The sequence below is a fragment of the Anopheles coustani genome, chromosome 2 (genome assembly GCF_943734705.1).
Source record: "Anopheles coustani chromosome 2, idAnoCousDA_361_x.2, whole genome shotgun sequence".
In the NCBI taxonomy this organism is placed as follows: Eukaryota; Metazoa; Arthropoda; class Insecta; order Diptera; family Culicidae; genus Anopheles; species Anopheles coustani.
The window spans coordinates 47,186,882-47,308,777 of record NC_071289.1 but is presented as its reverse complement, the minus strand read 5'-3'; the positions used below and the strand labels follow the sequence as shown (position 1 = coordinate 47,308,777).

General features: G+C 41.7%; 9 protein-coding genes and 1 pseudogene across 11 annotated transcripts in view; 7 read left to right on the top strand and 3 right to left on the bottom strand.

The window, feature by feature from the left end:
• Nucleotides 1-3,753: 3,753 nt before the first annotated feature.
• On the bottom strand, nt 3,754-9,125 carry LOC131262539 (potassium channel subfamily K member 10-like). 2 transcript variants are annotated; one of them, XM_058264573.1, is made up of 6 exons: nt 9,062-9,125; nt 7,088-7,372; nt 6,860-7,016; nt 6,664-6,760; nt 5,974-6,103; nt 3,754-5,339 (listed from the first exon to the last, which is right to left on the bottom strand). In XM_058264573.1, exons 2-6 carry the CDS (start codon nt 7,260-7,262, stop codon nt 4,618-4,620), a joined length of 1,281 nt encoding a protein of 426 aa, XP_058120556.1. In that variant the 5' UTR covers nt 7,263-7,372; nt 9,062-9,125; the 3' UTR covers nt 3,754-4,617. The 2 variants fall into 2 exon arrangements, with proteins under 2 accessions (XP_058120556.1, XP_058120557.1); XM_058264574.1 differs by lacking the exon at nt 9,062-9,125 and having other exon boundaries at nt 7,088-7,411.
• Nucleotides 9,126-24,755: 15,630 nt separating this feature from the next.
• LOC131262550 (iron-sulfur cluster co-chaperone protein HscB) lies at nt 24,756-25,829 on the top strand. Its single transcript, XM_058264586.1, has 2 exons — nt 24,756-24,963; nt 25,024-25,829. The coding sequence occupies exons 1-2, from the start codon at nt 24,793-24,795 to the stop codon at nt 25,522-25,524; spliced, it is 672 nt and encodes a 223-aa protein (XP_058120569.1). The 5' UTR covers nt 24,756-24,792; the 3' UTR covers nt 25,525-25,829.
• A 27,554-nt stretch (nt 25,830-53,383) lies between these two features.
• LOC131262560 (uncharacterized) lies at nt 53,384-53,883 on the top strand. Its single transcript, XM_058264601.1, has 2 exons — nt 53,384-53,630; nt 53,730-53,883. The coding sequence occupies exons 1-2, from the start codon at nt 53,566-53,568 to the stop codon at nt 53,821-53,823; spliced, it is 159 nt and encodes a 52-aa protein (XP_058120584.1). The 5' UTR covers nt 53,384-53,565; the 3' UTR covers nt 53,824-53,883.
• On the top strand, nt 53,835-56,269 carry LOC131262533 (N-acetylglucosamine-6-sulfatase-like). 2 transcript variants are annotated; one of them, XM_058264566.1, is made up of 7 exons: nt 53,835-54,013; nt 54,110-54,169; nt 54,231-54,569; nt 54,632-54,806; nt 54,936-55,091; nt 55,496-55,923; nt 55,987-56,269. In XM_058264566.1, exons 1-7 carry the CDS (start codon nt 53,852-53,854, stop codon nt 56,134-56,136), a joined length of 1,470 nt encoding a protein of 489 aa, XP_058120549.1. In that variant the 5' UTR covers nt 53,835-53,851; the 3' UTR covers nt 56,137-56,269. The 2 variants fall into 2 exon arrangements, with proteins under 2 accessions (XP_058120549.1, XP_058120548.1); XM_058264565.1 differs by having other exon boundaries at nt 54,891-55,091.
• Nucleotides 56,270-59,650: 3,381 nt separating this feature from the next.
• On the top strand, nt 59,651-63,269 carry LOC131262515 (caprin homolog). The gene is made up of 4 exons (XM_058264537.1): nt 59,651-60,003; nt 60,110-60,292; nt 60,359-62,498; nt 62,571-63,269. The coding sequence occupies exons 1-4, from the start codon at nt 59,758-59,760 to the stop codon at nt 62,963-62,965; spliced, it is 2,964 nt and encodes a 987-aa protein (XP_058120520.1). The 5' UTR covers nt 59,651-59,757; the 3' UTR covers nt 62,966-63,269.
• Nucleotides 63,270-64,474: 1,205 nt separating this feature from the next.
• LOC131262554 (chromobox protein homolog 1-like) lies at nt 64,475-65,725 on the top strand. The gene is made up of 4 exons (XM_058264594.1): nt 64,475-64,792; nt 64,863-64,983; nt 65,049-65,186; nt 65,256-65,725. Exons 1-4 carry the CDS (start codon nt 64,697-64,699, stop codon nt 65,435-65,437), a joined length of 537 nt encoding a protein of 178 aa, XP_058120577.1. The 5' UTR covers nt 64,475-64,696; the 3' UTR covers nt 65,438-65,725.
• Nucleotides 65,726-73,427: 7,702 nt separating this feature from the next.
• Nucleotides 73,428-77,207, top strand: LOC131262516 (eukaryotic translation initiation factor 3 subunit C). Its single transcript, XM_058264538.1, has 3 exons — nt 73,428-73,496; nt 73,779-73,892; nt 73,972-77,207. The coding sequence occupies exons 2-3, from the start codon at nt 73,800-73,802 to the stop codon at nt 76,783-76,785; spliced, it is 2,907 nt and encodes a 968-aa protein (XP_058120521.1). The 5' UTR covers nt 73,428-73,496; nt 73,779-73,799; the 3' UTR covers nt 76,786-77,207.
• A 14,490-nt stretch (nt 77,208-91,697) lies between these two features.
• LOC131264466 (uncharacterized protein CG3556) lies at nt 91,698-102,185 on the bottom strand. Its single transcript, XM_058266766.1, has 6 exons — nt 101,267-102,185; nt 100,815-101,098; nt 100,383-100,702; nt 100,233-100,310; nt 100,085-100,167; nt 91,698-91,830 (listed from the first exon to the last, which is right to left on the bottom strand). Exons 1-6 carry the CDS (start codon nt 102,183-102,185, stop codon nt 91,769-91,771), a joined length of 1,746 nt encoding a protein of 581 aa, XP_058122749.1. The 3' UTR covers nt 91,698-91,768.
• An 8,829-nt stretch (nt 102,186-111,014) lies between these two features.
• Nucleotides 111,015-116,690, bottom strand: LOC131264465 (uncharacterized; annotated as a pseudogene).
• Nucleotides 116,691-120,786: 4,096 nt separating this feature from the next.
• The window catches only part of LOC131264464 (gustatory receptor for sugar taste 43a), a 2,257-nt gene continuing 1,147 nt past the window's right edge, over nt 120,787-121,896 (top strand). The window contains exons 1-6 of the mRNA XM_058266765.1: nt 120,787-120,943; nt 121,006-121,060; nt 121,168-121,312; nt 121,426-121,534; nt 121,633-121,695; nt 121,764-121,896. The exon at nt 121,764-121,896 is cut by the window's right edge and continues 11 nt beyond it. Of these exons, the coding sequence (XP_058122748.1) occupies nt 120,787-120,943; nt 121,006-121,060; nt 121,168-121,312; nt 121,426-121,534; nt 121,633-121,695; nt 121,764-121,896 (662 nt within the window). The remainder of the gene's footprint in view (nt 120,944-121,005; nt 121,061-121,167; nt 121,313-121,425; nt 121,535-121,632; nt 121,696-121,763) is intronic.

Below are 121,896 nucleotides of genomic sequence, written 5' to 3'. Positions count from 1 at the left end.
CGGATAGCAAGTTTAAGCTCCTATATGGTCTCGTAATGTCTCCCATCTTCATAAATCTCTTGAACTAGCCTTCCACAAACATTTCACATTGGATTAAGGTCTGGGGAAACGGCTGGCTAAGACATTGTTTTGATACCCGACCGTGCAAGGTGAGTTCTTGTTATCTTGCGTGCGTGTACGGCAGCATTTTCTTGCTTAAAAATGAGCTGTTGGGTGTTGTGATTTTCCAGATAAGGCTTCAAATGATTCGCCAGGATGTCGATAAACATATCGCTGTTCATACGAGTTTTGGTACAAGAGCCAATTCACTTCTACTATGGCCGCTTAACGCAGCCCAAAACATGACCGAATCACCTTCAAAATTGCGACGATAGAAAAATCGTGCTATCGTCTCAAATCTCTCCAATAATGGATGTAACTATCCGATCCATCAATATTTCACTTTTTTTCATCAATATAATCCACCTAACATAAATTAATGATTTAAAATCTGAACAAGACTGCAAACGGACAACTTACGTTTCTCCACTCATTCTTCCATGTCATATTTTTTGTAGCAAACTCCAATCTAGCGACTTTTTGGTGAAGTTTGAGGGCAGAAACTTTCTCCATGGACTCTCTTATAATATCAGAACATGAGTTCAAAGCTCACAACACAGCATTTTTGTGTACATTCAACCAGAAATCGTTTTTTCTCCTACGGCAACCTTTGGTTGAATTGAAAGCAACTTAAAAAATCCTCCGATTATCACGCGAGGAAAGATTTTGAAGACGACCAGGAGACTTCTGAAGCCCATATTAACTGGAATCTTTTACATAATCGTTAATGACGTATGTGAATCTATTTATTAGCACAACAATCTCATGATTTGACTTGCCATTAAAGCGATAAGCAAACAATTTTCTCGTTCCTAGAGTGGTTTTCTGCTTCTAATTCCAATACTTTTGGCAACTGATAGCGTAGCTAGGAACTGGGTTGCTTTGTTAATTTGAATGATTTTTGAAGTGAAACTATCATTATGGGACACTCCATTTTTTAAATTTTTGACCAAAATGTAATTATTAATTTTTTTTTTTCTGATAAATTAGAAGTGAAACACATTTCTTTTAGATTAAGGAATATGTATCTGTCGTTTATTTTACCTTGCGATCATTTAAAATAGCATATGAGCGAAAAAATTGGGTGAGGCTATCATTTTGGGACGCAGTGTATAGATGTAGCCGGCCGTCAGAGTGTTAAAGTGATATCTGAGGTAAGCCAAGTTTCTGAGAGAGAAAACACTTCGCAGTTATGTTGAAATGCTAGATCCTTAAAAAAATCTACAAAATGCAGTTCCATTGGAGAATGTTGGTCATTTCAGAGTTTAATCGTCTAGACGCACCAACGACTTCAAAGCAGGCCATTGCTCCACCCATTGCTTAAGAGCGCTTTGGATCAGGGGCAAGGTAAAGGCAGCCAGGTTTTTTAACACTAGAATCCATTTGGGTCATTTTGACCCCAACGAAATTTTCGATTTTAATATCTCGAAAACGGCTGAAAATTTTTACAAAAAAAAAATAAGGCTTTTCTTAAAATTCTAAGCTATATCTAAAACAAAAATTTCAGATTTTTCTGTTCGACCGGTTCTGAGAACCAACTTGACTATACCTTGAATGCTTTTTAGGGGTCATTTTGACCCCTACTTGTAAAACGCTATTACTTCACTATTTTTGAAGATTTTTCCAAATCCGTAAACTGTTACTTTTTGGTATATAGTATTTAGTATATTTAGTATATATGAGATATATATCTAACGCCTTTCGTCCAGGCATGAAGAACACCAAATATTCTCCCTGCCATGACTCCGGACACGAGCCATCACTCGTTTTCTTGGATATCGTCTCACCCAACGGCTGGGAAGCTTTACGCTTCGCGGAGTCACCTTTACCCTTTACCAAGGTGAAAGGTCCGCCGTCGCCGTCGGTTAAGTCGACGGTCTCCTCGACTTCCATAGATGGATCACCCCTCCAACGCCAAGGGACCAGAAAACACTCCCCGGTAAATAAAAAAAAAAAAAAAAATTCGGGAAAAGGTATGAGACGATACTTTTCGACTAACCCAAGGAGGCAAGTCGAAACGGTAAAAGAGTAAATGAGGCCTCGGCCGCCATGTTTTCGATCGTGGCTACACCTCTTGTGGACGTTTAAACTGAATGTATGCAATTGGTGATACATTAATTCGTTAAATTTCGGCTACGCAATCAACCTAGGGGTGCGGTATGAGGGGCGCCCACGGGCCCCCCTTATTTCTCAAAACTATAACAAACTCATTTCTTCGGCTAAACTCATTGTTTCATGCTGTTCATCATGTGTGGTATAGTTTACTTACTAGTAACTCAACATGTAAAAGTATATTAACCCGCATTCAACCTCCACTGCGTGATTAGTTTAAACCGTTATGGTCTTTTAAGCGAACCGTTAGCGTTCAAAAATTCGAAACGAATGCATGTGTCGCGCTTTGCATAGCTTCAGGCGCTTAATGTGAACCAGCAGGAAGAGGAGAATCTAGCCCGGGGCCTCATTTACTCTTTTACCAATTTATCTTTTTATTTTATTTATTCAACGCATGCACCTGAAAGTTATGCAATAGGTGACACATTAATTCATATTGGATATTTGAACCGTTCGAATTTCCGTTCTGCTTTTCCGAATTTTCGGGGGTCTGCGACAGCCAAGCGGTAGCGCCGGTTAGAAAATCGGCCCATGAGCACCGGGGCTCACCACCTCGACGGCGTGGGTTCGAATCCCAACCGATATCGGACTCGCTCCTGTACGAGAGTATCCACGTACACATAGGGTAAAAGCCTCGTAAGCCCTTAACGGGGACTACATTACCAACAAGGTCCTTCACGCCAAGACGAAGAGGTAGAAGAATTTCCGTTAGAAGCTGTAATGGTTAGAAATAATCGGTTAAACTAACCAAGATCATAAACCAATGAGTTGGGGTGAAAAAATGAGTATGAAACGGTAGCGCGCCAGCAGCGAGCGTAGCGAGCAGACTGCGCTAGGTTTACCTAAAAAGGGAGTTTGTTATAAATTTGTGAAATACCGCACCCATATATTGATTGCGTAGTCGAATTTTCATACACTCATGCTAGTAATGCATGAGGGAGTTCATGTTTTACATCCTGTCTAGTATAACCATAATCTTTAATTTAACGAGACATTCAATTCAAACGGTTCACACAGCGGCATTTGTTTCAGCCATTCCATACCTTTTAGGTACATCCGGTACTTGTGATTATCCCCTCAATTCTGTTGCGATCTCTCATTGTCTCACAGTGCTCTCTTGGGAAGAAAATAGCACACAGCTGAAGCAGACCAGCAAGTTATGTGTTCAAGTGTGCCAGCACCACGAGATCAAAAAAACGTGGTCATAGTCAGCTATCAAAATGCACGGGCATTGTTATCACACTCTTTCATTATTGGTCTGCTTTCTTTTTACTGTCTCCATCCATATTTTGAGAAATCCGCTACGGTGACTTTAAAAAAGCTGTGAAAAAGTTGTTAAAATAATATAATTTATTGTGAAACTAGCGCAGCTAACTTTAACCACTATGGTCCTATAGAAATTGAGTTTTTGTGCAAGTTGGACAATTACTTACCATAGTTTTAAAATTATAATTTTTCTCTAAATTAAAATCAAATGAAATTGAAAAATAATCAAATGTTTTGACTTTCTTATAAACAAGGTGGCTCAAGTAAACCAATAGATAGTTTATTACTGTTCAGCTTTTGGTTAGCCCACATTGCTTCTGAAAATTATGCTCACAAATCTCTCACTCGCTTATTTTCTACCTACAATGTGTTTGAAATGATGTCATTCGCAAAGTATTTAACCTGAAGATTTTACTACACCTATACATCTTCGTTGCACTGTTCTACTTAGTTTAGAAGTGAACTTATTACTGTTACCTCTTTTCAAAAAGTGTTCTGGGCGAAACGGCAACACATGTCTTCGACAGAAATCATTATTTAAAATACAATGTTGTGAAGTAATTTTTTTATCTCAAGATATTACACGGTGTATGCTTGGTATGTGTACGATAAAGAACGTGGTTTCAATTTTTAATCTGAAAAACCAATTTTGATTCTTCAGAAGGAGAAAGTTGGTCTGTCGCATTGCTTTTGTTGATGTGGAAATCGGGTCTCATTGATGTTGCATCAAACTTTGATCGCATCGTTGGAGTACTGGTGTGATGTGGACGTCTCACCGTTGACAGGTTCGTCTCGTCATATGAACACATCGCTAGGTAGGTTGGTTTTTCTCGGTGTCGTTGGGATACCATGTAGACACTTGGATTCGTCTTCGAACGTCACCATTTTTTCGCGAGGTTTGGAAACAGCAATCATGGTCGAGCTTGCAGCGTGTTGTGTAACAATGCTGCGTTTTGGCGGGGGTAGTGCGAGATCACCAACGCCTGAGAGATTGAACTCACTTACGCTCCGCGGTACAAAGTACTCTATATGATTTTCCATGATGCCGGTCGATCTACGCGCAGGGGTGTTGCGATGGAATGCGTTGGAGCGGCGGGGAAGTGAGTTGTACTCGTTCGGAACGATGTCATTGAGTTGATGTCAGGATTTAACAGGTCCCATTGTCACGGAGACCAGAGCAACGTCCTCCGTAGAAGAAGGAAGGGATTCTGGGATGGCGAATTTTTTAAGCCAAATGATGAGTTCAGTTTGGATGAGACTGAAGCACATTGCTACGACCGCCATTCCAATTATAATGTACGCCGACGCCGCGTACTGTGCAACAGTGCCCTTTGGCATGAGATCCCCGAAACCGATGGTGCCAAGAGACGTGAAACAGAAGTACAGACTCTCTAAAACACCCCAAGGCTGCAGTTTGTGGAATATCACTGCCCCGAGCGTAACATAGCAGATCAGTATCATGATGCAAACTGATATGGGTACCACGGATTGAGTCTGCTTACTCCCCGGAATACCATTTCGTAAATGCGAATTAAGCGTGTAGTTGCAAGGGTCGTGCAAGGGTCCACCATGGCTCCAGTTCCGTTGGTAGTTTTGATGTTGTGAGCGCTTTTGCAGTTCATTCGCTTTGCTGGTCATAGGCACACTTACACTACCGATGCTGGAGCTGCTGCTGTTGCTATTGTTGGTACTTGTCGACATTGACCGGAACGGACGAAGACGCCGAAACAGGCATCGCATGCCACTTGATAAACCCTCGCCTATGGCAGATAGGTATAGCAATATGATCGGTATTCCGAAAAGTGCATAAATCAGAGCCGCTACTCTGCCCCATTGCGTTCGCGGCGAAATGCCACTAAAGCCTGAAAAATATACAATAATTGGAGTAAGTAATAGGGAAAGTATAACTATATTTCAATAACCAATGTGCTTCTAGAACTTTTACAAATCTGTTATTTTTGCAACAGCCGAAATTGGCAAGTGACAGATCATCAAAACAAATTATCTTCTTCTTCTTGGCGTAAACGACCTCTTGGTCATGCCTGCCCCCGTTAAGGGCTTACGAGACTTGTTTCCCTGTTGTACGTGGATAGTCAGTCCTCTCGTACAGGGGAGGGTCCGGTCTCGGTTGGAATTCGAACCCACGCCGTCGAGGTGGTGAGCCCCGGCGCTCATGGGCCGATTTTCTAACCGGCGCTACCGCTCGGCTGTCGCGGACCCCCAAAACATATTATATAATTTGTAATTTACTTTTTGCGGATACGATGACTTTGTTTTAGTTTTTCCAAATCAATACTGCAATTAAATGGAGTTTTTATGGATATCGCAAATTTATTTACCCGTGTTTATCACCATTTTACAATGAAGATTAGTCACTGTTGAACCAAAATCAAATTTGTTTCAGCTTGTGTTTCGAAAATGTGTTAATTCTGGTTATTTTATATTTCAAAATCTAGCTACATGGATGAATGAAGTAGTATTTGAAACTCTACATACCAATGGTAGTTATAAGGGTCAACGAATAGAGGAATGCAGACGCGTATGTCCATTTGTAAGGCCGAACATGTTGCTGTACATTAGTAACCTGCTGTGTCCTTGATGCTCGTACCGCTCGCAGGATTGTATCCTGTATAAAAATCAATTAAAAGGAAAAAAATAAATTCCTCATGAAAAAACATCGTGTCTTAGACGTGCTTTTTTATGGTCCCCAGAACCCATAGATTATAATTGGATATTTAAAAGCAGAACGGAGACATGGTTGGAAACGATTAATATTAGTAGTATTTGGACACATTCGCATTGTTTGGACACATTCGCATTGTTTGAACTTACTTACTTATAAAAACAAACGTGAAAGACTGATTAATTTGCAATATCCTATTTAATTATTGATAAACTTTGGTTAGATTAGATCATAGTGACGACGCTTTCCAACAACTCTGGTGCATAATATAATCATTCTGAGATTCTTCTTCTTCTTGGCGTAAACGACCTAGTGGGTCATGCCAGCCCGTTAAGGACTTACGAGACTTTTACCCTATGTAGGTGGATAATCAGTCCTCTCGTAGGGGAGGGTCCGATCTCGGTTGGGATTCGAACTCACGCCGTCGAGGCGCTCATGGGCCGATTTTCTAACCGGCGCTACCGTTCGACTATCGCGGATCCCCCATTCTGAGATTATCTTACCTGAAAATGCAATACTTCTTGTGCAGCTAAGCGTGTCCAATTTTCCTTATAAAGTATATTCAAGTCTTCAGTGATGGACCACAATCGATCAACGGTCCTAGCAGGGATAGTAACAAATGTGGATATTTATTTCTATCAGTTGGTTTGTGATAGATTAGTCAGTTTAAAAAAAAGAAAACGATGATCCTCAACGTACTTGAGACGCATTTCAGCACTAACTAAATCATGTCTAGGATATGGCTTTGAAGCCGCAACGGACGTCTCGATCATATCTCCATCTTCAGTTTCTCCTTCAAGCGTGACAAAAAGGACCGAGCCTAGAGCGGTATATGCTAGCACAAGTACTAAAACGCCTGCAAGAAAATTATTGAAAACCAAATCCTGCTTTATTTTATTGCTTTGCGTTTAGCATGCATTTACTTACCAAAAGCAGATGCGCATTGAGATTTTGGCGCATGCTGACAACCACAAAGGTTAATGTTTTCGGTTTTATCTATTTTAGATGACGCAGTTGAAAAACACAACGACGGGCTCTGAGGTCGTGAGCTTACTCCGCTTCCGATGAAATTTGGTACTTGCAGTGGTGATTTTGGGTTCATTATGAAATTGGTGCTTGGAAGATGCTAAATTTCCTCTGATAATCCACAGTTTTAGACCATAAATGATTAAATTTTTATGATTTCGCTATATTCACAAACTCATCGTGAAGCTGCAATGAATAGAATTGGGGTTTATTATGCTTGGTTTGTTAGTACATCTTTGTAAAAATTAAAAAAATGTTTATAATTGTGAATCAAACTCGGGTTTCTTTAACTACAGTTATAGCTGGCTTAAATCGAAAATCATGTTGATGTTTATCTGTTTCATAAATTAATAGCGATCTTTCCATCAAGCCATTTTGTGATGTCGTCGTACGTCTCGGAATGTTGGGCAGCCACCCACAACAACCAGAGCTGCTGACATAAAATTTCATAACATAACATAACAGCTTATAACAGCTGACATTCATACTGCATATTGGTTTGCAAACGTGGTATAGACCAAAATTTTGTTTTGTCAACGAATGAAAAATAATTTTTATAACATCCTTTTAGCAAGCTTTAACGAGTTGATCGCCTCAGTGAACTCCGGTATCGGATCGTGAAACCGAAAAATGGCATCTTGAAATCCTTCATTGCATTTGTGAACTTCGTTTATGATTCTATAAACTCGAATATGAGATGCCTAAACTTATTATGCTTAAACGAATATGAGATGATTACCAGATTAGAGGTTGGTATGATGTGGGTTTCATAGATGCAAATTGTTTATACATACATAAATAGTCAACCATTTATGAATGTCTAAAACGTCATAACAAGGAATTCAAAATTGGTTTCAAAACTATACCAGTGTAAAAGAATGATGAGCATTGTTGCTGTCTCCCGCTATTTGGGTGACACGGCTATCCACGTATTGAATTGATTGTTGAAGATTGAGCTCATCATGATTTTTCCGTTGGGATCGGTCAGTTTTCTCGACATTGTCTCATACAAAAAGTAAACGACACACACACAAAAAAGGGAAAAAATGCTGACCGTGTCGAACTCCATTTTTCAAAATGGCTAACCATTTTTCAAAATGTTTTTTACCATTTTTATGGGACAGCAGCGAGAAATCTTACAGATCCCGACAGAAAAATGATGATGACCTCAAATATTTTCTGCATTACCGGATGCACCACAGCGTCCTAGCTAGGTTGAACTGCCAAAATACCGTTGGCATAATTAATACTTGACCAGAAAAAAGAGAAAAGGACAACTGAGAGAGAGAGAGAGAGAACGAGTGAGAGAAATAGAGAGAGAGAGATACAAAGAATGCAATAAAGAATGAAAGGGAGGGGAAAGGAGAGAAAGAGTGAGAGTAAAATACAGTAAAAGAGAGAAGGAGAAACTAAATTAAAAAGAGAAAGAGATAGCGAAAAAAGGAAAGAGAACTTGCTTGTAGTAAAGAAATGGAATGGAAGGCAATGGTAGATATAAATTTGTTTGAACTTCTGATGTGTTTTGTTTGACCCAATCAATTTAAACTACTTAATATTTTAATACGTAAAATAGTAGAACGCAACAGACACGGTTTAGACATATGAGTTCTCTTACACAACCATGCAAAATAACGTCCATAAAAGGAGCCTCCGTTTTACGTACTGCTTACCAAATTAAAAGTTTTTCAATGTGCAATTCAACCAGAGCAGCAGTAATCCATTACTTGTTTAATTTGCCATCAATCAATATTATGTTAAAATAAACTGATAATACTGCTTTCTCTACATATTGTCAATCTATGTCTGTTGTACTTATGATAAGCCATATTGATACATTTCCGTACAATATTTATATTAAACACATAAGTAACATACCTCGGGAGCCTTCTAGGTTCGTTTTATGTTTTATTCCCGTTTTCTTTGGTTTCTTCACTGTTCGATCATTAACAAAATATGCTTTCTTTTAACCCGATTTATTTCATATTTGCTTTTAATGTTTTCACCAATGGACAAGAAGGAAGAAATCAAAATTTCGTTCACCAATTATTCGTTCACCAATCCACTGAAAACATCCGACCACCATAATTCGATTCAGGTTTAGGAAATCTCTCCAACGGAAATGGTTTTAGTACGCCTGCACCGTGAGAGATCCTTCTTCCGGGGTTTTTGCAAAGATGCTGTCAGAAAGTCAGAGAGCAGTATCCTTGTTTGATTCTCACAGCTCTTAAGCAAGATCTGTGGAACTGGCAGTATGTAGGGGATTGCTTCAATTGTTGTGGAAAACTTTGGGTTGGAGTCTTATTTAGATGATTTTAGAAATTGTTTAACCTGCATTTGAAACAAATTGATTAAAACGAACATATTTAAACTTCACTTTATTCATCACTGTGTTTCCATGAGAATATATTTTTTTCACGGCGATAATATAGTCAATAAAACACGGTGACACTGTTGTTTTTCTATAGCTCATACTATAGCTATAACTATTACGCTGTACGGTTGGAGCTTTTCATTTATCACGGAATTTTCAAGCGGTCAGTTTGCGGTTCCATCGGGTCAGCACAGTTATTTGAACGATAAAAATATTCACTGATACTTTATCGTTACTACATCCGATTGGAATTGAACCGATTTGAAAATAAATTCATGCTACGGTTGAAAGTCGTCGCAATTAATTCACTACAAAAAGCCACATAAAATATTCCAATTTCAATTATTCCACCAACGCGCTCCATTTTTATTTTCAATAAAATTTGTATAAATAAGCATTCACAATTTTGTTTGTAATTTATCAACAGTTGGACACATGCCTGGTTTACTTTTTCACATACACCCAAGAATCTTTTTTCCACCAATACAACCATCAACCTCTGTAGGCAAAAAGGAGCGAACTAAAGGGATATCGTTACCGAGTTAACTCAATACCAAGGACCTACACACCGCTTTGCATCAATGCTGAGCTTGTTTTACAGAGCAGTTCTTCGTTACCTTTCCATGGAGTCTCGCGAATTACTAATTTATCTGTCCTACATAGAGAATATTTTGAGAGTTGAAAAGTGACCACCCCGCATCTCGTATTACTGTACATTCTTTACTACTGAAAGAGACCTATTCGAGAGATTGAGAGTACTTTTCTCAATTCTATTCAGTTTCCCTTGCAAAAAATAGAGGGGCTGCACCTCAGCAGCTAGGAAGGTGTTAACGTTGGCTCATGCGCATGGTCGATGACACAAAATGGTACACATTGTGAAGCAAGAGAAAAAAGTTTCGCTCATTCCAGCAAAATTTACATTGCTTCATTCCTTCGTCAGATAGCTTCATTATCCATGACACGGGATTATTGTTCTTTTTCATACCATCTGCTCTAGATCAGTGAATTTTAGTAGCTTTTACTTCCTAAGTTTATATGACAACAAACATAACCTTACAGTTATTGTGGGTCACCGAGACACATAAAATTTAATTTAATTTATCTAGCCAATTTCGGATGATTTTATTTTAACCCCAAATTGATTTTATGAATGCGGTTTGGATAAGGCTGGAGCAAACTTACGAAAAGAACTCAATCTTTATGAAATACTACATTCAACTTGTAACCGGAATTATTTTTTTAAATTAACATGAAGAGTTCTAGCGTTCAACAACATGCGCAGATGCCAGAATAACTGCTAGATATCGCAGTTTGCTAAATACGAGGAGTATTAGCAAGGAGTATTGTCAATCTTGTGGAAAGCCTAATCCATGTGGAAAGTCCAGGTAACATGGTTTATATCCAGAAATTCTATGCTTTGTGTTCATTATTAATCCGAGACGTGATCGATACGTACTTATTCGGAGATCATGCTAGTGGAATGGACTGCTACTTGCTAGTAGTTCATCCCCGCGGGTCTGTTATTCATGTTAGGAGCGGCTCGAACCAGCGTCTGTTCCCCATGTTAGGGGCGGCTGTACACCCTGTCCTGGCATCCTACGGGACGTAAAACAGCTAGGATGCGTTGTTCCACCAACGAGATAGGAGGCGGGGGGAGAGGCCTAGCAAGCCACCGCCTGTAAAAATCGCAACGAACAGTCATCAAAAAGAGAATCCGATTTGGACCAATCATGCCAGACCTACGCGACGAAAAAAGGACTACGATTGGAAACTCGGTACATGGAACTGCAGGTTACCTCACCCGCGAGTACCAGAATACTCGCAGAAGAAGTGAGAGCCCGCGGCTTTGAAATAGTAGCATTTCAGGAGGTTCGCTGGAAAGGAGTCTCGGAGCGCCCCTACCGTAGCGATTGCATGATCTACCAGAGTGGTGGAGATACAGTGACCGGCAGGAAAAAGTGCCCACTTCGAATTTTGTTGATTTTCGCTCAATATTTTTCTCTCAATCAAACTAAATATTCTGCAAGTATTTTTCGTATATTGATTTACATATTTCATATAAGATCCACTAATGAGTAAGCGAAAACAAACATATTTTGGTTTTGAGAAAAAAATAATAAAAAAAAGTATCTAAAAAAACAGTGACATGAAAAAGTGCCCACTTCAGTTATTCATTATTATACATAAAAATAAGAAATTATAAATGCATTTTGATATTTTATGTGTTCTCTTTTAGCTTTTAGAACCTGCTGAAGGTGTTTTGGCATACTTTCTACTAGGATTTTTAGTTTTTGGAGATTTTATTCCTCTCATGCGCGCATTAGAGCTTCAAAATTGTCGTTTTTATTCGATACATCAGTTTTGTCCACCCTGGCATCGAGAATTGCCCACAAATTATTAATCTCCGCACTCTGAGGCGGCCATTTCAACAGTTTTGTCCGACAAGACGTCGAACTTGGCCCCGCCGGGCTGCGTCAAACTTGCCCCCACCGGGAGAACGAACTTCTCTTCAAGACCCGTCAGGATCAGTGAAATCTCCGAGTGAGTGATTTTGTTGCAGGATGTTTATGTTTATGTTGTAATCTGCAGTCTTAACACCGTTAATGTTCCCAAGGCGCCCCACTCCACTGGACGAAAAACAACCCCAGACCACCATATTGCCTCCTTCATGGCATATTGTGCCTCCTTCGATCTGCACTGTATACGTTCATACCATCTTCGATTAAAACGTTCAAATTTTGATTCGTTAGACCATAGAACCGTTTTCCAGTACTCTAGAGGCATAGCAGCATGTTCCTCAGCGAGCTTAAGACGCTTGGCCTTATTGGCCTTGCTGATATAAGGGCGCCTCCTATCAAATCTGCTCTTTAACTCGTATGCAACAAGCCGGCGACGGATAATTCATTCAAAAACTGATGGCTGAAGTATTTACATGATCTCCCTGACAGTTACTTTTGAATTTTTCTTGTCCTCACGAATTATTTTAGCGTCCATGCGCGCATCTGTTTCGGGCTTGTCTCCTCTACGAGGGCGATCCTCCACCGATCGGTGCGTTTAAAATGTAACTATGAATTTTCCTTCCGCTGCGTTGTGGATTTCGTGCTTTGAATAAGTTACTTTAATGTAGATAAGTGCCATAAGAAATATTTTATGCTATTTAATTTCTCGTAACACTCAAATTAATGAGATACCTAAACCTAATATAAACAAATTGTATATTTACAACCAAACATGAATTAAAAACGTGATCATACGTGTATAAATGTCAGAAATAGTGCTAACAAACCTAAAAAATATTAAAACGCAATAAATTGGTTAGCTCTCAATGCAAAACTTTATGCAAAACTCGAAATTTCAAAGTGGGCACTTTTTCATGTCACTGTTTTTTTAGATACTTTTTTTTATTATTTTATTCTCAAAATCAAAATATGTTTGTTTTCGCTTACTCATTAGTGGATCTTATATGAAATATGTAAATCAATATACGAAAAATACTTGCAGAATATTTAGTTTGTTTGAGAAAAAAATATTGAGCGAAAATCAACAAAATTCGAAGTGGGCACTTTTTCCTGCCGGTCACTGTAAGCACGAGCTCGGTACGGCGTTCCTTGTTATGGGTGCTATGAGGAAGCGGATGGTGGCCGATCAACGACAGGATGTGGAGGTTGAGGATACGTGGACGTTTCTTCAACCTGAGTATTATTAATGTGCACAGCCCGCACCTTGGGAGCAGTGATGACGACAAGGACGCCTTCTATACGCAGCTCGAGAGGGAGTACGACCGCTGCCCACAACAAGATGTGAAGATCGTCATCGGAGACCTAAATGCTCAGGTCGGGCGAGAGAAGGTCTATAAACCTACGATTGGTAGCTTTAGTGTCCACCAGCTAACCAACCAAGCACATGAACATCCGTAGCACCTTCTTCCAGCACAAACCTCGTTTCAGCTACACCTGGAGATCACCACAGCAGACATATTCTCAAATAGACCACGTTCTCATAGACGGAAGGCACTTCTCGGACATCATCGACGTACGTACTCGGACCACTTCCTGGTTATGGTGAAGCTACGGCAGAAGCTCTGCGCTGTCAACTAACTGAGTCACCGGCCTACCCCACGCCTAAACACGGATCGGCTGCGAATACCTGCTGTTGCCGAGGGCTACGCGTCAGCGCTTGGGGAAGCGCTACCGGACAACAACGCGACCGCCACGATGTCCCTCGATGACCACTGGCGTATGGTGGAGCGAGTCATCAGCAGCACAGCCGAGCAGACACTGGGCCATAAGCCACGTAACCAGAGGAAAGAGTGGTTCGATGACGAGTGCAGGCGGGCACTATCCGAGAAGAACGCAGCGCGCGCCCGAATGCTGCAGCGCGAAACCCGTCAGAACGTGGAACACTACAAACGACTGAGGACACAGCAAACCCGGCTCTTCGAGAGCAAGAAGCGCCGCTTCGAGGAGTCGGATGAACAACTGATGCAGCAGCTAACTCAGTCGGGGGAAACTCGCCAGTTCTACAGGATGTTGAAGAAGACACAAGGCGGCTTCACGCCAAATGTCGCAATGTGTCGTGACGAGGAGGACAACATTCTTACGGACGAGCGAGAGGTGATCGAAAGGTGGAAGTGCTACTTCAACGGGCACCTGAACGGAGCGGAATTGGGAGAGTCCAGCAGCGGCGCAGGCAGAATTGAGCAGCACATTAGCCAGGAGGTAGATGACGAGGTGCTCCCACCATCCTTGGACGAAGTCACTAGTGCCATCAAGCAGCTGAAACAGAACAAAGCAGCTGGCAGCGATGGGCTGGTGGCAGAACTATTCAAGATGGGTTCGGTAGAGCTTGCCGTCAGTATGCTCCAGCTAATTGTGAAAATCTGGGAGCAGGAAAGGATACCGGATGACTGGAAGCTGGGTGTCATCCACCCAGTGTACAAGAAGGGTGACAGAATGGACTGTGCCAACTTTCGAGCCATCACAGTCCTCAATGCCGTCTACAAAATCCTATCCCAGATACTCTTCTGCAGACTCGCGCCCCTTGCTACAGATTTCGTCGGAAGCTACCAACCTGGGTTTGTTGGAGGCAAATCCACCACCGACCAGATCTTCCAGATCCCGACGCACCACCTCTTCAACGACTTCAAGGCGGCCTACGATACCATAGACAGGATGGAGCAATGGAAGACCATGCGGCAGTACAGCTTTCCCGAGAAGCTGGTTCTTCTGCTAGAGGCCACAATTTTTTTTTTTGGACAAGGGTTCACATTGGCGTGGCCCCGTGAGACCATAACCAACATTACTCCCTCCTCTTGCCCTTCGCCTTCCGTCACGCTCTACACCTAAACGGTAGAAGCAGTGACGGAAGAGGCATCTGTCCCTAGGTTAAAATCTCAGTTTACGGACGCAGTGGCACGCAACTAACTCCTGAAGGGTGAAAGCGCGTGTTACTAAAAGTGTAACAGGTACTACCTTGACTACCAGGGGCTATTTCCCAAGCCTAAAGCAACGGACTCGGTGCAGTACAACTTAAGCGGCTCAGAAGATCGATCCGACAGCTGACTTATCTGACACCACTGCCTCCTAAAAACCCGTAGATGGACTTGCTCTCGGTTCCGATACCATCCGGATTCGTCAGCCCGCAAAACTAGGCTCCTGCCTTGTCTACGTGCTGGGTCTCCGGTATCTGACACTTCTGATGTTCCTCGCTGGCCCGCAAAACCAAGCCGCCGCTTGGTCTACTTGCCATCCACCTTGGCCTGTTTGGTATTGTATCAGGCCCTGAACTCGACCGCTGTCCAAGATGATGATCCGCGATGGCTTGATCGGCGATCGGAGGCGAAGGCGTTACACCCCCGACGCCTCCATCACCAAAGCTTCACAAACATCGAGTACTTTGTCTTGATCCTACTTGTGATGAAACCAGCCGCAAAATCACTTATCTCCTCAGAGTCGGACTTGCCCTCGTCCGCTGGCCTTGTTGTGCCAGGCCCTTGACAGACCGGTTTCTGGTTTGACAAGACCACCGTCGCATAGGTACCACCTTGGTGCCAGCGCTCACCGGTGCATCCCTCATCGACATCAGTCAAGTCGCCCCATAGGCCGGCCTGTCATCCACACACTGTGCGCTTGCGCGCCTGCACCCTCTTTGCCACGAGCGACCCTTCCGTTCTGCTGCTGGTAGACTTTCGATGGTGACTCACCCATTATACTCGCCCACCAGCAACCCCAGGAGATTGGAACCAGGACGAGAACCAACTCCTTCGTAACCGGACGTCCACTCGTAGCCCGCGCATCGGTCTAGGTCCTGCGCCCCGGGGAGCAACAGAGCACAGCTTGACTTCGACCTCTGCGACTTCTCGTGAATCTTCCAGGAGAGTGAATCCCTTCCGAAACACTCCCTACGTCTTCGCGGTCCTGTCCACTGACATAGGGTCCATCCTAACCTCCGGAGAGGCTAAATAGACCAGAGGGCTAGATATCTAAAACCAGGATTAAAGATACCTTACAAGGCCCGTTCCGTCTGCGGCACACTACCATAACCCTGGCCCATCAGGGCATCACTCTGATAGTGGACGGGAGGGCGGATATCCCTCCCACCCGGATCTCTGCTCGTCACCCCTGTCTCCAGGGGGTCCAGTAGCGCCACGAGGAGACCAGTATTTCAGGCGTTCACGCCGTCATACCGTTTGACCGGAATGACCCCGCAAAGACTGCGAGCCCGCTAGAGGCCACAATGGAGGGGGTGCAGTGTAAGGTGAGGATTTCGAACATGCTGTCGGATCCGTTCGAATCTCACCGGGGTCTGAGGCAAGGTGATGGACTCTCCTGCCTTCTATTCAACATCGCTCTGGAAGGTGTCATGAGAAGCGCGGGCTTCGACATCCGTGGCACGATTTTCACCCGCTCTCTCCAATTCCTCGGCTTCGCGGATGATATCGACATCATCGGGCGGAACACTAGGACGGTGTGCGAGGCGTACATCCGACTGCAACGCGAGGCCGCAAGGATTGGACTAATGATCAATGCGACGAAAACAAAGTACCTGCTCGTCGGAGGCTCTGACAGTGACAGAGTCAGGCTGGGGAGCAGTGTATCAGTGGACGGCGACGAACTTGAGGTAGTAGAGGAGTTTTGCTACCTCGGCACTGTCGTAACTCCGGACAACAACGTGAGCTGCGAAATCCGGAGGCGCATTGTTCAGGGGAATCGTGCCTACTATGGACTCCACAAACTCCTGCGGTCCAGATGGCTTCTCCCACACACGAAATGTGTCATATACCATACGCTGATAAGACCGGTCGTTCTCTATGGGCATGAATCCTGGACTCTGTTCACGGAGGACGCCAACGCCCTCGCAGTCTTCGATAGACGCGTGCTCCGGTCTATCTTTGGTGGTGTGTGCGAGCAGAGCGTGTGAAGGAGAAGAATGAACCACGAGTTAGCTGAGCTGTATGGCGAGCCGGGCATCCTGACGGTGGCGAAGGCCGGCAGGATTCGTTGCTTGGGGCATGTCATGAGGATGCCGGACTCATGCCCCACCAAGAAGGTGCTCACCAGCGACCCGCCCGGCACGAGACGACGAGGAGCTCAGCGAGCTTGGTGGATGGACCAAGTGGAGCAGAACCTGCGAGACATCGGATGCGACCGGGGTTGGAGGGCTGCAGCCATGGACCGAGCTACCTGGAGGGCTGCAGCCATGGACCGAGCTACCTGGAGAACGATTGGTGACCAGGCCATGTCAGCACGACGTGCTCAACTGCGAGCGGGCCATTGAAGAAGAAGAAGAAGCTAGTGGAACATTCATGACAAAGTTCGATTATTACGGATTGCTGGGAGATATCGGCGTAAATGACGAAATATATACAGCCCTTTTCAATGGATAGAGAAAACTTTAACGCGTTGATCGCCTTTGTGAACTCCGTTATCGAATCGTGGAACCGGAATATGACATCTTGAAATCCTTCAGGGCATCTGTGAAGTTCGTTAATGATTCTATACACTCGAATATACGATTCTTAAGGCCTTTTAAAGGCGTTTTAAACTATTCCAACTTTCACTTAACAGCAACTGTCAAACACTCATTTCACTTATGTGAAACCCAACTTAGCACGTCTAAACGCGAAATAAACAAATAATTTGAGTTGTGCAACTAAAATTTCACTTAACGTCGCCGGGCTAGAAATTTATTTCACAGCAAGTTTCATGCTTGACAGCTCGTGCAACTGACATCTTTGGAAGGCGTCAACAGTATAAAACCATTTAAAATGAACGTTAAACGAAATAAACAAAGTCGTTTTAAGCGATTTATGTTTACGTGCATAATTCACAACGTTAAATGAGTATTATTAGTAATTTTAGAGATGAAATAACAGCTCATTTACAATTCTACATAATTTGTTTACTGACTCATCATTGCCGGTTGACAGTTAATTTGTTGTGAGTCGAATAAATGCGTGATGCGTTCGGAAACTTTCAGTCCACTGAAATGAAGACGACTGAAAGTTTCTGTTGCATGAAAGTTGCTGTCATTTATCTGCACCTTTAAACTTCATTACGGGCTTGTGAGATTCGAGGCCACCCTGTGAACGGTTTTGCTCGAATCAGTTCATTTTACAGGCGAGGGGTAGGGAGAATATCACCTCCGCGACCCTCTACTGTGGACAAGAACAAGATAGCTGCTATTGATGCTATGCCCTGACTCTGTCTTCCTCATTGGGTCTTGCATTTGTGGTTAACGCGGAATAAAAACCGGTTGATGGTGTGCGTGAAGCGTAAGGCACCCTGCGAACGGTTTTGCTCGAATCAGTTCATTTTACAGGCGAGGGGTAGGGAGAATCCCATCGCGACGACCCTGTACTGTGGACAAGATCGAGATAGCTGCTATTGATGCTATGCCCTGACTCTTTCTTCCTCATTGGGTCATGCATTTGTGGTTAACGCGGAATAAAAACCGGTTGATGGTGTGCGTGAAGCGGAAGGCATGTGCATTGTATGCGTGTTGAAGATTCTCTTTTAATGCTTTCTGCTGTGTGCAAAAAGAGCGTGCATCAAATGTGCTATCTCTTTCACTCTAATTGGACCTTTGTTTGTTTGTATGTGTTGTGATTTTTTTCCATGTTATTGGCACAGCTGATTGCTGAGCAATGTGAATGTCTCCAGATTTACAAGCGTTAGAAATTGGTAGCAATCGCCGTACGGTTCTGTTAGTTTCAATAATGTGAATGACGATTATTAACCAAAGGCTTTGGCTCACTTCTTTGAACCGAAATCCAATGAACCTTTACTCAAGCTGATACGAGCATACGTAAATTGAATTTACCTTAATCAACCCGTACAACATGCATACAGCGGCATTATTGAGGTTGTTGTGCTAATGTGATAACGCATTACCACCATATTTCAACCCATTGCAATTCATACATTTTTATTTCTTTTTTTAATGTAGTTATTTCATTCGTGCAATTCTATAGTAAAACGTACGAAGAACAATGAAAATGAACAAGTAAAACGACAAATAAAGAAATTACTTAGTTTCATGCATGCAATTTCATTCCATTACCTTGACGCATTTTCATTCCGCAATCAAAACAATCCCCATGCATGCATCGAACACATACACCATTCATATCATTGACGTCGAACAGCTGTGAGTGAAACCATCCGTGCTTACAACTGAGCGGAGCAAAGTCGTGCGCCGTGATGGGAGAGAGAATGGAACGTCATGGAAACCAATGTCCATTCCTCGTAGGTTAATATTGGATGTTAAGCAAGCCGTAGACGTTACATATTAATCTGTACTGATGTTTGACGTCTACAGCTTTTCCTTAGCTCTTTCCAACATCCCTCGAGATATTCGGGATATCTGGAGGGATGTTTGACAGACGATGGGTACGAGAGAACAAAGGAAATCTGTAGTCGTCAAAGATCTGCACAGATAATTATGTGACGTCTACGGGCTGCTTTAAACCTCGGGCATCGCCAACTGACAAATAGCCCAGAGTGATTATTGCACTGACTTATCCTATCGAGACAACATGACGACAAAATAGTAGAAAAAGACGCATTGGTGAGAAATGAAGACGAGCTGGGAGAAAGAGTGGGGCTGGGCATAGTAGAGAGCGGAATACGAGGGCAACTATGTTTTTGCTCTTTTTTGCCTGGCGCGCTTGGTGTGCGTGCCACCTCTGACTCAATGTTGTGTTCGTGTAATCCGACCCCCCGTTAAGCGGAAATCGGGGGGTACAAAAGAAAAAGGCAAAAAACTGCTCGATTTTCAGTGTACCGCCGTTCGCTGGGCAGTTTGTTGCAGGTTTCATACCCGGGGTCCACACTACAGCGCGACGTCGCGTGACAGGCGCTGAACTCCATACAAATCCGATTGGCGCGAAATCGCGCAAGGTTTTTTTGTATGGAGTTCAGCGCCTGTCAGGCGACGTCGCGCTGTAGTGTGGACCCCGAGATAGATGCAAATTGTGTACACATACATAAATAGTCACCCATTTGAAAAAGACGTTACTGGTTATATACTCTGCTCACACGATCCTATACCGGAGTTCACAGAGGCGATCAGCTTGCTCTATGCATAGAAAAGGCTGTACTGTAGGCGCGTTTAACAACATTTAGAGTGTAAGCATATCTTGTATATACACACCTTGTAAGGAATTTGTCACAACTGTCAGAAATAAACAATTCACTTAAGCAAGCCGTAGACGTTGCGAACTTGTTCGCGCGAACAATTTGACAACCAGGCCTACCCGGTTGACAAAAATTCAAATTTTTTGCAGCTGTCATGTAGTACCAGCAAGTTTTTCCATGGCAGATTGCTGGGACTCTTGCTGGAACTACATAGTACCAGCAACAATGTCAATTTCTGTCAACCGGGTATGTTAACGAAAGGAAAGGAAGATATAAAAGTATATCTAGCAAAAATGGCGGATTCTGTCCATACGATGGCAATCAACGTTCATCAATGTTTCCAACAATGTTTAAGATTTCTAAACATTTTTCATGGCATATAGTTATCTTGGTAAAATATGTATCAATAGAAAGTAACAACATATGGTAATTAGTTAACATAACAAAAGTGAATTTAATTAGTGGCATGATAGAAAAACTGAACCAACACTTGCCCACATGAAACTGACTCGTTTTAATTAATAATTTACTTAAGGTTCGTACAGGATAAAGCTTAGCTTCGTTACCTTGTTGAATGCCAAACGGAACGCTGTCAACATTGCTGTCGTGCTGTGCCGAGAAACATTGCTGTCGTCTGGATCAAGGTGTATAAATATAGAAGGTGACTTTATGTCGCTTTGGAAGGGGTGCCATATTTGAGAAGAGTTATGTCAAAAGCCCAATCCTTTTCCGATACCCCCCTTCAAAATCCATATGAACACCACAGAAGTGTTATGTCAAGTCATGAAATGTCATTTTACACTGGACGACTTCACCTTCTAATTTATACACCTTGGTCTGGATGAACCTTTTGTTACTCGGGGTCCACACTGCAGCGCGACGTCCCGTTTCAAAAGTAGCCCAGTTTCGGCAAAACAATCGCGCAAGGCAAGCGCGACAGAGGCAGGAGAGTATGTGGAAATATGTATGTAAGATTTAAAGGTGTAGCTTCTTTATTCTATAAACCTCTTCCTTTAAACTCTGACTTAAAACTGCCTCTACTACTGCTCGTTACTCCTTTTTATATCCTACTGTTTAATCTTTCCATGTCTACTCGATTGCTTTGCTACAGTTTAATCTTTCCATGTCTACTCGATTGCTTTTCGCCCTACCTCACACGGCCTTTCCTGACATATCTTCCGTCCCGGAAGACCTATACTTTCCCTATTCCATTAACATTACTCATTATCCTACCCGCACGGCCTTTCCTGACTTATCTCTTCCGTCCCGGAAGACTTGCATTTGCTTCCTTGCTTTGCTCACTTCACAATTTACTTTCTCAACTTTCTCAAAATCGGTTATAAGATTTTTACCTACAGTGATCTGGGTTCTTTGAATCACTCCTCTATCTCCTAGTTTGTACTTAGTCGGTGGAGGCCACGGCTCCTTTTGTATTGCCGGTGCATCCTTTTCACTCGTGTTCTTATGACTACTCGCAATTTCCGAAACAATATCCTCCTCGGAGCCATATTCGTTCGACTCCTTATCACTATCATAGCCCTCATCATCTTCGTCTTTTTCCTCCTCATCCTCATCATCTTCAGCATTCTCTAAGCTCCTTGGTGTAACTATTACTTCCCGTCCTCCGACGTTTGTCTTTAATACTTCGTTATCCTTCTTAGTACGGCGCTTTCGGAGAAATTCAATCTGCTCAGGGCACTTCTTGTTGCGAATCGATTCTTTCTCGATGAAATCCATCTCAATTAGCTGAGCTCCCGTTATGTTGCAGGCTCCCTTCAACAAATTAAAATTTTTGGTAACACCGAACAATTGTTGTTCATGATCATCGCTTGCTTCTTTCGCTTTCGCCAACTTATCAAAAGCTTCGTGCAATTCTCGCTCCAGTCGCCCATTCTCTGACGATAGCACTCGTACGCGATCATTCAACTGACACTGTTTCTGCTGACTGTCCTTCAACTTTTCTTCCAAAAACTGTATTTTCGGCACACACTCAATCAGCTTCGTTTTCTCCGCCAGCCGATCCTTTTCCGAGCTTCTCAATAGATCACGCTCCTGCTTCAACTTATCTTCATGTAAGATTTAAAGGTGTAGCTTCTTTATTCTATAAACCTCTTCCTTTAAACTCTGACTTAAAACTGCCTCTACTACTGCTCGTTACTCCTTTCTATATCCTAATGTTTAATCTTTCCATGTCTACTCGATTGCTTTGCTACAGTTTAATCTTTCCATGTCTACTCGATTGCTTTTCGCCCTACCTCACATGTATCACATTGGGGCGCAAACTCGGCTAAAATTTTTTTTTGAATTTTGAGGTAGTAATGCATGATATTTGTTTAGCTGCGTATTTTATGCACCCTGAGTGAGTTTGGCGCTTCCACATTTGAAATTCACTGAGAAAACTAACTTAAACAAACAACGACGATATTTTGGCCCGCCGTAGGAAGTATTTATTTCCACATCATCTCCTACTTGTTGAAGAGCAGTTTGTTTACGTTTCGGCACCCGAAAAAACTTTGGTAAAAATATCAATTAAAACGGAGTTTGATAACTGAATTACATTTGTGAAGGCTAGAAATAAGTGATAAAACGAAAAATCCGATGTTTCGTGAAGAATATTGCTCGTTTTGTTCGCGTTTGTGTTTCGGCTTGTTAACGTTCTGCCCAGCTGTCGGTTTGTGTACGTTTCGAATTGACATTTGACAAGAGCTAGCGCGACGTCGCGTTTTTCGTTGCTTCTACACTAGCGCGATTTGTGCGACATTTTTTTTGTATGGAGTTCGGCCGCCTGTCAGGCGACGTCGCGTTTCGTGACGGAACGTCGCGCTGTAGTGTGGACCCCGAGTTATAGTTTTGAGAAATAAGGGGGGCCCGTGGCCCCCCCTCATACCGCACTACTAGGTTGATTGCGTAGCCGAAATTAATGGTACACACTACGGTTCACTTACTCGTAGGTTGAATTTAACGAATTAATGTATCACCAATTGCATACATTCAGTTTAAACGTCCACAAGAGGTGTAGCCACGATAGAAAACATGGCGGCCGGGGCCTCATTTACTCTTTTACCAATTAATCTAATAGAGAACAGAGTACGTATTTCTCTTTTATTTACAACACATACTTAAAATATTAAAGTATAAATATATTTACAACAGGAATTGTTAAATTTAAGTATGAAGTAAAGGAATGACCGATGCATTCCTTCAATTTTCTAAATTATTTCAATTATTTATTTAACTTAACAGCGCGAAAAAGACGATCAAAAGTCCGACAATCACCTTCACTGCAGCTCCTTTACGATTTTGTTGTTTAACCGTTTCACAACCTGACTCGTGCGTGGTTCCACCTTCAGCTCTCGTACGTGAAGCTTTGCCAGATTGTCTCCGATCAGCAGGATTAGCTTTAGTTCAATCGGGTCCAGCTCTGTCGCGGTCAACACGGTTGCTTCGGTTGTGTTACTTCGCCCAGGTTCATCAACAAGGGATCAGGACGGACAATGATACTAACCGTATCGCTTGCCGATAGTCTTTGCCCATCGTAGACCGTCAGCTTGAAAACGTACCTTCCCGTGACAATGTCCGTTAACTGAAAGCAAGCAACGAGGAATAATATATTAATAGGCATTACAACAAAAGCCAACAAGGATCGTACTACAAGCAGGCTGTTGGTCACTTCCATCGATGACGGCGCCGGTTGCCAAACTTACCGGTTCCCGTGTCCAGAAGTAGCTAACATTCAGCACGACTACTTATCATATAGATTATCTTAAATAAAACTTCCCGTACGTCGATGCCGGTTGGATAAAGTTCTACAAGATATTATTGAACAATTTAGACACTTAATATTTTTCTAGTTCACAAAAATAGACTGGTCTGTTTTGTTTTGATAGAAAAAAAATTGTTGTTAACCAACACAATCTCACAATCATTCGTTTGACATTCTCACCGTCCGGCATACCGATCGTCAGTTCTTCTGAACGAGAGCAGCGTGAAAAGGAAAGGTTGTGATTCAGTCGCGTTGAACGCACTCTCGCACACCATGTTGTTCCGGACGCTGTCAAAATCAAGATAAATACACACTATATAAGGTAGCGGAATGTAGAGCATTTTGACGTCTTCACTGCAAAAAATCGAAAAATAGCATTTGACAGTATGCTGATACTCAAATTTGCCGGAAATCGTCCTTAGAAGATAAACAAACAACAACGCTCGAGAACCAAACAAACCGATTCTTCAATTGCTTTCGTTTTGTTCGCATGGAAAATGTTTAAGAAGCCGTCGGCCGAAGTGGGTCACCGATTTTTCAACGAAATGTATCGAAGTTTCACCTCACGTACCTTCTCGTTACTCGCATAGTTGTTTACATTCTATGCTGTTTATCACCATGCTGTCAAAAGCCACGGTCGCCATTTTCTAAAAAAATACCTACTACTTCAGTATTTAATCATCTTGGTCAAATGGTAGGCTGGGTAGTCAAGTTGGTATTCGAATCTTTGAAATTCGTGTAGGGATCGAATCTTCGAATCTTCCGAATCCCGATTCTTCCAACACTATTGCTAAGTTCAATCATTTCTTCTACGAACCAAAATATAAATACGTGCATGATGTTTTCTATACCAAAGTATATTACCCATTGGAAGCTTATAAACAAGTTTAACTTAAGGACTTTGTCAAACAGTTTCAAAGGATGTTGGAAGTGCAATCATAGTGAAACCAGTAACAATTTTTTTTGTGCTTCATGTGGTGTAATACGTGATATTCCTGCGAACGAAGTGGGTAACATGGGACTAAAAAAGGTAACCAATAGTTCTTAACCATCCTTTCATTTCTAGGATTTTTTTGATTTGCTGAACCAGAGAAAACAGTTCAAAATCGATCTACCAAAACTTACGCAGCACTTTCATCTAGCGCAAAACGCAGTACATCCGGATAAGTTCAGCCAAACATCTGACAAAGAAAAGGATCTCGCATCAAAGTGGAGCTCCCTTATCAACAAAGCCTTTAAAACACTATCTAAAACAACAGACCGTGGCAAATATCTGTTAAAACTTAACGGAATTGTGATTTCTGAAGATAATTCGACTATAGACCAAGCGTTTCTTTTGAAAATGATCGAGGTCAATGAATCGGTCGATGAAGCAGAAACAACGAATGAGCTGGAGACAATACGAAACAATGTTGCTCAAGACATTGATGAATTAACTGAAGCCCTTGAGACGTTTTTTGATGTCAAAGATATGGAGGCTGCAAAACAAGCTATCATTCGTTTGAAATATTTACAAAATATTGTTGAGACTATAAAAGAAAAGAAATTACGCTTCAGTCTTACCTAGCGCAATGTTTACATTGTTGATAGTAAGCTTCAGTCACAGTTTGACAGCGCAGCAGTGTGGTTAGCAGTGCACGGGCTTCCTGAAATAGGTTAGCGAGAAGTAGGGTCAACCTGGCCGCATGGTCGCAGTCAAACTATGACTCAAACAGAAAATCAGGATAATAATAGAAAATTAGTATATATGGCTTTAGTAGCCGGTCCTAAACTCAAAAGAGGTCTATGTAGGTCAAGCTAGCTTACGAAGACCCAGGAAGATGGATTCAATAGTCGTGCTGGAGTAAATCCTCTCTGAAGAAAAAAAAAGAAGATAGCAAGCTTGCATTACACGACGTCCAGACTACAGCGCGACGTCGCCTGACAGGCGCTGCATTCCATATATAAAAACCTTCCGTGATGTCGCACAAATCGCGCAAGGTTTTTTTTTGTATGAAGTTCAGCGCCTGTCTGGCGACGTCGCGCTGTAGTCTGGACGTCGTGTTGGATGCACACAGATATACAAAAAAATTCGTAGATTTTGAGTAAAAGATGTTATGTCCATAGAAGAGTTGTCCAAGGCAAACAACATTAAAATAATCTTTAAACCTAAAACAAAACTGGTAGGGTAAAAGTGCCCATTTTGGCTCACTTAGGGAAGGGTCACCACAAAATAAATCGTTGCATTAATTGTACCGATCATATCACGATAAACTGGGTATGATAATGTAGAGTAGCTATCTAAGCATGCATTAAAATTCATATTTTTTAGTCAATATCCGAAATATTATCAATATCCGAAAAGTGAAAGTAAATAGCAGATTATAAATTATTATTAAGATTATTAAAACCATAAAACACATAGAAAAGGCATTTTTCAGGTGGTCCAAAATAGAAGCAAAGCGGGCCAAAATAGCGACAAAAAGTCCACTTTTTGTCGCTATTTTGGCTCACCTGAAAAATGCCTTTTTTATGTGTTTTATGGTTTTAATAATCTGTAGTGTGGACAAGCATTTAGTTTATAGTAAGTTGCATATTGTAGTAGGTTAGTGTTAAGTTAGCGTTTAAGTATTAGTATTAAGGAAAGTTATAAAAAGGGTAGAATAAATTCCGTCGGGTCTCTTCTTTCTCCGACCGGACACCGAACAACACCTGCATTTCGGCACCATCATTACATGGCGATCCTGCCAGGAGTAGGCAACCTTAGCGACCAGAAACCGACACGTGCCACACGCGGATAATGGATTTGTCGAAGTAACCGGCGCACAGATAGAAGCAGTCCCCGGCTGTTACCGATGAACTAGCCGACCATCACGGCGAACCGATAGCAGCTCCCGCTACGAGGACAATATAATACACCAACCACACAATCTGTGAGTACCGCGTGCAAAAGAAAGATCATCCGAAATCGGCAAAGAAAAATTCAATAGTGTATGTTAGGAGTGTTAGTTAAGATATAAAACACCGCGTGTCGAAAGTGTTAAGATAAATTATAAGCTAAATTTTATGCGAGCACAATTTTATGAGTACCGCGTGCGAAAAACAAAAAAAGACAAAACCCTGAAATTAACAAAAGAATATTAGTACGTTCCATGGCCTATTTTCACAATTACATAGACAAATAACTTTTTACACTACTACATCTGCACATGTCTAGTTCCACTAAATTCCCTATTCTAAAGACTGGTGTACCCAAAAAGACAACCAGAAAAAATAAGATAAGCCCTACAGATACTGCTGATACAAAACCAAAAATGGCAACCAAACTAGATTTGAATCTCGCGTTAAAAATCGTAAAGCCCTTTTCTGGTTTAGCAATCGATCTACCGAACTACGTTGAGAGCATCGAGCTCCTGAAAGATTATTCTGAAAACGTTAATGAAAGTGAGCTCCTTCGGTTCGTGAAATTGACCCTAACAGGTCATGATGGAGCGAAGCCGGGATAAAAATCAAAAATTCATTTTTGGATTTCAGAAAAATGAAACATGTTTTCTTAAACTACAAGATGAAACTAAGAAATGACCCAAAAACTAGAGCCTCTGTTCTTCCAGGTTCTGAGAAACAGCCCGTCAAAGTCAAGATTTGTGAAAATATTGCGTGAAAAATTGAAAAAAATCCATCAACTTTGAAGGTCTGTAACTCCTATAATAATAGCCGGAATCGGATTTCAAGCACAGTTTTGGAAAGGTATATTATCATGCTTTATATTTGTTGACTGTTTGAGTAAATTGAAATTGAATGTCAAAAAATATTAAGCATTGTTTCGCAAAACTCCCGGAAAATTTTTCAATTTTCTGTTTTTAACCTTACGCCATTGCTAAGGATTGTGAAAGATTGTAATATGATGCATACCCACTTATAGTCTAGAATGTTTTGTAACAATAAATGATAGTTTTTTTTGCGCATACGCGCGCATCTCTACGTTATTCTGTACTTTATATGTGAAGCTTATAGTTTATCACCTACTAGGCGTCTCCATCATGCCATATGCAACATTGTGTATGGTAAGAAATACAGCCGCTACCGGCCAGCTCTGTCGTACGCTCCTCGAACTTTGTCTTGTAAGCCCGATCGTTGGCTTCTGTGCCAATACGTTCAGCTTTCGCTCCGATTCGCTCGTCTTATTCGTTGCTGAACAAGGTGACTAAACCAAGCTAAACAACTCGCGAAGGTTTATAGAGCATCGAAGTCAAGGTGTATAGTTTTGGTGTCAAAAAAATAAAAAAATAATGGCCGTCGTAATGGCAGTAGAATTGATCGAAGTAATAATTTTCATACGCATCATTAATCACTTGAAAAAATCTTTAACAAATACACAATTTGGTCAATTCTACTGCCATTACGACGGTCTTTGATTTTTTATTTGTTTGATACCAAAACTATACACCTTGACTTCGATGCTCTTTAAACCTTCGCCAGTTGTTTAGCTTGGTTTAGTCACCTTGTTCAACAACGAACAAGACGAGTGAATTGGAGCGAAAGCTGAACGTATTGGCACAGAAGCCAACGATCGGGCCTACAAGACAAAGTTCGAGGAGCGTACGACAGAGCTGGCCGGTAGCGGCTGTATATGAAATTCTCATTCAATGACAAATGTGAAGCAGGGTAGTGGTTGAACATCACGTAAAAGGTGAAAGACCAAGTTATTGGCAAAAAATGAAATTTGGTTTGGTTTGCTTTGAATGTATCAGGTCGCTTTTACTTGTTCTACAGCTCACAAATCCATCTTTTTATCCAAAAAATTGCTCAGAATAATGTACCCCTACTAACACTTTGTTCTGTTTGTACCCTTACATATCATATACGTTTTGATATCATAAACGTTTTGATAAACAATGCTTCTTGCAAGGAAAATATTTGGTATGCGTTAGAGTTCATTGAAAGTAAAGTAAGCATCAAACCGTAAGCATCAATCACACTGCGTGTAGATTATATACAAATGCAGAAATCAAATTTAAATACTAAAAGCAGAAATCTTGCGGCACCTTTCATCTTCTTTGTGTGATTCACTAAGCGTCGTATTATTGTGCTCGTGGGGCATTGACGGATCTAGTGGACATAGCATTTACAATGAACCGCTTCATGGTTTCGGAGAAAATACTGCATCAGACAGTGATGTACTAGTATCGGCATTAACGCCAAAGTGTTAGGTTTTGCAGGCCAATTGTGATCGAGTTTGCGAAAAAGTAAAAAAAAAAAGTTATACAAACAGTAGACGAAAGCAAAACCCAAATAACCAGGTTAGTTCCTTATACAATTCAGCTAAATGAAACAAGTTATGTGGCGGTAAACTATTCATTTTACACGAGTTTAATTGATGGAAAATTTTTGGCATATTTAACCGACACTCTGTCTATGCAAACATGTTGTATATATGGTGCAAAACCAACAGAAATGAACAGTGTAGAGCAATTAGAAAATGGATTTATTCGAAATCCTGAGAATGTATCTTATAGAATATCTCCACTACACTGTTGGATGAGATTTTTCGAATGCTTGCTTCACATTTCGTACAGAATTGAATTAAACAAATGGAAGGTTACTAAAAATTATAAAAACATGTACAATGATCGAAAAAAAAATTTTTTTATTGGAAAAGATGAACATGGAATTTGGTGTTAAAGTAGATGAACCAAAACAAATGGGTAGAAATAGTTCGACGGGAAATGTTTGTTGTAGGGCTTTTTCAAAGATAGAAAAATTGAGCGACATTTTGCAAATAGAAACAGAACTTATAGAAAGGTTTCTAAATATTTTAATAGCCATCAACTGTTCACAGCCTTTAAATCCAAAAACTATGAGTCTATATTGCCATGACACATACATGTTGTACATACATCATTAAAATTGGTACAAAATGCCTTCAACTGTCCATAAAGTTCTTGCGCATGTAGAAAAAATAATTGTAAATGCCGCAGGTCCATTGGCATCCTTAGGAGAGGAAGCAGCAGAAGGTAGAAATAAAATATAAAGAAGGGATAGAAGAGAACACGCCCGTAAATTGTAACGAGAATTCAATATTAAAGACATTTTTATGAGAGCATTACAATCATCCGATTCATACATTTCAACAATATCTCTGGCTAAATGGTTGAAAAATAAAAAAAATCCCATACCTAGACGCAGTAAAAACATTTTTCGTAGATTACAGCTCCTTAAATAGTAACAATCCCTTGCCAATTCAAAACCAAGAAGATGATGGTACAAGTTCAGAATATTCAGATAGTAGCTCTTCGTTAGGCGACGTTATGTCCACGTTAGATGCTTTGAATATCAATTATTTCCTAGATGAGAATGTTTTGAACGATAGTTTGTAGTAAATCTAGTTTGTTTTATATTAAACTAAAAAAAATCTTTGAGTTAATATAAAAAGAAAGATTGAAAAAATAATGCACTCGTAGAAAAATCCAAAAATATGTAGTTTTTGCAGCGCCACCTGGCGGGATTGTCCAGAAATACCATAATTTCGTGTTATATAATAGTATTACACGATATTACAATGAAAAAATTGCAAAACATTTGATTCCGAATTTTATCCCGGCAATTTGCTCTTTTCGCTCCATAGTGCAGGTGTAGCACACGGTGCGATTGATGGTGCGCTTACCATAGCAGAAGCAACTATCAAACTTAAAACCAGTTTTTCTATAAAAGTTTCACCTGCCGCAGTGGAAAACGAAATGAAACTAACCAAGCAAGCATCAAAATCAGTTTCAGAGTATGGATCAATTATAGAAAACCTAGCAGTGAAACTAGCTGCTGCCCATGTTTCTAAAGGAACATTTTCTACAGAATCAGCTTCGGACAATATCGTACAACCTGTAGCAGTCCATACCTTTATCGAAGGGCTTGAAAATCCAACAACGAAATTTTTTTTAAAGGCACGAAACCCCCAAACGCTAACGCAAGCAGTTTCTGATGCGTTAGAATGCAGTGAATCTGATGCAGAACACGAACTACAAATTTCAAGTGCTATGATGGGATCATATTATTTCAAAAATAATTATGGGCATTATTACCCACAACAACATAATGTCCCGTTCATGGAGCAAACATACCATTACCTTCACGCTGTCCATCATGTGTGGTATAGTTTACTTACTAGTAACTTAACATGTAAAAGTATATTAACCCGCATTCAACCACCACCGCGTAATTAGTTTAAACCGTTATGGTCTTTTAAGCGAACCGTTAGCGATCAAATATTCGAAAAGAATGCATGCGTCGCGCTTTGCATAGCTTCAGGCGCCTAATGTGAACCAGTAGGAAGAGGAGAATCTAGCCCGGGGCCTCATTTACTCTTTTACCGGAAAACGTTATTGATCCAAGCAAATCGGAATGGAATAGCCCTGTCTTATTAGTGACGAAAAAAGGTTCAGGTGACAAAAGAAAGTGGCGTTTAGTAGTAGATTAAAGAAAGTTAAATACAGTACTCAGAGATAATAAATTTCCTTTGCCAAATATAGAGGAAATAATAGATTCTTTAAGCGGTGCCAAATATTTCTCACATTTGGACCTTTCACAAGGTTACACAATGCGAACTGAAGGCTGAAGATAGACCAATAACCTCATTTACAACCCAATCAGGGCAGTACCAAATGACTCGCCTTCCAATGGGCTTAAAAGTTAGCCCGTCCGTTTTTTCACGATTAATGACAGTCGCAATGGCAGGACTCAATCTGGAAAGGTGTTTGGTATATTTAGATGATATAATTGTGTATGGAAAAAACAATGAATGAACACAACAAAAATCTCATGGCAATATTCGAACGATTGAGACAGGTCAATTTAAAGCTCAATCCGTCAAAATGCAATTTTCTTCAAAAAGAATTAGTTTATTTAGGGCACCTAATTTCAGCTGAAGGAATTAAACCTGATCCTGCAAAAATTGAATGCATAAAAAGTTGGCCAGTTCAACAGCGGAGGAAGTAAAACGTTTTCTCGCGTTTGCTAATTATTATCGGAAACACATTCCCAACTTTGCTAGGCTATGTATTCCCTTAAATCAATTAACTCGAAAAGGAATAGTTTTCAACTGGTCACACGAATGTCAAAAAGTATTTGAAATACTTAAAGAAAAATTCATCAATCCCCCGGTACTAGACTTTCCGGATTTCAGTGACAAAAATAAATTTACTTTACATACGGATGCTTCAGGCCACGCTATTGGGGCAGTATTAAGCAATAGCAATGGTAAACCGATCGCTTATGCAAGTCGTGCCTTAAATAAGGCTGAACAAAACTATGGAACAATCGACAAGGAACTTTTAGCAATCGTATGGGCAACTAAACATTTTCGACCATATTTATATGGAAAATCATTTGATATGTACACGGACCACCGACCATTAGTATTCCTTTTTTCTATGAATGATCCATCAAGTCGTTTAACAAAATTCCGCCTAGTACTAAAAGAGTACAATTTCACGATTCTATACAATGAAGGAAAAGAAAATGTTATTGCAGATGCTCTATCTAGACTATCAAGCTCAGAATTAAAAAAATTAAGCAACGATATCTTTCAAGTGGTGACGAGGTCGAAATCTAAATCTGAATCTGTTAAAGATCAAACAAATATGAACGAAGAAAACAATGGCCAAATCAGCACATGTATGGTTTATCTTGAGCTAAAAGTGGACACTAAAGCAGAAAACTTAATTATAACACAGGAAGAAATCATTATTCCTTCTATTACGAGCTTAACTCACTTATGTGGGGTTATGACAAAGATCAAGGAACATGAAAAGAAATTAAAAAAGTCGATATGTCTTATCACGAATGAGAATGAAAAAATTATCAACGATTTGATAAACAAGATGAAATTTTTAAATATGAAAGGGTTACCAAGAATAGTGCACGTAAAGAAAAATGTTAAAATAATCGATGAAAAGGATGTTGGAAAGAAGAAGTTAATAATGAACGACCATCACGTACTACCCACAGCAGGGCATGCAGGAATCCAAAAAACGCTACATACTATCAAACAAAAATATACCTGGAAAGGAATAGATCGAGATGTAAAACAAATGATTCGAGCCTATCCGCATTGTCAATATTTCAAACAAAATAACGTACCTAAAATCCCTATGAAAATAACAGAAACCGCATCAGAGCCAATGAATAAATTAAATGAAAAAATAAATTTTCAAAACAACAGTTTTTCCTTAAACGTACTAAAAAATAAAAAATAATGTAAGTTAAATGACATATGTATTTATGTATCAGTTTTTCGTTTTGATCATTATTCGCATAGCATCGTAGATGGCGATCGAACTGAGAGCAATCTCGATGCGAATTTGTTTTATACTTTTACGTATTACATGAACAGAGAAAACAGGATTTATTCTTTTATATGAAAATTGTCATTAAGTTAGTTGAGTCGGAGTGTACTTAAGGAAGGAGTAGAAATCCACTGCCTGTTACTGCAGGATCTGGCGCAACTCGTTTTGCTTTGCAGTGAACAGAATCGCGATGTCCGAGTACCAATTTGATAATCCTTGATAGGAGTAAGAGTAGGGCTGCATTCTGTTTTAACGTTTGCTATGAGCACTGAGGAAGTGCTCTCGTTCTTCAGCACTGCTGCGAGTGAACACAACATGCGATCTCTCAATGTCACACAGCGCTCTCCCGGGAGAGCTGCTGAAGGAGACCAGCACGCTATCTGTTCAAGTGGGCCAGAACGGGATCGCCAACGCACAGTCATAATCTGGGAGCGAAATATGCGGGTGTTGCTGACACACTCTTTCATTACTGATCTCTTGTCTTTTATCTCTGTCCGATTCAATTTTTGCGACATCCGGGAAGGTGAATGCAAGAAAACTGTTTAAAAAGCTATATCTTGATTTAGTAGGTCCGTTAGTTAATTCAGAAGGCCACGAATACATCTTAACCACTCAATGCGACTTTACGAAATTTATAACGGCAACATCGATAAAGAACAAGAAATCAGAAACAGAGGCAAAAGCGTTTACCGAAAATGTTACACTACGTTACGGAATACCAGAAATAATTTGTACCGATAGAGGAAAAGAATTCATGTCGGATTTTTTCACAAGTGTATGCGAAATGCTACAAATTGAAAAACTGAATTCCACAGCTTACCACCACCAATCAATAGGTTCATTAGAGAACTCACTCAAGATACTAGGGAATTTTCTAAGAATTTACTGTAACAAAAACCCTTTATCTTGGAAGCATTGGGTCAGTTTTTACGAATTTGCTTACAATAACACGGTTCATACGTCCACAGAATATACCCCGTTCTATCTAATGTATGGTCGACACCCTAAGGTACCCTCAAATATAATAGAAGACAATGCCGATCGGATATCCCAGAATATGGATAACTATACTGATTTTATAAAAACTAGATTAAGCATAGCCCATAATTTAGTAAGAGAAAGGTTAGGCAAAAATACCAACAAAAAAATCTACGTCAAAAACTCCAAGGATAAAGATTTCGAAAAAGGCGACAAAATCTTGTTGAAAAATGAAATTGGTAAAAAGTTGGACACTAAATATACAGGCCCCTACACGGTACTAAAGGACTGTAAGGAAAATGTAGAAATAGACCTAGGTAATACAGGGTTTGACAGGCCAACATACAACTGGGGCAACGTTCCTTCTAAATCGCACCTTCTTTCAAAACAATAACAAAATTGAAGTTCTAACGTCAACTGGGTTATTGATCAGCATCACGCTGTAACTTGACACGGAGGGCGTAACCGATCAGTGTTAAAAAGGAACTTGTCAATGAAATGAGCGTTCTAGACACGGCAGAAAATCATCACGCTTCTGATGTTTCATATTGTTGTACTTTTTTCATTGGAGTTTACCGCTGTAAATATTTAAAAAATCGCGCGCTTTTTTGTACGTCTGGTTTCACATACCTGGTGAATACTCGCGTCGTGGAAGGAGCCCTATATGTTTACCCCAGACAAGGTGTATGAATATAGAAGGTGACTTAATATCGCTTTGGTAGGGGTGCCATATTTGAGAGGTGTTATGTCAAAAGCCCAACCCTTCTCCGATACCCCCCCTCAAAACCCACATGAATACCACAGAAGTGTTATGTCAAGTCATGAAATGCAATTTTACACTGGACGACTTTACCTTCTAATTTATACACCTTGTACCCCAGAAGTGTTATGTCAAGTCATAAAATGGCATTTCACACTGGACGACTTCACCTTCTAATTTATACACCTTGACTTTTTTGGAGGTATTTTTTTAGAAAATGGCGACCGTGGCTTTTGACAGCATGGTGATAAACAGCATAGAACGTAAACAACTATACAAGTAAGCAGAAGCCTCACCAGCAAGAACCGTTTCGATCGCGAACCGGTCACGCCTCCGCCGTGGATCAGAAAGTGACGCATACACCAGTCAAATTTGCCGGCGTTCAAAATTTCCGGTTGGGAAACGATGTAACCGATTCGATTTTGTACCGAGCGCTCGTTAAAAATTGCATACCTGCAGGGACTCTGTATGGAAATCGTATGGGAAACGGTATCACCGATTCGAATTGGATGTGAGAGCGAAGAATGGAGAACGTAAAATGTATGTATGTTCGGTGTGTTCGCGCGTCTGCCACACGTTTTTTTCATGCATTTGTTTTGTTTATGGTCTGTTCTACCATTCTATGCAGCGAACAGTCGGAAACAAAACTACTTCTTCTTCTTCTTCACTGGCCCGCTCGGAGTTGAGCACGTCGTGCTGACATGGCCTGGTCACCAATCGCTTTCCAGGTCGCTCGGTCCATGGCTGCAGCCCTCCAACCCCGGTCGCATCCGATGTCTCGCAGGTTCTGCTCCACTTGGTCCATCCACCGAGCTCGCTGAGCTCCTCGTCGTCTCGTGCCGGGCGGGTCGCTGGTGAGCACCTTCTTGGTGGGGCATGAGTCCGGCATCCTCATGACATGCCCCAACCAACGAATCCTGCCGGCCTTCGCCATCGTCAGGATGTCCGGCTCGCCATACAGCTCAGCTAGCTCGTGGTTCATCCTTCTCCTCCACACGCCCTGCTCATACACGCCGCCAAAGATAGACCAGAGCACGCGCCGCTCGAAGACTGCGAGAGCGTTGGCGTCCTCCGTGAGCAGAGTCCAAGATTCGTGCCCATAAAGGACGACCGGTCTAATCAGCGTGCGGTATATGGCACACTTAGTGCGTGGGAGAAGCCATCTGGACCTCAGGAGTTTGTGGAGCCCATAGTAGGCACGATTCCCCTGAACAATGCGCCTCCGGATTTCGCAGCTTACGTTGTTGTCCAGAGTTACGACAGTGCCAAGGTAGCAAAACTCCTCTACTACCTCAAGTTCGTCGCCGTCCACTGATACACTGCTCCCCAGCATGGCTCTGTCACTGTCAGAGCCTCCGACGAGCAGGTACTTTGTTTTCGTCGCATTGATCTTCAATCCAATCCTTGCGGCCTCGCTTTTCAGTCGGGTGTACGCCTCGCACACCGTCCTAGTGTTCCGCCCGATGATGTCGATGTCATCCGCGAAGCCGAGGAATTGGAGCGAGCGGGTGAAAATCGTGCCACGGATGTCGAAGCCCGCGCTCCTCATGACACCTTCCAGAGCGATGTTGAATAGAAGGCAGGAGAGTCCATCACCTTGCCTCAGACCCCGATGAGATTCGAACGGATCCGACAGCATGTTCGAAATCCTAACCTTACACTGCACCCCCTCCATTGTGGCCTCTAGCCCCGGACTCTTGGGGGCGTGTGGAAGAGGCAGCTGTCACCATCACCCGGGAGCTGCAGCGGATTTGGACAGCGGAGCGCAGGGCGGTGTCGGAGCGGGCAACGCGCGCGACGCCAGACGTCGGGTGACAGAGCGCGAGATGCGACGGCAGCGATGGCGAGAGGGCCGCTTTGGCCGTGACCCAACGCTGCGAGACCGCATCCTAGCAATGACTGAAGAGATGCGTCAGGAATTCCGGCGGCGAGCCCGGCAGTTGCAGGAGAACATTCGGAGGCTGGAGCACCGTCGCGATCTGATGCCGCCAGCGGTTTTCGAGGCAACGATGGCTCTGTATGTGGCAAGCCTCAGACACCACGACGCGGCACCAGAACACCAAGCAGCAACAGCGGCGAGGGTGCAGGAGGCCCAACGGGGTCTGGAAGTTGCGCGCAGACAACAGAGGAGAACGCCCTGCAGCGGGTAAGGCGACGACTGCAGACGGACCGAGCCCAACGTGGACAAGGCGTGGGTCGACGAGGACGAAGTAGCGGGAACGCGTCCCGATAGATTCCGATCTACGTAGAGAGGGGCCCGATGGCCAGACGCTTGCCCCACACGGCTCTACCGTTTAGGTGCATGCCGTGTGGGGCACTACAAGGCTAGAGGAGGGAGTAGTTGATGTTTTCTTGATCTGTGATATTGTAAACTAGTATTTTAGGTATTTACGAAATACATCAATGAACCCTTGATAAAAAAAAAAACAAATTGTGGCCTCTAGCAGTCGAACCAGCTTCTCGGGGAAGCTATACTGCCGCATGGTCTTCCATAGCTCCTTCCTGTCTATGGTATCGTAGGCCGCCTTGAAGTCGATGAAGAGGTGGTGTGTCGGGATCTGGTGCTCTCGGCACTTCTGGAGGATCTGCCGTAGCGTGAAGATCTGGTCGGTGGTGGATTTACCTCCAACAAACCCAGCTTGGTAGCTTCCGACGAAATCTGTAGCAAGGGGCGCGAGTCTGCTATCTGGGATAGGATTTTGTAGGCAGCATTGAGAACTGTGATGGCTCGAAAGTTGGCACAGTCCATTCTGTCACCTTTCTTGTACACTGGGTGGATGACACCCAGCTTCCAGTCCTCCGGTATCCTTTCCTGCTCCCAGATTTTCACAATTAGCTGGTGCATACTGACGGCAAGCTCTACCGAACCCATCTTGAATAGTTCTGCCACCAGCCCATCGCTGCCAGCTGCTTTGTTCTGTTTCAGCTGCTTGATGGCACTAGTGACTTCGTCCAAGGATGGTGGGAGCACATCGTCATCTACCTCCTGGCTAATGTGCTGCTCAGTTCTGCCTGCGCCGCTGCTAGACTCCCCTAATTCCGCTCCGTTCAGGTGTCCGTTGGAGTAGCACTTCCACCTTTCGATCACCTCTCGCTCGTCCGTAAGAATGTTGCCCTCCTCGTCACGACACATTGCGACGTTTGGCGTGTAGCCGCCCCGTGTCTTCTTCAACATCCTGTAGAACTGGCGAGTTTCCCCCGACTGAGTTAGCTGCTGCATCAGTTGTTCATCCGACTCCTCGAAGCGGCGCTTCTTGCTCTCGAAGAGCCGGGTTTGCTGTGTCCTCAGTCGTTTGTAGTGTTCCACGTTCTGACGGGTTTCGCGCTGCAGCATTCGGGCGCGCGCTGCGTTCTTCTCGGATAGTGCCCGCCTGCACTCGTCATCGAACCACTCTTTCCTCTGGTTACGTGGCTTATGGCCCAGTGTCTGCTCGGCTGTGCTGCTGATGACTCGCTCCACCATACGCCAGTGGTCATCGAGGGACATTGTGGCGGTCGCGATGTTGTCCGGTAGCGCTTCCCCAAGCGCTGTCGCGTAGCCCTTGGCAACAGCAGGTGTTCGCAGCCGATCCGTGTTTAGGCGTGGGGTAGGCCGGTGACGCAGTGTGTTGACAGCGCAGAGCTTCTGCCGTAGCTTCACCATAACCAGGAAGTGGTCCGAGTCGACGTTTGCGCCCCCGTACGTACGTACGTCGATGATGTCCGAGAAGTGTCTTCCGTCTATGAGAACGTGGTCTATTTGGGAATATGTCTGCTGTGGTGATCTCCAGGTGTAGCTGAAACGAGGTTTGTGCTGGAAGAAGGTGCTACGGATGTTCATGTGCCTCGAGGATGCGAAATTGATGAGCCGGAGGCCGTTGTCGTTGGTTAGCTGGTGGACGCTAAAGCTACCAATCGTAGGTTTATAGGCCTCCTCTCGCCCGACCTGAGCATTTAGATCTCCGATGACGATCTTCACATCATGTTGTGGGCAGCGGTCGTACTCCCTTTCCAGCTGCGTATAAAACGCGTCTTTGTCGTCATCGCTGCTCCCAAGGTGCGGGCTGTGCACATTTATAATGCTCAGGTTGAAGAAGCGTCCACGTATCCTAAACCTGCACATCCTGTCGTTTATCGGCCACCATCCGATCACACGCTTCCTCATAGCACCCATAACAAGGAACGCCGTACCGAGCTCGTGCTTATCTCCACCACTCTGGTAGATCATGCAATCGCTGCGGTAGCGGCGCTCCGAAACTCCCTTCCAGCGAACCTCTTGAAGTGCTACTATCTCGAAGCCGCGGGCTCTCACTTCCTCTGTGAGTATTCTGGTACTCCCGGGTGATGTAAGAGACCTGCAGTTCCATGTACCGAGTTTCCAATCATAGTCCTTTTTCCGTTGCGAGGGTCGGGCATGATTGGTCCAAATCGGTTTTTCTTCGTAGTGACTTTTCGTTACGGTTATACAGGGGGTGGCTTGTAAGGCCTCTCCCCCCGCCTCCTATCTCGTTGGTGGAGCAACGCATCCTAGCTGTTTTACGTCCCGTAGGATGCCAGGACAGGGTGTACAGCCGCCCCTAACATGGGGAACAGACGCTGGTTCGAGCCGCTCCTAACATGGAGAACAGACGCTCGGGGATGAACTACTAGCAAGTAGCAGTCCATTCCCCCTCTCAATTCAGCCTTGCCGCCCATCCGCCCTAGGGGGTGGGTTTCCCCGTGTACCCAAGCTTGGATATTTAGGCGACAAGTTACCGTTCTGTACGTCGCGGACGTATTGAGTAGGAGTTGGGTAGGAGAGCCTATAGTAGCCTTCAGGAGGCGTCGAATCCAACCCTTTACAGAACAAAACTACACGAAGCTTAGAAAATGCATGATATAAATTTCAAAATACACCGTTTTGGTTTATCGTAGCTAAACACAATCCGAAAACAGAATCTTAACCTGAAAAGAATCTTTTCAACTCAGGTCATAGCTCCTAAATCGCTTAACAACTGATAGAGTTTTGAAGGAGCAAAGATCAATGCTTTTGAGAGCATTTGCAACATTGCCATATAGTTTTTACAACACAACAACTGGTAGAAAGATGTCTCTTTGGACAAAAATGGTACCTGCGAGCAGAAATCATGCGTTTAACTCGTTGTTTGAAAAAATCGGTCACAGTTCAACATCAATGAAAATAACAAGCGCATACGCCGTGGTGTAAAACATAACGTTTGTAACGGAAACAAAGTACAACAAAGACACAATCGAGTCATTTATAATATTTATATGTTGTATTTATAACATGAAAGTAAAGTTGATGAATTTAAAATTCTGACGACCACGTTGAATTTTTAATCCAACCATGCACTTTCTCGTTTTCAATCAACAAACAAACAAATCACAACTTTTCCATTGCATCGGGCTCAAGTAGTGCCAGGCTCAAAGCACTTTGTATGAAAAGTGGAAGCAATGCGCAATTAAACTATGTGCATTTCCTGCGCTTAAAGGAAAGGTACAACATAACGGTATTATTTTTCCAGCCTTGATTACTCCTCTCATGTAGATGCTACATCCGATAATGCTGTATGTTTTGCAACAATGTCACCAACACTGAATAGTTGAATGCATACCAACGTGTTATCCAAAGACTTCATGTTTTCAATAACCCACTCGATCGATTTTCGTAATACAATCGCATCACTAGACGAACTCCAATATTACAATAAGGCCGTGTAATATCAAACCCTAGGCATTTGTGTTCATAGGAAACTTACAAAGTAACGGTAATTTGTCCGGCAGTGATCTTTTTTCTATCCGCCCGTGCAGTTGCTACAGCAATACAAGCGTATAAACTCTTGCACACCTGAGCAATGCCTGCCAAGGTAATACCCCGCTAGGCGATTTCGAGTACTTTCCTCGATCCGCAACCACCCCTGACCTATACTTTGGATGTTGTGTACAAGACTTGGTGCATGCTTTCTCCCTTACACGCCTAGGCTATTTTTTGCTATCTTCCTCTTCTGTGTAATGAACGTACCGCTTCGATCCAACATGGTGTGTGAAACATGGTGACCCCCCGCTAGGCGATTTCGAGTACTTTCCTCGATCCGCAACCACCCCTGACCTATACTTTGGATGTTGTGTACAAGACTTGGTGCATGCTTTCTCCCTTACACGCCTAGGCTATTTTTTGCTATCTTCCTCTTCTGTGTAATGAACGTACCGCTTCGATCCAACATGGTGTGTGAAACATGGTGACCCGTATCTTACACTCGTGTGTTTTACTTGTGTTGATGCGAGAATTGCTCGACGATTCGGCGGAAATTTGACAAGTCAGGTAGGCGCGCATATTTCAGTCAAGAGCAAATCGCACTAACGACAACTCTATATTTTAGGTGATCTACGCGCAAGTGTTGAGGAATGGCATCGTCTTCGCTTTCTGGAGGAGTTAGAGCGGAAGTGGAATCAGAATTGTTGGAGAAGAAGGGATCAGCGAATGTTCCGGAGGATTCAGCGACAACAGACATTGGAATTGGTAAGATAAAAAATGTAGTGAAAGCTATTCATACGTAGTGTAAAAGCGGACCCATTTTAAAGTGAGATTATTATTGTGTTAACACGTTAAGCGCTACGTCGGTCCCGTGGGGCCGAGAGAATTCTTTCTCGTATGCCGGCGTAAACAAACGTGAGCAAGTGAAAAACGCATTAATACTTAATGGAGGATCTTGCCAGGATGTGCAGAAGTGGTACAATTCGTTTTAGAATAAAGCGACTCTTTGCGTTGAAGAAACAATTTCAGGTATGAACCGAGGTTGCCTTTCAATTCGAAAGAAATTCGTTAGCATTAAACATACATGGGTAGGTATCACAAACACAACTAAACTCCTCCGAGCATACTCACACAGCTACAATTTCTGTGCCACTGGATGCACGCACACATCCCCATTTGCTCTGTTTATTTGACTGCTCGAACGTCCTCCAACGTTCTACCGCGTGCAAGCTCCCATATAAAAACGTCCTCCTTTTACCCAGGCCCGAGGCCTGATGACACAAGTGGAGGACAACTTGCATGCGACCTCGCCTAGCGGGACCAAAGCAATACTTGACAACCTCTGTTTTTCTGTCAGAATAGCTTGCCTTGGCATTGCTCATGTGTGAAGTATCAGCGCAAGTTGTCGACAAGTTGGCGACGACAACATTGTTTTAAATTCCATTCTATACTCGTTTTTACATTAAAAATAAACAACACCAATTGTGTTTGAATGCGAATAGTTGTTTACGCTTGGTATACTGGTTTGTTTACCATTTCTGTACTAGGTAATATTGAATTGTCAAACATTGGCGAGGTTGCAACCAAAATTTTTTGGTTGAGCAAGATTAGGTTGCAAATTTTTCCGACAGATGGCGATACCATAGAATCTGCATATTGGCAGTGAAAGTTGGCGCCAAAATTGGCAATTTTTTTTTTTTTTTTTTTTTTTTTTTAATTTTAGAGATTTTGACCTATTCGGTCATTCATCTCTCAATGAAGCACAGTCTTTAAAATTGGCAATGTGTGCAAGAACTTTATGTTTTGCAACAGCTTTACCTACGCTGAATAAACAAATGCAATAATTGCAATAATTGCCGAAATAAACACATGCAAAATAATATTGTGGAATTTCCAACCTAAATCCAAATTTTACATCAAGAACATTAGCTTGACGAAATCTTTTCTCTTTAACATTTGCATCACCTGCTTGAAGCCATCATAATACAGGAAAAAATACCAATATAGATATGTTGCAAATTGCTAACGTTTGAAGAGGAAACCGCGCGAGTGAAAACTAATGTTGGGATCAAAACTAGCGTAGAAGACGCTCTGATTTCCTCAAATGGCAAGCTAGGCTGAAAAATCCGATCCGAAGCCGATTTCTGCATAAAAAGCATGGCAACATGGCGGTGCTGGGTGGCAGGAGAGAAGGAAATACTGTGAAATGTCTTGTAAATATCGTTATCATTACCCGATCTATCCGGTCTGTTAATCTTTGGAAGCTAAGTACGAAGAAAAGTTCCTTGTGGAAAAATCATAGCTTTGAAAATCGTTATCCCGCATTGCATCATATCCGCTGGCACATGGTATTATCGTTTTCCTTTTTTTTCATAATAAACAGAACTTGTTACATTATAACCACCTTTGCATCGTTTTGCAACAATTTTACTCTAACAACACTAGAAGATTCCGAGTGGATGATTTTAATTTTTATAGTGTGTGTTTGCCTTCACATCACAGTGGTGTGACCGACCGAGTGGTAAAACGAGTGTTGTATTTTGTTTTGAATGGTTTGTGACAATTTTTGCAAGGGCACCTATTTATACATTTGGGTTGTATTTACGGGCAGAAGGAAGGGTCTGAGGGAATCTTCGTGGAACTTTAAAAGTTGTGTTTTAAAAAGGACTTGAAGTTTGTCTAAGACCGCAAGCCGCTATCTACCACCGTTTGAGCGCAAGTGCCAAAAAACATGTTCCCATTGAATCCTACAAAAGTCATTGACATCAGTACACAATGAGATGACGCGCATTCGATTTCTTGAATAAAAATTTTTTGGTCAAAAAATATATATTTTTCGAATAAAAAATGACGACCATCAATTCAATACATCCCTGATTGCACCTTGACTACATCACTGACCGGGCGTCTCCATAGCCAAGATAATCTATCTTGTTTGTTTTTTTTTTGTTTTGCAAACTCGTTGATATATATTGGGTACACAACGTGTTGGATTTATGGTTGGCAATAGCCTACCTTGTTTCCAGTATTTCTTTCAGATTCAATCATGCCATTTCAAGGGTTCGGGACGTCAACAGCGCTACATACACGTCGACGATGCAAGAGCGAACGAGACGGAAACACATGTGCGGCCAGAGCCAATACCCCCAATACACGTCCATTCCGCAGGAGCATCAACTGCCGACTGACCGACCCGTCTCCGACCGCTGAGTGCGAGCGTACGCGCACACGCCAGCGGAACGAAAGAGAAGACATAGGCAAGACAAGAACCGATATGGGGGAAAGCGTGGGAACTTTTTTTTGCGGTTTTGTGCGTGCCTTTTGCATACTGATCCCCATTACCCGGGACAAAACCCGGGTTTCTCAGCTCCTATAAGCATGCAACACGGTGTAATCGGTATCGCGGATCGAATGAATTTAGTCGTTTCTACTGGAAGACCGTGCAGAGAACCGGACAGACAACCGGCTTCCATTTTGTATGGAGAAAAGTTCATTTTGTGTTACCCTGGTATGCGTGACCCCACCAACATTTCGCTATGGAAAATGACCGCTGCTTTTCTGTGAAGTGTTCGGCTACTTTTCCTATTAAAGCAGCTCCGTTCATTTCTGATGCAGCACCGGAGTTCATGAAATAATTGAAGCGTATGAAATAATTAATGAAATAATTCAACAAATTTAAGCATTGTTTTGAACCTTTGCAAAAAAATGTGAAAAAGTTCAAAAAACATTTCACAACTCTTGTTCCGTTTGTTTCTCTTTCTTCTGTTCTGTTCTGCCTTTCTCGTTCTGCTGCTGCCTCGCTCCCCTCTGCGGTCCTCTTGTAACCTCCTGATGTGTTCTGCTCGCCTGGTAGCAGGTGTTCCGCCGTTCCTTCGGCTTTGGGAGTTGATATGTTGCCTGAGGGTGAAAGATGTATATATTTGTCTTTGTTATTAAAGTTTTTACTTACCATTTGATTCTGCCAGTCCGAAGCGTGTGGGGTGTTAATCTCGAATTGTTCCAGTAGTCCACCGAGAATCTTGTACACCCTCGGGTTTAACTAGGGTTTTCTTTAATCGCTTTGGTGTTTGCGTGACAGTACACGCACGCGTCGCTTGATACACACATGTGTATAACGCACGCGCGTTGACCTTGTAAATAGAACCACTAACAAGAACCAGCTGATTCTTGTTTTGCCACACTGGTGTGGCGACAACCGATCGCACCGTATGATTATTTTTGTTATATTTTCGCGCAGCATTAAATATACATATGCGCATGGAATTTCTTTGTGTTATCATTACAGTTGTTCGTCACATTTTTAACATGTAATAAAAGGTACTAAAATATGACCGCAAAATGTTTGATTTAAATTTCAATACAAACTGGCGCTAGGCCCAGTGTACTGCCGGCGTCATTAACAGTGACCAAGCGCTTAAGTTGCATGTTTTTTATGTAACATGTGCTTTATACGTTAAGAACATGCAAACCAAAAGTGGATGCGGAGCAAGAACAGTACGAATGATGAAAGATGTACTTTTTCCTCTACGAGGAACTTTGCTTCATGCTTGATCGCAAAATACGAGGAACTTTTTCCTCTACGAGGAACTTTGCTTCATATCTAGCTTGAAATATATTATAGATAAGAAATTACTTTTACAAAGATAGGCCATGCCAAAATCTGGTTAAAAACTAACTGCACAGCTTACCTACATCCACTACATCCAACTGCAAGTTGCAATGATTTTTTTTTTCAGATTTCGATGTCGCCTCGCATTTTTCATTGCTTAGCATTTGATTGTTTCATGAGATTACGTCTTTTGGAAACTAGTAAAGATCTACACATAAATCTATGAACCAATTGGAGACAGCATTCGGAAGTAACGGATAAAAATCTAGCTCTTATCAAAAGCTACTTTTGTGTGCAAAATGCGCTCCAACATCTTCTTCTGCCGGAGACATAATCGTTTCCCAGCATAAGGTGAAATCATGTATTGACAGTTTAAAAGAGAGCAGGTTGATGGCACTCCTTAGTCAAAATGCATTAGTTTTTTTAATGCTGGTAACCCTAATATAAATACATAAACTCGTGTAGCAACTGCTCAGGTGGATAGAAAATTAACCACTGCCGGACAAAGATTACCGTTACTTTGGAATTAACCTTTGATCTGAGAAACACGGCCTTAACGTTTGCATTAAAAAATAGACAAATTTTCGTCGACGATCAGAAAAAAATCAAACACGTGTATTGAATAAAGTAAATTTTATTGTAAGATTAAGATTTTAGTACTTTCAAAATAATTTCCGACGGCCAATTGGCCTTGGCCGAAACTTTGGCTTAGCCAACTAAACCAACCATGTAGGAATGTTTTCAGTTGCTGTAAATGTTTTTTTTTCGATTGGTTGTAGTTGATATGCTTGAGGAAGGTTAGCAGTGTGTGATATTTTAATTATATTTAACCCGTTCAACTCCTCCGATCCTCTTTACATATGATTTACTGTGGCTAGGTACGTCCAAACCACTGAATCGTGCTCTTTATCGTGTTTTCTGATAAAGTTGGTTTATTCCGGAAGACACTGCACACTATACTCTTCTCCATACGCCGGAAGTCTAAACAGGAAGAACAGCGACTTTGGGCAAATCCTTCTCGCTGATTTTCATCCACGATATGCCGTTCTATGGGAGTTTAGGGACCACAAAACACTTTAAAAATACTGTAACAAGCTTCAAAAGTAATATAAAGTACTAGGTTTTTTTACCACTTGTCTTCTTCTGGTTTTAAATAATCGTTGGTCACGAGGTCCGCTATTAAGCTGGATGTTTAACACAAAATCAAACGTAGATGGTTGTTGTCAAACTTGTTCTAAATTTAAACGAAAAGCTACTTTTTAATTTGCTTTTAACAGACAGTTGCTAACGTGTTCCGTTTTTTCATGAAAAGTCGTTAAAATTTGTCTCATTTTTTAAATGCAAACGTTATTGTAATATTCCCGAAATGCAAACGTTTGTCACTAATCAAGATTTGATCGGTATAAGGACAGTCTATGTCGATTATTTAAAAAATTAAATGCCCCACTTTTGAATATCTTTCACGCCCGAAGATAAAACTCGAAAAAGAATTCTATATTTCAAATATCAAATGGCGAACATGAATCCATAGCGTCGAACACCTCGCAATAATTGGCGTTCGAGATCATTGATTCAAATGATCAATGTATCGCTGGGTTATATTTTTTATGTTTTGAATATAATGGACACACTTTGTGAATAGCCGAACATTTGTTAGTTTGATATGCATTCGTTTATTCACAGGTGTAAAACGTACAGCGGTAGCAATGGTAGCAACTGCGGGAGAAGAGTAAAAATTGAATGCGGGAGGAAAACAATCTCATCCGCCCTTCTTAGAACACAGCTTGAACCGGCAACTAGAAAACTTGTGATTTGTTTTTCTAGCGCTGGAATTGCTGATATGCATGTGCTTGTGCATGCGCTAACAGATCGTTCGAATTGAATAATATTTGTCTATTTTCTCGTTGTCATTATAAGTATGTAACACACAAACACGATTTTGTAATAACGTAAATGACAACATTCCCACATATAGAAATTCTGTCGAAGGATTCTTTATTCTATCAAGTGTTGCCTTGAAGAGACCGCACGAGAATGCTTCGAATGCTTTTGAAATCATACATCTTTGATCATATAAAATCAATCATTTCTGTGGCAATCGAGATGATATAAATATTAATGCAAAGGTATTTAGTGCGACTATCTTTTGTCTGTATGATGCACTTGGCTAGGAATAACCATTGAGGAGCTATGTTTGTTTTATTTCTTCTCTTTATTGTGCATCGATAATAGATTTGAAAGCGTCAATATTGTTTACAATGGAAAATGTTCTACCGTTGGTGGCAGCACCGGTGCCATCCAAAGTTCAAAAATAAACTTTCCGTTCAAACTGTAACGGTTTATGCTTTCCATCCTTCGCTTTATTTCATTTTTCATGCAAAGTTTCACTCAAGAGCGGGTTGAAAAATTTCGGTGCTGCAGCACGAATGCGACGGAGCATAAGTCAGTCGCTGCGTCTCGCTCCGATCCACGGGGATAGGCCTGAGTTCATTCAAAATTGGTAGTAGGGGAGCCATGCATGAATTTACTCCCCGCATCACGCATCCCCCCTTTGGGTCCCACGAACTTGCATCGTTCGTTTCCTCCATTCTTCATGCCCCGCGGTCGTTGTCGTGCGTCTGTCGTTTTAAAACGCTTTCTGTCTTTTTTGCGCTTTTTTTTCTCTTTTGCTCATCTTTGGCTTCGCGCCAAAACTATGAAGTGACGTCACATTGCTTTTGTTTAATACGATTTTAGTTATCACTTGCGGTAGAATTAAATCATAGTTACGTTGATTACAAGTGAACAAAGTTTTCCAATGTTTATAAAGTGAAAAATTATACCTTGAATTGTGCCAAAATGTCCGATCTTGATAGAATGAAAAAAACTGGCAATTTCACTGAAGATGGATTTACCAGTCGATGAAGAAGCAGGATCAAGTGGATTGAATGAGTGAAAATAATGATTTAGTAATATTGAATTAGTGTTAAAGCTTTATTTTCCAGTGTCACTACAATTACATGCCGTTAATCCTTCGGATAGCACCGATATGCCATCTGAACCACAAGAGTATCAAGCAGAGAGATCCTTTCATTCCGAAGATCCGAAATTAACGGATTATTTAGAATCTAGTTCTATTAGTATGACATGATGTCTTCTTGTTATCTTGTATATGCACTCTGGCTGCAGCATGTTGCAGTTTCTTCATCAAAAAGTTCCCAACATATTTGTCAGCTACTATTTTAATGCTCGTTACTGCCTATTGCCTTAAAAATACTCTACCTCTTTAAAATTAATCAAACCTGTCGTTGCTTGCCCAGGTGTCCTACTGATACTCGAGCAATAAAAACTGGCAAAAAATGGCTTAGCAAAAATAATATCATTAGAATCGTGCATACGATTGGAAGGTTCTGCGCGCGTGACTTGACTTTGCAACAAAATTCAAAATCCGTCTCCTTACGGATGAGGCCTTCTCTAGGCTGACTGACTGCCACCATAGTGTCCAAAGTGACATTCGTAGTCGCAGTGTTGCGCAGAACTAAGTCCAGTTTGGCTTAGAGCCTCTCATTTTGAAGTCGAAGTTCTCTGTTGTGATTTTCTAGTTTAGTGAACTTCTCTACAAATTTTTCAGACATAGACAAGATTTATTAGAGTTTGCATTGTTGTATTGTTGTCCATGCTAATTGGATTTTGTGTAGGGCACAAGGTGTAGGTAGCTAAAGCAAATGATTTGTAATCCTGCTTAACAATGACATTCTGCTCATTAATTTACACGGCTGTAAAACAAACAAATATTAAAAAGAAACACAAATATCTCCATTGCTTTTGGATCCATTGCTTCAGGATAGTTTGATGGTGATGATGATGGAAATGAAGAGCAAGGTTTGAATAAATAAATAATAATGAAAACCTAATAATGTAACTTAATCGATCTTGGATGCTGCTAGATCGATCACGAATGGTTCGATGACAGTTGACCAGTCGAACAAATTGCCGCTAGAGGGAAACTCCTGATAAAGATGAGAGAGTAAGGAGCAGTCGTTCTCACTCTACTATCTGGTATCTAGACAAGTTATTGAGAATGCATCAGGATGCACTGGTATCAGCTGATACAAGTCAACGACCTGTGACAAATCCGAATTGGTTGGTGGATTTGAGAACGACCGTTCTTTCGTTCTGCATAGCGAAAATTTTTAAACTTTGGCTCTAGTAAAATTATTGTCAATTTAAATGCTGAGAACTTTTTACACAAAGCGGAAAAGAAAACACGAATCGATGTAATGGCACTAAATTCGTAAAATTATTAGATAGTAGATTGCGTAGCACTTTAAGGTGTAAACTGAATTATGCTTACATTCAAACATTTCGTTATTTATATTGAATCACCAACTGGTCATGCAGAAGAGCAGCCGATAGCACAACTGGAAAACACTTCGTTCCATGGGTAAATATAAACCATCAAATAACGATAATCAATTCTTACTTGCCTTCTTTCAGGAACAATTGCACCGTAAAAAGTTAGCTCTTCAATTAGAATAATATGATACGACGCTTCACAGGCACGATATACCCGCGCGTGTAAGAGCAAACGAGAAGCAGACAGCTGTTTAGACTCCGGATCACGGAGCTAAAGAACAAAGCAGGAGAAATAATCGAAGAGAGAGAGAACACGGGCAAAACAAATACGACACCGATTTTTTTTTATGCAACGCGTTTGTGACGTCATCAATCCGGCATCACCCTAAACACACCGCAACACCGCAAAAATCGGGTGATGGCAAGTGCTCATGTGTGTGTATAACGCGGCGCGCTTCGACCACGACACCCAAAAATCTTGAATTTGGCGATTGTTTAGGGGCTCATTTGGATATCCAATTTTTCTATGTGTAATATCCAAATTAGATAAAAAAACCCGCGAGTTTTTGCCCTCACTCCCTCCACTTGATCCTGCTTCTTCGACTGGTAAATCCATCTTCAGATACTTTGCGACCCTACGACTGAGTTTGCCAGTTTTTTTCATTCTATCAAGATCGGACATTTTGGCACAATTCAAGGTATAATTTTGCACTTTATAAGCACTGGAAAACTTTGTTCACTTGTAATCAACGCAACTATGGTTTTAATTCTACCGCAAGTGATAACTAAAATCGTATTAAACAAATGCAATGTGACGTCACTTCATAGTTTTGGCGCGAAGCCAAAGATGAGCAAAAGAGAAAAAAAGCGCAAAAAAGACAGAAAACAATTTAAAACGACAGACGCAGGACAAAGACCGCGGGGCATGAAGAATGGAGGAAACGAACGATGCAAGTTCGTGGGACCCAAAGGGGGGATGCGTGATGCGGGGAGTAAATCATGCATGGCTCACGCATACACTCGCAGCTCGGTGCCGCGGCAGAAAGTGGTTGCATAGCCTCGTGCGAGTGGAAGCAAGAAAGAAAGTGCAGATTTAGAGTGAGAGGTCCGAACAGTATCCGATTTTTGCGATTGGGATATTAGCGAGACGTTCTTGCATTATCTTATTATTTTACAAAGATGTTTCACTCGACAAAATTGTTTCTCTTGAGAATATCTTTCGTTTGAAATGTCGTTTGTGGAAACCCGTCAAGCAGTTGAAAAGTTGCAGATTGCTAAATAATTCAATTTTGTCAACATTTTTGTTCTTTGTCCGATTTTTACAAACGACATTTCAAATGAAAGATATACTGAACAGAAACAACTTTGTCGAAGAAAACGTTTTTCAATCATTTGTAGTTTTGGAGTTGCGATTTATCGCCTTTCAAGGTCAGCTGCTCCTGTTCCATTGTACTATTCGCTACGCGGCAAGGCGTAGACGAAACATGAACAACCTGTATGTGCAAATGATGTGCGATAGTGTTGGGCAGCCTTTGCTATACCCGAACGTCCGGATCCTTGCGTAATGGTATTGAGCAGGCTTTGCTATACCCGATGGGTCCGTGCGTAATGGTATTGATGCTGATGCTCCGAACGTGTATTTATAGAAACTTTGACCGTTGCTCCGAACGTCCGGATCGGCACATGTATACAATCAAACCCCTTGCTCACACAATCAAACACACAAATTTACACCCGTATTTAAAAGTTTGCATTCGTTACGTTTGACGAACATTCATCTGCCGGTGCGTTCATCATTCTTACCCCGCACCCGCCTGTGAGAGGACCTTCTGCCTTCCTTTCCCCCCTCTGTCCACATTGTAGTGAACTTCTCACGCGGCGAGTCGACAGGCTGTTTTTTTTTCATATGGAGTTCAGGCTGATTCGCACGTCGGCAAGTGCAAGTGGCAAGTAAGCAGGCAAGTGGCAAGTAGCCGTTCGCACTGCAGGCAAGTACTTGCCGGTAACTTGATCACTCACACAAGTACACAATAACGAATAAATTTTATTTTACCATTATTTCATCATCAATAAATGAAAAGATCGATCAACGATACGATCAAATAATATTTCTAGAACATTTGTCGAAAATTATCCTAAACAAATCACGAAAATGAAACAGTTTTTGTTTGACACCTTGTATTTACACGAGTTGTCAACCAATACATCCAGCTAATTGCCCGACAAATAGACTCGGTTCTATTCCAGTAGCAAGTAGCTACTTGCCACTTGCTACTTGCTAGGTCCTCATTCGCACGGGGTAGGTACCCGGCAACTTGCCACTTGCCGACGTGCGAATCAGCCTTAAGTAGAGAAAATGAACTCAGAGCCGGAGCGTTGCTTGGGAGATTTCCTTGCATCTATTTTGGACCACTTTTGCATCGAAATTAAAATTATTTCTCGTGCTCTAAAAATTTAAGTAACGTTTTGATAATTCCTAAAAACACTCAAGCTTTAGAAAAACATTACTTCAGAATTTTTTACGCAGTGATTGCTTATATCTCAAGGTGGGCGAACTATTTGCCTACGGCATGGTTTTTTGAAAAAGAAACAGCTTCGTAGTTTTAAGCGATTTTCTCGAAAAATATTGATGCAATCGCTTCCAAATTTGGTATTTAACAAGAATAAATTGACCTCAACACTAAAAAAAATGTAAGGGGGCATTTTTATTTGAAATCATTGAAATAATTGATCTACTTTCTAGTGGGCGAAAATTACATACGTTGGCCAAAATACCCTCGCTCAGCCTAATGATTATCAGAAATCAACTTCAATATGGCTGCACGACCCAAGGTGTATAAATTAGAAGGTGAAGTCGTCCAGTGTAAAATGACATTTCATGACTTGACATAACACTTCTGGAGTGGGTTCATATGGGTTTTGAGGGGGGGGGTATCGGAAAAGGATTGGGCTTTTGACATAACTCTTCTCAAATATGGCACCCCTTCCAAAGCGACATAAAGTCACCTTCTATATTTATACACCTTGTGCACCACCAGGCTTTTCCGCTCACTTCTCTTAGAACCCACCTTGGTGGAATCCTTCATTTTTTCATGTTTGACAACCATGTCTGAATGCATTCATGACACATGTGTGACACGCTTTCCAGACTGCACCGTCGCGTAACGCGACGTCGCCTGACAGGCGCTGAACTTCATGCAAAAAAAAAACATTTAGCGCGATTCGCGCGACATCACGCAAGGTTTTTTTATATGGAGTTCAGCTCCTGTCAGGCGACGTCGCGCTGTAGTGTGGACCCCGAGTAACACGCTTTCCAGACTGCACCATCGCGTAACGCGACGTCGCCTGACAGGCGCTGAACTCCATGCAAAAAAAATCTAGCACGATTCGCGCGACATCGCGCAAGGTTTTTATTATATGGAGTTCAGCCCCTGTCAGACGACGACGCGCTGTAGTGTGGACCCCGAGTAAGGTTTTTTTTATATCTCGGGGTCCACACTACAGCGCGGCGTCGCCTGACAGGAGCTGAACTTCATATAAAAAAAAACCTTGCGCGATGTCGCGCGAATCGCGCTAGATTTTTTTTTGCATGGAGTTCAGCGCCTGTCAGGCGACGTCGCGTTACGCGACGGTGCCGTCTGGAAAGCGTGTATGGAGTTCAGCTCCTGTCAAGCGACAACGCGCTGTAGTGTGGACCCGGAGTGAGAAAAATTGACGAGAAAATTGCTATCGTGTGATACAGGCTTTATGGGAATCATCGCCATATCTGTCATTGTTCTAATCAAGTAGACATAGAACAGCAACTTCTGTCGAATTTGTTCATCTGTTGTAACATCAGAGCTAGAATCAGTGAAAATTTAATCAATTTCTTTAAAATGGTTCAAAAAGGCACTGGATTGTTCGGATTTTTTAAAAGCGTGTACTACGATGAGTATAAATGGTACGATGAAACATTGCTCAGAGTTTCAATGGCCGCTGGCACGATGATGCGAACTGTCACATTCACGTAATGTGTTTTTATCGATTTGTTTATTTCCAGGGCTCTTGTGAAAAGTGCTTCGCTGTTTATTGTCGGTGTACGGTTAGCGCAGGAATGTGCTGGACTTGAGTTGATGCCATCGGCGCCACATTAATAATTGCCAAATACCATAAATAACAGCGATGAAGGGAATAATAAATAGTGTTATGCCGTATTCACTGAGTCTTTCTTTTGCTCTGCTAGTAAGTGCGTTTCACTTCTCATTTGGGCTCAGTTCCCAGAAAGGCAAACATAATTTTGTAGTCATTCTTACTGACGACCAAGATGTTATGCTACAAGGGCTGGTAGGTTACAGATTTGTACAACATTTTCCCATATCAAAGATATGTTTAGAGTCTACTAGGTTGAAATGTCTGGTTTGTGCTTTTATTATATTATAGACTCCAATGACGAATACTATTCAACTGTTAGCAAATGAAGGAGCAACGTTTGTTAATGCCGTACGTTTGCACACATATTCCTCGTACAATTCAACCAAACTGTGTTCCTATTTTTGTACAGTTTACTACATCTCCAGTCTGTTGCCCATCTCGAAGCTCAATTTTATCTGGGACATATGCGCATAATCATAAAACAACCAACAACTCCCGTTCTGGCGGATGTTATGGTACGTTCTGGCAACAGCATATAGAACCAACGTTACTACCTACAATGCTCTCCAAGGCAAGATACCAGACCTTCTATGCCGGAAAATATTTAAACGAATATTTCAGCGATTCGGTACCACCTGGATGGTCTCAGTGGTACGGTTTACATGGAAATTCTCGGTATTACAACTTTACTGTAACGGAAAATGGAAAAATCGTCACTTACGACAACCTTTACTTCACTGATTATCTGGTTTGTGTTAATTTCCTTCAATCCGTTTTTGTGACAAAATGAAAACTTTCGTTGTTTTGCAGCATACAAAAGTTGTAGAGTTTATCGATCAGGTAGGTCAAGATGGACCATTTTTCGCCATGATCGCACCACCAGCACCACATGCACCGTATACACCATCAGACAGACACAAAGATCTTTTCCCGGACGTAAAAGCTATTCGTACACCGAACTTCAATATGCCCTCTGGACCACTAGGTAATGTTTGAGCATGGCACGCTCCCATTGATATTGTTTATAGTTAAAATCCAAACATACATATATTTTCCTTTTATCCAACAGAAAAACACTGGCTTTTAACTATGCAACCATCAACTCTTCCCCTAGGCCTCATAAAACAGTTGGACGTTATTCAACGCAAAAGGTGGCAGACATTGATGGCAGTGGATGATATGGTGAATGGTATTGTTACCAGCTTAAAGCGGAAAAATATATTGGATAACACCTATATTTTCTACACATCAGACAACGGGTATCATATAGGTACATTGATAAACTTACATTTTACAAACTTTTGTTCTATGTTATTATAGTATAATGTAAGTAATTGTAACTGCAATGAAAAGCATGTCCCAACGATTTATAATATTCCTTGAAACCGTACTAAAAATCTTCCAAATCACCACAATTGTTTATATTGAGCTTAAATGGAAACAATATGATTTATCAAAAAAGCCTACATAACAAAATGACACATTGTGAATCACAAATAAGTTATTCTGTTTCCACGTAAACTAATGTAAATATCACGATCGTGAATAACGTCGTATCAAAGTCAAGTTAGTACAAAGAAGTTTCGAAAGTACTAGAAGCTTCAGCAATTCTCGTTCTCAGCTCACTAGAAGCTTCAGCCAAATTTTTATTGATGTTATCTAATTTATTTTCAGGGCAATTTGCTCAAGCGTACGATAAACGCCAACCATATGAAACAGATATACGTATTCCCCTTATTGTTAGAGGTCCTGCAGTTACCCCCAAAACACTGCAGCAAGATCCAGTAGCTCTTATAGACATTGTTCCTACAATTTTACATCTAACCGACTTAGAAGTTCCACCTACCATGGATGGTCGACCATTACCTCTAGACATCCAAGAAAAGGGTATCAAAGAACGACAAATTCTAATTGAATATTGGGGGGAAGGCTCGTTGGAAACGTATAATTCAGAATGCCCATGGCAAGCGCAGGATCTGCTTCAGCTGTGTTCCTTAGATGCTGCATGCCATTGCCAAGATGCATGGAACAACACGTACAATTGCGTTCGGCATTTGCGGGAAGATCTCAATTTTATTTACTGCGAATTTAAAGATAACGAGGTATATATTATTGTCCTTACGTTAATCGGATGTTTAATCTTGTTTATTTTTTTTAAATTACAGCACTTTGTTGAGGCCTACGATCTAACGAATGACCTGTATCAAATGGTAAATGTTGGTTATGATATTCTGCCATCCGTCAGTGCGAAATACAGCCTAGCTTTAATGAATCTAACCGCGTGTGCTGGACCAACATGTCATGTTGTTTATTGATGCGATCCAGCGTAAAGCGTCCGGTTTTAACCAACTAACCGAATTTGTTTTTTCAGTTAATCTACTTTAAACCCGAACTGAACCTGCACTTAACTTTATTTTATATAGTTTTTGTAACAATACCAATTGAAATAATTAAAGTATCCATTCATACCTAAAAATTTAAAAAAATTGACGCCTTTTATGTTTTTTTTATTAGGATCTAATAAAAAGCCTTTTTTAAAGTAAAAATACTCCATTGAGTCCATAAATCACATGGAAATCAGCCTCGGCGTGGACTTCGATGGAATGAATCCGATCGAATCGAGGTGTCAATTTTCAAACATATCCCGCTAGGCGATTTCGAGCAATCGCTCGAAAAACGTCCTAATATACAGGGTTTGCCACCTATGTTCAGCTCTAACTCGGGGTCCACACTACAGCGCTACGTCCCGTCACGAAACGCGACGTCGCCTGACAGCCGGCCGAACTCCATACGGTGTAGAAACAGCGAAAAACGCGACGTCACGCTAGCTCTTGTCAAATGTCAATTCGAAACGTAAACAAACCGACAGCTAGACAAAATGTAAACATACCGAATCACAAACGCGATCAAAACGAGCAATATTCTTCACGAAACATCGGATTTTTAGTGGTACTACTTATTTTTAGGCTTCACAAATGTAGTTCAGTTATTCAACTCCATTTTAATTGCTATTTTTAGAAAAGTTTTTTCGATTGCCGAAACGTAAACAAACTGCTCTTCAACAAGTAGGAGATGACAGAGTAATATATACCTCCTACGGTGGGGCAAAATATCGTCGTTGTATGTTTAAGTTTGTTTTCTCAGTGAATTTCGAAGATATCTTTAACGATCCAGGTAGCATCAGGCGTATCACCCGGCTGACAGAAATTCAATTTTTTGCTGCTGTCATGTCCCAGCGAACGGCGGTACTCTGAAAATCGAGCAGTTTTTTGCCTTTTTCTTTCGGACCCCCCGATTTCCGCTTAACGAGGGGTCGGATTACACACACACAACATTGAGTCAGAGGTGACACGCACACCAAGCGCGCCAGGCAAAAAAGAGCAAAAACATAGTTGCTCTCGTATTCCGCTCTCTACTATGCCCAGCCCCACTCTTTCTCCCAGCTCGTCTTCAATTCTCACCAATGCGTCTTTTTCTACAATTTTGTCGTCATGTTGTCTCGATAGGATAAGTCAGTGCAATAATCACTCTGGGCTATTTGTCAGTTGTCGATGCCCGAGGTTTAACATCCAATATTAACCTACGAGGAATGGACATCGTTTTCCATAACGTTCCATTCTCTCTCCCATCATGGCGCATTACTTTGCTCCGCTCAGGTGTAAGCACGGATGATTTCGCTCACAGCTTTTCGACGTCAATGATATGAATGGTGTATGTGTTCGATGCATGCATGGGGATTGTTTTGATTGCGGAATGAAATTGCGTCCAGCTAATGGAATGAAATTGCATGCATGAAACTAAGTAATTTCTTTATTTGTCGTTTTACTTATTCATTTTCATTGTTCTTCGTACGTTTTACTATAGAATTGCACGAATGAAAGAACTACATTAAAAAAAGAAATAAAAATGTATGAATTGCAATGGGTTGAAATATGGTAGTAATGCGTTATCACATTAGCACAACAACCTCAATAATGCCGCTGTATGCATGTTGTACGGGTTGATTAAGGTAAATTCAATTTACGTATGCTCGTATCAGCTTGAGTAAAGGTTCATTGGATTTCGGTTCAAAGAAGTGAGCCAAAGCCTTTGGTTAATAATCGCCATTCACATTATTGAAACTAACAGAACCGTACGGCGATTGCTACCAATTTCGAACGCTTGTAAATCTGGAGACATTCACATTGCTCAGCAATCAGCTGTGCCAATAACATGGAAAAAAATCACAACACATACAAACAAACAAAGGTCCAATAAGAGTGAAAAAGATAGCACATTTGAGGTACGCTCTTTTTGCACACAGCAGAAAGCATTAAAAGAGAATCCTCAACACGCATACAATGCACATGCCTTCCGCTTCACGCACACCATCAACCGGTTTTTATTCCGCGTTAACCACAAATGCATGACCCAATGAGGAAGAAAGAGTCAGGGCATAGCATCAATAGCAGCTATCTCGATCTTGTTCACAGTAGAGGGTCGTGGCGATGGGATTCTCCCTACCCCTCGCCTGTAAAATGAACTGATTCGAGCAAAACCGTTTGCAGGGTTGGAGCACACCATCGTCAGCCAACCCATAAGTACTGGGTTACATTTGGTATAGTACGCTGTAGCTAGACCGTACCAAGTTTTTGGTATGGTACCCTTAATGTAGTCACGCCATCACCGCGTGACTACATTAGGCGTACCATACCAAAAAACTGGTACGCTCCTAGTGTCAAAAACCGATTTTTCTGTCAGAATCGAGCGATGCAAGTGTAGTCACGAAACCTCTCACTCCAACTCCCGGTTAGAAAATCGGCCCATGAGCGCCGGGGCTCACCACCTCGACGGCGTGGGTTCGAATCCCAACCGAGACCGGACCCTCCCCTGTACGAGAGGACTGACTATCCACGTACAACAGGGAAACAAGTCTCGTAAGCCCTTAACGGGCAGGCATGACCTAGAGGTCGTTACGCCAAGAAGAAGATAGTAATTACAGGCAAATAAAAACAATAAGATTCGTTTTACCACATTGTTTCACGACTTAGAAAACATGAGAATATTTTTATCAACGTATTGAATGCTGCATAACTTCTTTCAAAACGAAATAGTTGTTGGATTAAGAACTATGACCAACAGAGTGGGTAGAAACAAAGCAAATACATAGTATCAATTATTATAAAAGAAAAAAAAACGATGAAAAGGGAACGAGTATTTTTGTTTGTTAACGCCTGGTTGGAACGACAGTTGCAGCGCATTATTTTTATCCATGGAGTAAAGTTGTCGTGTTTCAACAATATTATGGTAAGGAAAAATAATAATAACAGTTTTAAACTCTGTCATGATTCTAAAATATGCTATTTTTTCTATTTTTTCTCTAATTAAATTTTTGGAGATGCTCTTCTAAAATTAACTGATAATTGCTCGACAAGTTCTTACCAATATGAAAAATCGAGCACTTCATCGAGCTCTTTCGAGCACACCATCATCAGCCAACCCAGAAGTGCTGGGTTGCATTTGGTAAGGTACGCTGGAGCTCGACCGTACCAAGTTTTTGGTATGGTACGCCTAATGTGGTCACGCGGTCACATTGGCTTAACATGGGACTCGTAGCAAGACTAGTTCGACTCACCTCGTGCCTGAATCGAGTTACATCAAGCTCAAATTCGATTCGAAGCAAATCAGAATCGAATCAAATCTGATTCAAATCCCAAACTTATCAAGTTTGTTTCGAATCCATCAAATGAGATCCAATCCTTTGGAATCCGTCACGGGATCGGGTCTTCAAGTGTTCCGAATCCCGATTCTGCCAACACTAATAATTTCAGTCTGCTTTTGCTGATTTCCACAAGAAGCGTTCTTTTCTAAAACTTACTGGCAGACGTACTTTCAACATCAAGGTACCCAGTATAACTGTTTGGCCTTTAAAGTGATACAATTTGTCTAATAAGAGGATGCCAAGTGTTGAGCAACTGGAATCTACAAAGATGTCTGTACCGAAAGAAACATCTATCCCAGCTTCGGATGCTGGTCCGATTGCTGCTTGTATTGAAGCATCCAAAGAAAATTCGCCACCGGCAGCTGTTGAGCAGCAACAGCCTAGCGCTCATAATATCAACAACGATAAAGATGCTCTTAGTCCTGTTCAACAAATGTGTTTGATAATTGAGCACAAGATTCGTAACCTTGAGAAACGGAAGGTAACAACTATTAAAAATATGTGATTATTTTTTTGTTATACCCTGACATCCTCCTGTATGGCAACACATCAATCATGGATGCTATTATGATCCGTTCATTCTGCAGAATAAGCTCGACTCTTACAAACTACTTGAAGAGGAAGGAAAGCTGCTTTCCAATGATCAAAAGATGGCAATTTTGAAGTACGACGAATGTGTAACATCGCTAGAACTAGCTCGTGAGTTTTGTAAACAATTCTCCGCTATAGCTACGGTGGCGACCCGAGATGCCAAAAGGCAAGCGAAGAAGGTAAGTTGAAAAAAAAATTTCTTTATGTTGCTGATCCCCCCCTATGATAAAATTCGGTTTCTTTAGAACGCGTATCTCAAGGTGCAACAAGAGAATGCAAAGATACGGGAATGTCTAGTGGTGCTAGATACCGTGAGTCGCTTCACTGCTGATGAAGTTCGTGAAGATTTTCTCAATGGCACCAACGGTGCGTGTCAACTAGCTGAAACGGATGTTGAGCTGGTGATGATGGTTCTCGAGCAAACTAAGCCAAGGCGCCCTATGAAAAGCACAGATGTACCATTTTCCAGTTCTATTAGAAGCGCTGCTGAGATTCTTTCCGGGATCGTGGATGGAAGAGCTAAAGCTTTTGGGAGCTCAAACTATGCACACGTAAAATCAATCATGAGCAGAATTGAAAATTGTGGCTACTTCGAAAAACACGTTACACTCGAGGAGACAGAGTTTCAATCACCGAAAGAAGACCAAACAGAAAAGAATGAAATATGTTTGCCAGTCGTAGGAGAAACTCCAATGAGCATGAACGAACAGAAATGTGTACAGAATCAGCAACATATTTTTGCGGAGGCTCCTGCGGCAACTGCTGTGCCAACACCATCGTTTCCGTTGCAATCAAATGAGCACACAAATGTGTGCGCTCCGCACCCTGTGGTTCCTGCAATCCAGCCTCAACCATCTCCAGTGAATACACTCGTTACTACGGAGGAAAGTATGCAATCTGCCGTCGTTATTCCTCCTCCTAATATCAATCTACCAGTAGTTGCACCAATAAATCCTGGTTTGCAACTACCTCCAACACCAGTCGCTGCCACTACAGTCCAAGCTGTAGAAAATGCTTATTTTAATCAGCACTATCTTCAAAATCACCTGAGACCATTGCACGAAGTGCTGGGAAACGCTAATTTTTTCTTTTTGCAAGAGTCGGAAATTGATAAACCCGACATTCTGCCAATGCATAGCACTTACGTATCGATCGACCAAACTACTCCTAATATACCGCTGAATGCTGCAGGACACGAATTTCAGAAATTCGCAGGTGTGCAGGATCCACAATTGATGATGTCCGCGAAACCTCCCATGCCCAACCCCCCCCCGCCACATTCCGATTTAGTACCAAATGTAGCTATTTCGAATGGTTCCAATAGACCAATGACCAACCACAATGAGTTGCCAAACGAAGCTCAAATCATACATGCACAACCGCTCACCACTTCTACATCTAATCAAAGTGGTTTAAAGGATTTGCAAGTCTTACCAGGAGCTTTGCAACATGTTCCAAATCAACAACCTGTACTAATGCACATGGCCAGCGTATCCTATGGCCAACAGCACCCACACGCATTGATAAGTGCAAATGATAATGAACACGAACGCAATCATATGCCTGCATTCCTATCTTCTAATGCGATCGTTTCGTCGACATTGCCTCTGACTCGAGTACAAGAGCCGAACAATCTTCCTGGAGCCGCACACGCTTCAGTACAAACACATAAACCACATGGAGTGCCAGGAAACCAAGTTCTCGCTCCAGAAAATGCACCTCTACAAATGATGAATAACACAGCTATTGCTATCGATAACAATATTGTTGCCCATATTCAGATGCCGAATATGCGTGCCGATTATGGTATGAAGAATAATAATCCGGATTCTCTCAATGTAAGCTCGAAAGATCATAATCAATCATCTGGAAAAGATGGTTTATTAGGGGTCAAATCTCTCAAAACTAACGAAAAAAATACATTGGATTCGAATACTTCCACCGGAACATTCCCGATGAAGTGTGATGCTCAGACAAACAGGAAAAAGTCATCTGTGGCGAAAGGAAATCTGGATGAACGAAAAGGATGGGTCAAAGTTGCAGGAGCCAGCGAAAACCTTGACAAGAATGATCAATGGCCCTCACCAGCCTCAAGCTCGGCTAAAGCGCAATTAAAAACTGATGATGGTAGTGTAGGTCGTAATAGTTTCCATCGCACTCGTCCGTCAGGAAATGGGCATGCTGCTCGCAATGAATCAGGAGCAGGGATGCTACCATCTGAACAAAATAACTCAAACGGGGGAGCTGCAAGTGCAAAATTGGCGAGCGGATCTGCAGCTGCACAGAATGTAGGGTCTAATATTTCTCATACTTCACCGCATGCAGGAGGATATCGCAGCAATCGTTCTTCAAATACGCAGTATTCCCAAAATGGGCTTAACAATGGTATGTACGCGTAATGTTGTTTAGAAACCATGTATATATAGTTATGTATTGTTTTTTTGTTTTCTGACGTAGGACGTTTCAATTCAGAAAATGGCAGCTCGGGCGGAAATCCACCCACATTTTTCAAAAACAATGAACGATTTTATCAAAATAACTATGGTGCACATCGTGGAGGTGCATCGTTCAAAGGTCGGTCTGAACATCTTAGTGGAAATGCCGGAACTCGACTAAATAACAGCAGTACTTACACCACGAACAGTTCAGTCGGAGCTGGAAATGGCGCCACAGCGGCGGGAGCCCAGGACTATCGTAATACACAAAACATGCGTCCCAGAAATAATAATAATAGAAATAATGGTGGCTTACTGACACGTTCGCAACAACGCAACAACTCGGAAAATATGGCATTCCCTAACCAATCGCGAAAAGACTCAAGTGCTCGTACTCAGTCAGGTGTGAATGTTTGAATTAAAATCTCAAAATAATCAGTTTATACGATTTGCTAAACAATCAATGATATCTTCATTAATAACAAAACATGAAATAATAATTCGAATAATTTGAACTGCTAGTTAGGATTTATTCGCAAATTTATCCCACTTCGGTAACGTAGTGGGTAAGTCATTTCCATCTTATTGGGTTATTAAATTAATATTAAACTGCTTTGTGTCTCATTGAATATATTAGCGGCATAATTCTGCCATTCGCAAGGTAGGAATTAATCCAAATGGAATATACTGCTACGTAAAATGACATGACGTATTAATATAAAATTTGTCATAATTGAAAAGCAGATGCTTTTATCGATCCGAAACTATAAAAAAGTAAGTCGGTAAAATGATAAGCAACGAATAATTGTTTCACTGTGAGACCGGCCCGCTACACGAGCCGCAAACTCAAAAACCGTATAAGTTTACGTCAAAATCTTTGCGGTTCGTGTAGCCGCGTTTTGCGGTACCAATTCTGCCGCCAGTCAATGCAAGCGCAAAGTTCCTGACCGCGTGACTACATAAGGCGTACCTTACCAAAAACTTGGTACGGTCGAGCTCCAGCGTACCTTACCAAATGCAACCCAGCACTTCTGGGTTGGCTGACGATGGTGTGCTCGAAAGAGCTCGATGAAGTGCTCGACTTTTCATATTGGTAAGAACTTGTCGAGCAGTTATCAGTTTACCGCACACAAACACACATTCACCAGGTATGTGAAACCAGACGTACAAAAAAGCGCGCGATTTTTAAAATATATACAGCGGTAAACTCCAATGAAAAAAGTACAACAATATGAAACATCAGAAGCGTGATGATTTTCTGCCGTGTCTAGAACGCTCATTTCATCGACAAGTTCCTTTTTGACACTGATCGGTTACGCCCTCCGTGTCAAGTTACAGCGTGACGCTGATCGATAACCCAGTTGACGTTAGAACTTCAATTTTGTTATTGTTTTGAAAGAAGGTGCGATTTAGAAGGAACGTTGCCCCAGTTGTATGTTGGCCTGTCAAACCCTGTAAACAGCATAGAATGTGAACAACTATGCGAGTAAAGAGAAGGTACGTGAGGTGAAACTTCGATACATTTCGTCGAAAAATCGGTGACCCACTACGGCCGACGGCTTCTTAACCATTTTCCATGCAAACAAAACGAAAGCAATTGAAGAATCGGTTTGTTTGGTTCTCGAGCGTTGTTTGTTTATCTTCTAAGGGCGATTCCCGCCAAATTTGAGTATCAGCATACTGTCAAAAGCTATTTTTCGATTTTTTGCAGTGTAGACGTCAAAATGCTCCACATTCCGCTACCTTATATAGTGTGTATTTATCTTGGGATGAACCTAAATGTGTTCGTTTGACAGATGCAAAAAGCAAACGCATGTGTAAAGCTCTGACCAGGGGTTCATCACTAGCCTAGCTATATGTCAAAAAAGTCAAATCGTTTTACCTGAAAATACAATTCTGGAAACGAACAATCGAAGAAGAAGAAAGGGCGCAAATTCTGGCTTCGCTGTGTATTGTTTCTTTGATTTCCAAGAAGTGTAATAAGGCATAGTGTTCAGTTGGCAATAAACGTTGTTAAAGCTCATTCTACCGGCATATCAGTGCTTACGCCTTCTGATTTCATAGGTTTCAGTTGGTTTTCGTCATTCTAACCTCAGTTACCCGTAAAAGGCAAAGGTAATAGAGCGTTGCGCTGCGGTACAGTGTAAGATGAGCAACAAAAAGCAGAAGACGGAGGAACCGGACGAAGGGCCGGTGGAGTTTTCTGTTGAAAAGATTTTGGACAGCCGAGTGGTTGATGGAAAAGTAAGTTTTACATCGTCTCACCAAATGAAATATTCGTAGACACATTATGCTTCATTGGTGTTACATTCAGGTTGAGTACTTCCTAAAGTGGAAGGGGTACTCTTCTGATGAAAATTCGTGGGAGCCGGAAGAGAACTTGGACTGTGACGATCTCATCCAAGCGTTTAAAGAATCTCGGAAGAAAAAAGAAGGTAATTGGAGAATCCTAGAGAAAACCAATAGATTTCATTAAACATTTTCGTTTCTCTCTACATAGCGAAAGAGGATAGCTCCGGTAGAAGAAGCAAGCTCAAAGAAGCATCGGAGGATGGTAAAGCTGCTCCAGCAAAACGAAAACCAACGTCGGAAAAGAAACTGGGATTTGACCGGGGATTAACCCCAGAAGAGATAGTAGGTAAGTTGAAACCGTAAAACATGCTATTTTCTAAACCGACTGGTTGTAAAAATTGTACGTCCATTTTAGGAGCGACTGATCAGAACGGAAAACTTTTCTTTCTGATGAGATGGAAGAATGCAGCCAATGCAGACTTAGTGCCTGCCGAGCAAGCCAATATCAAATGTCCACAGATAGTCATAAAGTTTTATGAATCACGATTGTCTTGGCAGACTCAGGAAGCAAAAGTAGAGAGTAATGACGATGCATAGTTAGCGAATATTTTTTTCTCTTAATAATTTTTTTTTCAAAATATGTTGCTCGACGGCCATAGACGGTACAAACCACTAGAACTAGCTGTAAGTCGTGTAAGCAACGAAATCTACACTCATGTAAAATACACATAATTTTTACATATTAAAAGAAATAGCGAATGAAAATGTTTACTTTTCCGGAGTACAAAATGCGTTCACTTTGTCGTAAAAAAAGTTTGTTAGTTTTCTATAATTTGTAGAAAAGATGGAAAAAATTAAATGTTCGTAGACACATTATGCTTCAATGGTATTACATTCAGGTTGGGTACTTCCTAAAGTGGAAGGGTTACTCTTCCGATGAAAATTCGTGGGAGCTGGAAGACCCGCTAGGCAATTTCGAGCAAATCGTCCTAAAAAACGTCCTACGTGACACAAACATCGAGCAGTTTTGTATGGTGAGTAGGACAAGTAGGACGATTGCTCGAAAAACGTTCTCCTTTTGTTTCATCCCCATACAAAAAAGGAGGACGTTTGTTCGTGCGTAGAACGTTTTGAGGACGATATTAGGAGCTGCCTAGCGGGGAGAGCTTGGACTGTGACGATCTCATCCAAGCGTTTAACACGTTGACTGCCATGGCTATCATTTTTGATAGCCAGTGATGTTTCCTGGGGGCCATGGCTATCATTTTTGATAGCCACCTACCATGATTTTTGAAGTACTATATCTTCTAAATGACAACTCTTACCTACAAATCCTTTGGTAGTTACATAGTTTCATCTCTTGTCTAGCTTAATTTGTGGTTGGTTTTACAATAACTGTGGTATGAAAAAAGTTACAAGCTGTTTTAGTGGAAGGTTTTTGTTTATTGAATCACATGTGAATCGCGTTGTCTCTTTCGCTTAATGTCGTTGCGTGTCTATTGGGTGAACGAGACGGATGCAGTCACGCTGCTAATACGTAAGTCGTTTATTGGAGAAATCTTGAGGCGCTATATATTTAATAATAACGCCAATAGAAATAAACAATAAGGTGTTAAAGGCAAAAAACCTGAAAAATATCAATTGCCGAGCTGTGTGTGTGCGCTTCGAGCACCTGTGCACTTCCCAGCAGGCCATGGCTATCAAAAATGATAGCCAGCGATACTGTATGAAGAAAAAGTTTGGCCTGCAGGGAAACATGACCAAAATAAGCGTGGCAGTCAACGAGTTAAAGAATCACGGAAGAAAACAACAAATAGCTTGCTCGAAAGAAGGATTTTGCAGAAAGTTTATTGTGGAAAAATGAGGTTTTGAAGAAAATTACATTGTGACTGCGTGGGAAAAAGAACCGAAGGAACTTCGACCGTAATCTAAGCTGAAATAACCTGAAAAATCAGAACAATGCAAATTTTAATTATTAAAATTAATTGTATTGAAAATGAAAACGAAGCCGTGAATCGTTTACTGAAATTCTAAAACATTTTTTCGATTTGTGTGATATGCCGCGACTTAAAGATGGATCTGTTATTGTTATGTGTCGAAATCTTCAGACACCAAATCAGTGGGGCTTTCCTTGAATTGTAATGCTATGTTTTTTCTATATTAGTGTATTATTATTATTGGACGAGGCGAAGTTCGTTGGGTCAGCTTGTTGGGTCATATATTTGCGGTTAACGTGGAGTAAAACCCGGTTGATGGTGCCCGTGAAGGCATGTGCATACTCGACGCTTGTTGAGGATTCTGTTTCAATGCTTTCGGCCATGTGCAAAAAGAGTATACTGCAAGCCTCAAATGTGCTATCCCTTTCACTCTTATTAGACCTGTGTTTGCGTGTCATGTGTTCTGATTTTTTTTCTATTTTATTGCCACAGCTGATTGCTGAACAATGTAGAGAGATCCAGATTTAAATTTAATTTCAAATATCAAGTTTGAAATTAATAACATTCACTGTACCGTTCGGTTTGTTTCAATAATGAGAATGGTGAAAATTTTCACAAAGGCTCACTTCCTTGAGCAGAAATCCGATGAACCATTACTCAAGTTGGCACTCGCATAGGTAAATTGAATTTACAATAACCTTAATTGCTACCGCATTTCAGCATGTCCCAATTCATACATTTTTCACTCATTACTTTAATTTGGTTCTTCCATTCATTCTACTCTATAGTAAAACGTACGACGAAAGAAGTAAAGAAGAAGTAAAGGGTGTCCCAGAAAGTATAAGCACGATTTCAAAATTAGGTAAAAAATAAAACCTGTTCCAGAAACTGAACTTTTGTTTCATAAATTGTGTTTGGGTTCTGTTCAGTACTATTTGCGAAAGATAAAAATTTTAAAAATTTAATCGTATTCTAATGACCGCATTTTTTATCTGTCGCCTCCGATATGGCTCAGCACATACTTGTCGTGAACGGTTTTCGACACTTTTGAACGGTTTTACACTTTTTTTGAAAACTGTTGATGTTTTCCGTTGCTTTAACATGTTTTCTCAAGTGTGCCTTCGTTAGCGCCCAAAATATCTCAATTGGTCTGGTCTTGGTCGACTCTTCGTCGAACTGATGCATGAGGGTTGACCACACAGCAGCTTGTCGTACAGTTTCCGGGCCCGATGTTTAATGCATGCAGCCTAATTTGCAGTCCGTTTCGATTTCTTTTGGATTTTGTACGATTTTAAATTCAATCTTGCCTTGTCTCATTGGACGTTACTTTTTAACGTACCCATTTGTTGAGCCACATCGCGAATGGAACTTTCCTATTTTTGCTTGATTGCTTTTGCTCTTTCCCGGTTCAACTGTTGGTCGATAGGACCAGGTTTTTGGCCACTTTTAAGCGTATCCTTGAAGCTGGACTCCTCCCGAAACTTTTGGATGGCGGTTCGTACGGTTCCGATACTCACACCTACCGATTTTGCCAATTTCCTTAGCGAAATGTAAGGAGTCGAACACCATTTGTGCAGAACGCTTTTGCGCTTTTTGACGGAAATGCCTCGCATTTTAACAGAAACGGTTTAACAAAATAGTTTGGATGCACTATCTAGTAGGTTTGAATGTAAACAATCAAACAACCGAAGAATCAACTGTTTGGCGTCATCCGTTTTCCAGAAACGTAATTTAGAAATCGTGCTTATACTTTCTGGGACACCCTTTAAAATGACAAATAAAGAAATAACTTACCCTGCGAACGGTTTTGCTCGAATCAGTTCATTTTACAGGCAAGGGGTAGGGAGAATATCACCTCCGCGACCCTCTACTGTGGACAAGAACAAGATAGCTGCTATTGATGCTATGCCCTGACTCTTTCTTCCTCATTGGGTCTTGCATTTGTGGTTAACGCGGAATAAAAACCGGTTTATGGTGTGCGTGGAGCGGAAGGCATATGCATTGTATGCGTGTTTAGGATTCTCTTTCAATGCTTTCTGCTATGTGCAAAAAGAACATGCCTCAAATGTGCTATCTCCTTAATTCTTATTGGACCTATGTTTGTTTGTCATGTGCTCTGAGTTTTCTATGTTATTGGAACAGCTGATTGCTGAAAGAGTGGGGCTGGACATAGTAGAGAGCGGAATACGAGAGCAACTATGTTTTTGCTCTTTTTTGTCTGGCGCGCGTGGTGTGCATGTCACCTCTGACTCAACGTTGTGTGCGTGTAATCCGACCCCCGTTAAGCGGATATCGGGGGGTCCGAAAGAAAAAGAAAATTTGAGAGTTCAGGTACCCAATCGCAAAAATCGGATATTGTTCGGACCTCTCACTCTAAATCTGCACTTTCTCTCTTGCTTCCACTCGCACAAGGGTATGCAACCACTTTCTGCCGCGGCACCGAGCTGCGAGTGTATGCGTAAGCCATGCATGAATTTACTCCCCGCATCACGCATCCCCCCTTTGGGTCCCACGAACTTGTATCGTTCGTTTTCCCATTCTTCATGCCCCGCGGTCGTTGCCATGCGTCTGTCGTTTTAAATCGCTTTCTGTCTTTTTTGCGCTTATTTTCTCTTTTGCTCATCATTTGGCTTCGTGCCAAAACTATGAAGTGACGTCACATTGCATTTGTTTAATACGATTTTAGTTATCACTTGCGGTAGATTTAAAACCATATTTGCGTTGATTACAAGTGAACAAAGTTTTCCAGTGTTTATAAAGTGCAAAATTATAATTTGCGTTGGACCAAAATGTCCGATCTTGATAGAATGAAAAAACTGGCAATTTCAGTCGTAGGGTCGCAAAGTACCTGAAGATCGATTTACCAGTCGATGAAGAAGCAGGGGCAAGTGGATTGAGTGAGTGAAAATAATGATTTAGTAATATTGAATTAGTGTCAAAGCTTTATTTTCCAGTGTCACAACAATTACATGCCGTTAATCCTTCGGATAGCACCGATATGCCATCTGAACCACAAGAGCATCAAGGAGAAGGATCCATTCATTCCGAAGATCCGAACTTAACGGATTATTTAGAATCGAATTCTATTAGTATGACAGGATGTCCTCTTGTTATCTTTTATATGCACTCTGGCTGCAGCATATTGCAGTTTCTTCATCAAAAAGTTAGCAACATGTTTGTCAGCTACTATTTTAATGCTCATTACTGCCTATTTCCTTAAAAATACTCACCACCTCTTTAAAATTAATCAAACCTGTCGTTGCTTGCCTAGGTGTCCTACTGATACCCGACCAATTAATACTGGCAAAAAATAGCTTAGCAAAAATAATATCAATAGAATCGTGTATACAATTGGAAGGTTCTGCGCGCGTGACTTGACTTTGCAACCAAGCCAACAGTTTTCTTTTGTATTGAACGTTTTTTAGGTCATCTTCAAGCTTCAAAAGTGCTTCTGTGCTAGATATAGGAGAAAATTCAAAATCCGTCTACTTACGGATGAGACCTTCTCTAGACCATCTGACTGCCACCATCGTGTTCAAAGTGACATTCGTAGTCGCAGTGTTGCGCAGAACTAAATCCAGTTTGGCTTCGAGCCTCTCATTTTGAAGTCGAAGTCCTTTATTCTGATTTTCTAGTTTAGTGAACTTCTCTTCAAATTTTTCAGACATAGACACGATGCCGTGTGGACGCGGCCTTAGAGTTTGCATTGTTGTATTGTTGTCCATTCTAATTGGATTTTGTGTAGAGCACAAGGTGTGGGTAGGTAAAGCAAATGAATTGTATTTCTGATTAACAATAACATTCTGCTAATTAATTTACACAGCTGTAAAACAAACAAATATAAAAAAGAAACACAAATAACTCCATCGCTTTTGGATCCATTGCTTCAGGATAGTTTGATGGTGATGATGATGGAAATGAAGAGCAAGGTTTGAATAAACAAATAATAATGAAAATAATGTAATTTAATCGATCTTGGATGCTGCTTGATCGATCACGAACGGTTCGATGACAGTTGACCAGTCGAACAAATTGCCGCTAGAGGGAAACTCCTGATAAGGATGAGAGAGTAAGGAGCAGTCGTTCTCACTCTACTATCTGGTATCTAGACAAGTTATTGAGGATGCACCAGGTTGCACTGGTATCAGCTGATACAAGTCAACGACCTGTGACAAATCCGAATTGGTTGGTGGATTTGAGAACGACCTCTAGTAAAATTATTGTCAATTTAAATGTGGAGAACTTTTTACACAAAGCGGAAAAGAAAGCACGAATCGATGTAATGGCACTAGATTCGAAAAATTATTAGATATTGGATTGCGTAGCACTTTAAGGTGTAAACTGAATTATGCTTACATTCAAACATTTCGTTATTTATATTGAATCACCAACTGGTCATGCAGAAGAGCAGCCGACAGCACAACTGGAAAACACTTCGTTCCATGGGTAAATATAAACCATCTAATAACGATAATCAATTTTACTTGCCTTCTTTCAGGGACAATTGCACCGTAAAAGTTTGCTCATCAATTAGAATAATATGATATGACGCTTCCTTTCACGCCACCGCCACAGGCCCACAGGCACGAAATACCCCCGCGTGTAAGAGCAAACGAGAAGCAGACAGCTGTCTAGACTCTCTGAGTCAGCACGGAGCACGGAGCTTAAGTACAAAGCAGGAGAAATAATCGAAGAGAGGGAGAACACGGGCAAAACAAATACGACATAGATTTTTTTTTATGCAACCCTAAACACACCCCCCCATCACCCTAAACACACCGCAACACCGCAAAAATCGGGGGCAAATACATGATGCTGTGGTCGCTCCAACAAGAAACACACTCACCGCGTGACCACATTAGCCGTACCATACCAAAAACTTGGTACGGTCGAGCTCCATACCATACCAAATGCAACCCAGCACTTCTGGGTTGGCTGACGATGGTGTGCTCGAAAGAGCTCGATGAAGTGCTCGACTTTTCATATTGGCAAGAACTTGTCGAGCAATTATCAGTTAATTTGTGAAGAGCATCTCCAAAAAGTTAATTGATAGAACGAAATAGCATATTTTAGAATCATGATGGAGTTTAAAACTGTTATTATTATTTTTCCGTGCCATAATATTGTTGAAACACGACAACTTTACTCCATGGATGAAAATAATGCGCTGCAACTGTCGTTCCAACCAGGCGTTAACAAACAAAAATACTCGTTCTCTTTTCATCGTTTTTTTCTTTTATAATAATTGATACGATCCCGGTTGACAGAAATTGACATAGTTGCTGGTACTATGTAGTTCCAGCAAGAGTCCCAGCAATCTGCCATGGAAAAACTTGCTGGTACTACATGACAGCTGCAAAAAATTTGAATTTTTGTCAACCGGGATGTATTTGCTTAAAATTTTTCTACCCGCTCTGTTGGTCATAGTTCTTAATCCAACAACTATTTCGTTTTGAAAGGAGTTATGCAGCATTCAATACGTTGATAAAAATATTCTCATGTTTTCTAAGTCGTGAAACAATGTGGTAAAACGAATCATATTGTTTTTATTTGCCTGTAATTACTATCTGTAACCTTAAAATGCTGGATTCAGTTTGAATACATAAGGTGAGCAGGACAAAGCATACCCGGTTGACAAAAATTCAAATTTTTTGCAGCTGTCATGTAGTACCAGCAAGTTTTTCCATGGCAGATTGCTGGGACTCTTGCTGGAACTACATAGTACCAGCAACAATGTCAATTTCTGTCAACCGGGTCTTGAGCAAGGTGGGTCCAAGGTGGGTTCTAAGGGAGGTGAGCTCAAAAACCTGGTCGAGGCAGCCATTTTGAAACTAATGTTTGACAATCGTTCCTGGTTTTGTTTACCAACAAAAGGATTGCGACGCGTTAGTAAGCAGCTGGTTCCAGTTGATACGGTTACCGGAAGACTCTGCCCTCATTAGCCACAACTTTACTGAGGCAGGCGTCCAAAGGCACATATGTTAACACTTTGTTGCTACAATGCTACACGAAACGTGTTTGTTAACACGACAATATCTTCATTATATCGCATTTTTCCCATTCCATGAGTTATTTTTGCAAAAAACAGCTGAACAGGATAAATACGGCATTCTTACGCTATCGGAAAGAAGAAAAAACAACTAGCAAATTGTAAACATAAACAAAACCCGGAACGATTGTCAAATTTTTCCTTTATTTTTCTAAAAAAATCAAGGCGATTTGTTCGGCATGAACCCACCTGGATAGTAATCACTTTGCTCTTGAGTGTGCCTTTGAACAAGAAAGACGTGCGTCTGACCTTCGGCTTATTGAACTGTTCTGCTAATTAAACCCTTCGGCTTCGGATTGACTCGTTATAAGTCGTCATCGTTAAATTGTTCACCGCTAAATATTGGAACTCTACAATACTTTACATTCTAATGGTTTTTTTTTCCGGAAAAAATCATCTTTCTCTTACAATTTAACAAATAATAAAATCGTATGCGTCGGAGCACTGTCACCCGCCTTATTCGACTTCTTCGTAGTTTGAATCAACTGAATAATATTTGATTCGAATCCGGTCAATGGGATCCAATCCTTTTAATCCACCTAGAGATCGAGTCTTCGAATCTTCCGAATTTAATTTTGCCATCACTAAACTTTCCTTCGGAAAACGATACCAGTTCGTGACGCATTCCAACTTCAAGAGTGGCTTAAAATCTCTTTAATTCCTGTGTATAGTAAGTTCTCTTACTTTTTCTTATCTGAATTGGGTTTTTAAATATCTGGCCCATCTTTTAAAACCTTATTTTCGTACGGATCGCGCGACAACATAGAAGAAAATACATAGCACCTGGAGAGCTGCACCCGGAGTTTTGCGTGGCAGATACAACCTGTCCTAACCTAGAAAAGTTGCCGTGTTACGAGCTTTTCTTAAATGAAAGACCGGGATAAATTTGTGTTTAATATACAGAAAGTCCTACTACTGTATCATTCTAATTGCGTCTGTAATTCTACTCTAGTCGTCCACAGCAGGTGTTAAGATGTCCCGATTTTTTGCTGGTGGTTCGGATTCCGATTCCGATAGCTCGTCGGAAAGTGAGCCAGTGGTTCGTCAACCAGCGGCACAGTTTACAGTAAGTAAAAATTTCGCTTATCGTAATAGTGCCCAAATGATCCTCTCGTATCATCATTGGTTTTTGTTTGTCTCCTCAGTTTAGCGATGATGAAGAGGACGTTAAACGCGTTGTGCGTTCGAAGAAGGAGAAACGTTACGAGGACCTCTCGAACATTATTAAGAGCATACGGAACCACAAGAAGATCAAAGACATGTCGAGTGTTTTGACCAGCTTTGAGGAGTTTGTACGTGCCTACACTAAAGCCCTACCGGTTGTAATGAAGGAGGAGAATGGCGTTACTCCTCGCATTGTCGTTCGGGCCCTCGCCGAGTTGGAAGATTTTATCAATGACAGCTGGGACGACAAGGACAATCGCAAGAGTCTGTCAAAGAATAACAACAAGGCACTCGGTACGCTGCGTCAAAAGTTCCGCAAGTACATCAAAGATTTCGAGTCTGATATGACCCGGTTCCGTGCGGCCCCGGAGGATTTCGCGGAAGAAGACGAAGATGACGAGCGCGACGAGGAGAAAGATTCTGAAAGCGAGGACGAAAAGATAGAGCAAGCTCCAGTTCCGAAGGCCGTGTCGTTCAAAAAAGATCCCGAAAAACCTAAACAGGCTAAAACGGCAAATGATTCGGATTCTTCCGACTGGGGTAGTGATTCCGATTCGGATAGCACATCTTCGGATGAGGACTCCAAGTATCAGACTCTTCGCGACCGTTTCCTGAAAAAGCCTGAGAAGAATGTGGATGATTCAGCAGCTATTCCAACTGGCGCCCTCGGGGAGGACGCATTTAAGAAAGAGAAAAAGAAGAAGACCGCCGATTCGTTGACCAAAAAAATTAGGAAGCCGAAACCGGAAGAAGCGTTTGACGAAAATGACGAAGAGGAAGAGGAAGGCTGGAAGGTGGTGAACGGATCGAGGTCCGGCGCATCTGAGCAGCCCAAAATGTTCGCCAAGGATGCCGAAATTGACACCAAGTTGGTTGTCAATAAGTTGAACGAGGTGATGGCCGCTCGCGGCAAGAAGCGTACCGATCGTAAGCTGCAGATTGAATTTCTACGTGAGCTGCGTGTCATCGCCGAGGCGAATAATCTGGGCCCGGCAGTGGCGGCCAAGATTCGTTTCAACATCGTTTCGGCTATCTTTGATTACAATCCAAAGGTATCCGGCCCTATGAAGTTGGAGCACTGGAGTAAGCTGTTAGAGGAAATCCAAGCACTCTTGGAATTGCTGTTGGAGCATGAGGAAGTTCATCTTTCCGAGTCGATTTTGGATGAGCTAGAAGAATATGAAACGGCCCCGTACAAAATACGTGGTTGTATGTTGACCGCCGTCGAACGTCTGGATGATGAGTTTACTAAGTTGCTGAAAGAGTGTGACCCGCACAGTAACGAATACGTTGATCGGCTGAAGGACGAAGTCACGGTGACGAACATTATCGATCAAGTCGTGAAGTATGTAGAGCGTCTAGATAACGAAACGGAAATCTGTCGCATCTATCTGCGCAAAATTGATCATCTTTACTACAAGTTCGATCCGAATGTGTTGAAGAAGCGGAAGGGCCAACTGCCGGCCAACACGGTCACTTCGGTGGAGGAGATGGATAAGCTTTGTCGCTACATCTATGCGAAGGATCAGACGGATCGTCTGCGCACCCGTGCGATTCTTTCGCACATTTTCCACCATGCGCTGCACGACAACTGGTTCCAGGCTCGTGATCTCGTGCTGATGTCGCATCTGCAGGAAACGATTCACCACTCCGATCCATCTACGCAGATACTTTACAATCGCATGATGGCCAACCTGGGACTGTGTGCGTTCCGTCACGGCAACATTAAAGATGCTCACCTTTGCCTGGTCGATCTGATGATGACTGGCAAGCCGAAGGAATTGCTTGCCCAGGGATTGGTACCACAGCGTCAGCACGAGCGTTCGCTGGAGCAGGAAAAAGTGGAGAAACAACGGCAGATGCCGTTCCACATGCACATAAATTTGGAACTGCTGGAATGTGTGTACCTCGTGTCGGCCATGTTGCTGGAGATTCCGTACATGGCCGCTCACGAGTTCGATGCCCGACGCCGTATGATCAGCAAGACCTTCTACCAGCAGCTTCGATCTTCCGAGCGTCAATCACTCGTTGGTCCTCCGGAGTCGATGCGAGAGCATGTGGTGGCGGCAGCGAAGGCAATGCGCCATGGCGATTGGAACGCTTGTGCCAACTTCATTGTGAACAAGAAGATGAACGTGAAGGTGTGGGATTTGTTCTTTGAAGCAAATCGTGTGCGCGAAATGATGGTGAAGTTCATCAAGGAAGAATCACTGCGCACCTACTTGTTCACGTATTCAAACGTGTTTGCGTCTATTAGCGTGCCCCATCTGGCGGATATGTTCAAGCTGCCGAAGAGTAAGGTTCACTCGGTGATCAGCAAGATGATCATCAACGAAGAGCTGATGGCTTCGCTGGACGATCCAACCGAGACGATTGTCATGCACCGTTCCGAACCATCGCGCCTGCAGGCCCTCTCGATGCAGCTCGCGGACAAAGTGACTAATCTGGTCGACGCGAACGAGCGCATATTCGAGATGAAGCAAGGAAACTTCTTCCAGCGCGGAGGCAACCAGGGTTACAACCGCGATCGACAAAACTATCGCAATCAGAACCAGAACCAAAACTGGAATAACAACCGGCGCCAGGATAACCGCAATCGCGGAAACCGTGGCAACCAGAACCGTGGTGAAGGACGTGACCATCAAGGACGAGAACAGAGGGAGCAGCAACGTGAACACCGCGAGCAGCAGCGCGAGCAACGCGAACAGCAACGGGAGCAGCAACGTGAATTTAGAGAACAACAGCACCAGCAGCGCGATGCAATGCGTAACGTTGAGTTTCAGAGCAAAGCCTAAACATCGGAAAAGCTTTATTGACACTATATACGAGAAATTGTAACATTGTCAGACGTGGTAAGGTTGTTGCATCAATCATAATATATTTCGAAGAGGCATTTGCGGTTACGAGGATCCATTACTCTTTACCTTTGACGGCGTTTGGTTGCTTGGAAACACCACATTAAATTTACAAAATAGTTACAATACCCCAAAAAATGCTCCACATTGCGCGGTCTATATCCATATTTGTAAAGCGGTTCTTTACGAACGTGATTAAGAAAGTACGATACGGTGCCACCATTGGGTGTAAAAATCTTCATCCTTTGTGGTATACCCTCTTGTGGCACCCATCCAATGTGTGGCACTTGGCACCGTACCAATGGAGCGAACAAAGTTGTTTTTAATATGTTCGAAAGAAAGCCTTTGTTTCTTGAAACAGACACCATGGGTATGAAGTTAGATTGCCATTGTATTCTTGTTTGTTCTTTTATTCTGTTATCAGCTTTCTGTGTGTTTTGCAAAAAGTTCTAAGGTGAGTTTTTTGTGTCGACTATTGATTTATTTATTTAGTTTTGCTCTTATTGGTTCAACCATCTTAAATCCTACCAACATGGTCTTGCCAAAGGCTTCTGTCAGGATATGTTTGTTTGTTTGTTTGTTCTAAGGTGAGTTTTTTGTGTCGACTATTGATTTATTTATTTAGTTTTGCTCTTATTGGTTCAACCATCTTAAATCCTACCAACATGGTCTTGCCAAAGGCTTCTGTCAGGATATGTTTGTTTGTTTCAGTACACAGTATAGTAGGACAGTATTCAAGTTGTCCGCCTGCTGTCTTAACAACTTATGCTAGAACTCCGCCGAAGAGAGAGGGTTACAAATAGGAGTAAAGGGTGGGTTAGGATATAAGAGATTCTAGGAGGCAGGCTCTGAAGGAGGATCGTGGGATATGGTAGTCAAACAGATGGCTATGAGTATTGAAAAGACGCAGAGCGCGCAGTAGAGGATCGTTAAAACCGGCTGGAGTACGGCGTGTAGGAATGGATAGAGGTTGACGAGGGCGTAGACCGCGGGAAGGCACAGCGAGACCCACAGCAGAAAGGATATGAGGGGCATCAAACGCGTTGGAGAGGGTTGAGGCAATGAACATTATTTGCGCTAAGGTGCGTCGCCCTTCCAATGTTGTTAACCCCAGCATTTGACATCCAGATTCGTAGGGTGGCAAAGGAGAGGTGTTCCCCGCCCTACGAAACACGAATCGAGTAACCGATCGTTGGATCGCCTCCAACCTGTCGCTACCAGATCTTGTAGTAGGGGCCCATAGGACAGCACAGTATTCTAATAAAATTGAGCGCACCAGCGAACAGAATCAAGTTTTGAGACATAGTGGGTCGGAGATATCACCTGCCATACGTTTAATTAGGCCCAAAACCCTACGGGCCGAAGTGATGACGGCATCGATGTGTGCCGAAAAAAGTTAATCTACTATCGACTAACACACCCAAGTCTTTAGTCTTGTTGACTTGTACGAATGAAGTACGTTACATTTTTCTGGACAGAGGGTGAGATTGTTCTCTGTACACCATGCATTGAAAAGATTGAGATGCCTTTGCAAATTTATGCAATCGCTGGGAGATGATATTGGCATAAAAATCTTGATGTTATCTGCGTAGCACAAGAAATAGTCGGGGGGAAGGGCAACACTAATATCGTTAATATATAAAACGAAAAGTAAAGGGCTTAATACACTTCCTTGAGGGACTCCAGCTGCTGGGGAAAAAGGTTGAGAGAGATGAGATCCAATTTTGACGCGAAATGAACGATTGCATATAAAAGACTCCAGCCATCCAGCAATGGATATGCTGAATCCCATGTTGGACAGCTTATCAAGGAGACGCGCATGAGGGATGTGGTCAAATGCTGCTTTAAAATCAGTATATACTGCATCTACTTGCAAACCGGCTTCAAATTTGGTGGAAATAAAAGTTGAAAAAGAAGGTTAGTTAGTTAGGGTTGAGCGTTTAGGGCAAAACCCGTGCTGTTGTTGGACGATGCAATTCCGGGAACTGAATAGTAAGGACGAGTGAACAATCCCTTCAAGCACCTTGGCACATGCACATAGAAGATGCCACGATAATTGGAGGCAATTGACGAATTGCCCTTTTTGGGTATGGGAACAAGCCAGCCCTGTCTCGTTACTGCTGGGAAAGATGACGAATTTAGAGATAAACTGAACAATTTAAGCAGTAAGGGAGCAATGACGGTGCTACACTTTTTCAGTACAACGGCGGGAATACCGTCTGGACCATGTTGGAAATGGGTGAATACCTCTGCGTATAAACCTTGGGCAGAAAAGAACTAAAGTTGGCAGCACTGCATTTGGCTGTCAACGTAACTAAACTGTATGAAATAAATTATTGTTACTGGACTTTCAAAGAGACAACACGTGTTTTCTTGCTGCTTTCCTCTATTGGTGTTTGATCCAAGGGTGGAGTATTTCCACAGAAACCAAAAGACATTACTCAGTATTTTCAACAGGTTATGGGCCCAGCCCCAGTGCTTCGGAGCGTGTGTTAAAGTTTTTGGTTGAGGACAAGGTTTTCCAGGAAGTGCAATTGTGATATTCCTGAAGAGAAACGGTGTGCAGAAAAAGTAACAATGGCGGACGGTTGGAAGGCAACATTTGCGAAGCTCGGGAACGGTAATTATCAAACATGGAGGTTCCGCATGCAGTCCTTGCTGGAACGCGAGGAATTGTGGGAAATGATAGAATTACCGAAGCCGGAAGAAAATGATGATGATTACGCAGACTGGAAAAAGAAAGACGTCAAAGCGCGAGCGACGATTTCCCTTCTTGTTGAAGATAGTCAACTTCGCTTTATAAAGAAAAGCAAGACGGCTCGTGACATGTGGCGCAACCTGCAGGCTTACCACGAAAAAGCCACCATTGGTAATCAGGTAATGTTGCTTCAAAAGATATGTTCCAAAAACCTGTGTGAAGGCGGTAACGTGGAGAAGCACCTCGAGGAATTTGAGGACTTGTTTGAGCGCCTCGACAACGCCGGGGTAGAGCTCAGCGAAATGCTGCGCATAATTATGATGCTACGCAGTCTCCCACCGTCTTACAGCAGTTTCGTTACTGCATTAGAGAATCGGCCGCAGGAGGATCTAACCTTAGATCTGGTAACTGCGCGGTTGCGGGACGAGTTCCAGAAACGTTCCAATTCTAATGACGTCTCAGAAAAAGAAATGGTGTTGAAAGTGACAGAACGGAGCGAGCAAAGGAAGTGCTTCTTTTGCCAGAAACCTGGACACTTAAAGAAAAACTGCCGCAAATTTCTGGCGCAATCCGGCAGTGAAAAGAGTTTCAAGCCGAAAGTGAAACAGGTTCAAATGGAAGGCGAACGCTCGTCGGAGGAGAAGCAGGCGGCGGTTGTTGGAGCTGTGTGCTTCATAGCGGGTGACGTCATACCGGGTGCATGGACGATTGACAGTGGTTGCACATGTCACATGACTAATGACCCTGAGTTTTTCGCCGAATTTAAAAGAGAACCTTTGGGTGATGTGACTCTAGCAGATGGAACGAAAACAAAATCGACCGGAATTGGGAGCGGTGTGATTGTAGGCATGAACGGCAATGGTCAACGTGTGGCCATCACACTGGAAAACGTGTTGTTAGTTCCAGCGCTAGAAGGTGGGCTTATATCTGTACGAAAGCTCGCAGCAAAGGGTTTCTCGGTAGTATTCGGAAGAAAAGGTTGCGAAATAAAAGCACAAAATACTACCGTAGCTGTTGGTATATTAGTCGGCAACCAGTATAAGCTAAAGGTGGTAGAATCGTGTATGACAGCAACGCGTTATCATGGTGTAGACTGTCAACACACGTGGCACCGGCGAATGGGACACCGTGACATGCAGGCTGTGAACACGATGGTGAATAAAGGGCTAGTTGACGGAGTAAGAATGACAGACTGCCGAGAGCGGATGGTGTGTGAGTGTTGCATGCTGGGAAAGCTGGTGCGGAAGCCCTTTCCGCAGGTTCTAGAGCGGAAATCTAAGCGACCAATGGACATCATACACACGGATCTCTGTAGTCCTATGGAGCGTCCGACGCCAGGCGAATACGGCGACCCCTGCGGGGAACAGGCGGCAACAAAGAACCTAATGAAACAGGAGGAGCGACATGTTTTGAATGATCCTGTATTAGAGAGTGACGAAGATCTTCCGTTTGAATGTGACAACAAGAATGAAGGGACCCTGTCACAACCGAGAGCATCAGAGCAAGAAGATGCAGACAAAAAATATGAAGAGGTGGCCAGAAAACTAGTGCTCATGGAACAGGACCTCAAGCGTTCGGAGGAGAAGGTCGAGATGAACGAAAGCAAGATCGTCGAGCTTGAGGAGGAACTCCGCGTTGTCGGTAACAACCTGAAGTCGCTGGAAGTTTCGGAAGAAAAGGCAACGCAACGGGAGGAATCGTACGGTGGTCAAGTGAGAGTGTTGGATCAGCGTCTCAAGGAGGCTGAAGCTCGCGCTGAATTCGCTGAACGTTCCGTTCAGAAGTTGCAGAAGGAAGTCGACAGACTCGAAGATAAGTTGACTGTCGAACGTGCCAAGAACTCCAATAGATCCAGGGTACACAGCGGAAAATGAAGGAAGCAAACCGTTCGAAGACATAACACTGTACAGGGGACGCAAAGCCAGTCAGCCTAACAACAGTGACTGTAGTGCGGCAAAGCGCGTGTTACAATACTTGAAAGGAACGAAAGACTTCAAGCTAAGTTATGGATCACAGAAAGAATGGAAACTGTTAGGATTTTCTGATTCGGATTGGGCCGGCGACCGACGTACTCGCCGTTCTACTACTGGTTTTATATTCTTCTATGGAGATGGTCCCGTCAGCTGGATCAGTAAGGGCCAAGATTCGGTTGCCCTTTCGTCCTTAGAGGCCGAATACAACGCGTTATCTTTGGCTTGTCAGGAAGCGATTTGGCTGAGACGAATATTAGAGGAGCTAGGGATGCCAGAAAAGAAACCGACAGTTTTGTTTGAAGATAACATGGGGTGTCTAAGCTTCGCCACAACAGAGCGCTGTAGTGGTAGGGTAAAACATATAGATACAAGAAGGCACTTCATCCGCGAGTTATGCGAACGAAATACTATTGAATTGAAATATTGTCCAAGTGAGGAGATGATAGCAGATAGCCTCACTAAACCAGTAGGACCAACGAAGTTGAATGTATTCCTAACGAAAGTAGGGCTTGCAATGTAGTAAGGTTGGTACTCACCCAGGAGGAGTGTTGGAAATGGGTGAATACCTCTGCGTATAAACCTTGGGCAGAAAAGAACTAAAGTTGGCAGCACTGCATTTGGCTGTCAACGTAACTAAACTGTATGAAATAAATTATTGTTACTGGACTTTCAAAGAGACAACACGTGTTTTCTTGCTGCTTTCCTCTATTGGTGTTTGATCCAAGGGTGGAGTATTTCCACAGAAACCAAAAGACATTACTCAGTATTTTCAACAGACCATGAGCAAGAGAGGGTTTTAATTTCCTGATTGCATCGAGTACATTGCGTAGGTCAATATTTAAATTGGAACTATCTACGGTGTCCGTCGACGTGGTCGGCACCCTCTGTGAAGTGATCGGTGCACAACTAGACGGTCCGGCAAAGACACTTGAAAAATGCTTAGCGAACAGTTCACAACAGGCTGTTGGTTCGGCCGCGGTGGTAGTACCAAGCGACCAATTGGAGGGAAGGAGTGGGATTTTCGCCGACCGTTGACGAAACTCTAGAAGGACTTGGGATTTCGGGTGAACCGCGACTGCAGTCCGATTACATATCTATCATAGTGGGCCCGGTTGTACAAACGGTACGCATTAGAAGCATATTTGAATATGCCACCGTGGTGTGGGGAACCTGTACGATTGTAGATTCGTAGTGTGCGATTGCGATCCTTTTTTATGGATGTCATTGTTCTGTTTGACCAGGGTGGTGATGGGATAGGTTTGGAGCGTTGACAGCAGGAGGGGAAAGCGGAGGTTAATATTACATTGAATTTTGTTACAGCTTCATCGATGTGCAGTGTAGCGTCCAGAAACGTCCAATCGGCTTCCAAAATGGTTTTTTTAAGCTTGGCATAACCACCCTCTTGAAGTCCAGGCTGTGCACTTCATTCGGGGATGATGTAGTGACGTTCAAGGTAAAGTTGGTCACTAGAACAGGGTGGTAGCGATCAAAGGCAGATATGGGACTGGCGTTGAAGTCACAGGCGATGCTGCGGCTGCAGCTACTTCGCAGGCGAAAACCAGATCCAGCTGTCTTTGTAGGCAGTTTGGGACCCCGGATAGTTGGCGCAAGTTGCTTTCGCTCATAGTATCGTAAAACAGCGTAGCGGAGGTGACTGTATTCGAGGGTTGGTAAGAGTTGCCCGCAGGGTGCCACTCGATTACAGGAACGTTGAAATCTCCAAAAAGCATCATCCTACAATGTACGAGGGCGGACCCAAAAGTAACGGGAATCGGGTTGCAGGGAGAAAAGGGGGGAAAGAGGATCGGGTTCAAATTTTTTTTTTTTAAATCTTAACATGTTCTTGATCAGTATGCAAAGTTTAGTTTCTGTGAGTGCATCCGCTAGTCTTTGAGATTTTTTTCAGTGTAACGGTTTGAGTTTTTTCGGCGATTTTGTGAGATGGCCAAGTGGAACTGAGGCCAACCTCGTTCTGGGTGCCCTCCAACTTCAAAAACGGACGAAAATGTTCCAAAAATCAACAATCTTGTTAAGAATTCGACGCGGTTTTCAAAATTTGACAGAAGATTGGGTTTATAACATCGATGTAAATTTTTGAGATGTACAACTACACGAATAGATATGTAAATTACACATTTACATAACTTACGCAATTTATTTCGTTTATTGAAATTTATATTGTTTGAATACGCTTGCATTCCATTCATATTAATGGACAAAGTAAAATTTTGAATATTCTATGATACATGTACACAAGACCTCGATCTCTTAACTCCTAGTATTTGATACGCGGACTGTGACTTTGATGATACACGTTACACGGACTTTATGGAACTGTATAGATACAAACGTTTATTTAGAACACCTTTTATACAACCGAAGAAACCGACGTGAACGTCCAACCGATTACTATTAGCGTGTAGTAGTAGTAGGTATATTTTATAGAGGCTTTGAGCCGGGTGGCCTCTTTCACCTCTACTACTATTAGCGTGTGTCAAACATGTCACGCTTTTCGTTCCTTATATATTCCATTCTGTTCTCATGCGGAGCCCACGCTGCTCTCCCTCTCCTGAGCCGTTTGCCGCAACTTTGATTACTCTCTCAACAGTATTACCTATGTGTCAAGCAATATTCGAGATACGCGGTAATTCGAGATACGCGGATTTCTCTGGTCCCCATTATCCGCGTAAGTCGGATACTGACTGTATACTAAAATACGTTTATAATACCTGGTTTGAGTCTTCGCTAGTTCACTTTTGAGCAGTTCCAGTTAGTTGTGAACCAACCTGATATTCATGGAAACAATTCAACCTAATTGTGCAGTTGTCAGTTGCAAGACACCCGGATAATCCGCCCCCCGGTTAATCCGGCCCGGATAATCGACGTTCGACTGTAGTTAGAATATCAATAATAAATTCACTATAGATCAGGGGTCGGCAAAGTCCAGCCCGCGGGCCAAATCCGGCCCACCAACTGATTTTATCTGGCTCGTAAGAAAATTTTAGTGCTTATACAAAGAACCATTCTACATTTTTATCGAATTTGTTCACCATATCAGGTTTATTTTCTTCCAAAAAATGAAGATTAATATTGTTCAACCAGGTGGTTCTGTTATATGTTGAAAAAAAAAACATCAAAACACAACGAAAACAATAATGAAAATGTTTAAAAAAGTTTAAAGATAAAATTTTAAATATTTTATCTTACCTGTTACGCTTGACGCGTTTCCCTCGACGGGTGGCACTTCCACCGACGAAGGAGCTAATAGGCGAGTTGTCGTTTGTCGAATACTAACTTTATTGGTTATCTGTTTAAGCTTATATAGTCATTCATAACCTAGTTACAGTTGGTTTTTTGCCCGGTTTACTGATTTACTTGGTCGGCATTTTGTCCGGCTCCTATCGACCGTCCTACTGGCGATGCGCCTCGTCGGCGGTTTCGCTTCCGTCGGCGAAACCGCCGTTTCAGACCCTACTGGCTGACCTACTGGCGATGCGCCTTGTCGATGGTTTTGCTTCCGTTGGCGACATCCCCACCCCCGTAAATTCGCGTAGAGGAGTTACAATTCGTATTCTTCGGGGGCTCTAAAGGGTTTTAAGGTGCACTTGGATCGTGCTTTTAATTTAATTATTATCATTGTCGTTATAGTACAGCGCAGGATTAGTCAAGTACAGCGCCGAGCATAGCCAAGGTCACTGATATTATTACTATCTTCGAAATGCCTTTAGTGTTTTCGGTTTGCTTTTGTATGAGATTAGACAGGTAGGCCTGAGATTTGAAATTCGTTCTGAAGACTTCGCTTTTGATGCTATACGTTAGGCTGATTTCTACTCTATTTATCCGGAGGAGACAAGTAACAATAATTTTTCCATTTTGCTGCCCGAATTGACTTTCTGGGTTCCTTTTTGGGGGCGATAGCTTCAAGTTCGGCAGCTCTATCTTTAATGGCTTGTATGTCTATACGACGTTTTCTTCCCCAATGTGGAAATGTCTTGTTTTCCCTATCTTTAGTATTATTGTTTTCTTGCGTTGTTTTGTTTTCTTCTTCACCCCTTTGAACGTCTAGGATGGCTAATTTTACTGTAGGCTTCGTAACCTCTAGGTCTCCAACTCTAATGCGTGCGGATCTAATCTGTCTGTCTTTCCCAGGGAATACCTCGCAGACTATTCCCTTGACCCACTTCCCCTTTTTCTGTTCGTCCGGGAAGGTAACATCTTTACATACTGTTAGTGGTTTTGATGGGCTGCGCCGTTTCTCTCGTTCGGAGAGTTTCGGTAGATATTCAGTTACCCACCGTTTCCACGGTTTTCTCGCCAAAATAAGGTTAGTTACATGGTGCATTTTTGGAAGTATGATCGGCATTTTTGCATCGTACTTCAGAAACTCTATGCGTTCTTGTCTGCGTTTGGATCTCAGTACCCCCTTTTCGTCTATTATGGGATTGAGCCCGCGAATGGAACTGCGGCTATTGATCGCGTTTCCTAAGGAAAGCTGAGTCATTTCGTCTGTATACTTTTCCCACTGGGCCTTCTTTAGGAGAAGCATTTCGGCCCTGTCCAGCTCTGATACGGAGATTACTGTAGAAAATGCGGTACCTGTGCCTTTGCCTTTAGCCATTCGATGTATTTTAGCCAGTGACGTCTCGTCCACTTGAGCAACCTGTGCACTGCACAGTCATGAATTTTTAAAATGAATCACAAAATTATTTGTTTAGTTCTGGTGTTGTAATTTCCACCCGCAACAGTTGCGTTCAAAATCTACTTAACGCTCTACAACTCTGCGCTGGGCAATTCTGCTGGTGCACCGCTGCTACAAACCAGCATCTTTTATCAAATTCTCACAGTTCAATTCAACAGTTCTCTTAACAACAGTCTCATAATACAATTCTCATTACGAACGGTGAAGAAGCGCTAGTTTTCTTATTAGCAAGAGACAAAATCCAGCTGGAAAGTCGATCATTTTTGTTTACGGGTGGGCACTTCTGCCAGTGCACTAGCCAATCGTATATGTACACATTAGTTCTCTCGTGCATGTGTTCAATGCGTCCATGTAAAATTGTCAATGCATAGGTGCCTTTCCTGTGCACATTAAATTGTACTCAGGTCGGGCTCGAGGAGAGTCTGGCTTGCCAAATAAGAATTTGATTCACATATATTCACGGCGGATATATTTATCGAGTAGATATTGACGTTCGTCAAGTAAATTTTGAAAAAAGTAAAACTTTGAAATAAAATCGAGGAAACAAACACGCAAATATAGTCAACAACTTAAAGCTAATTAAAAAATGTCTCAGCAGGCACGTTGGACTGGGCAATACTGATGGTGCACACACTTTCATTCGAACGATTTTTTATGCAATTGTTGTATTTAGCGTGAAATTACCAGTCAATTTGTACATCGACATTGAGCAGGACATCGTAGATGAGCTGTTAAACTCGTTTTTCATCTACCTAAAGTAGCAATTAATGATTGCAGAACTAAATAGACCATTCACGGTTCCTCAAACTATTCTTTCACTTAACATCCTGACCAAACTCGTCGTCGTGTGTCGTGGCGTTTTGGACCACTTTATATGGTTTACCTAAGTAGGTATTACTTTTGTTGAAGGTGCACAGCCATCTCATTTTCTCACGAGACGCCACTGAGATTAACTTCAACTTTTACAGGTAAGGGTACCGTAGATGTACCATATTTGGCGCAGTTAAGGAAATTCTGCATAAAAAAATTAATAACAAAAGCAATGTTCGGTCAAATCATACCATTTTTTGCACAGTGCTGGCCTAACTACCATAGAATATAAGAAAAATAAGTGAGAAACTCTTAAATTAATATTTCTTCATGTTTCAGAAACTCTTTGTGTGGTACATTATGTTCCTAACTTGGCGCACGATTTTTCAATGTTCCTTATTTGGCGCGATGTGTTCCTAACTTGGCGCACTCAAAACAAATTGGATGTAGGTTCATGACATTCAACAATTTTATTCAAAAGTCAACTTAAAAGAATAGAAACACATTTGAACAGCAATTAAAAAATCAAATTGGCTTTTTTTGCCGCGGACTTTGGCTTATCTCGCGCAAATGAAACTATCTCTTCCCTAGCTTTTATAATCTTCATTCATCAAAGCCTTCTATGATTCAAAAATATCTAGCAGCGCAAACATTCATATTCTCCACGGAGAATAATTAGGAACATTGTGTGCCAAACTTGGCGCAAAATGTTGTCGCTTCAAATTAGCATAAATATCTCAAAAAGCACCGAATCTAACCACGATTCAGTGGAAATACTTACATTTTAACAGTTTCGGTTAAAAAAAACATTGATAATATTTGTTTTGCCTTTAAATTATTGGAAACAGTTGAACCCACTCCTTAGCAGCGTTGCTAACGCGGGTGAAAAGTGGCGCACTTGTGAGATAGAATTTTTCATTTAATTATATATACATTCAATAACTAAAAACCAATAACATGTTTTGATGCGAATGTATTGTACAAACATAAACAAATATTTAACTCCATATTTTAGGCTGAAATTATTTGGAAATAGTCTAATATCGAAGAAAATATTAGAAAGTGCGCCAAGTTTGGACCCGCGCCAAGTATGGTGCTTCTACGGTACAAACAAAACAAAATGTTGGTGTAGGATACATTATTAACAGGAATTTTGGGTATAAAAAGATGGGTTTGAGAGCTGTAGTACAAGAAAAAGTGACCAAATACATTCAAAGCAAACCAAACCAAATTTTATTCTTTGCCATTGACTTGGCTTGTCTTTCTCCTTTTACGTGATGTTCATCCACTACCCTGCTTCACATTTTTACGATGTGATCATCGACCTATACTTCATTGAATGAGAATTTCAAATATTTATTACCACACACGATGCGGCATATGGCATGATGGAGACGCCTAATAGGTGATAAACTATAAGCTTCACATATAAAGTGCATAATAACGTAAAGAAAAAAAAAACTATCATTTATTGTTACAAAACATTCTAGACTATGAGTAGGTATCCATCATATTACAATCTTTCACAATCCTTAGCGATGGCGTAAGGTTAAAAACAGAAAATTGAAAAATTTTCCAGGAGTTTTGCGATACAATGCTTAATATTTTGTGACATTCAATTTCAATTTACTTAAACTGTCAACAATTTTAAAGCATGATAATATACCTTTCCAAAACTGTGCTTGAAATTCGATTCCGGCCATTATTTTTGGAGTTACAGACCTTCAAAGTTGACGGATTTTTTTCAATTGTTCACGCAATATTTTCACAAATCTTGACTTTGAAGGGCTGTTTCTCAGAACCTGGAAGAATAAAGGCTCTAGTTTTTGGGTCATTTCTTAGTTTCATCTTGTAGTTTAAGAAAACATATCTCAATTTTCTGAAATCCAAAAATGAATTTTTGATTTTTATCCCGGCTTCGCTCCATCGTGCACCGTCGAGGTGGTATGCTGATATGTATTGAGTGGAAATAGAGAGCCTATGGTAGCCCTCGAGAGACATCGGCGGTCCACGGAATAGGCGAGAAGGTGAATTGGAAAAGAAGAGGAACAAAAATGACGACGCTCGCTACCACCAGGCTAGACAATCGAGAAGGATATAGTTCTCAAAATAACAAGAACATGCACAAAATATGCATGTTTTACTTAAGAAAAGAAATTAACAAAGCACAAGCGATCGTTATGGTGACTATTTTATTTCTTAAGTACAATCACGCACGCATACAATGATTTCTGCTATTTGGCATGACTGTCGGTGCAAGCCTGGCATTCTGGCACCTGTTAACAAATTAAAACATATTTTTCGTGCTAAATGCTTCCTCAAACATCTGAGTAACTGAGCATAAGTTTAAGCTGTAAAAATAGTTCAAATTACCACTAAGTTTCCTCCAACTGATGAGTGAAGATGAAATTAAAGACCATTAGAAGTTATTCATAAATTTCAATCAAAATTCACTGACAAAGCCAGACCATTTGGCCATTTAGCCAGAACCATTAATAATGTATAATCCATGATGTTCTGTTATTCACTATAACATAGCGTTTTGAAGCGTAGAATATAAATTGTTACAACCAAACTATCATTTTCATACTATGATCTGAAGTTTCCACAATATTTTGACTTTACACTACTTACTACAAATTAGAAGATACTGGTGGATAGCAGTAAAAAATAGTAGAACTTTCCTGCTAAAAAAAGAGCAAGAACAGGTTTTATTTAGTTGGGAGTGCTTCATAGTTTTTACAAAATAGTTTTAATATCTGCCAGTTTCCAGTTTTTCAAGCATTGATAATTTTATAGTCTCCATTCTCGCAGCCGTGTCTGGTCAATGCAGTCGTCATGGAATGCAGTAATCGCTGCTTGGGTATGATATTTATTAAGATTTTTTTTTCTTAGTTCGAGTATGGACCCTACGTTTTTATCTTTTGTTGTTTGGCATTACATTACATTTGTGAGAAGCATTACAGCGGCATTTCATAAGGAGTCTTATTTACTAATATTACCTTTTTATATAAATTCGAAATCAGCCAATGTATGATTTAAAACTCAATCCAACATATTCAACAAACGAACAATAAACTTCTAAATATTCTTCTGAAGAACCGAACAGTATTATTAGCATATATGTGCTTTGAAACTATAGCATCCCATTACCAAATTCTTCTTCTTGGCGTAACGACTTCTTGGTCATGCCTGCCCGTTAAGGGCTTACGAGCGTTGTTTCCCTGTTGTACGTGGATAGTCAGTCCTCTCATACAGGGGAGGGTCCGGTCCTGCTTGGGATTCGAACCCACGCCGTCGTCATTACCAAATTACAATAGCATAAAATAGCAATAGCTCCATCCAGAGTTGGCAATTTTTTTCTCATACTGTCGACTAAAAAACAGGAATAACAGCATTCAAGAAGATGTCGCAAAGAATGATTTGCTGTTCGATTATTCAAAGTGTAAGAGTTACAATGAAGAGTTTGACAAGCATGAAGTTATTTTCGAATTTGCAAAACTCTTTAAGCGGCAAGGAAAAACATTATTTTGCATATCAAAATTTAAAGATAAAGTGCATATTAGTGGATAATTCAAATCTGATAAAACGTTCGGGCTTGAAGATAATAGTTACCAACAATTTTACTATGTCCAGAAACAATTTGCAACCCCGTTTCTACTCAATTGTGGAGGAGTTTAACTCAGAAAATATCTAAAACTCCGTGGTGAGAAATTTCCCCCCAAAGCCTTTTGGTGTACTTTGTCTGAGCAATTGTGTCGTACGATTATGTTCGACATGGTGGTACGATTATGTTGGACATTGGTGATCAATTCACATAAAGCCTTAGCTGTTTCCAATATTTGTATCACTTTGGTACACTTTCCTTTCGTAAAACCAAACATGAACCCATCCAACCTTGTCGGGTCAATCTGTATCCATCCATAAGTTATTGTCAATTTCGAGTGCATTATTTGTTACTACTACTTTGATACGAGTATACATCACATCACACTTAACATGCCTGATGAAGTTTTTGCAGGCAATGGGATCACCGTCCCCTCATTACCCTTGCTTCTTTGTTGTTTACCATTCTATGAGCAGTTCTACTACATTGCTTTCCTTGGTTTATAACGTACGAATGTGTATATATACTTGGATGTATATCTATGAATGTATATATGGATATATTTGTATATCATGTATAAGTTTGTATATTGTTTGTCGATTTAGTCGTTCGGTATGATTTGAAATGCATCATTCCGTACCTATCATTTTTCCCTTCAAACAACACGGATGGTCCACAATTTATTTAAATTTCTCTTCCCTATTCGTTCACTGCCCAACTGGACAAGGATTTATCTGTTGTCCTTTGTTTTTCAGCTTATTTCCTTTTACTAGGCAGTCATTTATCGATGCTTGTTGAGTTGTACATAGTCGTTTTATATCTTGTCGTATTCATACCGATAACTTACTAATCGATGGATGTCTTATCTGTCGTTAACATGAACTTGTGTAAAACGTTCAAATCAATCAAGTCACATGCGAGGGTACTTAATCGTGCACTCTTCCACTGTACTTAGTATTTTGCATTAAAAAAAAACTACTAGAACAAAGCTTCTGCTTCTACTGCTGCTGCTGTTGATTTTGCTGTTACCTTCTCGGCTCGTTACGACTTTCGAATATTGCTTACTTGCTTTCTAGCTGATCAAGTGGGGATACAAGGATGGAAATATTGTACATTGGATTATTGTATATCTGGTTTTACAATTTCTTGTACCAGTAGAGATAATGTTCACCATCTTCTACGAGAAGTTCGTCCACACCTACAAAAGAAACGGAAAAAGGTTAGCAAATCAAATATATGAAGAAATTTGAAAGAATGAAAAGTAGGACAATAGTTTTCGTATCATCATTTTGTTATTAGTTTTTATGCTGCCAACACTGAGAGATTCTGATTTTAATGGAACAATATAAGGGTAAAAAAAAGTTCAAATATGTAATTGACATTTTCCTAATATGTATATGTATGATATGTATATTTCGTATACGTTAAACATTAAGCATGCGGCATGCATTAAAGCAGCATTAATACTATCATTTTGTTGGATTCAATTGATGTATTCATCTATTCGATAAATGTACCTCGGAATATCATAAGAGTTATAGTACAGTACAGTATTGCTCTCAACGCTTCGCCTGAAACTAACATTTGTAAACTCATACTAACTTGACCTCGAATGAAATAATGAAAACTATCACCATGAAAAAATGATGCCCCACATTTTTCATGGTAAAATTACACGGAGTCCAATACATACATACACTTTTTTCATTCAACAGTAGTGGACATGCCACAGTTATTCCACTTTCTATATATAGTTATAACTGGTATAACGGGCAGTGTCAGGTGTGACCCGAGTATAAAGCATCTACTCTTCGTCAGCACCTGTCACTGGAGATCCGGAAGATAGAACGGTCTCTTTGAACTGGATCGTCTAGGACAGCGGTCGGCAAAGTCCGGCCCGCGGGCCAAATCCGGCACACCAACTGATTTCATCCGGCCCGTAAGAAAATTTTAGTGCTTCATACCAAAACCACGGTAAAAGAGTAAATGAGGCCCCAGCCGCCATGTTTTCGATCGTGGCTACACCTCTTGTGGACGTTTAAACTGAATGTATGCAATTGGTGTTACATTAATTCGTTAAATTCAACCTACGAGTATTTGAACCGTAGTGTGTACCGTTAATTTCGGGTATGCAATCAACCTAGGGGTGCGGTATGAGGGGGGCCCACGGGCCCCCCTTATTTCTCAAAACTATAACAAACTCTCTTTTTCGGTAGACCTAGCGCAGTCCGCTCGCTTCGCTCGCTGCGGGCGCGCCGCCGTTTCCAAATAATTTTTTCGGCTAAACTCATTGTTTCATGCTGTGCACCATGTGTGGTATAGTTTACTTACTAGTAACATGTGAAAGTATATTAACCCGCATTCAACCACATTAACCCGCATTCCACTGGGTGATTAGTTTAAACCGTTATGTTCTTTTAAGCGAACCGTTAGCGTTCAAAAATTCGAAACGAATGCATGTGTCGCGCTTTGCATAGCTTCTGGCGCTTAATGTGAACCAGCAGGAAGAGGAGAATCTAGCCCGGGGCCTCATTTACTCTTTTACCTAATATTTTATATCAATTCTTCGGGAAGCTAAGTTTTTACTTAGCCTTCCAAAATCGTTGGTTTAATAAATGGGTAAAAGAGTAAATGAGGCCCCGGGCTAGATTCTCCTCTTCCTGCTGGTTCACATTAAGCGCCTGAAGCTATGCAAAGCGCGACGCATGCATACTTTTCAAATATTTGATCGCTAACGGTTCGCTTAAAAGAACATAACGGTTCAAACTAATCACGCAGTGGAGGTTGAATGCGGGTTACTATACTTTTACATGTTAAGTTACTGTAAGATACTAGTAACTAAACTATACCACACATGATGGACAGCATGAAACAATGAGTTTAGCCGAAGAAATGATTTGGAAACGGCGGCGCGCCCGCAGCGAGCGCAGCGAGCGGACTGCGCTAGGTCTACTGAAAAAGAGAGTTTGTTATAGTTTTGAGAAATAAGGGGGGCCCGTGGGCCCCCCTCATACCGCACCCCTAGGTTGATTGCGTAGCCGAAATTAACGGTACACACTACGATTCAAATACTCGTAGGTTGAATTTAACGAATTAATGTATCACCAATTGCATACATTCAGTTTAAACGTCCACAAGAGGTGTAGCCACGATCGAAAACATGGCGGCTGGGGCCTCATTTACTCTTTTACCAATAAATGTTATAAACAAATTATATTAATGCGCCGGTTAGAAAATCGGCCCATGAGCGCCGGGGCTCACCACCTCGACGGCGTGGGTTCGAATCCCAACCGAGACCGGACCCTCCCCTGTACGAGAGGACTGACTACCCACGTACAACAGGGAAACAAGTCTCGTAAGCCCTTAACGGGCAGGCATGACCAAGAGGTCGTTACGCCAAGAGGAAGATATTAAAAAAGATTGTACTAAAAAAGTGTGCTAACTTGACGCACACTTTTTAGTACAACTTTTTAAATTACAATTTGTTTATAACTAGGTAAAACGGCCCGGTTACACGGCCCAGTTACAGGACCCAGTTACAGGACCCGGTTACAGTGCCCGTTTATATGACCCGTTTACAGTGCCCGTTTACAGGGCCCGGTCACACCGCCCGTTTACAGGGCCCGGTAACAGGGTCCGTATACAGGTCCCGGCTACAGGGCCTCAGCTTATGGATGTATTTTTTTTGTTGATTTTATTCTGAGTTGGTTGTTTTCATCATGTTGAAGCACCACCTTTCCCAAAAGTAAATGCAAGTTCGAAAAAAATACTTCCATAATCACGAAAACGTTTCATTTCCCTCCTATTACAAACTTTGAATGAAACTGTGTCTGCAGATTTCCGCTTTGCTTTGTTTTATTTTCCGGCAAAGTAACCATCGATAATCAAAGTAATCATCGACTACCAAAAACTCGCTCATCAAATCGTTCACCCGATCAGAACGCAACAAAAATTTCCCCACTGCGCTATGCATGAGCGGGGAATATGCAGCGAACCACGAAGATAAAAACCGAAGTTGCCACGACAAAAACGAAAAATGGCAGCCCCTTTCGGGGCCCTCCGTCTTTTTTTCTTCTCTTCCTTCTACACATTCTTATGTCTCGAGCTGTTACACGGACTTGAACCGCGTTGTTTCCACTCCGGTCTCTGCGCACCTACCGCAAGACCGTCGCTCTTTGTTGAGAACGGTGTGCTAAAGACCCAATATATATCTACTGCGTAGTCGTTTGTATGGACTGTATGGGAATGCATCGGTATACGCTCAACCCGCTCTAGCCGTTTAAACCTCTCGCGGAGCGAATTCATATGGCCACCGCGTTTCGGTTTTTGCTCTTCATTTAAATGAATGAATGGAATGAAATGAATGAATGATCGCTCGCGCTTGGTATTCGATCGGCTCGCGCTGGGTCTACGATTGCTCGCGCTGGGTTTTCGATCGGCTCGCGCTGGCCCTACCAGCCATAGCTTCGGGTGGAGATAGGGAATTCAATGGGCAAGAGCGAGATGGTGATAGCCTTATCTCTTTTACACCAACGCAGAAATTCTCCCGTCCCGCCACCGCCAGAAATCTCTCCTTACCGCGCCCATCTGTTGCCGCGGCAGCCGATCCGAACTGAAAAATCGATTTTTGTGATTGGCTAGCCGAATCTTCGTGTGTGAAGTCATCAAAGTGCGCATGCGCAAGTTGCATGTACGAAGTTTAAATGCCCTGCGCGATCGGGTCTTCGAAGACCCAGCGCGAGCGATCGAAAACCCAGCGCGAGCAATCGTAGACCAGTCGAATACCCAGCGCGGTCGAATACGGACGTACGGGTACCCGTACGGGTATACCCAGCGCGAGCGGTCATTCATGCTTACGTACGCAGCGCAAGCGATCGCTAAATGAAGAGCAAAAACCGAAACGCGGTGGCCATATGAATTCGCTCCGCGAGAGGTTTAAATGGCTAGAGCGGGTTGAGCGTATACCGATGCATTCCCATACAGTCCATACAAACGGCTACGCAGTAGATATATATTGGGCCTTTAGCACATCGTTCTCAACAAAGAGCGACGGTCTTGCGGTAGGTGCGCAGAGACCGGAGTGGAAACAACGCGGTTCAAGTCCGCGTAAACAGCTCGAGACATGAGAATGTGTAGAAGGAAGAGAAGAGAAAAAGAGCAAAGGCCCCGAAAGGGGCCTCCATTTTTCGTTTTTGCCGCGGCAACTTCGGTTTTGCTTCGGTTTAGGTGTCGCGATAAATCTGAAAACGAAGTAAAAGTCACCATGCGTACGAGACGCGTTTTACAAAGCGCGGTGGCGCTCGGGTGGGTCTACGATTGCTCGCGCTGGGTTTTCGATCGCTCGCGCTGGGTCTTCGCGCAGGGCATTTAAACTTCGTATCGTATTGCAATGCGCATATGCGCACTTTGATGACTTCACACATAAGGGTTCGGCTAGCCAATCACAAGTCTCGATTTTTCTGTTCGGATCGGCTGCCGCGGCAACAGATGGGCGCGGTGGCCAGAGATTTCTGGCGGTGGCGGGACAGGGGAATTGCTGCGTTGGTGTAAAAGAGACAAGGCTATCACCATCTCGCTCTTGCCCATTGATTTCCTACCTCGACCCGAAGCTTGTGGCGGTAGGGTCGCTTCATTCGTTCGTTGCTATATTGCTATCTTAGCGTAAAAAAAGTGTCAGAACAGTGCATCTCGCTTCCGCATTCCTTGCTACGTATATTGCTCTCTAAGCTTAGCATCAGAAAAGCATCAGAACAGTGCATCTCGCTTTCGCGTTCGCTTCGCTCAATCGTGCTATCTAATGGAACCACCTAGCTGCTGCAATTTGTGTAGCGACTAGGTAAAACGGCCCAATTATTGGACCCATTTTACAGGGCCCGTTTACAGGACCCGGTTACTGGGCCAGGTAACACGGCTAATTTACAGGGCCCGGTGACAGGGTCCGGTAACAGGACCCGTTTACATGACCCGTTTACAGAGCCTGGTAACACGGCCCGTCTACAGGGCCAGTTTACAGGGCCCGGTTACAGTGTCAGTTTACATGGCCCGGTTACAGTGTCAGTTTACATGGCCGGGTTACAGTGCCCGTTTACAGGGCCCGGTAAGTGGGCCCGTTTACAGGTCCCGGCTACAGGGCCAAACCTCATGGTTGTAGTTTTATTATTAATTTTTTTCTGCGTAAGTTATTTTCATCATGTTGAAGCACCACCATTCCCAAGAGTAAATGCAATGTTCGAAAAAATTGTTTCCACAATCACGAAAACGTTTCATTTCCCTCTATTACAAACTTTGAATGAAACTTTGCAAAAATTGGCTTTGTTTTATTTTCCGGCAAAGTAACCATCGATAATCAATGTAACCATCGATTACCAAAAACTCGCTCATCAAATTGTTCACCCGATCACAGCGCAACAAAAATTTCCCCTTCATTCTTAGTATCTTTAGCAAAAGCAGAACCCGTGGGAAACCCGGTATGCTGCAGTGCATCTCGCTCTCGCACCCATTTACAGGGCCCGGTAACAGGGCCCAGTTACAGGACTCAGATTACAGGGCCAGGTAAGGCCCGTTGACAGGTCCCGGCTACATGCCCTTGGTAACACGGCCCGTTTACAGGACCCGTTTACATGGCTCGGTAATACGGCCCGTTTTTAGCTTAATTTTATTCTGCGTTCGTTATTTCGATCACCGTGCAGCACCACTTTTCCCAAGAGTAAATGCAAATGTTCCAAAAACTTGTCCCTGAAATCTCGAAAACGTTTTAATTTTCTTCATACTGCAAACTTTGAATGAAACTGTGTACCGTAGAAGCACCATACTTGGCGCGGGTCCAAACTTGGCGCACTTTCTAATATTTTCTTCGATATTAGACTATTTCCAAAACATTTCAGCTTAAAATATGTAGTCAAATATTTGTTTATGTTTGTACAATACATCCGCATCAAAACATGTTATTGATTTTTTGTTATTGAATGTATATTTAATTAAATGAAAAATTCCATCCCACAAGTGCGCCATTTTTTACCCGCGTTAGCAACGCTGCTAAGGAAATGGTGAAACTGTTTCCAATCATTTATCCGCAAAGGAAAAATTATTAGGGATTTTTTTTATCAGAAACTGTTAAAATGTAAGTATTTCCAGCGAATCGTGGTTAGATTCGGCGCTTTTTGAGATTTTTATACTAATTTTGAAGCGAAAATATTTTGCGCCAAGTTTGGCTCACACTGCTAGATATTTTTGAATCATAGAAGGCTTTGATGAATGAGATTATAAAAGTTAGCGACGAGATAGTTTTATTTTCACGAGAGAAGCCAAAGTCCGCGGCTCAAAAAGCTAAATTGTTTTTTAAATTGCTGTTGAAAAGTGTTTCTATTGTTTTAAGTTGAATTTTGAATAAAGCTGATACAATTACATCCATTTTGTTTGAAGTGCGCCTAGTAAGGAACACATCGCGCCAAGTAAGGAACATTGCAAAAACAATGCGCCAAGTTAGGAACATAATGTGCCACAGAAAGGGCTTCTGCAACTTGAAGAAATATTAATTTATGAGTTTCTCACTTCTTTTTCTTGTCTTCTATGTCACTGTGCAAAACGTAGTATGATTTAACCGAACATTGATTTGGTTATTCAACTTTTTATGAAGAATTTCCTTAACTGCGCCAAATATGGTACATCTACGGTAGCACGCTCACGTCTTGCTTTGTTTTATTTCGGCAAAGTAACCATCGACTACCAAAAACTCGTTCAGCGCAAGAAAAATTTCCCCTACCATCCTGCATCTATAGTATCCTTAGCAAAAGTATAGCGCCTGGGGAAACCGTAAAGTGCGTGGGAAAACCGGAGCGTAGGAATTGTGCATCTCACTTTCACGCTCGCTTCGCTCGTTCAACGGTGTTATTGCTTTCTAATGCGACGGCTAGACACAGCGGTAATCGCACGAATATTCCCGCACTCCATATGAAAAAAACGGATTTCGTTCCCGCTATGTTTAAAAAACGCGAAACTACGACCTGGCGGGAACGGACGCATTTGCTTAATTGAAACGTTTGATGAAAAGTTTCATTCGCTTGCTACAACAACGTCGGTATGGGCAACGTATATGGATGTGGCCGATGTTGTTGGAGAGAAACCAAAATGCGAGTAGTCTTCTACGCAAAATTTTGGAGGAGGAACTCAACAACACCATTCATAAACTTTATATTTGATAATGATTCACAATTCCACTTTTACCTGCCGCCAATTTAGATCACGTAAACAAACTAAAACGTAAACAAAACTTCACTTTGACAGATCGGACGAATAAGCTCGTTCCCGCTGGATATCCTGTCGAATCTGGGCTACTTTTTCCCGTTCCCGCCACCGAGAATTCCAGCTACGTTTAAACAGCGGTTAAGCGCAATTTTAGAGTGGATTGTTTTCGAAGGCCAAGCAAAACCTAAGCTTCCGAAAAAAATTATATAAAATATTAAAGTAATTTTTATGTTGCATTTTCATTTATCTATGTGTCAAAAACTTTTTAGAAGTAAAACTGCTGTCACCCATATTTGGGTGACGCAATACGGAACGTGTTAAGTTTGATAATGAATTATAACACTCCGACTCAAATAACTTAATGACAATTTTCATATAATAGAATAAATCCTGTTTTCTTTGTTCATGTAATACGTAAAAGTATAAAATAAATTAAATGAAAAAATAAATTTTCAAAACAAAAGTTTTTCCCTAAACGTACTAAACAATAAAAAATAATGTATGTTAAATGACATATGTATTAATGTATCAGTTTTTCGTTTTTGTCGTTATTCGCATAGCATCGTAGATGACAATCGAACTGAGAGCAATCTCGATGTAATGCGAATAACGATAAATAGGAAAAACTGATACATAAATACATATGTCATTTAACATACATTTTTACATACATTAGTACGTTTAGCGAAAAACTTTTGTTTTGAAAATTTATTTTTTCATTTAATTTATTTGTATATTCTAATGTGTTTACATGAGGTATACTCTTTTTTTTTGGTTAATGTTAAGGCACTGTTACTAAAAAGCGTTTGATTTAGGTAAAACAAATATTGGCAGTATAATTTCTATAAATAAAATAATATTAAAAAAATCTATAAAAATGTAGCTTGCAATTGAAAGAAAGCCCAATAAAACCCTACTTTGGTGGAGGACACCGTATGTATGATTTTTTTAATACTAATTTGCATGTCAGCTGTGTACGCTTTACTTATAAGGTTCAGTTTTTCTTCGGAAGTTGGAAAAATTTGCATAAACGAGAGGATCTTTTTCAAATTCTGTAAAAATTAAGAAAAAAGATTTATTTAATAAAACTTTACAAAAGATAAAAACTAGTTTCGCCAAATTTACGTAGCTGTTATGATTAGACATGCTCTTTTGCCGATATAGTCAGTTTTAAACAAAGAAACATAAAATGCAAGTTAAAAACTTACCCAGCGGTGCTATCAACTGATTTCCGGGAGGATTTTTGGTGTCTGGCCTTTCCGGTAAACGATAGAGCAGCCAGAAGTGATAACTGGAAGATTTAAAAATCCACCGTTCATTCTTTCTGTTAACAAAGATGTGCTAAATGTCCGCTACCTTTTTGGTTCCTCTTTCATCCCTGCCAACGTATGGACGTAGTGTCCGTTGGGCCATTCGCGTGCCTCGAAAGAAAACCTAGCAGCACGAAATGATAAGAAACTAGTTTAATATTTCCATTTCGTGCTCGATTCACTTCATCCTAACTACCTTGGATCGATTTCGGCGGCCTGTTTCATGGCCCGAAAAAATGTGGTGTTTTTCGGAGACGTCAGATCGAGGTAATACTCCTCCGTCTCGTTCGTGCCAACCCATAATGTATAGGTGTAGGACACATTTCTTGGCTCCGTTTCCTCTACGGGCGATATGCCTAGGCCCACCGGTGCGGCTAGCTTAGGTTCACCGTTTTCCGAAGGTTCGTTTGATTCCCGCATCACGTGGTCACATTGTAATGCCCGAACCGCTCCTAGTCCTCGCCAGCCAAGAGCTAGGACAATGTCGGCAGTGAGGCCAATTCCAATTGTAGGATCCTGCAAACAAGAAGATGGGATTAACATTAAATACAAAAAGTTGAATATGGCCCGAGAACTGGTCGTTGCGGTTATCACCCTTCTCTACACTGCTGTCGAACTGATTCCATACCTGCCCATCTTGGAGAGGTTCCTCCGTCCAGCTTCCGTCTGTACGCTGTTTAACAAGCAACCACTCGGAAGCGGCAGTTCGGTTCCATTTTCCAGCCGGATCCGGTTCGAGATCCTGCAGTGCTTGCATTGCCAATGCCGTACTGCGGAGTGATCCAAAGCTACCCTGCAGACCCTGTAGACTCGCTAGACCGCGTGCCGGACGCCGCACAAAATGTTGTAGGTGTCGATGGCGATGATCAGTGACAATGCAACGCAATGCTAATAATACCATAGCAATCGTATCTGTTGAATGGGACACAGGACGTAAGGTACAGATATGACATGATATTAAAAGTAGAAAGATGAATAGAAAAAGAGAAGAGCAAAGACAAAATTCACGCCAGATTGCCATTGCTGTCGAAAATTCTAATATTCAAAATGGCCTCAAAGTTAACTTTTCCTAAGACTTACCGACGTCATTCACTTCCCCGCTGGCAATGTCCAGGAGACGACGTATCTGACGCTTCCTAACATGCGTTGCCGAGCTGCAGATGGCCAGCGCGGTTAGAGCAAACTCGTACTCCTGTCCCTGGTCGTGTTCGTGATGTTCAAGTGCAGCTACCAGATCATGGCCGTAGAAGTGTCGAGCGTCCTTGCATAACCCTCCCATAGCCAGAATGTACTTCGCGATGTGATCCGTGTTCAGCTGCTTGGCAGTAGCGTGATGACGATCAAGCATGGTCAGTACCTCGATATCCATCTGTTTGATCGACAGCAGGTTTTCCAAGTCTGACACAGCCTGTATCGGGTTGTCATTCTCCGACGGGTCTTTGCCACCTGAAAGCTCTTTGGCTAGGATGACCATGTGCGTATCGTTGCCCCAGCTGAAGTCAGGAAGTCTTCTCTCTCGCAACCAGGTGAGCGCCCTCTGTATGCTGGCACTTTCTACCTGATTTGGTCCACCAGGTCCGAGCTGCTTTTCTTCGATGAGCGTTATATCCACCGGCAAACTGTCCATCGAATCCTGACGAATGGTTGGCTGGGTTGTGCTTACCGTAGGTGAGGAAGTATTTGATGTGTTATATTGTGGAGTAACTGCCTGTGGCGAGGGAGTTGTAAAAAACGCCTCCGTAGTGAAAGTTGGCAAGAGTGCCCCGCTTGTGCCAATGGTCTGTACTCCTACATATGAGCCAATATGTTCAGGAGGAATGCTCGACATCGCATGTATTTGTTGTTTCGCTGTTGTCGTGGGCGGATGACCAACAGTTGTGAGCGTTGTTTCAAGGAAGCCCGTTGGTGGAATAACAGAAGTAGTTGTCTCACCGAGTGCTTCGGAAAGCAGCAGAGCGACTACTTTCACTAGCGTTGGCAGATGTATTCGGTGCTTCATATTTTTTTCTGCAAATAAAAAACGAGAAACTTAAATATATTTGTTAAAACAATTTTATTTGCTCCTCACTAATGTTGATCCATTATATTGTCTTAAATTATATGTAAAAGTACACAACCATCATGTAGGGACGTTAAGTCATCGTGATCCTCAAAACATTAGTTTGACTAGGATCAACAAACCAGTCACTTTCATGTGCCTTGGAAGCTAAGTGGGCCTGGTTAGTCTGTGCTCGCTAATTAAAAAATAATAAAGATATTTTCTATACTTGTCGGCAGCAGGTCGAACGGCTAATTCATATCGGCATTATTTTTATTCACTTTATTTTTCCACATTTCTGGCAGCTAAGGGTTAAGGAGATAGCATAGACAAGCCGTCACGTACGAATGTCCCTAATCGCTCACACACATACACATGAATTATTACACAAGGATGGAGTAAGTAAAATCAATAGCTGCTACTATTGGTTGTGGAATGATTCATGCTTATCAGTATTATTCGGGGGCACATCGGAACTGTTGAGAAGGGGTGTCAACCTCAGTTGTTAAATTAAACGTGTTAGAATGCATCTAAAATTACGCATAAAAGATCAGTATAAAAAGATTTCCAAGTTATCGTTTCTGGACATGGCAAAATAAAGGAAATAAGAATGTACTTCCTTTACAACACAAATGCAAAGATGTGGTGTGTTATTTATTGGAAAATCATGGTTCAGTATTTTCGTTACAATTGTGCATCAACCATTATTTGCAATAATCATTATGTAATTGATGGTTCGAATATGAGACAATTGCCCGGTAAGTTTGTTTGGAATGTTCCGTAAGTTTCATAAAGATATACGAGTATGTCTTGCATCAGTACAATGTCTATACGTTTGTTCATGTACTTTACTATCCCGTTATTTAAATATGGACGTTTCACAACACATACATTTTGTCAATAACAGTGTAGCTTAGTCTCAAAGATTCAATATTGTACATCACTATAAGAGATTTATTGGCTACGTATTAGACCTTTTTATCCTTCCATTCTCCTAGTGAATAAACTTGTCGATGCTATCCTATGGCTAGTTCTATAAGTTTCTCCTAAAGAATTCACAACATCTCGTAACTGAACCGGTGTGAAAAAAAAATCAAAATTTCCAATATCATGCAGACCGGAAACTGTAACACTGCTAATCGGAATATATAGTATGCTATTGACAACTTACGCACACTATAGCTTAAAAACACCCACACGATAGAGTTTTTTTTTACGATGGGCGTACTCTGGAGCATGTGTGTCGTAATGAGAGTATTTGGATTTAGGGAAAAGCATCGTTTGTTTCTACCATAACCCTTTGAATCGCTATTTCTTGTTCTAAAGAGCACCGCATATTCAATAATACATTACAGAAATTAATGCACAAACCTTGCACAAAGCACTAGAACCACTTACTCTCGATATAGCGTCCGTCGTAAATACCCTCGAACAACTGCTGTTGACAGAGGAAAACGGTTTCCTTTCGAGCCGATTTTTCTGGCGGTGCACTTGATAAAGAAGACTTAGGTTGTCTGAGAAAAGGAGAGATAAAACCCAGCTCCGGAGCGATAGTCATAAACAGAAGGCGAGCAAATATGCCTTCGACGACAACCGGAAGACATGCGCATTAAATCCAATTCATACTTGCATGAATCACGTTACTGGAATGTTGGCAATAGTTGAAGCAATATGTTTGAATGCTGTAGGAAGTTACTCGTTATGTTGGTTTAGTGCAATGTATACCACAATTAAATAATTTAAAAATAGTTTTTTTTTTATTTTAAATAATCGGAAGATTTTTGTGCAATATGTTATAAAATGCTAATTTGTCTTAATTTTGACTTTGTAAGAAGCACTTCGTTTAAGTATGATTTTTCTCTTATAATAATAGTTTCATTATTTTAATATGATTTTCCCATTTTAATCTTGTTATTAAAAACATGTTAAAAGAAGTACTCGATACTGTTGCATGATTGGGAATGACTTTAATTTAACTTTTATTTGTTTTAAAGAAAGAAAGCTATATAGTCTCATAGGAATATGTTGATTTCACCAAACCCTGAGATGTATCTAAAATGATTTTTTTATCTGTGTAACTAAATATAGTGTAGCTAATGTATTGGCATGGACATCGTAGTCCATGAGCGAACGGGCAACCCCTAAACAGCTTTCAAATCCCTACAGAGCACCTACCTTTCTTTTATAAAGGAGAAAGCTCTATTGAATGCTATCGTAGAATAATGGAATGCAATACAGAAAACATTCATGTATCGATAAATGTAACAAGTGATCTCATCCTGTTCATGCATAATCGAAGTTACTATATACATATGTATATATACGTTACAACAGGAAACCAGCCAACGTATCATATTCCACGCTCGCGACAGGATGTCACCGCATTCTATGAGAACCCTCGCTACGGATGCAACCACTCAACGCAGACACCAGCGCGAACCCTTGCGACAGGACATAACCACTCGACGTAGAAACCTGACGACGATCGCGAACGAGTTGAGACATGAATTGTGCAGAACAACAACTGTGAGAAAGACTTCGTCACCAATCGCAGAGCAACACGTCGAAACAGAAGACCACCCGGAGCAGCAACGGCAGCGCTATAAAAGGGCTTCATAACAACTTAGACCTCACAATATTAAAACGCAATAAATTGGTTAGCCCTCAATGGAAAAGTTTATGCAAAGCTCTAATTTTAAAAGTGGGTTTTTTTTTTTTCCACTGTTTTTTTTCTTCTTTTATGTGTGATTCTTTTTTTTATTATTTTTTTACTCAAAATCAAAATATGTTTGTTTTCGCTTACTCATTAGTGGATCTTCTTGCAATACTTGCAGTATATTTAAATGGATTGAGAAAAAAATATTGAGCGAAAATCAACAAAATTCGAAGTGGGCACTTTTTCCTGCCGGTCACTGTATATATATCTACTACATATTTTAGCTTTTTTTTATGTATGGTGTTCTATGTACACTAAAAACTCAACCAAAACTGACCCGTCGCTTCTGAAACTTTTCACACATTAAGTTTAAGTACTGCAGATGTTGTTGAAGGTTTGTTTGATCACTATTTTTTAATAAAATCATCTAAATTTTACAATTTAAACTCACAGTTTTACTAACACAGACAAAACAAGTATGTAAACAAATGTCAAGGTGTATCCAACATAGTTACCCTAAGGTTTATACATCAAGGGGAAATTGATGAAATATCAAACATTTTAAATATGTCGTTATTGTAACTATTAAATTCAAACATATCTTTCAAGTATTAGTCAAAACCATAATACTTTTCTCAATCCTTTCCTCACCGAGCAACGCCGGGGCGTCAAGCTAGTATATATACATATATATGTATACAGTCGACTCTCGATAATTCAAAGTTGGAGGGACCCAGAAAAAAGTTCGATTTATCGAGAGTTCCAATTATCAAGAGTGGTAGGAAATAAGCAGCTACGGTTGCTGAGTTATGAACTGGAAATAAGGATGCGTGTATTGATTTACGCTATACCTTTACCCACCGTTTTCGCTAGCTGTTTTTGCTTCACTTTTCTTTGTGCACCTTTCTACAAAGCATGTGTGCCCCAAATATGTCCGTCCGCCCGTCTACACCATGTAGTCTGATTCGGACGAAAATCTGCGTCCCCGTTCAACAGAGTGTTACAGGGCACCCGCATCGTGACGCGTTCTATTACGTTTCAACTTCCCCAGAACTTCGAATTGTTGCGAGTAGAGTGGATACAGCTTCGAATTATCGCGTGAAGAGAGCAACCTTGCTTCGAATTTTACTTCGCTTTATCGAGTGTACCAAATCGTATTGTTTTTATTCGAAATAGTAAGAGTTTTCCAAGGGACTACTGATATACTTCGAATTATCGAGAGTTTCGAATTATCGAACGTTTGAATTATCGAGAGTCGACTGTATTATATATAAGTGCTCGTTCGAGCTTCGAGAATCAACTGAACTATATTTTGGGATGCTTATCGACTAAATACAATCTAATCTTATCATTACGCACACTTATACCTTACAATATCTTACAACTACTCGTATATAACGTCCGGGGCCGTAACGCTTCCCCTGTTGCTTTCGAGCGTCCTCGTTCGACTTTACCTTAGATGATTAATTATCCTTACATTTATTTCTTAAGCCTAGATTTATGAATTTTAACGTCAAACCCGTCTTGAAACGTGAAGTCATTGTCGTTTTGAACCCTAGATACTTTATATGATTCCTTGTCTTTTGTTATTCTCTGATTTACTTTGACAAAGACCTGTTCGCCTTCTTGCAATGATGGAGGCTCCTTTTTTTCCTACATTAGCTTTATCGAGAGATTGTTGCTGACTTTTTAACTTTATTTTTATATTTGATTGTATTCTTTTTATGCACTGAGCTTGCCTTGGCTTCATCCCCGTATTTGAATGTATACCCAAGTAACATTTCCAAGACCTATTAGACTTTAACGAGTTTTATCAATGTTTTAACATGGGTGTACCAAGTCCAATTGGTTTTATAGAGGTTTCTCAGCAGGCAAAATAGTTTTAATAATTTTGACATCCTTAAAACCTTTTGAGGATAGCTATAAAACCGCTCATTAAGTCTAAAATCTTAGTAGACTTGAAGAGTCTATAAATCTTCTTCTTCTCTTCTCTTCTCTATCTTCTCTATATCTATAAAAATGAATGTTTGTATGTTCGTGATGCTAAAACTCAAAATCGGCAGGACCAATCTTGATGACGTCTTTGTATGATTTGTTCCTTTTTACCCAAGGAAGGTTTAGGAAAAAAGAGAATTTGAAAATTCCCAAGGAAAAGCCGGAAAATGGGAAAACTCGGTATAAACGGCTTTTTCTTATAAAAAAAAATAAAATTTACCTTCTCTAACGAAAACGGTTGGACTTATCCCAAGAAAGTCTCCTGATGATTTGTTTCTTTTGGCCCAATAAAAACAATGCAAGTTAGAAAAATACTTGGGGAAAACCAGGAACACAGAAAAGTCGAAAAATATTTTTTTCCAAAAAAATTTAAACTTATAAAAATGAGTGTTGGTTTGTTTGACGCTAAAACCCAAATCGGATGAGCCGATCTTGACGATGTAATCAGATTATTTGTTCCTTTTTTTTCATGGATGGTTTAAAGAAAAGACATCTTTAACATTCCCTAAGGAAAAGCCGGAAAATGGAAAGATTTGTAAAAATAGCATTTTCCATACAATCAAATCAAATATACGATGTATAACTTAAACTAAAAAACTATTTGACCAATCTTTACGAAGTAATGGAATGATTTTTTCCTTCTTACCCATACCAATGAAAATTGTGACAAATCATGAGTCCGAATTCACAGATCATCGAATAATTTCATCTCGGTTAATCAACAAGCGATCCCCTAGATCACGTATCTGATCTGAGGTTCTGATAGGTGTTGAATGTATTTTGTTGAGTGGCAGCTGAGAGCTTTGTTGCAAAACACATATGAATGTTGAGTATTTAAGTTCAGGGAAATCTATCAAACAATTTTGCAAGTACGTCGCCGGAAAGGATATGCCGGTTTTTGCCATTGAAGGTGATGAGATAAGTGTCAAACGAACTGATACGTTGTTGTGCATTCCACAGTTTTTGTTTTTTATTTCATCGTTCAGTTCATTTAAAGAATGGTTAAAGAATTCACCAAGGACTCTTGAGTCAGGAGTACAGCAAGCAAAAAAAAACCAAGAAGCAAGATTTCAAATGGCAGCAGCGATTCTATTCCGAGATTATTGCTTGATTCGCAGTTACTTCGCATATGAATTAAATGCATCCGAGAAATGATTATTCAAAAGCAAGGGGGCCCGGTACATGGACATAGAGATGTGTTTTCATTTTGCTTTAGAACAAATTTACACAATCCACCGAAAACGAATACCTCCGATTTGTTTGAGCCATTCCGGATAGCGATGAGTATGGAGTGCAACTTTGAGAGAAGCATGTACATGACAGTGGTAATCACTGGAATTTATAAACGAACTGCAATAACTAAAGTGTCTATACTTAATATTAAGATTATTTCAATGAAGCCATAAAAACTCCTGTTGATTGTGAGATACGTATAAAAATGACATCGCCGAAGATATTTCACATCGCTTTTGAAAGGGAAATTTTGAACAAAAAATGAATGATCTAATGAAGCATTGGTGTTGATTGAAACTGGGAGTTTGTTTATGAGTAGTAGCATTCTATTGACTGAAATTCAAATGCCAGCACCAATCTTCGAATTAAAAATGTTCTGTTCTGTGAATAGTAATGTGGGCTTGCAACCCGCTATTTGCCAATTCGGTTCAACTAAAACTGATTTATCACAAATGTGCTCCATAGTATCGAAACGAAGATTGGTTGAGTGCACGTACAATATTAGCTGCTTAAAAACCTATGCTAATGACTCCAGCTGGACCATTGCGCTCATATAAATTGATTAACCGTATTGAAAATGAATCGTTCACTGGAATTTTAAAACATTCTTTCGATTTGTCTGACTGAAAGATGGATCTGTTATTGTTATGTGTCGACATCTTCAGACACCAAATCAATGGGGCTTCCCATGAATTGTAATGCTTTGTTTTTTCAATATTAGTGTATTATTATTATTGGACGATGCGAAGTTCGTCGGGTCAGCTTGTACGCTTATAAATATCTACAAATATGTTTATTTTGTCTATAAAGTCAAAATCTGGATGTCTATTTTGCAAAGTTCCAAACAATTCAATCAAAGTGGAATGACATCTTTCCACGATTCCATTAGAATTACTGCAACTAGCATGGTGTATTCCAATATTCAAATCCTGAAGGAATCCGATAAATTCGATTGAGACAAACGCAGGCTTTTGATCGCAAACTATTGAATTTGGCCGTCCGAAAATTCTTACAGGGTTTTTCAGATGATATCGTAACCGTAGCAGTATTTATTCGAACTGCAGCACATGATATTCCAACAGAGTCAGTTGATTTTATAACGCAATCATGTTTGTTATAACTGTGTCAGTTGAAAGCAGAATCGTCGCAGTTGATATTATAATCCTCCTGGTACAGCAGCTGAAGTGAAGTACGCAGCTAGCGAGTGTAAACGTATATCGCACGAACAACAGCCCAAGGTTAATCTACACAGCAGGTGGGTTTAAAAAGAATGAAGTTCTTCGATTTCATTGGAACGAAACTGCTCACAAAAATAAGTGAAAAATGACATGCAGTTAACATGAAAATTAATCAGCACTGCTTGTTTACAAATTCCTTTCGTTTTCTAATGAAATTAAAGCGATTCCAGCGAATTGGGCTCACCTGATATGTTGAACTACCTTAGAGTCTCATTCGTGCGATGTACGTTTATACTTGGTAGTTACGTCGACCTGCCAATACCAACTTTTATAATATCAACTTCGACGATTCTGATTTCAACTGACACAGTTATAATAAACATGATTGCGTTATAAAATCAACTGGTACTGTTGGAATATCATGTGCTGCAGTTGGAATAAATACTGCTACCGTTATGATATCATCTGAAAATCCCTGTATGTGATCGGCAATTGCTTTCTTCAGATCGACAATGGTTCTTGTTTCTAAAGGAATTACGCTTGCAAATTTAGAGAAGGCATCCACGACAGTCAGCATTTTTCTTCCCTTCAAACAAATATGTCAATATGTACTCTTTCGAACGGGTTTTCCGCATTAGGTGACTTTCTTATTAGTTTAGGCGGTTTTCGGTCATATTTACATCGCTTGCATATTATGCAGTTATTTAAAAAAATTCTAACTTTATTTTCCATATTGGGGAAAAAATATGTTTCGAGGATTTGAGCGACGTTTTCTTTTATTCCTCTGTGAGCGCTCTCGTGTACCATTTTTATGATATTGTCTTGCTCGCAAGCCATTGCTATGTCGGCGAGCAAAAGGGGAGAGTAAACCATTTTGAAAGCATTATTTTGGGAAAAGTGTTTGCGATATGTTTCCTGTATCAATTGAACCAAAGATAGTGGACAATGGATACAGCTAATCCCTTTTGCATTGGCCTTTTCTTTAATAATTGAGGGTATCACGATTGGGAGCGCGGAAACGATAAACTTCTCGACACTGGCCCATACAAAAGGTAAACAACACTTTGAACAAAGCGAAAAAATGGCTGGCCGTCTCGACGATCCAAAACGACGCCACCTACGTGTCGAGACGATGCGCGGAAACGAAACGACGCGGCTAGCCATTTTTTCGCTTTTTTCAAAGGTGTTGTTTACCTTTTGTATGGGCCCGCGACGAGAAATCTGACAGTCCGTATCGTTTCCGTCTTCCCAATTAAAATACCCTCAAATATTTACCAGATCGGATTCTCTATAATTCGATCTGCATATAGTGAATCTATGATATATAAACAATCATCAATTACATGGAAACACTTCAACGCCTTAGGTATAAACGAAGCTGGAGGCTTCAAAGGAACCTTTGAACATGTAAGGTATAAACGCACAGAGTTCATTTTTCACCGACCGTCGAACGGATTTTATCCGATCGTAGTCCGTGCTGTACCCGTATGTCATCGTTTGAATTGTTTCTAACTGCTACGATAGCTCTACCTTCCTTGCTGTTATAAATGCCGGGAAGGATAGGCAATTCCTTAAGATTTATTTCATCGTTTACAATGAAGTCGCCTTCCGTTTCTGTCAGTATTGGAATAAGTTGACTTTCTTGGGCATTAAGAGTGCATGTCTCTTGTGAGAGGTGCTTTTTCTCGAGATGAAATATTTTCCTTCCTATTTTGAGAGTGTTTTTGCTTATATCCAGTGAAGCGTGTATGTCTCGTAAAGTTTCATAACCTATTAGGCCGTCAAAAAAGATTATGAAAATCGAAAATATAGAATTTAATCTTCTTATTTATTTTGAATACGTCGAAAGATGCTGACTTTGTAATAATGTGTTTGCCTTTGACGTTTGTCACGAATATATCTTTTTTCAGTTTTGCAGTTCTGTAGATTCACGTGAGCAGTTGATATATAATTTTTGTTGACGCCTGTATTAATCAAAAATGTAAGGACTCCCTTAGTTGTGAATATTTCTAAATAGGGAATACAATTTTTGTTTATCAAAATTCTTCCTTTTTTTTCCTGATCCATCCGAAAATTTAGCTCATCCAGTTCAGTATCGTTTGTGTTTGCAAATTGTTCTACGTCGTTATTATTTATTTGCATTTTAGAACTCACGGTTCTCATCGAGGCATCACTAGCCGTAATCTGTAGGGGCTTGAACTTTCCAGATAAAGGTTTTTAACTTTGTCCTATCTTACGCGATCCGTACGACGTTGACGGTAGCTCGTATGTATCCGGCTTTTGTTTTCGATCCTGTATCGGTATGCGTTCTAACTTTTTCGGTATGCAGCGTTCGTATTAGTGTTGAGAAAGGAGCGAAAGAGCTGGCAACCACGCTCCGCTCCTCGAAAGGAGCGAAAAAATCGCTCCTCATTTGTGAGCGAAGCTAGCTCCAAAAAATGTTGCACGACATTCTCGCTCCTTTGCGCTCCTTTCGCTCCTTTCGCTCCTTTGCGCTCCTTTCGCTCCTTTCGCTCCTTTTCGCTCCTTTTCGCTCCTTTCGCTACTTTTGCTCCTTTCATGCCTTTCGCTCAATGCGCTCGTTTCATTGCGCTCCCTCATACCCTCATCCTCATTTCGACAATTTGCTTTGTCCGTGCTGTCCGGTGCCGGGTTTGCACACCGTAATCGACTGTATTGTTCTATTCTTTTGTATGGCCGTCAGTGCTGTATCGTTATTTTTCATTACTTTTCGCGTTTGGGGGGACGAAACTTACGTTTTTTTCGACATACTGACGACTAATCTCACCGGTGTCGGTTCAATGCTATGCACTTGAATGCTTTGTTTAATTCTTTTGTATTGTCATGAAGTACGGTAGCACTGCTGCCATCGTGGTTAATCGTTATACAGTTATTGCTTTTCATAGATTTTGACATTGCTCACCTAGTTCGAATGACGTTTTTACAACATGTTCATGGTGTAGACACGGTATCGACCCCACTGGTACCCGTTTTAACTGTTATCGGTTTTCACACATTCCGCCAGCGCTCTACAACCAGGTCATAACAGAGCGCAAAGGAGCGGAAGGAGCGAAAGGAGCGAAAAGGAGCGAAAGGAGTAAAAAGGAGCGAAAGGAGCGAAAGGAGCGGAAAGGAGCGGAAAGGAGCAATAATGTCGTGCAACACTTTTCGGAGCTAGCCAGCTCGCTCCGCTCCTCTTGGTGAGCGAAATATGTCCACTCCGCTCTTCAAAAAGAGCAGATTTTCACAACACTAGTTCGTATATTCTGCGGATATTGAATACGCTTCGTCTATATTTTTCGGTTTGCTACACCTAACGTACGAGGATAACGATCCCTCAAGGCCATCGATGAAGCGTGTGAGTGTGATAACTCCAATCAAATGATGGACCCCTTCAATAAAATTTTTATATTCTTCGGTCACTGCGGTGATTGCCCTTATTTTAGATGAAACACTTTTTAAGTTATTATAATATTCTAGCAGGGTCTTATTTCCCTGCTTTTCATAGAAAAGGGTTTGGAAATGGGAAGCTAAATCCCTTTTATCGTCGAAGAAGTTTTGCAATACTTCCTTTATCTCGGGCCACGTGCTAATATTCCCGGCGGCAATTATTGCTTCTCTATTATTCAGTGGCGTCTCGTCCACCTGAGCAACCTGTGCACTGCACAGTCATGAATTTTTAAAATGAATCACGAAATTATTTGTTTATTTGTGGTATTGTAATTTCCACCCGTAATAGTTGCGTTCAAAGTCTACTTAACGCTTTACGTTGCGCTGGGCACTTTTGCTGGTGCATCTTTAATCAAATAAGAACAGTTCTCTTAACCACAGTCTCATAATACAATTCTCATTACGAACGGTGAAGAAGCGCTAGTTTTCTTGTTAGCAAGAGTCAAAATCCAGCTGGAAAGTCGATCATTTTTGTTTACGGGTGGGCACTTCTGCCAGTGCACTAGCCAATCGTATATGTACACATTAGTTCTCTCGTGCATGTGTTCAATGCGTCCATGTGAAATTGTCAATGCATAGGTGCCTTTCCTGTGCACATTAAATTGTACTCAGGTCGGGCTCGAGGAGAGTCTGGCTTGCCAAATAAGAATTTGATTCACAAATATTTACGGCGGATATATTTTTCGAGTAGATATTGACGTTCGTCAAGTAAATTTTGAAAAAAGTAAAACTTTGAAATAAAATCGAGGAAACAAACACGCAAATATAGTCAACAACTTAAAGCTAATTAAAAAATGTCTAAGCAGGCACGTTGGACTGGGCAATACTGATGGTGCACACACTTTCATTCAAACGATTTTTCATGCAATTGTTGTATTTAGCGTGAAATTACCAGTCAATTTGTACATCGACATTGAGCAGGACATCGTAGATGAGCTGTTAAACTCGTTTTTCATCTACCTAAAGAAGCAATTAATGATTGCAGAACTAAATAGATCATTCGAGGTTCCTCAAACTATTCTTTCACTTAACATCCTGACCAAAATCGTCGTCGTATGTCGTGGCGTTTTGAACCACTTTATATGGTTTACCTAAGTCGGTATTACTTTTGTTGAAGGTGCACAGCCATCTCATTTTCTCACGAGACGCCACTGCTATTACCCTAGTGGCAAAATCAGCATGCTTTCTCGTTCTGTCCAATTGACAATAGATACCGACAGAACGAGAAAGCATGCTGGTTTTGCCGCCGGGGTATTGCACTATATATACTGTATATTGCACTATTCTTACTGTTCATCTCCGCATAGCGAACTCATAGGAAACTCTGGTGAAACTCCTGTCAAACTTGTATGGAGTTTCGAGTTTCCCGAGTTCGCTAAGTGGACACGCATTTGTTTCGGTCTTCTTCGCTTCTTCTTAATCCGTCAGTTATTAGACGTCAGAACGAGGGGCTTTGCTAGTGCTGTCAAGAGTTTCCTACCAGTTTCCTACGAGTTTCCCAGCTGTTGCGGGAACTGAGATCGTCAGTTCGTCGGAGGAGAGTTCGCTATGTGGAAATGCACAGTTATACTCGTCAATAGTGTTGTGAAAATCGGCTTTTTTTGAGGAGCGGGGCGGGCATAATTCGCTCACCTAGAGGAGCGGAGCGAGCTGGGTAGCTCCAAAAAGTGTTGCACGACATTATCGCTCCTTTCCGCTCCTTTCGCTCCTTTTCGCTCGTTTCGCTCCTTTTTGCTCCTATCGCTCCTTTCGCTCCTATGCGCTCTGTTATGACTTGGTTGCAGAGCGCAGGCGAAATGTGTGAAAACTGATAACAATTGAAACGGGTACCAGCGGAGTCCATATCGAGTCTACACCATGAACATGTAGAAAAAACGCCATTTTAACTCGGTGAGCAAAGTTAAAATCTATGAAAAGCAATAACTGTAAAACGGTTATCCACGGTGGCAGCAGTGCTACCGTACTTCATGACAATACAAAAGAATTAAACAAAGCATTCAAGTGCCCACGATTGACCCGACACCGGTTAGATTGGTCGCCAAGAATATGTTGAACAAAACGCAAGCTCCGACCCCTCAAACGCAAAAAGTAATAAAAAACAACGATGCGGGACGCACGGCCATACAAAAGAATAGAACAAGACATTCGATTACGGTGTGCAATACCGGCACCGGACAGCACAGACAAAGCAATTTGACGATATGAGGATGATGGTAAGAGGGAGCGCGATGAAAAGAGCGCATGGAGCGAGAGGAGCGAAAGTAGTGAAAGGAGCCAAAGGAGCTAAAGGAGCGAAAGGAGCGAAAGGAGCGAATGGAGCGAAAGGAGCGAAAGGAGCGAAAGGAGCGAAAGGAGCGATGTCGTGCAACACTTTTTGGAGCTAGCTTCGCTCACAAATGAGGAGCGATGTTTTCGCTCCTTTCGAAGAGCGGAGTGAGGTTGCCAGTAGTGTTGAGAAAGGAGCGAAAGAGCTGGCAACCACGCTCCGCTCCTCGAAAGGAGCGAAAAAATCGCTCCTCATTTGTGAGCGAAGCTAGCTCCAAAAAATGTTGCCCGACATTCTCGCTCCTTTGCGCTCCTTTCGCTCCTTTCGCTCCTTTGCGCTCCTTTCGCTCCTTTCGCTCCTTTTCGCTCCTTTTCGCTCCTTTCGCTACTTTTGCTCCTTTCATGCCTTTCGCTCAATGCGCTCGTTTCATTGCGCTCCCTCATACCCTCATCCTCATTTCGACAATTTGCTTTGTCCGTGCTGTCCGGTGCCGGGTTTGCACACCGTAATCGACTGTATTGTTCTATTCTTTTGTATGGCCGTCAGTGCTGTATCGTTATTTTTCATTACTTTTCGCGTTTGGGGGGACGAAACTTACGTTTTTTTCGACATACTGACGACTAATCTCACCGGTGTCGGTTCAATGCTATGCACTTGAATGCTTTGTTTAATTCTTTTGTATTGTCATGAAGTACGGTAGCACTGCTGCCATCGTGGTTAATCGTTACCGAGGAGCCACACGTAAGCGAACGAACGCGTATAACGAATTTTTTGGCCCGAGCTTTTTGCGGCAATCGCTGTATACCATATTTATAACAGTTGGTCTGTTTTTTTTACCCGTACATGGAAGGGGAAGAATGCCCAAAAAATTCGCTCGACTTTTTCTGTGCGCTAGCGAACGTTCGCTCGAATTCTGAGCACCGAACGTGAACCGAAGGAAGGAAAGAGAAATCTATCATTAGAGCGAGAGGCATTGCTGACACACGGTAAGCTCCAGCCGCTCGAAAAAACGTTCGTTCGGTGTAAAAAGCTTCACGTGTGGCTCCTCGGTTATACAGTTATTGCTTTTCATAGATTTTGACATTGCTCACCTAGTTCGAATGACGTTTTTACAACATGTTCATGGTGTAGACACGGTATCGACCCCACTGGTACCCGTTTTAACTGTTATCGGTTTTCACACATTCCGCCAGCGCTCTACAACCAGGTCATAACAGAGCGCAAAGGAGCGGAAGGAGCGAAAGGAGCGAAAAGGAGCGAAAGGAGTAAAAAGGAGCGAAAGGAGCGAAAGGAGCGGAAAGGAGCGGAAAGGAGCAATAATGTCGTGCAACACTTTTCGGAGCTAGCCAGCTCGCTCCGCTCCTCTTGGTGAGCGAAATATGTCCACTCCGCTCTTCAAAAAGAGCAGATTTTCACAACACTAGTTGCCAGCTCTTTCGCTCCTTTCTCAACACCACTCGTCAAGGAGTTGCAGCGCACTCTCTACGTCCTCGATCCACGCGCGAGTTTCGTGTTTTTTTTTCTTCGTGAGTGGGTAGGTAGCGGATGCTGTCCGGCGTTCTAAAATAGATAATAGACTCGCTTGACCTCGCTTTCAGGCTATTCATTTCCCTGACGAGTTCGTTTTGCGCGTTGGTGAGTTGCCGAATGTGTTCCAGCAACTCTTCCTGAGTATAGTTTGGTTCCATTGTTTCCACTAAACACACTTTACTCACGGCTAGAATATTTGCTCTGCTTCCCATCCAACACAAAATGAACATTTCTCCATACAAAATGGGTCCCGGTTTTGTCAACGGTTCTCTCAACGATCGTCCAGTTAAACCGGGATAATTCATTCGGAGCAAAGCCGGCAAAAACAAAAAGAGGAGAGCCCTGATGGGCCCCCTTCTCTCTTCTGCCTTCTACAACACTCTCATGCCTCGAGCACACAGCGGGATTCGAACCCAACCTCTCCAACTCCGGTCTGTGTACGCTATCCACTAGACCGGCGCTCTTGCTTGAGAATGGCGCGCTAAATGTACAATATATATCTAGCTACATGCGTTTGCATGCATCGTTAGCGATCGCTAGCGTAGGCCTCAACCAAGAGCAGGCCATTTCCCATCCAACACAAAATGAACATTTCTCCATACAAAATGGGTCCCGGTTTTGTCAACGGTTCTCTCAACGATCGTCCAGTTAAACCGGGATAATTCATTCGGAGCAAAGCCGGCAAAAACGAAAAAGAGGAGAGCCCTGATGGGCCCCCTTCTCTCTTCTGCTTTCTACAACACTCTCATGCCTCGAGCACACAGCGGGATTCGAACCCAACCTCTCCAACTCCGGTCTGTGTACGCTAACCACTAGACCCCCATCCAACACAAAATGAACATTTCTCCATACAAAATGGGTCCCGGTTTTGTCAACGGTTCTCTCAACGATCGTCCAGTTAAACCGGGATAATTCATTCGGAGCAAAGCCGGCAAAAACAAAAAGAGGAGAGCCCTGATGGGCCCCCTTCTCTCTTCTGCCTTCTACAACACTCTCATGCCTCGAGCACACAGCGGGATTCGAACCCAACCTCTCCAACTCCGGTCTGTGTACGCTAACCACTAGACCGGCGCTCTTGCTTGAGAATGGCGCGCTAAATGTACAATATATATCTAGCTACATGCGTTTGCATGCATCGTTAGCGATCGCTAGCGTAGGCCTCAACCAAGAGCAGGCCATTTAAGGCTCTCGCGGGGTCTTCGCGTACACTCTCTGCACTGCCGTACGGTGGAGAGCGTGTAATTGTATGGAGCGCATTGCGCTCTTTGAGGGCTTCGCACTTGTTTGTATCCACGCGTGCTCAGGCTTCATACAAGTTTTGCTCACTCTTCATATAAGTTACGCTCGCGGGCGGGTCGAAAATTGTCGGCCCTACAGCGCGAATGCGACGGAGCATAAGTCAGTCGCTGCGTCTCGCTCCGATCCACGGGGATAGGCTTGAGTTCATTCAAAATTGGTAGTAGGGCCGGCGCTCTTGCTTGAGAATGGCGCGCTAAATGTACAATATATATCTAGCTACATGCGTTTGCATGCATCGTTAGCGATCGCTAGCGTAGGCCTCAACCAAGAGCAGGCCATTTAAGGCTCTCGCGGGGTCTCCGCGTACACTCTCTGCACTGCCGTACGGTGGAGAGCGTGTAATTGTATGGAGCGAATTGCGCACTTGTTTGTATCCACGCGTGCTCAGGCTTCATACAAGTTTTGCTCACTCTTCATATAAGTTACGCTCGCGGGCGGGTCGAAAATTGTCGGCCCTGCAGCGCGAATGCGACGGAGCATAAGTCAGTCGCTGCGTCTCGCTCCGATCCACGGGGATAGGCCTGAGTTCATTCAAAATTGGTAGTAGGGTTAAGGCTCTCGCGGGGTCTTCGCGTACACTCTCTGCACTGCCGTACGGTGGAGAGCGTGTAATTGTATGGAGCGAATTACGCTCTTTGAGGGCTTCGCACTTGTTTGTATCCACGCGTGCTCAGGCTTCATACAAGTTTTGCTCACTCTTCATATAAGTTACGCTCGCGGGCGGGTCGAAAATTGTCGGCCCTACAGCGCGAATGCGACGGAGCATAAGTCAGTCGCTGCGTCTCACTCCGATCCACGGGGATAGGCCTGAGTTCATTCAAAATTACTAGTAGGGTTCCTTTGGTGCTGCAGCGCGTGCTCTGGAGCGTTCTGAGTATAATAATACTTATACTTATAAGTTGCTTTCGCTGTTTGGTGTCGTTTTGTAACCCGAAGGTCGGGGCGTTTCTTCTGGATCTGCTGCTTCCTCCGCAAGTCCTCTGATATGCTCTCAGGGGTGGAAAAATCCGGGATAGGATGACGTTATGCAGGGTTCCAGATGGAACGGTTATTGGCTGCGCCAGTTATGAGATGGTCCTTGCTCGTTCGAGCTTCGAGAATCAACTGAACTATATTTTGGGATGCTTATCGACTAAATACAATCTAATCTTATCATTACGCACACTTATACCTTACACTATCTTACAACTACTCGTATATAACGTCCGGGGCCGTAACACACGTATATATCCAAATGAATATATATATATATATATGTATATATATGTATGAAATGTTTGGTTGGTATATATATATATATATGTATGAAATGTTTGGTTGAAATGTTTGGTTGGATATGTATGAAATGTTTGGTTGGTATATAGTAAGCAAACCAAACGCCACGACACCCCCTAGTGGGACAAGGCCGTAACTACCGCGGAGTGCCAGCCTCGAGACTCGATCCCAAACCTGTAGCCAGGTGTTTCCTCGCGCTACCGCTGCGCCATACCCCCATTTCTTTTTATTTATTTTTTTTATGTGGCACGACATCCCCTAGTGGGACAAGGCCTCTCTCCCAAGAGAGTTTGCATGACCAAAAGACGGTATACTATAAAATCGGTGGTCAGCCGTTCGTAATACCGGAGGGTGCCAGACTCGAGATTCGATCCCACATCTGCGGTGTGGTGTTTCCTCGCGCTACCGCTGCGCCATGGGCACCTCGTTTATTTCTTTTTATTATCTATCCTTATAATTCGCTGAAAATAGTAATGCTATGCTGTACACGGAACAAACCACACATGCTAAAGTTAACAATCCGCATCAGCCAACGAACCAAACAGTACTATATTAATATAGTGTAATACTACTGAAGCACCAGAAGTGTAGTGTAATAATACAATAGGTAACCAATATCACCAGTACATTATCATTCATTAGATTAACAATATGTCATACGAACTTTTTATAAATAAATTGTTCTTGGTGTAACGACCTTGTTGGTCATGCCTGCCCCGTTAAAGGCTTACGAGACTTGATTCCCTGTTGTACGTGGATAGTCAGTCCTCTCGTACAGGGGAGGGGTCCGGTCTCGGTTGGGATTCGAACCCACGCCGTCGAGGTGGTGAGAGACCCGGCGCTCATGGGCCGATTTTCTAACCGGCGCTACCGCTCGGCTGTCGCGGACCCCCATATATTATATTATGTTATAAATATATAACTATTGATGTTTTTATTCAATCGAACGCTAAACCTGTGATCACAGCTTTCCGCAACCGCATGCGGTTGCGTTTTTGATCTGTCAAACGAGCACAGCTTTTCGCCAAAAATAATACTTTAATGTTTGAATATACCACTTATATGAGCATACAATCTCATTAAAGTCTACTAGGAACAATATTTACTGTTGACATATAAAAACGCAAGAGTCTGCGGCAAGAATCAAACTCGTTTGATTTTTTGGTACAGAAACCGCAAGGTCTTGCGTCTGCGGTGACAGCCCATGACAGCTCCTATCTCTCCCATGGGAAAAAACGCAACCGCATGCGGTTGCGCAAAGCTGTGACCAGGGGTTAAATGAAGTGGAAGTTGGAACCTTGAAAGGTTGTCTTGTGTTCTTACTATATACTTCGCCAAAAACAAAACATAAATAATCTACCACGCTCTTATAACAATGTCGGTCACTGTGCGTTCTCTTACGGGAAGGCAAAATAAACAAACAAGTGACCGATGTATGATATATTTTTTAATAATTTAAAAGCCTTTGCACTACACTTATCATGAGGCCAATTGATAAAAGATAACCGGAACCAGCTTGTCACATCGAGTGTAAACAAATTGATTTAAAACCTACAACACTCCTTAGTAGATGTATGGTTAGGCGGGTGGTGCTGAATCCTATAAAAAGCAGTTTCATTTCACATGAGCTTTTAGTTTGAATCTCGGTTATTTCGATTTCAGTTCCATACCTCCATCGTAATGGAGATATCAGAACCCACTAAGTTGATTTTCTATGTGAGTCGGGCATTTGGTCTAGCCCCGTACGTTATAAAACGAACCGCCAAAGGGCAAATAGTGGACTATCGGCGTAATATGTTTTTAATTGCCTACAGTCTTAGCTTGGTGTTTTGTTTGGGTAGGAAACATTTAATTCTGTGCACATAAATTATGCGGAGTGACCTAGTATTCGTTTTCCAGCTGGACTCACATATAAGGGAATATTTTTCGACGTCACTTCGAAGAAACCCATACGGTGAGTTTTTTTTTAACTTTGTGCCGTTTAAAATTCAATTGCATGATCCGTACTGATCGTTAACAACCTACTTTAAGCAATACTAAGCAACAACTACATTTGGAAAGTTTCGTTTTCAGAATGAAAACGGCTACTTCAAAGGTGGTCACGATTCTGGATGTATCGGTCGTGGTATCAGCCTGCATTTGTGGTGCACTGAGCGGCATATGGGGTTTGCAGTTTGTGCGTGAATTAAACCAACGTCTTGTTGAGGTATTTAACTCTTCGTCTTATTGAGGTATTAAAATCTTCAAAAGAGACGATAAATTTTACAAAACAAGGGAGTTCAAGGAAATTAAGGTTATTACTGTAATTATGTTTGCTAGGCAGATGAAATGCTCTCCTTATACATCAGTGGACGGAACCGAAGCAAACGAAAACATAAAGGCGTTCTCATGCTGGGATTAGTCAGTTTCATCATCACTGGAGCATTGTGTAAGGAACACTTTTTGGTTAACAAAGATAAAACAAGTCCCTCGTCAATTGAAGATGGGCGTTTTTTACTAATCGCTTCTTAATTCCCACCTACGTAGCGTTGGATATCTGGGTCTGGTACAGAATAGCGGACAAAATAAAAAATGAGTACAGCGATTCAAGTGGGTATATCCTTCCATACAATGTTCGTTAAGTATGCAGCCAACAAAGCATTTACCCTCAATTTCAGGTGCGAATGTGTTGGGTTATTTTCCATTCTACTGCCTTTATTATATCCTCATGATGTTCCACGTACTGTTCGCACAAGCAGCGTTGGGCATCGGCAACAGATATCGAGACTTGAATGTAGCCCTATATGAAAC

Excerpts from the sequence above, each read along its gene's own strand:
- LOC131264466 (XM_058266766.1), bottom strand. The coding sequence starts at position 102,185 with ATGAAGCACCGAATACATCTGCCAACGCTAGTGAAAGTAGTCGCTCTG. Across the intron at positions 100,703-100,814 it reads AACCTCTCCAAGATGGGCAG|GATCCTACAATTGGAATTGG; the intron begins GTATGGAATCAG and ends TCTTGTTTGCAG. Across the intron at positions 91,831-100,084 it reads TCAGTTGATAGCACCGCTGG|GTGTGGACGAACTTCTCGTA; the intron begins GTAAGTTTTTAA and ends TTTCTTTTGTAG.
- LOC131262550 (XM_058264586.1), top strand. The coding sequence starts at position 24,793 with ATGATGTTTTCTATACCAAAGTATATTACCCATTGGAAGCTTATAAAC. Across the intron at positions 24,964-25,023 it reads GTGATATTCCTGCGAACGAA|GATTTTTTTGATTTGCTGAA; the intron begins GTGGGTAACATG and ends TTTCATTTCTAG.
- LOC131262533 (XM_058264565.1), top strand. The coding sequence starts at position 53,852 with ATGAAGGGAATAATAAATAGTGTTATGCCGTATTCACTGAGTCTTTCT. Across the intron at positions 54,570-54,631 it reads TTTACTTCACTGATTATCTG|CATACAAAAGTTGTAGAGTT; the intron begins GTTTGTGTTAAT and ends GTTGTTTTGCAG. Across the intron at positions 55,924-55,986 it reads GCGAATTTAAAGATAACGAG|CACTTTGTTGAGGCCTACGA; the intron begins GTATATATTATT and ends TTTAAATTACAG.
- LOC131262515 (XM_058264537.1), top strand. The coding sequence starts at position 59,758 with ATGCCAAGTGTTGAGCAACTGGAATCTACAAAGATGTCTGTACCGAAA. Across the intron at positions 60,293-60,358 it reads CCAAAAGGCAAGCGAAGAAG|AACGCGTATCTCAAGGTGCA; the intron begins GTAAGTTGAAAA and ends CGGTTTCTTTAG. Across the intron at positions 62,499-62,570 it reads CCAAAATGGGCTTAACAATG|GACGTTTCAATTCAGAAAAT; the intron begins GTATGTACGCGT and ends TTTCTGACGTAG.
- LOC131262560 (XM_058264601.1), top strand. The coding sequence starts at position 53,566 with ATGGTTCAAAAAGGCACTGGATTGTTCGGATTTTTTAAAAGCGTGTAC. Across the intron at positions 53,631-53,729 it reads TACTACGATGAGTATAAATG|GGCTCTTGTGAAAAGTGCTT; the intron begins GTACGATGAAAC and ends GTTTATTTCCAG.
- LOC131262554 (XM_058264594.1), top strand. The coding sequence starts at position 64,697 with ATGAGCAACAAAAAGCAGAAGACGGAGGAACCGGACGAAGGGCCGGTG. Across the intron at positions 64,793-64,862 it reads GCCGAGTGGTTGATGGAAAA|GTTGAGTACTTCCTAAAGTG; the intron begins GTAAGTTTTACA and ends TGTTACATTCAG. Across the intron at positions 64,984-65,048 it reads ATCTCGGAAGAAAAAAGAAG|CGAAAGAGGATAGCTCCGGT; the intron begins GTAATTGGAGAA and ends CTCTCTACATAG.
- LOC131262516 (XM_058264538.1), top strand. The coding sequence starts at position 73,800 with ATGTCCCGATTTTTTGCTGGTGGTTCGGATTCCGATTCCGATAGCTCG. Across the intron at positions 73,893-73,971 it reads AACCAGCGGCACAGTTTACA|TTTAGCGATGATGAAGAGGA; the intron begins GTAAGTAAAAAT and ends TTGTCTCCTCAG.
- LOC131262539 (XM_058264573.1), bottom strand. The coding sequence starts at position 7,262 with ATGAACCCAAAATCACCACTGCAAGTACCAAATTTCATCGGAAGCGGA. Across the intron at positions 6,761-6,859 it reads AGTGCTGAAATGCGTCTCAA|GACCGTTGATCGATTGTGGT; the intron begins GTACGTTGAGGA and ends TATCCCTGCTAG. Across the intron at positions 6,104-6,663 it reads AAGAAGTATTGCATTTTCAG|GATACAATCCTGCGAGCGGT; the intron begins GTAAGATAATCT and ends ATTTTTATACAG.